Source organism: Mchenga conophoros, linkage group LG22 (assembly GCF_057382185.1).
Source record: "Mchenga conophoros isolate Kocher_MC1m ecotype Shallow Benthic linkage group LG22, M_conophoros_male_GT1.1, whole genome shotgun sequence".
NCBI lineage: Eukaryota > Metazoa > Chordata > Actinopteri > Cichliformes > Cichlidae > Mchenga > Mchenga conophoros.
The window spans coordinates 20,237,741-20,380,682 of NC_140546.1; the positions used below are offsets into that span (position 1 = coordinate 20,237,741).

The following is a 142,942-nucleotide window of genomic DNA, read 5'->3' on the forward strand; positions in this document are numbered from 1 at the left end:
TACCAAAATAAAGAATAAATGGTCTCTGCCATTTACAGTGTACTTTTTACATGTTTTTTCATAAGACTCTTCTTGTTTTTGGTAATGTTTGCATCAGGTTACTTACTAAATAAATGTGGTGAATGCTGGTCCGAGGGGCCACTGTAAACTTTTGCCTAGATGGCCAAAAGGGCTCTAGACTCATCACTGGTTAGCTGCTGAGCTGCAACAGTTAACTTAATCAAATAATCAGTCCAAAGGGAAACTTCAGCATAATTTAATAACTGTTTCATAAGACAAATAAGCTAATCCTCTCTCAATATAAATATTAACTGGTTTACTAAAACAAATTATTATTATTATTATTATTATTACATTAGACTGTAGAGAAAAGTGATTACTGTCTAATTTAAATAATTTAATTTAAAAAATGATCCGGGTAAGCCTCAGCAGAAAGCCCACTGGGATGGTTTTCTTTATTACATAATATGCTGTAGGATTACCTCACTTGGCAAATTAACATTTATAGTCATAAGAAAAATTAAGAATTTAGAAAGCAATAAAACACAAAGTTAATCACCACTAAAACAAAGCAATTCATGTTGCATTTTGAAAAATAGCTTGGGGCATCTTTGAATGTGAGCCAAACGTGGCTTTTACAGTTTCTTTGAAAAACATTTTTTACTGACTTCAGAGATTTTTGTCAGCCTTTACTTCCTGATTGGAGCGTGTCTATGCGCACGCCATAGTCTTTTGTCCAGCCTGTGCCAGTCATCCCCAAGATTCAAAGCGGCTTCTCTAAATTACACATCATATCTGAAAAGCTTTCAGACGGCTTCTGTCACTGATGTGAGCAAAGATGAGGCCGTTCTGCTTCTGCTTTCCAGACAACTCGGTAATTATAGCTATAACATCTCTTACACAACCTCATACCTTCTGAAGAAAGGTGCTCAGAGCGATGTATACCTCTGTTTCACAGTCATCGCCTTCTCAGTCATTATCATACCTCTTTACTGTACATGCTGTTTGCCTTTTAGTGATGACTGACTCATTGGCGCTAACATGCAAGGAATGCTGTTTTGCACACATATTGGTAGCTGCAGAGTAGCATACAAAAGCTTGACTGTAGCAATCTCCAAGAGAAGGTGTGCATGTGTGTGTGTGTGTGTGTGTGTGTGTGTGTGTGTGTGTGTGTGTGTGTGTGTGTGTGTGTGTGTGTGTGTGTGGACCTCCCTGAAAATAAGACCCCTGAGTCAGGCATCAATAGATGAGGAAGCTTGCGTGTGATTCATCAGTGAAGGCGAGGATACTAAATCATCTTGGACGGTTGTTGGAAATGTATTTCACAAGATCTGTAGGTGGTGTGTTGCAAGCCTCGTGTACGCGTGTACATTTAACACAAAGGCCTGACCCAGACTGCAGTGACTCAGGCCTTAAGAAGACCTCTAGATGTTTAACCGTGACACATAATCTGTCAGAGGAAGAAGCAGAAAAAAGCAACCCTAAACCGATCAGCAGTGCTTCTGTTTGTGAGGTCATTTCCCGAAAATAGACTGAACTGTGGAGGCTGAGGCCACACGTGTTAACAATAGAGGCTATACATACTCACGGAGCTGTCAGAGCGCGCAGTCAAGGGGAAAGCAGCACGTTTGCACACATGCTGACACACACAATCAAACACGCACTCACAAAAAGGAGTTGTGTGTGCATTTTGAGCGATTTGCTCTGTATTTTCCTGACAAGAACCTTCAGGAAGAATCAATGATGCTGGAGCTGACAGGCGCATGACAGCAGCCAGTCACAGACGCATGCACACATGCTCATCCTGAGGAACAATCCCCCTCTTGAGCTTTGCCTCATAATCCTCCCATGACACTACGCAGCAAGGCCAGATATACCAGCTGCACTGTGTCGGGGTGGAGGTCTGCACTTCTGACCCTGCGAAGGAGTGGACATGTATCCATCTCCATTTCTCTGGAGCATTTCCTGTTCCAGGAAGGAGCAGGACATGTGGTTGATAGTAAACAAGAATGGGCGTGCTGGCAGCACACATCAGCGAAGTACAGAGTGTGTCAGCAGTGTCTCTGGGTGTTTTTGAGGCAGTTAGTCGTAGGTGTATGGAAAAATCACCCACATGTCAGTGTTGATGAGAAGCACAGACGCTTGGAAGAATTTCACTGTACTGTTTGTTCTTCTCTGCAGCTGCACAGGGAGCATTGGACGTATCTTTGTTCGGTGGCTACGTATCTTACAGAGCTTGAAGATTATGATTCTACTGGTTCGGGTCACTTTCAGTCTCAGATTCCTGCTCGTGTAAAACAGATCTGGAGGGATCTATATCTCCATTTGCACTAAAACACTGGCTCACGGTCAGCTGGTGTTGGAGCAACAAGGGTGAAAAAGGAAGACATTTACTGACATTTAAGTTTTTAACTGTGGAAACTGTGGAAAGAGGATGTGAAAACGATTGACTTTAAATGAACAGCAACTATTGTCCATGTTCCCATTACTAGATTGATTTGACTCAAATATGAAGCCCTTTAAAAAAACTCATATTAAGAGTTACCTGAGGAGCTCTTTCCAGAGATTTTTAAAATTAGAATAATTTCTCCACAAATGGAGGTAAATATAAGTTTTACAATCAGCTCAAAAATTTCTCCTGAGGGGAATGAGAAACTTCCCAATAAAATTTGTTCACTGTCCTAAATTTCTTGGTAATATATCTGATAGCTACCAAGAAATGTCTCCAAATTAGGAGAACCACAGATATCTGGAAAAAACAAATCATATCAAATCAAATAGCTGTTCAGACTCACAGTCAGGAAAAACGGAGCGACCCCCCCGCTGGCACGACAGAAGGATGTAAAGTTCAGCCTGTCTGTTACCCTCACATGTCTGTCACCTCTGATTCATATTGATTGTGAAAACACTGACTTCCATATTGATTATTGCTGACTGAGATTGAGAGATTCTGAATCATTCAGTTAGACTAAAAACTAAACTGCTGAAAATCTAGAAGCTCTTTTAATGTCAGCAGAGTAACTTCTGCTTAATACAATTCAGCAGTGACTGCATATGTCTTTATGTCCTGGAATAAGCAAGTCTAGCAGAATTTCAGCGGTGATAATCACTTTTCTATAGAACAAAGTGCAAGAAAATGTGTGGCTCATGCATCATGATTCATGAAAATCATGAAACTGTTCACATGCTAACAAAAAAAGATTATTGAATCAAACATTTCCTGCTTAAATATGGGACAGATCTGGACCTGCAGTCACTTTAAATGCGTTCAGGGCCAACAGTTACATATTATGGAACAAAGTCGTAGCCTCGAGGTGTTTCTGTATAATCAAATAAAAATCTCCTTCATTTTTCTTGCCACCTGAAAAGGTGGAGGTGACTGCAGGCTGCATGCAGGGGCTTGTTGTTTTATTTCCTTTTTATTAGTCCTGATGCATGAGAAGTGTTTTCATGGAGCTTTTCAGATATCATGGATTAATTGGTTACATTGTATTGCAAGCGCTACATCTTATGTAATAAAAACTGATTTTTTTTCCTACCAAAGTAAGGAAAAAAACAGGGGATAGCGAAGGAGGAGCTGGATAGATCTGTGTCCGCTGTGAGTAGAGAGGAAACGCACCCTCGAATACACACCCCTTTCCCTTGTTGATGATGTCATCTTTGGTGTTTAAAAAGAAAAAGGGAGGCCTCAGGTGGACCTTTATACACCCTTCTCCTCCAAACCCTCCCCCAGCCATATTCCATCTATGCATCTCCACAGGGACTGACCCTCGCTCAATACCTGTCACCCATCCCTGTGTTCATCCATCTGAAGGCAGTCATCTCTACTAATGGAGAATACATCCCAGGGCTGCTCTCTGGACCTCTTTGAAAATTCCAGCTTTTAAACAATATCCCCTTTGAATTACTTCAGTTTGTAGCTTCACTCACCGGGCCAAAATACATTTTTACTTTGACACTTAAATTCACACAAACCAAATTATCACAAACCAAACTGAAAGCACGCAAAGAAGAAGTGTTTAGGGGTACTTAAGCCTACCTACAGCGGCAGCTGTCACTGAAAAGCACTTTAAAACTCACCCCACCCCATTTAATGCTGTCTGTTATTTACCCAAGAGCCTCTACAGCACCAGTGTCAAACATAAGGCCTGTAAAGAAGGTCGTCTTTATTACTTAGTCAGATAAACATGAGTGATTTTAATATTTATATTAAAGAAAAGGGCACTCATATAAAAGTTTGTGGGGTTTTTTGTTTTGTTTTTTTGTTTTTTTGCTTATTTGGCTATAGGTTTTCCTTGTGGGCAGTCTTCCAGCTAGTACTGTTTAATGTCTGCCTAGGAAAGAAAATTTCCATTAGTACGAAGAGTTTGGTTAAGTTGGTGGAAGCCAGCACTTTAACACTTACCTTTTGAATAAGATTATCTTACCTGTGTTTGCTCTTAATGGTGAAGAAGGGATTGAACAGCTACATTAGTTTAATGTTGATTGTACAATAAACTAACTACTAAACTAAGATTGTGGATTGTTGTCATTGGGCCAAGTGGGCAATATTTAATGGATGTTATCATGGTTGTCTGGAATATTGATTTGATATTAATATAGTTTATTAGGTAAGCAACATGTGTGCAGTTTAGTTCAGTATATAACCCCAGATAGTGGTATGTCTTCAGGGCCAGATAGCAGCAGTTTATAAAGGGCCGCCAGTTAACATCAGAGGCTGTTGCTGGAAACAAGTAACACCACTGGGCTACATTTTTGCCTCAAGCCTCCTGTTTGAACCCAGATGCTACAGTCTATCCTAACAGGCCCAGGGCCAGAATGGGCCCACCAAAGACTCTAATGCACCCCACTGGAAAATAGAAAACAAATAGTTTTTACTTTAGAAATTTCTATTTTAGTGGATCCACAGAGAAAAAAAAGCAGGAAAAAAAGAGAAAATAGGACATTTTCTGTGAATTAACCAAAACTTTGCTACCAGCCTTGGTTCTGTGTGTTTACACTTCCTCTACTTTTATGATTAACCTTTAAAACTTTTGTTTCTGATAAAGTCTATAGTTAGAGCTATATCAGGTAACCCTGACAGCTGCGGGACTTCCTCTGATTCATTGCGATGCATCAAGCATCTCGTCCCCACTCACCTCTTGTCACTCCCCACATGTTTATATACCACTGTAGCAATCATTAACTCTTCCTCTTCTTCCCTTAGTCAGTGTTTTGTTCTGTCCTTTTCTATGCTCTTTTTTTTGTCTTGTCTTTCTTCTTTTCTCTCACCCCAACTGGTTGCGGCACATGGCTGTCCATCCCTGAGCCTGGTTTTGCCGGAGGTTTCTTCCTGTTAAAAGAGAGTTTTTCCTTCCCACCGTCTCAAAGTGCCTGCTCATACAAGGTCACTTCATTCTTGGGGTTTTCTCTAAAATACTATAGAGTACAAAACAAAGTCCTTTGGAATGACCGTTGCTGTGATTTGTTGCTTTATTAATGACAGTCTTGGAAACAAAGTAACAGTCTATGAGAATAAACCCTGCAAGGAGCAGGAAAAAAGTAACACAAATTTGTGAGTAGTAATGTTTCTTGATTACTAAATGTAGCCCTACAAATTGTCAAAAAGTCAGAAAATACCTTTTACAAGGACTAAAATTTTGGTGAAAAGCTTTCGAATTGCAAGACTCACAGAATGACACGTATGCAGCACAAATATTTGTTCCATCAAGATCGGGTAGGTTGGTCCAAAGGAAGAGTTTTATTGTGTTTGGAGCAGAGAAGAGTTCAGGGGGCAAACAATGTGGGCAGCAGCATCAGCAGTGCTCCTCAGCTCTCTTATGTTTGTTATCTGTTCATCTGATCTTGTTCCTGTAAGTGTAACACAAGCCTTTCACAGGTCTCAACAGGGATTTGAGACGGAGGAAAGAGTTCATGGTTCAGGATAATTTGGTGTCTTTGTCAGTATTATTTTAGGCCATTATTAGTGTTAGATTTGTATTGTTGATTGTCATTTATGCTTAGAAATATTTACTTATATATGCTTAGAGTTTTGTAATTAGTTGTAGATTGGTAGAGGTTTTGATCCTTGATAGTCTGCAAACTTTGTGTGTATTAGACAGCACTTTGGGAGCATGAGAGGTCATACCGTGTCTTATTGTTTTATGGTAGGATTAACGTAGTTGCGTCTGTTCTAGTCTAAGTGCTCTTTGTTTAGATGAACTGCAGGACTTCCTCACCGTGTTATCTAGGATGAACCATCTAGGGTGAGGGGGAGGCTACCCTCTTCCTGACCAAGGATGTTTGACCCTTTGATCAGCAGTCCACACACACACACACACACACACACACACACACACACAGGCAAGGTACTCTTTGTGTGTATGTAGACGTCATATGTTAATGAACTTATGCATATTCATGTAACCTCAATAAAAGAACAGTGGTACGGGAGAACGGACGAGAGCAACTGGGGTCAAGCGAAGGAACGGTGCCTGTCCGGTTCTCTCCCGTGCACGAGAAACATGAAGAAGCTTGCCTACTTGTGTCTTGCTTTGCAGTGTAATTATATTGTCTTCAACGTTCCAGCGGATGGGTTCAAGCTACAAACCTGTCAATTAGACATTCTCTGGTAATTTTATCTCTGTACATGTCTCCCACTCCTTTCTCAGAATTTAGCAAGTTTTTCATATTTCGTATTAAAGCACAACAGGACGGCATGGAGCTTCACTTCCAGTGAGCTTGTAAAATAATCACACAAACATCAACATATGCCAGGCAGGCAGCAGTACAGTACGAGCTTGTCATTAGTTGTCAGTGTCACAGAAGCAAGATTGTCTCCGTCAGAGGCTACAACAAGTTGGCAAAGACTCGAGGTTACATTCCTGGAACATTCAGCTTCATGTTCTGTGTTAGGCAACTGCACATGGGGCATAAACACGGAGATGCGGGCGCAAACAGGCCAAACAGTGGAGAACTGGGATAAGAAGGGAGTCTCATAAATGTCAAGAGAGAGGAGGAACAAGTTCAGTCATCAGCTTGAAACTCAAATGATGTAAACGGAAAATGACATCAGCTTGGTATTCAAATGTTTGCCATCAAGGATTATAATATTGACCTGAAGTACAGTAATAAAAAAAAAAAAAAAAGACAGGAGGTTGAGCTGCAGATTAAGATTTTCATTGTGAGGTACAAGAAATGAATATATCAGAGGAACACCTCTGGTTGTGCAGTTTCATGGGATGGTGGATATATTTGGACAAAGGGTGCTGAAGGAGGAGAAGAGGAAGACCACAAAGGAGGTTCATGAAACGTAGGAAAGGAGGACATGCAGAGAGTTGGTGTGACAGAAGAGGATGCTAGGGATCGGGTGAGATAAAAGCTGGAAGAAGAAGAAGTTGATGTCTGTGTCACTAAGGGTGTCGCATACTGGAGAGTTCCTGGAATTAAGAGGAATTTCATCAGTGAAAGTGGCCAATGGATGGCTGTCAAACAGAAGAAAGGTGATGTGAGGTGGATGGCAGAGAGAAACAGAGTAAACTCCTGAGCCAGAGTAACGAGTGAAGACCAGACACTTGTAGAAGGACTGTGCTGAAACCAGCAGAGGTGTATTAGCAGATTATTACCTTTGTCATACTGAGGTGAAAGCAAATTATACTTTCAGAACCTCAGAATGGGAATCAACTGATAATTATCTCTGCAGGTTCACAGAGCTGCAAGGTTCACTTATGTTGCATCTAATGATTCTGACTTCTCACCTTTGCACAGCTGAAACCTCATTGTCTGCTAAACCACCACATTAATCCTGTTAAGAGACCATAGCCACTGCTCCCCAGGGACCATCGCTATCTGATGACTCCACCTGTTATCCATCAGTAGGTTTTGAGTTGCTGACAGCGCTGAGTTAAAGCGAGTGTGGTGAGGAGCCTCAGAACAGACAATCCACAGATATGATCAGACACACGCTAAAGGGCAGGCACACTGGTGAAGGTCTTATCTTAGCAAGATTTTTATGTCTGTAGCCCCCCACCCCTCCTCTATCCCTCTTGTCTCTTCTCTGATTTAGTCCTCCACCTCGACATGCCCCTACATGGCTCCTTTAGGAATCCCAGAATCTCTTAAATGCACTCAGTGAAGAAGGAAAGTAAAAGAAGAGAGTGTTCTCACAGGAAGATGGTCGGAAGTAGTTCAGGTTTCTGGGTTTGTCCGATGAGGCAAGAGCAATAAAAATAAAAGCTGTGCTCGCATGTGTCTTTCCATAGATGCTCAGAGCTGTGTAAAAACCCGATGGTGAATAGATTCATAACTTTAATTGAAATGATTTAAAATGATTTTAGGAAAACAAACTTTTGCCACTAAAGAATGAGCCAGATACAAATGTTAAATCTATGACGGCTGAACTAACAGTGATAAATCACGGCGTTCGGGTATAGTTGCTGTATTTAATGTTGACATGAACGATGCTGCTCCACAGCATCACAATATGCCATGCACACACGCAGCAGCTGTGCTGAGTGACTGAGAATAACTAAGATCCCTTTGGGACTCCCAACTTGTGCTGACTGACCCTGAACAGAATCAAAAGAGCTCAGTTACGCCATGACATCATCAGGAAAAGCTTCAGATAGTGATTCATTATTATCAAGATACTCCAGCAGCATTTTTCCATTGTTCTCCAAGTCTGGGCACAGCCCTTTCTTTCGATTACTTTGTTTCAACAGTGCTGTTTCGTCAATACGAGCATTCTGTAACTAAAGCAAATGTTCATGTCTTTCTTTGTGAGCTGGAGTTTTTTTTTTTCCTTTTGCAGTATGTTTTGGGAATAGGAAACATGGCCATCACTGAGTCCATATCAGGCTAGCTCAGTTCAGCAGCACACGACGTGGAGACTGAGCACGCTGCTGCCACAGAGGCTTCACACAACGCTGGCTTTCAAAATGTTGTTAGCATTTCAAGCACTTGATCTTTAACTTTTTGTATCTGTCTTCGTTTGCTTTGTGTCACTGTCGTTCAAAACATCTCCCGCTCCACAACACTTTCATATTCCCAGGCACAGTGAGCATGGAGCATGGTGAATAACTATGTGTTACAGTAGCCTCTTGCTCAGTTGTGAAGGCACAGATAAGAAAGAGTCCCTCTTTTCAGGGATTCTTCTATCCGGTTGTTAAGTGATGACGTGATGAATCCTACTTCTGGGCCTAAAGTAGTCTGCGTTTAATATGGCTTTTGTGTTGTTAACATGTTTAATGTTTTGTATTTTCTTCTATTTAATCTCAAAAAGCTCCTAAAACAGTCAGTGATCACTGTTGACCTCCCTCGGCTTTTATTACCGCTAATCATTTATTTAAGCTCAGTTTTTAAAACCTTAGGATGTAACTACAGCCCATGCAGCAGTATATGAATGACTAACCTCGTATTGTGGATGGATTATCTCAGTTGTTCTCCTGGCTGAAGTTCGGTCCTTTTAAAGCATCCTGCCATGCGATTATATTTGTTCCTGACCACCGAGAACACTCACGTTAACTTTTATCCAGTGGAAAAAAAGTTAGCTTGTTTATATTATGCTAACATAGCTGTGTCGCTAGCGGTCATGTAGCACATTATTATATACCAGCTAGCCAAACTTCAGTAACCCTACAAACGTCACTGCTGTTTAGTTTTCCGTCTTCATTTACGTTGGAAGTGATAGCAGAGCTGTACGTTTTACTTTGTTTCCAAAACCCCGCAGTCAGGACATGCTATATTGTATTTAGATAGAAGCTAGCGAGCTAACTTCCTGCTAACTTCCAACTCCGTTAAATGTCATAAATTCCGTTTTCATGGATGCCTGGACTCAATTGTTACACCTGGTAGAGCAGAACGCTGATCATTTTATTAAAGATGAAAGACTTTAGACAGTTTTTCAACTCTCAGTAATGCCACAGTGATCGTTTGATATATGGACCTGCAGCGGAGTTTAGGCCCAGACACGACTAGTGACATCAGACTTAACGACCGGATTGCTGTCATGCTTTTGATGTGAAAGCAGAATAAATTGGACCTATTGTGATTTTTTTTCTTTCTTTACTTTACTGCCTTGTGTATGCAGCATCATGCAAAAGTTTTAGCCACTCCTATGCTTATGTAAGACTTTATCACTGTTACATAAGCATGCATATGCTTTTACTGCATTGGCAGTGTGTTTTGACAAGCTCTCCCCTGGTGAAAATGCAGTGCTCAGACCATGATAGAGCCTCCACCATGTTTCACACATGGCTGTAAACTTATTATTGTTAGATTTATGGGGGGGGGATTACATTTGGATTGATCACTCCATAAATCCAGCTCTTGTATAATTTGACATACCAAACTGAAAGGATGCATCTCTCAGGTCTTGTGTCCGATCTTTGCTGGATTTTTATTTTTTTCAGGTCATGACTTTCAGATACTGTTTATCCGCTGTAAATAGTTTTCTTCTTTTCTCTTCTACTTGTCCAGTTTCCTCTTTTGTTTTGTTTTTTTCAGGTTAAGACCATTAAGTTTTGGGATAATGGCTCCTTGAGAATAACTTCACTGATGGAAAAATAAAATGTTATGCTTGTCGAACTTTGTTTTCTGGAGCATTTTTTGTACATTCAACTAAAGTAACGAGAACAAATTATGTGTTGTTTTTTTTCCCAACAGGCTGTGAGTAACAAAGTGCCTAAAGATCCACTTTAAAATTGTATCTTTGGACACTTTGCTAATTTGTGTTTTATGTGTAGATTCAACACTGATTCATCTCTTGAGTGAATGATTCATAGGTCAGTGTTAAAGGGCTTGACTTTGAGTCAAAGACAGGGCTTATCCTGAGCACATGAACCCCACATAACTAGTTTTTAAACCTGACTGCAAGAGACAGCTAATCAGAAGACAGAAGAATGGGTAATCTGATCTAAAGGGAAACACTGTGCTGAGAAAATCACAATAAGCTGCACAGGGATTTAGTGTTACTGATGAGATTTTCTCCAGTATAAACTACTTCCCACTAAGCAACTTATCAGGGAAACCGAAAATCAAAAGAAAATGTATAAAATAAATAGATAATTGTATTTTTCTTATGATTTATTCACTAACGGTAGGTATCAACATGCAACATGCATGCTAGAATTTAATACTATTATATAATGCTCGATATATTGAAAGCAGATTGTCTTCATTATATCCTGACATGGGTGTAAGTGAAGAAGAAGAAAAGGCAAAAAGCAGGAAATACATATTAGTTTATTCATTCACTGTGCTGTGGTATCACTATGTATGTACATATTATTATGATTATTGATTTTTAATAAAACTTCAGTTTATTTAATGAGCTCACTTTCCATTGTTTAGCCACTGCATGCCCACAAAAGCAGTGAAAATAGTTTATGAAACATAATTTCTTACACAATTACATAAACATTTTAGAATATCTGTCATGGGTAAAGAGAAAGCTCAAGGACGCAAATGATGATTTTAGTGGGTAAAATCATCAATCATCATTAAATATTAACAACAGTGTTAAAAATTGACTTCAGAGTATCAGCCTTGTCCTTACTGAGCAGAACTACAGTGAGGGATCTCCTCGTATCCTTCATATCTGCCTCTGAATCTGCGTGGAAAGACTGAACTCGCCTCCCAACATTTCTCAGTTCTTACATCGTCTCACCTGCTTGGGCCTCGTGTTTGCCAGGCTGCAGTGTTTTGATCCCGATAGATCTAATGAGCAGAAATCAGGCATAATTACTACAAAGCAATCAGCTGAAAATGAGAATAATTCTTTTATTTTAGTAACCTGAATCAGTTATGTTATGTTATTCCCTGGCTGTACAGTGTCAAAACAGCAATTTGGCATAATTTTCTGTCTCCTCCAATCCATTCATTGGGATGTAATTTGGCCCCATTTTGGTCCCATCCTGCATCCTGTTCTCTGAGCTTGTCACTGTCTAGACACACCGAATTATCCCCCGGCTGTGTGTTTTCATTATGACAACATGATATTTAACTATGGCTCAGTTTAATGCTCCATTTATCATCATTATTTTTAAGGATGGTCTAAAGCTAAACCTGTATGGCTAATGAGGTTTCATAGAGTGGTCAGGCTCACAGGACTAGTTTTTAACCACTGTGTCACCAAATGAAACTAATTCAAAAATACCATAATTTTTAAAAACATTAACCCTTAGGATATGTTGAAGTGTTTTCTTTAAAATGGTATTCATTTCCTTCCTCAGATTTATCAGCCGTCTCCCTGTATGCTTCGTGAGACCGTGGCAAATAAAAAATAAAGACACAACATTATCTTATCCTGTCTCCAGGAAGGGTGTCCCCATATCCTCTCTTAGAGGGATACGGTGTCCTGCACTGGAATGTGGACCAAAAGGATAGCACATCCTGGAATGTTGGGAATGTTAGTAACGAAATAAGTATTGGTGCCAGGAAGAAGTTTGTAGGGTTCTTAGTAAGACCTTCCTAGGATTGTTTTTCTTTTTTTCCCTAGAAGATTCTTTGAATGTGACGTCCAAAAATGGCATGTAGGGTATATGTTAAATGGCACCTCGCCTTTGTGGTGCCCCAGGTGTTCCTGCCAGATTGTGAAATTTACAGGGAACATTTTGAAAGGTTGTTTTTTGGAATTAACCGAGTATGCAGAAAGGAAAAAAGAGAAGTTGAGAAAGGAAAATGACAGAATGAGGAATAAGTTAACAAAACCAGGAAAGAGGAATTTACATTTTGTGTTGACAAATGTCATGGAAATAAAGTCTGCTTTCTCTTTGGACGGCATCACAGCGTCCTCATCAGCAAATCCCATTAAACAGCCGACAGCGGGAGTTCATCCTCATACTGATAGATTCATGTCAGTGTCACTGGTGTTTCTTATCATTTGAAACCCGTTACAAAAGTACCAGACTTTAAATTTAAATTCGTTTGTCAACAGCTGTTTCCACATTCAGTAATAAACTGTGATCTCACTGCACTGTAACACGAGTTTATTACCCTGAAAAACTAACAGTTCCATGTTTGCCATTTCTATAGGAGATAGAGAAGGAGGAAACAAATCCAGAAGCATAAATAAGACAGTCGTGGAGACGGTAACACAGGAACACTGACGTGGGAACACGATTGACGCAGCACAGCAGGCGTGCGGAGCGTTTTCGCAGCCGGATAATGTCGCCCTCTTGTGGCTGATAGGAGAGGATGGCCTGCCAAAATATGACAAAAAATATGCTTTACGACATTTTTTTACACAATTATGTGGTTTTTTAAAAATAAATTATTTTAAAAATTTTATTCTTGAAAAGTCTAATTTTAAATGTACAAATTTAAAAGTACAAATAACTATTTTCATTATTAACGTGAACTAATGTTACGTATTTGATGCGGAGCATGATCATCTTTTCCATTACCCCAAGTTCATTACCACATTTTTACTGTTCTATCTAATATGTATGTGTACATAAAAAGAAGATGTTTACAGTGTGAACTACAACAGCTAGTAATTGTCATAACTATTATGTAGTATCTGCAACAGGAAAAAATAAAAACAGGGGTTCCCCTCACAGCTGCTTGTCTTTTTTATTAACTGCGTGAATTTTACACTCCAAGCTAAAAAATTAAAAAATAAAATAAATAAGAAATAAAATAAATATGAATCAATAATTTTGAGTAAATGCAATTGGATATATACAAAAACAGATTTATTAGATTAAATTGAATGTATACTTATCAGTTACATTTCTTTTAACCAGATTCTATAAAATTTAATATCGTAATTTTACATTGTTTTGTGTTCAAAATTAGACAGAAAATGGGCAGATTTTTATTTATTTTTTTAGATAATTTTATTGCATTTAATTGGGCCTTTTTTGAGTGTGTTTCATAAACGAGCATAAAATATACATTTTCTTTTTTGTTGATGTAATTTGCACAGTATTTGGCTTTATTCCGTAAAAAAGAAGCTTCCAGTCCAATTTGGGATGTCACGGGAGTCCGTTGCCAAAGCAACAAGTAAACGAAACAAACCTTAGATTGGGGGGGGGGGGGGGGGGGGGCAAGTCACTACACAGGAAGTTTATTGGCTGGTCGTGAGGACACCTGTCGCTGATTGGCCTGCACTCGTTTATGGAAAAGGAGCAAGCCTTCGTGTTTCCCTTAACGATCAATTAAAGAGTAAACATGGACGAAGAAAAATACGCGTTTGAGCAGACTTTTTCTTTTAACGCTCTTCGCACTAAGACGTTTTCTTTCCTACAAGACAAAGACACCTTGGCACGGTTGATGAAATGGTGACGTAAGAAGTTAAGCCTAAAAAACAAAAGAAAAATCCTCTTCCTTTGTTTATCTGCGGTGTTGCTACCTGTTGGATGCTCTCTGATGGTTGTTTGTTACATTCAGGTCCATGCTGGGGAGGATTTCCGCTCAGTCGTTCAGTTTTGACCACAGTTTCTCCCCTTACTGCAGTGAAAAGTTTGCTCTGGTACGTCTCTAGGATTAAAATATAAAAATGTAATGCTGCTTTGTCAAACCCAATGTGACTGATTAAAACGATGAAAAGGCGTCTTGGTGTGTTTGGTCACTTTTGAACCCCCCTCCGTGTGTGCTCAGTGTTTCTTCAGAGACCCTGAGGTGCTGTCCAGCCTGAGAAAGATGGAGGCTGGAGTCTGGGTGCCTCTTGGTATGTCATGTACCTTTCATCACTGATATCAGGAAATTGCTCTCATCTGCTCCAGTTTTTGCAGTCAGGTCTCTTCAGATTTTTTTTTTTTTTTCGTGTGTGTGTGTGTGTGTTGCAGACAAGCCAATGGTGTCTGTCAGTGTGGAGCCCACGCCTTGCACTAAGGTCTCCATGGAGCTGTTTGATCCAATTTATTCTTGCGGCATCTTGAGGCCCACTGGGCATGTAGTTAAATGCTTTCATGATGTCTACCCTGACTATGATGAACTCCGACAGGTGACTCTCATCTTTTTTTTCTTTTTTACTTTATTTTATTTTGTTGTTTTTATTAACTTTGAGCCAGTTCATGACCTCTTTGGTTGTTCCAGATGTTGCGGGACGAGAAGTCTGAGCACTACTATGTGGTTGGGAGGGAGGAGCGGGGAGAGTTTCTGTTTAGCCTCTTCAAGCACCTGTGTCTTGGGGGTGAGCTCTGTCAGTATGAAGACACCATTGATCCTTACATCAGCACCACGAAGCAAATATACAAAGATCTGATCAGGTGAGAAGCATCTGGCTCCATGTTTATTTATATGCATAAATGAGTCATGACCTAATGGTGAGATTTTGATGCATTTGTTTCGCAGTGTGCAGAAGGACCCAGAGACGAAAAAGATCGCCGTTGTCTCCAAAGTGCTCAAAGTTTGTGCCTTTGTAAGTCCCTGGTTCAGTGTCTGCCTGTTCCCCCGTGAAATGTAGAGAAAATGTTGTGCTGCTCATAAAGTTAGTCTAAATAAGAAGCTAGTCATTTTAGAAAAGCGAGTATTAGGGGGAGGATTAACATACGACGTAAACATGCATGTACTGACAGTACATAGACTTATATTCACTTACAGCTATATTTTATATTAAAGTTCACAGATAATTTTATTTGATGTCAAGTACACCTTTTTAGGCATATCTGAAACATTCCTCTGAGATTTTTGTCTGTATTGACCTGATAGCACATCCGAAAGGTGTTCAACTGGATTGAGATCTGATGATATTTAAGTACGGTGAACATTAACAGATAGACATGCTCGGTAACAATACTCAGGTAGGCTGTGGCATTTATAAACAATGGTCAGTTGGCACTGGGGGGGGCCACAAAGTAACCAAAGAAAATATTCCCCTCACCATTACCCCACCAACAGCATGTTGATACAAGGCTGGACGGATCCATGCTCTCATGTTGTTAATACCAGATTCTGACCTCACCATTTGAATGTAGCAGCAGAAATCAAGAGCAGTCTGGCCACGCTATGTTACGTTCAAAGTCTCTTAAATCACCTTTCTTCTCCATTCTGATGCTCAGTTTGAACTTCAGTACATTCAGTTCATTTCTATATGCCTAATTGCATTTTCTGCCGTGTGATTGGCTGATTACACTTATCCGCTAACGAGCGGATGAACAGGCATGCCTAATAAAGTGAGTGCATTCTTGAGACAGATTGAGACAAATCAGAGACGTGTTGTTCCCACATGTGTTAACCACATAATTTTATCGTCTGTAGGACGAGTCTGGCCGATGTTTCCCTGGGGTGCGAGAGGAGGAGCAGACATTTGCCTATTTGATTGTCGACCCTTATAAACGTCACGTGACTTTGTTCTGTCACTTCTACGGTGTGGGCAACTTCACAGTGTGACAGCAAAGAACTGGAAATAGAAAACCTGCTGATTTCCTGCTGCTCACTATGTATGCATAATAGACTGTATATAAAAGATGGGCATCTCCTATGGGTCTGAAAAGTAAGGCAAATGTTAAAGTGCCTTGACCCTGCATTCTTGGTGGGAGGGGGCAATTGTATAGAAGCCAGTGAGCAAACAAATATTACTGTTGCAGTCATTTATGACCTCAGGAAACTCTTCCATGGTGACTTTATAGTCTCAATTTCTACTAGCTTCATTGAATACAGCATGATTTCCATTTTGTAAATTAAGGTCCTTTAAAAAAAAAAAAAAGACTATATATTTTTAGGTAAAGTCTCCAACAGCAAGATGGTGACAGTCAAAATGCTCAAAACGGGAGTCCACAAATCAGTGGATGACATCGTTGGAGGCTACATCCATCTTTTATATACAGGCTATCAGACATTTTCAGTTTTCTTCCCATGAGGAAAGCAGCTGAAGACCAGTTCCCTGTTTTGAGTGTAAACTGTGCAATAAAATGTTTTAATCCTGTCACATACAATTTACTAAAAGTGTGTCTTTGCAGCTGAATGTTTGGAGATAAACATCTAAATAAGGATGTCAATATTTTAAATACATTGTTTTTTTGGTCAGATATTCACCTTTAAACAATCTTGTCTCAGAAAGTCTTGAATAAATTGACTTATTTCTTGTATTTATTATTATTTTTTAGCTCCATTTCATTTCTACCTAAGGTATATGTTGCTTTTGTCATGCGCCACCTACTGGAAGGCTGAAATAATTTGAAGTTTGAGTGTGGATGATGTACATCGGAGCCTTCAGGGAGTTGAGTAGCAGCTCTTTTTCCACGTTTGTTGGCAGACGTTGAGTATCATTTTTATCTTGAAACAGAATTTTAAGCATTTTTATAGTTCCTTTTGAAAATTTGTATTATTTCCAGATAAAAGACACCCAACAGCAAACAGTCCAAAGAGCTTTAATAAATTAATAATTAGTCAAGTGATCCAATTTCATCTCCAGCAGATGTTGTTGTTGTTGTTGCATCTCCTAAAAGGATCAAATGGAGGTGCTCATTAGATTAGAAAATAAATCAGCGCCATGTTTCATTCAACCAGTAGCCACATCAATTAGAGTTGGAAGACTTTGTTCAGTTTTCTTATTGCTTGATCAGTTTGAGTTTCACTTTAACGACAGTTCAGACAAATAGAGACGCTACAGAGCGATGCTGGAATGTCGGATGGCAGCAAGACAGTGAAAGATGGGCATCATGAAGAAGACATGAAAAAAGAACGTGCAGATTGAGTCATGCATAGCATTCAGTCAGACAGTTAAAGTTTCTCATACTCGGGTTTCTAGACTAGCGCCCCCTAGTGGCCTCAGAGGTAGTTGTGTGGAAGCCATTCTGAGCTACGTGACATGCTTATGAGAGAAGACATGACAGCAGAGACTCCTGCAACGACACAAATGTCCATGCCTCCAGCCTCCACATCTAATACAGAAAGGGTGTCGATGCAATAAGGACCTGTTAGGTACAACGATGTCCCGAACATTCAGCAAAATTCTCAAATATACCAAAGTTTACAGCAGTCAGAACAAATCTTTAGAACAATCTTGACGTTTTGCGGTAACGTAGCATGTGACCATCCTCGCGTGATTTCAGTTAAACACGTCTCTTCGAAGCGGGCTTACGATAGAACGAGGGAGTAGAAGGCACAGGTAATTTCCTTTCCTGTCTTAACTCTAGGTTTTACATCCTTTAAGTTGGTCTTCTAATACTGGGGCTACCACGAAACAAACAACATGCAGTACAGAGATCTCGCAGACATTTTCATAATGCTGACAATAAAGTGACGGTGGCACTGTTCAGTTTAATAATGCCTCTAATAAATAGGCACCTCTTCTATAATCTAGGCCACGTAATAAAGCTACCGAGCGCCTCTCCGTGAATTAAATGAGAGCAAAACTGCAAGCTCATAGTGCCATTTTATTCCTCATGGCAGCAAGAGCAACAGACCATAAACAGATCTAAAAGGACCGTGCGAGGAAGTACATTCACTGTGTAAGTCTAAAGTGGAGCACCTGAGTCAACTGGCGTGACCGGAACAAATGAATGAATGATTTACAGGGACAGAAGACGTGTTTTTACTGGCCAAATACAGCAAGATGGATGTTTTCTCAGTCAATTAAACGAAAACATTAAAAAAAAAAGTATATATATATAATACATATGATCTCTGCAATTCGTGCGTGTGAACCATGATTTAACTTGAAAATAAAATGCTACATTAATTGAACAATCATATCTAGCTTAATTAAATATATTAACTTAAATCCTGCATTCACAACCGAAATCGTTAAAAAACATCCTCTCTTCTAGGTTACATGAAATCGAGTGCATGAACACAATTACAGTAAAGAAATCAAAACAAAAGATTCATCAAGTGCCAGAGTATTTAAGTAAAAAGGACTTTCATATATGTGTGTATGTGTGTGCATTTGTGCACTCTCCAGTTTTTTCCATCAGCAGAGAGCATTTAGAGCGCAAAAGGGCAACGAGAAAGAAACCAGAAAAGACAAAGAGAGTGCGCCGGCTGCAAGCTGAGGCTGTAAGGCTGTAACCGTTTCCCAGCACACAAGCGTTCATCCGGGTAAGGAAATTCATGCATTTGACCTGGATGCGTTTCAGGATTCGATGTTTAACAAAACTGCGCCAAACTGGGTCAAAATGTCCCAGTGAGAGTTAAGAGCGGGCGCTGCAGACTGCCTGAAGCAGCTGACCTGAAGGTAAGGGTGAGTGACAGGAAGCTCTGGAGAAAGTGACGCTTTCCTGTCCATGAAATTCTCATTTTTTTTCCCCATCTGGTCTGAGGAGCATGCGTGCCGGGAACGTGGGCTGCAAGACAGCAAGTTTTAAAGGGCGGGTTTAAATTTAAATACAGGTTACTGAGATAAGTGGCATTTGAAAGCCTGTTAAAGAACATTTTGGCTCTATTAAATTCTAAACAAGTACGAGCATTCCTTATTTCAGTCAAACAGGGATGTGTGTGGGTTGTTTTCTTTCTTTCTCTGTTGTTTTTTTTGCATGTGGGCTTGTTGGAGACCAAACTTCTAAGGAGTAATGTACTGTATACACACCAGTCCAACACATTCTCCTAACTCTGTTTCATGTGTGTAGTTTGGGCAATTAAAGCAGGATTTACACGTTTAACCCCTTCCTTTTGTTCAGATGATACCACTGGAGTCTGGTGGCTGTCAGTCGAGCCTGAGAGATTCTCCCCTTTTCCACAGGAGCACCTTGTCTCAACTCCTTTGGTGCTACTCAAGAGCTGTGATGCCATCCTAAATTATCAAAGTAATCACAGACAAATCAGTGTCTGATGAAAACTGATGGTGTGGACAAAAGATTTCTCTAAAACTTTAAAAAACTTCAGTGAACCGCACCGATTATCTACAGCTTTAAATTAGGCATCGATGTATATAGCATGAAGTGAGCGGCTGGGAGTGGTTCAGTAGTCAAGTATTAGTCGTTCACGTGTCCTTTCTTCATCTCCATCCTCATGTACAGTAGTGGGTTCAGAGGTGTGTGCGGTGAGCAGCTTTGGCTGTGGCTCCCTGTCAGGTGGAGCCATCTGTTGGCCACGGGCTGGAAACGTTCACTCGAGGGGGAAAGTAAAGGGGGGATGCAGAGTGAAGACTGAAATGAAAGGAAGTGATGAGAAGTCATTTAGGCTGAGTGAGGACACAGCCTTAGGAAGACATACTGTAAAGGGTTTGTGCCTTTGTTTGAACAGTCAGCTCATTGTCATTCCAAGTTGCCGCTCTCAGACTGAGAGATGTTGAGTGTGTTAGCAGAGGGGAAGAGGTCTCTTTGGTCCGTGGGGCTGTGGTAGTCAGAAGTCAGGTCGGGGTCGAGGAGGGAGGACAAGGTAAAGTTGGACGAGCCTTTCTTCAGGCACTGGGAGTAAAAGTTGAGCAGGAGGTCCAGCTTGTTTTCTATGGACTGAACCTGAACAAACACACACAGACATGAATGGCACTCATGTAAGCTACATCTCATCACTTCCTAACAGCACATGAGAGCTACAGAACAGAAAGAAAACACACTTTAACAGGTCCACTGTTCATATATCAAACTCTACTCCATTACTCGGCCCTGAAAATCTTAGAAATATGGTATCTAACCAGATTCTTACTCTGGATGGCATTACCTTGGCCTCCAGTAACACTGTGAGGAACCTTGGAGTCATTTTTGACCAGGACATGTCCTTCAAAGCACATATTAAACAAATATGTAAGACTGCTTTCTTCCATTTGCGCAACATCTCTAAAATTAGAAATATCCTGTCTCAGAGTGACGCTGAAAAACTAGTTCATGCATTTATTACTTCCAGGCTGGACTACTGTAATTCATTATTATCAGGATGTCCAAAAAACTCACTGAAAAGCCTTCAGCTAATCCAAAATGCTGCAGCAAGAGTACTGACAGGGACTAGAAAGAGAGAGCATATTTCTCCTGTTTTGGCTTCCCTTCATTGGCTTCTTGTTAAATCCAGAATTGAATTCAAAATCCTGCTCCTCACATACAAGGTCTTAAATAATCAGGCCCCATCTTATCTTAATGACCTTGTAGTACCATATCATCCTATTAGAGCACTTCGGTCTCGCTCTGCAGGCCTACTTGTTGTTCCTAGAGTATTTAAAAGTAAAATGGGAGGCAGAGCCTTCAGTTTTCAGGCTCCTCGGCTGTGGAACCAGCTTCCAGTTTGGATTCGGGAGACAGACACTATCTCTGCTTTTAAGATTAGGCTTAAAACTTTCCTTTTTGCTAAAGCATATAGTTAGGGCTGGACCAGGTGACCCTGAATCCTCCCTTAGTTATGCTGCAATAGACGTAGGCTGCCGGGGGATTCCCATGATGCATTGAGTTTTTCCTTTCCAGTCACCTTTCTCACTCACTATGTATTAATAGACCTCTCTGCATTGAATCATATCTGTTATTAACCTCTGTCTCTCTTCCACAGCATGTCTTTATCCTGTCTTCCTTCTCTCACCCCAACCGGTCGCAGCAGATGGCCGCCCCTCCCTGAGCCTGGTTCTGCCAGAGGTTTCTTCCTGTTAAAAGGGAGTTTTTCCTTCCCACTGTCGCCAAAGTGCTTGCTCATAGGGGGTCATATGATTGTTGGGTTTTTCTCTGTATCTATGAAGCGCCTTGAGGCGACTTTTGTTGTGATTTGGCGCTATATAAATAAAATTGAATTGAATTGAATTGAATTACCTGTTTCTCCACCTTGACTACACGGCCCATCATGCTTAGCTCATCCAGTGAGTCCAGTTCTGGCTGTGTCTTCTCTCCCTTTTCAGGACGTGTCTTCTTATCTGGCTGAACAGCTCCTCGTCCAATTATCTGGTCCACCCTTTTTCACAAAAATAAACCATAATAAAGAGTAAATACCCAAAAACTACAAGACTTTTTTTGGCTCAGCATGATTGATGGGAGGGCAATGGAGAAAGTGAATAGTTTCACAACTGAGTTCAGGTGCTTTAATTTAACAAGCTCAGTTCAGCTGCACAAACGAGCAGTCGTTGCTGCTCATCAATCGGGGAATGGTTACAAGGCCATCCAAACAATCTGAGGTCCATGTTTCAACAGTGAGGAAGATTATTCAGAGGTAGAAAACATTCAAGACAAGAAATCTCCCCAGGAAAGGACATCCCAGCATATGCAAAAAAAAAACCAGAGCTATGACTCAGACTCTAGGCGTCAGTTAGCATGTTAAATGTTAAAGTTCATGGCAGTACATGTTTGGCGAAAACCAAATAGCCTATCAGGCAACAGATTCTGTGAAATGCTGCCTCTGACGTTCACAAACAGGACATCTTTGTGATCTGATACCAAACCATTTTGGTCCGGATCAGAGTCATATTTTGGGTTTTTGTGTTCAGAGTATCTTTGGCTTCATGCAGTTAAACCATCTTTGCAGAGAGTAAAGGAGTAATGCAACTTTTTCTTTTTATTAGCTTTTTTGGCCTAAGTTCATCTGCACTCAAAATAAAATGTTTTCCATAATCCGAACCTGACTGACTAAACACTGATTATTACCCTAAAAGGATAAAACATGACACAAAAAGCCAGTGAGTTTCTAGACTGTCCTCATAGAGCCACAAGTCACTTCTTCTACTGATTTTTCTTCTTTTTTTTTGTTAAATAAACAAGAGATAACATGTTGTTTGTTGAGCTTTAAAGAGTGCTTCAGAGCAGATTCACAAAAATATCTTCCTATGAAACACACAATTAAAAGAGCTACCTGGTCTGCAGGCTCTTGATGCGGCCCAGCATGTCCAAGTGTCCAGCAGAATACTGCTCTATGACATCCTTCACATCGTACGGGCGTAGTGTCTCCTTAAACTTCCTCTTGGCCACAAGGAACTTCAAGATCCTACACACAGACAACACACACAGAACTCACTGTTAATGCTCCTCCGTTCACCTTTAGATGGCTTCAAAGCGCACGCTCACACAAGCGGGGGTTGAGTGAACTTTTGGAAGAATGCAGGGGTGGGAGGCTATCACATGAGGCAGCCCACCTTGACAATAACAAGATTAATTAAAGTCAGCGTGACCTTATCGTTCACAAACAGCTGCATAATGGTAACAGTCACAAACCTGCTAAACCATGTGGATATATTGTGACGATGAGAGCATCTCCCAGAGACATTTCCTTATCAGTATTTGCCGTTTCAGCTTTTCTTCGGACAGAAACGGGTAACACACGCACACGTGCCTCTAGCCCCCACTCCCCCTTCCTCTTTTGTCAGTGTGACAGCCACACTGGAGCCACTGGTGGACCACAGCTGCTCCGGCTCCCAGTGGATGCATCATCACCATCCACATCCCGGCGTGGGGGGAGTCACACACCGAGGATTGTCGAGCCAGCACTACTGTACGCAGCAAACACATCGATGACAACATGCGCCGCCAGAGCTGTTCTGGTCGGACGTTTCGCTGGAAGGAGCAGAGCGAGTGCAAGAGATAACGGGAAGAGAGCAGAGGAAAGTTTGAGGATGGGTGCGAGTGCGCGCCAGGCTTTCTGTGTTGGATGGGTCATTCAATTTCCTTCTTATCACTTAGTCAGCTTAGACATGCTGGACACAGCTACACATCCAAGCTTTCTCCACACCCTGTGATAGATTGTCCTTCACGTCATGTCAAGAGAGTTTTGGGAGAATGAGGGAAGGAAAGGCAAGGAAGCAGAAGGACGGAAGATGGGATTTTTTTTAAATGAGACAATCCTATCTCTCCAACCCCATACGACTGAGTCGCTGTAATAAGCCGGAAATCAGAAATGCTCAGCTGTTTTGGGAAATAAAAAACACACATGCATAGGTAACTGTGTGCACAAACACAATAATGTAATAGCACAAATGCATACATGAATGTAGCTGCTGCTCGCTGATGTACACACCAACACAAGTGCGCATGTGGGCGATGCACGAGCAGTGAAATCTCAACTTGCGCGAGGGGTCATTTTCTGTAATAACCACTGTAACCTTTGTTGAGGTCTGCAGCTCTTGCATTTCCAGTGACCGCGTGTTGTATAGTGACCGTCCTGCAAAGAAAGGGAGAAGGTGCAAGCGAAGGAGAAGAGGAGCGCGAGGAGGAGGAGTGGAGGTCTGCAGCTGGTGCCGAAGCAGCCGTCAGCACACTCCTCCTCCTCCTCTTCTCGCAGTACTCTATTTCTTGATGACTTCTGCGTTTGGGGGTATTTTTGCAGGCGATCTTTTCTTATTTTGCAGGTAGGTGCAGATTTTTTGCCAGGGTGGGCCTCAGGTGCGGGTAAAAGAAAAGGTTGAGACAGGATGGGAGGGGGTGGTGGGCTTAGATTTGGATCCTCCAAGGATTTCTTCAAAATGCTGACTCTCCTTCCTGGCCACTGATATGGTTTTCATAATACACAGTCGGATAAGAGTAGGGCTCCCCTCTCTCTCCAGTTAACTTCCTGTCAGTCGCAGTTCTACACTACAGCTGGCACTGCTCACTGAAAGATACCATCACCACCCCCCGACTTCTCGGAAGCTGAGACGTAAAAACACAGTAATGACTGAACAAATAGAAGTGTCAATTGTGCCCTAAAATGCTTGCTTAGCCAATGCAAATATTTTTGCAAGTCAGCAAAGGTGGATCTCTGATAGTGTCAAATGGCAAGGATTTATCTGGGAATTAAAAACGACTGTTGTGCTGACACAAATTCTACGTGGGCCAAGTAGGGTGAGCCCCTGCAGGTCTGATCCTTCACTAGATTACTGAATAAACCCTATAAGCTACAGTACGTGGCTAAGTATGCTTATGGAAAATTTGATGTGTAAATCTGATAACTTTAAAAAATATTCAGCTGAAAGAACACAAAATCTGATGATTCAAGATTAAACACTATAAATAGTGGCCGTGTCCAAGCTATTTTTGTCACTTCGTCTGAGCCATCATTTCTTTATATTTTGCTTCCCAGGAGTCAGATTTCAAAGTGGGCTTGAGCAATAGTTCTCCAGGCTTCCTGAAGTTCTTTGTGATGAGTTATTTGTTTGACACTGGCTGCTATTTGACTCATTTTCAGTTCAATCCTTGTACCTGATCATTTTCAGAGGAATATTTGTTTTGTTTGTTTGTTAAGCCACTTAATGCAGACCTATGAATCATTCCAACTACAAAGAAAGTTACAAATTACAGGAAAGCTTTCCTAAGAGAGTTCAGGCTGCGTTAAAGAATAAAGGCCATAACAAAAATTCACTTTAATGCTCATTAGATTTGTACAAACTCAGTTTTTGCCTCATATACTGTATTTTCATGTGTTTTTGCACATTTCAATAACTGTCTGCACCTGTATCCCATTTTTCTAGCATAAATATAAACACATCAGCAGCGGCTCAAGACATTTGCATAGTACTTTAGATTATTGGATTTGTTTGGAGGAGACTTACAATAAAGGAAATACAGAAAAACACCAGACCTAATTTCCCCACACCCTCCTCCTTTCTCCCACTACCAATCCCTTCGCACATACGCAAACAGAACGGGCATTTACGCATTTATTCAGTCAGCCGGGCACTGATTAATAACATTCACCGAAAGTGAAAGATCAGCACTAAGACCTGCTGCAAAATGTGGTGTTTTCACTTACACCAATCAAATACCTTTCTGAGAAGCTGCATGCATGTGTGTGTGTTAACACAGTGATGCACCTGCTGTTTACACACCTGCACTATATATAGGAAGCTCCTCACTTCTATTGTCTGCAGCACTGAGCAGCTGAGGTCAGAGCTATCTGCTGAGTCAAGTGAAAACCCGAGGAGAGATCATATAATGGCCTATCAGTGGCATTACACTATCAAACCATTATACATCATCTCTGCAATGGTAAACATCCATCTGCTGTGCACCCAATGAAGAGAAAGCATCACTCTATGTGTTAACAAGCACTGTGTTCAGACAGCTCATTAGTAAGTGGACAAGAGTAAAGTCTGATCGGTTTAAACAGCGTCAAACTTAGAAAACCTGAGAGACGGGGCAGAGATGTCCTGTTGACCTTGTTGGGTAAGAAGACAAATGTGCTGCATTTCATAACTGCCTGTCTTTATAACGGATGCAGCTTTTTCCATTTCTGATATGATACTGATACCAATCTGATACCAGTGATAAATTAACAAGCTGTATCCACAGATACAGACACCTAAAAAACACCATGCGACAAATCCAAGACTGGTGTTTTTATTAGTGAAATAATAAATGCGGGCAGGCCTCAGATAAATACAATAAAGAATCAAAGCTGTAATATAATCTTCCATTTTTCCAGTTTATTTCACTAGTTTAATTTAAGCATATTATCATATTATCATATTAAGAGTCAATATTTACACTCACACCAGCTGACAACATCTTTTGCCAACATGCATGAAGGAAAGCAACAAGTGTGGTATGAAGAACAACTTCATCAATGCATTTTGGTCTGTGGCCTTTGTCCAGGTAATCAAAACCATGTTATGTGACCATAAGTGTAATAAATATTCCAACACAATCAAGCTTTTCGGGTTCAGATCGGACTGACAGCATAAGCTGTTCCCTTGTTAAGTGTCTGTGTCTCTACTGTTCGATCATAATACTCTTTCAACCTTAGAAAATATTCAATTGATTGTTGTTTCTCCAAGCTATGAAGTCACCATGGTAACTTGCACACACCTTACCTGCTCCAGAGCAGGTCATGTTTCTCTAGCTCGCCTCTGATGCAGCTAGAAAGTTAGAGGTAAAGATGATGGCTTATAAACACATAGGAGGTGTACTGTACATGAGATAGAAGCTACTCTGTACCTAATGGAAATGCTCCGAAAGGTCGTAACTGTTTATGCCATAAAACTTTTTGTATTTAAAGTGTAGTCACCCTCAGTGTTCAGAGTTAACTCGTTGTAGTAAAGCGTTCCCTCTGCAGTATGGAATGATTTTCTTCACAGGAAAATATCTACAGTGTTCTATGTGAGATATAAGAAGAGGGAAAACATTTCTAAAAAAGGGTGCTGATGTATAATACACAATATAAACCAAAAGAAGAGGTTTTGAGAACTGTCCCATACTGCACTTGAACTGACAACCTTCAATCTAAAGAGAGAGGTGAGCACATATGGTAACTTACCCACTAAGCAAGAGATGAGAGAGAGTTTAGCAGCTTTACTGTCCTATAAGATGCCATGTAGTAAAATAATCCTGAAGCATAAAGGCTTGAACTTGTAGTACAAAATTTATGTACTTAGTTTTGCACACACTAAGTTTACTGACTGACACAGTCTGCATTTTTTCCTTCTTGGCTTTAAATGGACTTTATTTATTCAGTGCTTTTACACTGCAGGCTTTTTCACTTAGCGTACACATTCGTACCTTAGTTTTAAATAGATTACTATATGCTGTACATCTCCTCAGACACACTGAGTGGCTACACCAAGAGTGTTGCTTTTAGCCCGTGTTACCTCTATAACCTCTTTGGCTTTTTCAGCTCACGGTTTACAGCCTCAGCTGACAATAGAAATGTTTACAATTAGTCACATGTTGTCAACACCACTTGTGTTGTAGCTGGTCTCTGGTACCTTGAGTTGATTTACCAACTGCCTTTGTGTGATATTATGAACTTACAGGCCAGAAATCTGTCTAAAACAAGTTACTGTTGAATGACAGCTGAATTTCACAATCCCTGATGTCATGATATATAGATTTTCATTTTATGCATATAACCGCTATTTTTTAAAGTATATATGGAACCACACAGACGCTGTCACGCTATCAAGAGAAATGCTCTGAGGGTACAGTGCTGACATCAGGGACCAGAGTCATTTTAATGTGCTCTCATCGTCACCCCAACCTGCACCCCGGGAGACAAACTAGACCGTAACACCAGATGTTTGCTAGCAATTGTAGTATTCCTCTGCTACAATCTCTTACTATTATGTGAGAATGAATGTGACTTTGTACATGAGGTGGGAGGACACTGGACCTATGTCCACATGTCTCTCCACTTTTCGGCGTGATAGGAATTAACATCAATCTCAGCTCAGGTGTAAGCAACTTCTAATTTTTGGTGTCATTGTTGAAATGACACAGCATCATCTGGATGCTTGTATACTCTCTAATACATTTTTCCAGTCATGCCACCTCACACATGAATGAGTCGGGCCTGCTGAGACACAAGGTCACATGGAGGGAACTAACCCAGCCTGCAGGAGGGCCCAGTTACCTCTCCTAAGAGGACATTTTTACTCAGTCAGCTGAATCTGCGCACGCCAGCTCTTAAATGGAGGAGAGGCATGTTCACCTATTAATGAAGGCTGTGTACAATAGGAACCACCACTGGCGGGTGAGTGATCTTATCCAGTCAATAACAGGACGGACAGCAGCTCTGGCTTGTAGCTGAAAATTATGATTTAATAGAGAAACTACACTCATGTAGAAAAGAAAGTACAACCTTGGTCAGTTCAAAGGTTTTACATATGAAAATATAAAAAAGTCGCTTTATGCTTGGAGCGCTACAACCATGCAAGAACAGCAACATATTACATCGTGTCACTACTTACTCAACAAAGGCTAAGCCAAATACAGAAGCAGTATTTGTAAAACTAAACAAATCCATGATTCAGTAGCTTGTAGAGTTACCTTTGCCAACAATAAGTTGAAGTAATTGTTTTATCACTCTCTCACATCACTGTGGAGCATTTCTGACCTGTTCTTCTTTACAGCGTTGCTTCAGTTCATTAATGTTTGGGTCCTTCATTTAAGCAAAACTCTGTTAAGGTTCCTCCACAGCTTTTCAATCAGGTTGAGGTCTGAGCTTTGACTCGACCAATGCGACATCTTGATTCTTTTCTTTTTCAGCCCTTCTGTTGTATATTTGTGTTTGGGGATCATTGTCTTGTTGGATGACCCAATTTGGGCCCAGCTTCAGCTGTTGGACAAATGTCTTCACATTTGACTCTAGAATGCTTTGGTGTACAGAGGAGTTCATGGTCAACTTAATGCAAGGTGTTCATGTCCTATGGCTGCAAAACAAGCCCAAGTCATCACCCCTCCACCACCATGCTTGACAGTTTGTATGAGGTGTTGGTGCTGATATGCTGCAGGTGGTTTTTGTGCATTATAGCCATATAGCCATGCAAATAAGTAACGAGACAGTGTAAAGATTTTTTTTATTATATCCTGACTCCTAGACAGAGCTGAAAGATAGTTTCTTTGTCAAATGACTGTAGTTGACTTTATATTATTTTCTTTTATTAAATAGAGAATATTTTGATGTCTAATATCAACCTGCTAAAAGTGTCATCACTAAAACTTGGCTGTAGTGCGATGGAGACAAAGGAATCAACCATAAAGCTCAATAAAAGACTATATTAGGTATGGTTTCAGTATTGAAATTATTATTTCAGTATCATTTGAGATGTTTCTAATTAAGTCACAAATTACAAAAGATCAAAAATACAACAATGGATCAGCAAATACAAGTTTTATACTTCAGCGTGGTCACTAAGAGAGGAGATGATTGAAGCATAAAAGAAATACTTGTAATAGAAGATATGTTATCCAATAAAACTCCACAGTTAAAGCTTCTGCGACAAAATACAGATAAACTAGTGTTTAAGTCTTTGATGTCAAGTACAGAAATACAATTTTAAAAATTAAGGAAGGACCTCCAAATGTTTATTTCACACTCACACAAAAAGAAAAAAACCTCAATTTCAGGAAGTACAGCTGATGGCAGGACTCACCTGACAGCTCGTATAAGCGTCTTCACTGCTGGGATCACCTCCTCCATTGTTACGTCACAGTATGGTTTGTCTTCCACGCTGTCCTCCCCGAGTCCCTCTATTAGTGCAGAGCAGCGGTGAGTTACTCAGACACATTTAAATGCAAAGAGAATAGAAAGTGTGTGTGGGCTGCTCACCATCAACAGGAGGACGCGGTTTGAGGCGCAGGGAGGTGCGGAAGCGTGTGCGGTCATTGAAGCTCCAGCTCTTTTGGACCTTTCCCGGGCTCGTGGCCTCGGGGACGTTCTCCTGGCTGGGAGAGCGGCGGACACCAGAGCTAGGGGACAACGGCGAAGCCTTGTTCCGAATAGTTTGGGATGAACGGGAATTGTTCATCCTGATCCGATCCCGAAAGCCTATTTTACCGCTGACAGCAAAGTAGAAAGAGTTAAACATATGCAGGCACTGGTATTCATTTTGGAAAACTGCAGTTTTGTCACTGATCGCAATGTCCATGCCTTTGACTTTACAGGTCACTACACCGTGTTATCCTGCGAGCTTAGGGAAGCGAGAGAAGGGCAGCCTGAGCTTGTTGGAAAGGAGTCTGTTAGTAATTGTGGAAGAACACCAAAAATGTGGCCTGTCTTTCTAAACAGTCATCACATATACAAACAGACGAAGCAAGGAGACGGACAGACATTTATATTTTGTCCCAACGAAAGACAGACTAGCTGACTTATCACGGAGGCAGTGTCCAAATGCAGCACTCTGAATTGCTAGAAACTCATTCTGCCCTGAGGATTTGTTCATTTAATGTGCCTATCACAGCACCTGAATCAGCAAAATCAAAACCCGAAACCTGATTCAAGACTTGCACTAGTGCTGGGACGGCGGAAAAATGCTCCACCTACCATCAGAAAAGCTCTCTTAATCCGTTCAACGGTGTATAAGCATCAAAATATTAGCTTCAAAGTGCAGCCATATAAAAGGTGTCTCATTAAGTACTCTATACCACTCACCACAAGTCAGCCCCATACGTGAGGTCATCTCTTTACAGTAGAAAAGCTATTTAGCAGCCATTCTCTACGGATGATTGACTCCTAACGCTGCTGTTATAGCATGCACTTGTAGTCCAACCCAACACTATGGCCACTCACATGTTCCTGTCACGGATCCATAAGGCAACACAAACATCATGCACCACGGAGCAATTTTGGCCAAGTCATTCGCTCAAGAATTTGTTTTTTACGATGATATACTCTTTGTTTTGCATGTGTTACAAGGTAGCCGGCCATTTAAATGAAAATATAAACAGCTTGGGAGTGTTGTTGGAAACCGCATTTCATTCAAGCAATGAGAAATGCTTTGGTTAGAGTAGAAGAAATGGGGGAGGTAGAGTGAAAGGAGTTTGCATGCTGCTGGGAAAGGACGTAAAATCATTTGGATCCACTGAGGACCACGAACTTTACTGAATCTTTCCACAGCCATGCAGGAATACTGCATGCAATCTAAAGTATTTGAGCAATAAAGAATACATTGTTTGCAAACTAATATGACTAATATGAACAGGAAAGTGGAAAGCATGCTTAATCGTTTAAGCAGTTTCTCCAAGAAGAGACTAAAAACTGAACTGACTAACTGAAATGAAAGCAGGAAGCAAGACTAGAGCATGACATTTATCAGACTTTTCAAAGAGTAAAAAGTCACTGATTTTTGAGGGAATACTCAATGTCCTCAAAATCCATGTGTTTAACTTGTCAGAGTCGTAAATCACCCACGACTTCTGCAGTGATTTTAACACATGGTTTCGTCGCTTCTTTGCCAAAACAAAAACATTCAGCTCTACATTCTCCAGCAATTACAATAAAGAAGAACTTGGAGAAATTTCCTCATATTAAAACATAGGAGAGCATGTTTTTATAATAAAGGATTCACGCAAGCATTTGTGGACCAGAACGTAGTGACTGTTTGAAGTTTCACATGGCAGCTTGTTGATTGCTTAAAACAAAATGAAATGCTGTAGCATCAGCTAAGTCGTGCTACTTTAATTTAAGTGGTTACTGTTAAAAAAATTTCACATCAGAATTTTTTTTTTTCCATGAACAAAACATTTAAATCACTGCACTGGCCCACAATCATTTGGGTGTTTCAGGCAAGGTAAGGAGGATGTGCCGTTAAAGGAGGATGCTAGGTATTGATCTGTGACAATTTAGCGTGCCCCGTGCACAGGCTTGTTGCCGTGGATACCTCTGCTTGCGGCCAGCGTGTATCCGGAAGAGACCCCGCTTTTTAGAGAGGAGTTGACTGGGGAGACACACAAGGCAGAGGGAGAGAGGAAGTGAGGGGAAGAGAGGAGTGGAAGAAGTGGGGGAGGATGGCGGAGAAGTTCTGGGACACAACCTGAGTACGTGTTGTTACCCATGAGGATAAAACGCAGCAGAAGCAAGAAACGGAGAGAGGAGGGGTGAGGTGTAACATCTCAATAGTCCAAACAGCCTCTTCCCTTACCTTCAACTGGAAAATATATTTCTGAGAGGCAAGTTTGGATTACTGAGACACGCTCAGTTAGCAGTTAGGTGGGATCAGTTGGTGGGAAAGGGTCATGCCAGGGTAGAAGGTAATGCTTCACCTGAGTATATTCATCAAGACAGTCCATTAAACATCACGGTGGGACAGCAGCTCCTCAATAACGAGACAATCCTACCAACAAAACTTAATATTCAAAAACCTTAATGTGCTTCGCTCTCATGCATAACTCCACTGTTTACAAATTAGATAAACAGCCCTGTGTTACTTTGGTTTGAGTTTATGCTAATGAATCTATCCCAGCTATGAATGCCCTTTACTCAACAAGCACATCTCATGACTTGGAGAACAAACCTGCATGGAACTTCTGCCTTCCTGAGAACAGATGGAGGATGGATGGCATGGAAAAGATACGATGGAAATAATAGGGGAAGAAAGATGAAGACAGGAAGAGGAAACTGGTGAGTGAACAGCAAGAGGTGGTGGAAATGGCAGGAGTATGCGCTAAAGCAGACAAAGATGCAGAGAAGCAGGAGGGCCTGCAACACAGTGGTCTCAGATCACATTAGTGAAGAACTGTTAGATAAAAGGCGTACATGCAGAAAGCTCTGGAAGCAGCGTGTCTTTTGCATGTGTACACCTGCTGAGTGTATTGTTCTGTGTCTTATTGCCTACAGCAGGACTATAGGCAGACTTTTGTCACCCTGCCTGGATGTACTGTGAGGCTGTTGCGTACCTGTCCCCCGACAGGTAGGGGGAGCTGTAGGGCCGCAGCCCAGACAGCAGCGTGTGGTAGGAGTTGTGGAGAACCTTCTTGGTGTTACGCTGTCTCTGGAGGTGACTGAACAGTAGCGTCAGTTCTCTGACACCCACGTGCACAAATAAACAAAAAACACATGAACAAATGAACAAAAAGGCAACAAATGGAGGAAAAACTAACAAAAAGGCCAAATCGATGGTCCAAACGCTCAAAACAAGAGGGATACATGAAAGATCTAAGATGTAGAGTACTGTGCAAATGTCTTGAGCCAAAGCTGATTTGTTTATATTTGAAAATGGGAAATAGGTGCACAGAGATATTAAAAACACGTGCAAACATACATGGAAACACAAAATACTAGGAAAAAGGCGAGCATTCTTATCGAGTCTTTAAGCTGTCTTCAGTAGGGCTGCCACAAACGATTATTTTGATAGTCGACTAGTCAGCGATTACTTTTGCGATTAGTCGACTAATCAGATCATCATCCATTGAACATACAGCATACAGCTTATTGCACCAGCAGCATCTGCTCTTATATAACTATCATTAGCTTTCAGCTTTAAGTGTTTAAGGTCTGTGCTAACTAAAAATAAAGACAAGATGATAGTTTATTAAATTTTAATGACATTTGCAGAGTGTTTCGGTGGAGTTTAATAAACTCCTTGCTATCTAAAATATAACAGGACACCGGAGTAAATTCTCCAGCATCTCACACTTCTGATGATCAGCTGTCTGCTTGACGTTTATTCAGCTGTGTAAAAACTATAACTTTAATCTCATCCAAACCGATTTACTCAGGAACAAATAAAACACTGAAAAAAGCCAAACAACATTTTGAAGTTATCTAAGTGACTTATATATCATGTTTAACCTGAGTAGTGAAAGACGGCGGTGGGTTTGAAAACGATCTGCCGGGAGTCCGGTGTTCTCACGGCTCTAGTTAGCCTAGCCCCCGGCTAGCTATCGAGCTAGTGGGTAACAGATGCCTCCGAAAACGTCGGAGCGCTTTTGAAAATATGTGGTGTCTTGATAAACTGAGCAGATATTTGAGGTTTACACAGCTACATTCTCGCCTGAAAATATGTTAAACGTTTATTTTGTGACCCAGAAAGAATAATAAGAATAATATTAAAACTAACCAGCTGCCGCCATTGTTGGAAACTAAGCAGGGCCGCGATGGGCCGCGCTATGAATTCTGGGACACAGTTTCTTCTTCTTCGGGGTTTAACGGCAGCTGGCATCCTTGTACATGCAGTGCTGCCATCTTCTGTTTCAGTCCATTATTACACTCTTAAATCCTACTACTGATTCCTGCGTCTTTTGTGAGAACAAAAGTAGGTAGAAGGAGCGGCCGTCGCGTTCGCTTCAGGCTCTACTTAAAAGCCAGAGCCACAGGCTACCCACATGCCAGCCTGGATATTTTATCTTCTTTCCCTCCTTCCCAGGAGCGCTCTGATGCTAAGTTGCTCACCCACCGCTGGATCTGCTTGGCCGACCACGAAGTCTACCCTGCGATTCCTGTGGCATGTTCTCCTGCTCGGGTTTGGATAACATCGCTCCGACGCGGCGTTTGCCGAAGCAACCTAAGTGTCCTACGACGCACCACCCGTGGCGACTTAGCCCCTAGGATACGGATGGCATTGCTTAATGTCAGGTCGCTGGTCAATAAGACCTTTCTTTTAAATGACTTCATCTCCACTAATGGGATTGATGCCTTATTCCTGACTGAAACCTGGATTCGTCCTGGTGAGTTCATCCCTTTTACTGAACTTCTTCCGTCGGACTGTGTTGCTTTTAGCTCACCAAGGCTTACTGGTAGGGGTGGCGGCGTAGCCTCGGTTTTTAAGAATTCGTATGCAGTTCGGCAGCTACCCTCACCTACCTACTCTAGCTTTGAAGTCCAATTATTGGAGATGACTGCATCCACGACCACACTCTGCGTGGTGGTTTATCGACCCCCTAAATATAGCAAATATTTTATCACGGACTTTGCTGATCTCCTAGGCTCCGTTCTTTTTAAGTATGGTTGTGTTCTCATTGTCGGTGATTTTAACATACACACTTGCTGTAAGGATGACTCATTTGCTAAAGACTTCCTTGCCTTAACGGACTCTTTTAACCTGGCTCAGTGGGTTAATGACCCAACGCATGTTAAAGGACATACTTTGGACTTGGTTTTCTCATATGGTCTGGACATTTGTATCAAGGATATAAGTGACGCTGGGATCTCGGATCATTTCCCAGTTATATTTGATACTGGCTTATGCACTAATGAACTACATCCTGCGGCTCCCCTTCGCCCGCTACGTGTAATTAATGCTGAAGCGATGTCAAACTTCTCTATGTCTTTCTTGGATTCTGCATCTGTCACTCTTGACTGTTGTTCTTTTCACTCGGTTGATGACTGTGCTAATTCCTTCCTATCGCTGATTTCTTCAATCCTTGATACTGTTGCCCCCATCAAGATGAAGCGCCCTAGAACCTACTCTCAGTGTTGGCTTAATGACACTACGCGCGCCTTACGTCGCGTGTGTCGGCGCGCTGAGAGAAGGTGGAAAAAAGATAAACTTCAGGTTTCCCATGACATGCTACGGACTAGCCGCTTAAAATTCCAAAGTGCTGCTAAAACGGCCAAAGCGTCCTTCTTGTCCAAAATCATCCTGGCCAATGACCATAACCCCCGTACCTTATTTAAAATTTTTAACTCTGTGGTTAACCCTTCCCCGGATATGCCTTTAATTCATTCTCAGGGTCTTTGTGAGCGATTTCAAACTCACTTTTTAAAAAAGGTCTCATCTCTTAAGTCCTCCCTTCCCCCTGCTTTATATCCTCTCCCCATTCCTGAGTGCATTTCAACTTTCCACCAGTTTGAGCCTGTGTCACTTTTGACTCTTAAGCGGCTAGTTGCTCAAATGAATAACACCAATACTGTGCTTGACATTCTTCCATCTCGTTTAGCTAAGGACTGTTTTGATGTAATCGGACCTAGTATCCTATTTCTTATGAACTTTTCCTTGCTCTCAGGCTGTGTTCCTTTGTCCTTTAAGCATGCTGTAGTCCACCCGATTCTTAAAAAAAGAAATTCTGACTGTTATGACCTTTCAAACTATAGACCGATCTCTAAGCTTTCGTTCTTGTCCAAGATCCTGGAGAGACTAGTTCTCTCCCAACTCCAGGCGTACTTGGACACGAACAATATTGCTGAGAAATTTCAATCTGCCTTTAAGCCATTGCATAGCACTGAAACAGCGTTGGTTAGAGTTCTTAATGATATTCTTGTAATCACTGATACTGGACGCTCTATGGTCCTAGTTTTACTGGACCTCTCTTCGGCCTTTGATATGGTAGACCATAACATTTTATTACTAAGACTTGAGCACACTGTGGGTATTAGAGGCACTGCCCTCGACTGGTTTAAATCATACCTCGCTGATAGATCCTTATCAGTTCACTTAGGCACCTTCTCCTCTTCCTCCGCTCCGGTCTGTTGTGGTGTGCCTCAAGGATCAGTTTTAGGCCCTATTCTCTTCTCATTGTATTTGCTCCCTCTAGGCACAATCTTTGAAAAATACAATATCGCCTTCCACTGTTATGCCGATGACATACAGATCTATTTTGAACTTACTGACGACCTTGCTGTGTCCCTGCACTACTTTCAAGAATGCATGCGGGAGGTCAAAGAATGGTTCCTGAGTAATTCCCTTGTTTTAAATGATAAGAAGACTGAGATTGTGGTGTTCAACAGTAAAATCCCTCGTGCCCAACTCTGTGCTGCCCTGGGTTCCTTTGCTAGTTTTTCTTGTGACTATGTCAGTAACTTGGGTGTACTGCTGGATAGCTCGCTCAAACTTGATAAGCAAGTGTCTGCTGTAGTGAGATCTAGCTTCCACCAACTGCGCCTTATCTCTAAGGCTAGGCATTATATTCCGCATGAGGACCTGGAGAAGCTTATTCACGCTTTTGTGACCTCCAGGTTGGATTATTGTAACTCCTTGTACTATGGTCTTCCCTCTTCTCTTCTTCTTAAACTGCAAACAGTCCAAAATGCAGCAGCCCGCCTTTTGACTGGTACCAGGAAATTTATCCATATTACCCCTGTCCTAGCTAGCCTGCATTGGCTGCCCATAAAGTACCGTATTCAATTTAAAATATTACTCCTTACTTTCAAAACTATTAATAAATTAGCGCCAAGTTATCTTAGTGAACTTCTCAAACCACATACTCCTGCTAGAACACTCAGATCTGCCACTCAACTACTTCTGACCCAACCCAGATCTCGACTGAAGTCCCGGGGTGACCGTGCGTTTGCTCTGGCTGCCCCGGTACTGTGGAATACCCTTCCTCTCGACCTCCGCGCATCTGATTCCATTGCACTGTTCAAATCACGATTAAAAACCCACTTATTCAATCTTGCCTTTCCCTCTAGTTAATATTTCTTTTATGATTTTATATCATGCACTTCTATGCTCATTTAAATTCTTGTTTGCTCTGTACCTGTTGCCTTCCTATGTATTAGTGACAGTTATCTGCTTGCATATTTAGTACTTGCTTTGGTCCTATTTCTATTATCCTCCTCCTATACTCTATTTTACTTGTTAAGCACCTTGGCATACCCTTGGTTTTTAAGTGTGCTTTATAAATAAAGTTTATTATTATTATTATTATCTTACAAAGCTTCAAACGACGCGTCGACTATTAAATTAGTCGTCGACGATTTTGATAGTCGACGTAATCGTGACTAGTCGACTAATCGTGGCAGCCCTAGTCTTCAGTAATATTTCTTCAGACTCCTTGAAGGACATTCAAAGCTCTTCTGTTGGCTACCTTTTGTTCGGTTCTTTGCCAGCATGATCAATAATGTTGATGTCTGGGCTCTGGGGAGGCCAATCCATGACTGATAGTGTTTCTTTGTGTGTTTTTTATGCAGGCTTGCTTTCACTCAATAGGCAATGTGTTTGTGATCACTGCAATCCTGAAAAATGAAGCCGTTACAAATCAGATGATTTCCATATGGTACTAAATCAGTGGGCTTTTTTGTGTTCATAATTCCATCAGTTTTGACACTTTTTGATCACAGATCAGATCAGACAGTGGCAGCTCTAATACAACTATCTGCTACAGATAGTTGTATTAGAGCTGCCATTTGTCCACATGTTCAGTTTCTTTAAACTGATACAATTCAACCTTGGTTCTTTGTCGTCTGTTAGACACAGAAGCAGAACTGGTTCAGCGCTTTATTTCTTTTTTTTGCTTGAATGATTCGTAGGACAATGTTAAGTGGCTTAAGAAAATGAATAAATAAACAAACAAAGCATTCCTCTGATAATTGCCAGGTAACAAAACATAAAGAAATGAGGAGTAGTTCAAGACTTTGCACGGTACTGTACATGTGTGAAGAGTAAGAATCGGGCAGTGCAAGTCTGACTTAATTTAAATGTAAACAGATGCATGTGTCTCTTCATGTTTCTCAGGTTCCCCTCCTTTTAAGAAAATAAAAATTAGTCAAATTAATACATAAATGCAAAACGTAAGAAACCACTGCGTAGAAGAAAAATCTGAAAAAATAAACGAGGTGGCAGAAATCTTAAATAATAAATGGAGAGCAAATCAAAATCATTTCTGTCACTACAATCCTCAGTTTAACTGAGAGAGGGTTGCAGGTAGCAGACATGATGTGTGCAGCGATATGAACGCATGAGCAGAAACCAAACCACAAACTTCTCTACATGTTTCAGGATTTGCTTTTTGAGAAATGTTCTGATGCAACTCTCAAATCTCTGTCTGCCTTTACACTCCAACCAAACACGGCCAAAGGTGCCCGCAGATTTCTGATGGCTGAATCCACTCAGTGCTCAGCCTGGTAGGAGCGCCTACCTGAAAGAAGGCAACATGCTGTCGTAGAAGTACCAAGTAGCTGTTAGATAGGAGTGTTTGGCATCTGTTGAGTAGAGACGCCATGCAGCCTGAAGAAAAAAAAAACACAAAGCGATAAAAACAGCGAAAGTTAGCAGCCTGTGTGGTTTCCTGCTTGAGTGTGAATGAAACAGCTTTTGAGACTCTTGCTGTGGCCGTCACCTGTATCAGGTTTGCTGCAGGCATCCTCCTCTTCTCAAAGTGTTTCTGCCTGTGTTGCTCTTGAACCTTTAAGGCAAAGCCTGACCCCAAAATTCCCTGAGGGTCAAAGATCAAATTAATGTCAGGAGTGCAACTCGTGACTTTGGGCAATGCCGAAGGAGTCGCGAACTGTGAGTAAATATAGGAGACTTACAGCAGGCAGGGCAAAGAAAGAGACTCCCAGAAGAGCAAAGCCGGCAGCTAGGAGCCGTCCCTGCCACGTATGAGGGGTCTTGTCACCGTAGCCAATCGTAGTTAAAGTTATCTGAGTAGAGGAAGAAATACAGATCTCGAGCTCAAAATAGAAGAGGCCTAATAAATTACCAGTTTTCAAAAACTGCACTGACATGTTGCACTGTTTCTTTTACAAAGAGCCAATTTTTTCAAGCATATATTCATGAAAGCTGAAGTTACTCCCACAAAAAAGATCTGATATGAAAGTGCACTCACTTCCACCCGTGATTTCTGTCAATTTAAAAACCACAGCAATCTTTCATGACATGTTTTGCAGTGACTAGAAATCACTGTGAATTATCTCACGCTGAACCCTCCTCTAAGACTAAGAGTGAGAAGTTTAATAGAAGCTCTGTGGATCCACGCCAAAACTTAATGGGCTCTTCTATTGCTCTTGCTCCATTGTGGAACTCAGCCTGGCAGATTTTTTGCAGTCTTGTTGACAGTCAGACAGACAAAATGCACAGCTCACATACCTAAAGGTTTGTGAAATGCACATTCAGATAACACAACAATCACTCACCTACAACTGAGTCTTCTTTAAACAAACTGGCCAAAAACAACACATTTACCACCTCCTGAATCTTAATTTATAGATCCCATCTGGGTATACTCGAGCATTTAAATCACAGATGATAAGATGATAAAGGGATGTTTGCAAAGGGAGTCCAAATATGGGCACAGTTAGCAATACTCACAGTCCCCCACCAGAGGGAGTCTGCATAAGTGTTGAAGTCTGAGTTGATGTCTTTCTCTGCCAGGTAGACGAGGAAGGAGGCAAAGATCAGGACCAGGAAACCTATGTACCAGGCTGTGATCAACTCCTGTGAGACAGACAGTGGTATTAGTCACACCTGTCAGCAGCATCACAATCCACCACAGTCTCTGCTGTATCTCTATTATCATTATGGGCTAAAATCTCATCATAATCACATTTGGCTTCCACTTTGACTTGGCTGCTCTGACAGCTGATGCATCAATTCATCACCATTATCATCATGACAGCCGTATATAGGTGTTCTCCAACCGAATGCTGGGTGACAGGCGAGGAAGTCAGCACAACAAGGTAACAGCTAATTTGCCAGAAATGAGCAGCGAGTTTGATGTTTGAGGCCTGTGAATGTAATCAAACAACGGCTGGTCATCCATTAGAGTCACAAGATATTCCTTGACGCTGAAAGCTATTGAGATATTTATCCCATTAGTTCCCATCATGTCATCGCGGGCCTTTTAATGGCAGCCCTCAGCCTCCTCTCTGCTCTTATAATAATCCATAATGTTGCAAGTGGCTACTGTGTATTAGCTTACTTTTCATTTTCAGTGTACAACTTAATCAATGAAATGTTATTGCTTAAACATAAACCAGATAAACAGTGTTTACATGTCAGAACATGTGTATGATGAGTTTGGACAACGTACACCACCACAGTGGATTTTACATCAAACAATCACCATGCCACTGAAGTGCAAATTTCACTTTTACTTGAAAGTTTTTACCAAAGTATTACGTTAAGTGTTCAGAAACTACAGACGTTGTTATACACAGCTCCCCATTTTCACAGGTTTAAAATAACTGCCAAGCTAAATGATTGTTTTTAATATGCAGATGAAATTTTGCATTTAGGGACTGAAGTGTAGATCCCAGGGGCATCATTGAAAGCCATGTTTCCTCCTTGCTTGTTCGTGGGTTTCTCCACCTCCAGTTTTGACTTCAGTAACTGAAAAGCTGCTCTGTTGTGCTGGAATTAAGAAACTGATTTGGCCATTGTTTGATTTGAAAAACTCTTATTTAAGCTACTTTTGAAAATCTTACTTTGTGTCACCGCCCAAAAACATAGGGACCTAACTGCATATTTATCAGCCTCTCATTCCCACCTTGCTGTGAGCATACACCACGGAGCCCAGAAGTTTCCAGGTGCCTCCTCGTCGGTCCATGCGTACCATACGCAAAATCTGAAGAAAACGCATGCTGCGCAGGGCGGACGTAGCAAAGATGTTGCCCTGCGTGCCTGCTGCAATCACTCCCAGTGACGCCACGAACACAATGAAGTCTAGAGAGAAGATGTTCACATCATGACAAAGAAAGAAACAGCACCCGAGGGATACTTTTATATGAATACATTAATAGTTTCACATATTTTCCAGCGACGTGGCGCAGGCTTATTTCAGTGTTACATAATGTAGCTATTATAGAGGCAATTCCCATAAGAGGAGAAACATCCCTTACAGGCTCCTTCTGTGAATTATGAAATTTCACCCCCTCTTAATGCCATAAATGTCAGTGGTTCCAACTTTAAGCTGCTTTTTCAGCACCAAATCAGTAGAAAACAGGTGGAAAACACAAATAAACACACTCTAACCTATGACACAAAAAGGCTTCCTGGCAAATTTCAGTCGTCCTTTCCATCCTCGGTATCTGCAGCAACATCCGGCTGCCCAAACCCTGATGAAGTACTCCAAGCCAAACACCACGATCATGACAAATTCCTGCAAGCGACACACACAGAGTGAAAGAGGGGTCAGTTATGTTTGTTCAACTAATCATCATTTTACAGGGTTCCCATTAAATTGTTAAACCAGTGTCACGCTCACCAACTGCCTCCCAAACAGAGCTGTCTATTTTATTTAAAGTAGCAATCTGGTGTTTATCTGCCCAACGTCTATCAAGTTGCCAGTGATCCATTTTGGATCATGGTTATGTTCAGCTTGTGTTGTAGCCACACGCTAAACGCCTTTTTCGGAAAAAGGACCATGTTACCTTTCAAGTGAACTCAACACAGCCTCTATGTTGAGAGACCACAAAGAAAAACAAAAGGAAAAATATCAGTGCTGTGGAAAGGGTCATGGTAACATGAAAAGTACACAATATGTCACACTGCATGTGATGAACATCTAGCTGGGAAGTATATTTTACATTTTTTTACAGTAACACATGAACTAATGTGAATCTTCATAACATGATTTACATTCCCTGCACTCTGTTTATTAAACCTTTCCCATGATATCATTTTAAAGGTCTTAGCAGAGAGAGAAAAACTGTAGCCAGGGACATTCGTGTCATATGTTCAGTTTCTAAACTGAAAATTTAACAGCTTTAGAGTTCTGACTCAAGTCAAACCATTTTCCACGCGTCTTTCCTGCTTTCAGGTTTCTGGACCGTGCAGACAGTTTATAATGCGCTGAACCAATCTGTCATTAGAGCAAATGTTCATGTAAGTAAAATCCACTAATGGGTGATTGTCTGCTAATGGCCAGGTGATTGATCGAAAGAGTGAAGGGAGGGAATGTGGAAGTGAAGAGTACTACCATTAAATAACACGTTATGAAGCGCAAGGTGGGAAGAGAGAGGGGGAAAAGGTGGCTGAGAGAGGACGAGTCAGGTTAGGAAGGAGGAAAAGGGTGTCCATTACCTTTCACTAAAGCAGCTGAAGTACAGAGGAAGAGAGGGGATTAAGGGATAGCTATTAGGATTAGTGCATCATGTCTGTGATTTCCTGCGCAGTCAACAACACCTGAATCCTCCCACCTGCTTACATGGCTATCTGCGCCGCTAACGGTAAAGAAAAGCACATACGCAAGCACGCATGGATGGACTGCAGCAAGTGAGACGGCATGCATGCAAGGACAGCGTGTGACGATGTGCACTGGAGCTGCCATAAATGTGTTTGTATAAGTATAAACAAGAGGGCAAACTAGAGGGAAGAAGGGGGTCCTACCAGGATGAAGAGACCTTGGTTTGCGGCTTTCTGGTGTTCGGGGATGGTGGAGAACACGGACAGCACTAAGCAGCTGAACACCAGAAGAAAACTGAAACACACACAAAAACACATCAGTTACACACACAGTTCATTACATATATTGTTTAGTCTCTGCATGATTAACCGCTAACACAAAAAATTACTGCACACAAAGCAGGAAAACACTTGCTGATCTGTAACACAATGCAAACGGTCATATTCAGTGAGTAGGACAAAAATCACTCTAATAGAACCAAGTTTGTTTGTTTTTTGCATAAATTGTCAGGCCATTCAACTGCCACCTTATTACGTACCCTGATTTAACTGTTCATTACTGCAAATATCTAATGAGCAGCAATGGCAGCAACTCTGTGCACAACCGTCTCTAGGGTTTACTGACAATGGTTTGAAGAAGAGAAAATATCCAATGAGCAGCAGTTCTCTGAGTGAAAAAAAAACCTTGTTGATGTCAGAGGTCAGAGGAAAAGGGGCAGACTGCTTTGATAGGAAGGCAACAGTAACTAAAGATATACAGAACATCTCTAAATACACAGATTAGCTAGAGCAGCAGAAGACTGCACCCAGTCCTGGGAGCTAAGCTGAGGTTACAATTTGCATGGACTCACCAAAATATCCCCCTGGCAAGTGAGTATATAAAAGTTATAAATAAATAAATGTTTAAATTTTATTTCATTTTCATATTTAATTGTATTTTTATTTTTATTATCAAAAAATAAAAATGTGGTCCACATACAAGCCAGAAACTATTTCATTCTGTTGTGAAACATCCTGAATAACTCTGCGAACGATCAATGAAATCAATAAAACAGCTAAACATAAATCAGAAGACAAGAAAACCAGCCGCAATCACTTGATCTTCTGAGTGTGGTTTGTGTATCAGAAGTACTGCTTATTCCTGCCATAAACCTTTATTGTGACATGCTAATGATATTTTAGTCTCGCTCTCCACTCGCAGCACATATAACATCACAGTTATATATATAATCATATATAATCATCAGGAGTATATATATGATTATAATAATATAATAAAAATTCAGAAGGGTTGGTCTAATGGCACATGGATAATATAATTATTATTATTATGGATAAAATAATAAAATAAATAATCTAAAATAATCTTTTAGATTAGGACAATAGCAAATGGAAACCTGCGGTTCAGCTAGGAAAAAAACTTCGCCCCACAGAAGTAATGGCCACTTGAGCTCAAGAACTCCCCTGAAATTAAACACAACATAAATTCTGACTGATTCTGTCTCATGCTTAAGCCGCTCTCATCTTTATATAAGCACTTAATTTTTTTCAGTGTCTCTGCAGATGTGGGAAGTCAGAATTTCCATCATTAAGTTCAGGACAACTGTTAGGGAACATTTTAAAATGCCGAATCTATTATCACAGTTCTCACATGCAAACATTAGCTGTTAACAACAAAATATTTGATGCCATTCAACAATATTTTCCTCACTACGCACAGGGCATCAACTCTAATTTCATGTTAGTGTGTTTCTGGAATTGCGTGGGGCCTAAAAGAGGAAAACACTGGCACTACTGCACCTCGCTGTCCCACTTAACAGGTGGAAAAAGTTATTGCTAGATTCAGTGTAAGTGCGATTAAAGGAGGCTCAGCATGCTGATTATGTTAGAAAATAATGTTTCTTTTTATTTTCATTATCCGTTAATGATGTTATTGTATTTATATATATATAATTGGTTCCTCAAGAGAGCTACAATGAATTTATTTAATCGCATATTCTCGGTGAGACTAAAAACTAACTGTCAGACAACCACAAGAACTTCATTACCCACACCGAGATTACCTCAACAATGGTAAGATTATCACAGATCACCCCAATAGCGTGATGGAGCTCAGCTGCTTTGCTTTTGGCTTTAACCACATACTGCAACTCCGCAGCTCCACAACATGATCCACAGCACAATAACAGTGAACATGGAAGGACCATTTGAGAACAAAGTGGGTAAAAGATACAGCAAAAAAGAGCTGAGAGAAATGAACAAACACACAACCACTCCCTGGCTGCCCTTTGTGCCATTTGAAATCTAGAACAACAAGGCAGGATTATCCAGGTGGCAGCTGCTGGTCCAGCTGGTCAACATGTCACAGCCCAAAGTTAGAGAACACTTGCTGGACCCGAAACCAGTTCTCAAAGCCTCGCACAATGGTGCCCTTTATCTTCAGTAATACGATCAACAAGTCTCTAACTGGGCTAATGTGTGAGAAATGAAATGCATTTAAAGCGTTTGCATTAAAAAGCTGCTTTGCAAAAAAGCAGCAGGTCAGCTGAACTGAGAAGCACACAAAGCCTGATCTGTATACCGTTTCCACTGAGAAATGTTCCACTGGGAAAGAGGACAACAGCCATGTGAAACAAAAACAAAAAGAAATTGGAAACCTATTTATGTTCAGCAGAAGAAGAAACGATAAGAAAGACCTGATTTGTCTCAGTCCATCACCATCTCTTGGGTTCACATGAAGTGTAAGAAAAATAAAAATAACAGGCAGGAGCAAGAATAAATGAGTAGATCTTTTTTGTGACCTCTTGACTGATTGATCAGGAAAAACTAACAAATGTCCAGGGAAGACAGCACAGATAGACAGGAGGCAATATGTGGATTTATTTCTTTGGTCATGATGTGAAGAAATAGATCTACATGTTTTTTAAGGGGGAAATAATCATTCAAACAGCATGTGTGACGCCAGGTTGTAAAGAATATACAGCTGAGAATATACAGCTGCACATAGTCATTCATTACTATATTAAAAAGCTGTAGCAAGTCGACGTAGATGAGGCTACATTGACATGTGCATGGGTATATTTTTAAATGGGGGCTTTCTGCTTTTACTCTTTAAATCAAATGCACACAAACACCGTCTAAAACACATCTCCCTCCACACGAAAACTTTAAAAACTACATCAAGCGCTGCCAAGACCACGCCAAAGCGACTGTATGTATATAACTGTAGGCCAATCAGAAGCCTGGGAGGAAATCAATTACTAGGTGAGCAAAGCTGGAGCAGAAGAAGTGAGTGTTTGCAATGATGTTGTACTATTTCTCAAAATAGTGTGAACGGGTTAAAAATATGGTCTATACTAAAAAGTAAATTAAGTGTGTGAAAGTGTTGAAAGAGTATGTTTCATTGGAAATAATTTATCTGAATTTCAGGAGCAGGACCACACATTCATCCTTTTGGCGTTCTGTCGGCTTTTCCTCGCTCCCTTTTTCAATTCATTCACCTCTCATTAGTGCATGCGGATCTGCCCGGCCCAATGCTACTCCCCTCTGAGGCCTTTCCCCAAAACCGCAGGCTCAATTCATGCACACGCCTCCTACAAATGAGGATGTGGTCCCAGCTACTGAAAAGTTATTTAAGACAAGTGAAAAGACCACATTTGGAACATGACGACAGATGAAGAGGAACTTATTAAAATCAGACAAAAAGGGTGGCTAAGTACTGCTTTAAAGGGCTACTATAACCCCACAGCAAGAAGGTCCTGAGTTCAATTCCACCATCAGGCCGGGGTCTTTCTGTGTGGAGTTTGCATGTTTTCCCCGTGTTTGCGTGGGTTCCCTCCGGGTACTCCGGCTTCCTCCCACCATCCAAAGACATGCAGCTTGAGGGGATATGTTAATTGGATAATCCAAATAATGAGTGCGAATGGTTGTCTGTCCCTGTGTGTTGGCCCTGTGACAGACTGGCGACCTGTCCAGGGTGTACCCTGCCTCTCGCCCTATGACAGCTGGAATAGGCTCCAGCGCCCCCTGTGACCCTGAAAAGAATAAGCGGAAGCGAATGGATGGATGGATGGAATAAATATAATAAATATAATACGTTAAATATAATGGAAAGTATATAATAAGTATATACTTCCCAATTATTAATAAGTACATAATAACTAAATATATTTTACAAATTTACAAAATGTTAATAAATTATAGAGACTGGCTGATTTTTGGGAATTTTAAGACCGATACTGACACCAATATTAGGTGATTTAAAACTCTGATATTCCAATATATCGGCTGATTTTCTTTCTTTTTTTACACTATGCAACCCCAACACTCGTAACACGGTTTATGGGTTATCTCTCATTTCTTCTTTTCTTTTTTCTTTTTCACTTATTGGCCATTAGAAATTTCAATATAAAAACAGCCAATTATCAGCCGATAATATTAGCCTTCATTATCAATTAAGCTGATTAAAATCCAGCAGTAAAGATTTAGTTGATCTGAATGGTCTAACTCGTGCTCTCGTAAAAAAAAAAAAAAAAAAACACGTCTCACTTTCACTCTTCTCAACTGAATGTGAGATGTGAGTCAGTGAGCGACTTCTCAGACTGTTTTTGTTTTGTCTGCCTGCCCAGCCACAGTTTCCCAATAGTGAGACAAATAGAAAGACAGAGCAGATCTTAGACAGCTAGAAAGACACCGGACACCACGCGTGAATAAACAGACACCTCCTAATTACCATTGTATATTTTTTAGCCCACCGAGGCGTAAACAGTGCTCCAGCCACAGAAGGGATAGTTTGAAAAATACACTGAGATGACTCTCGGCAAACAATGCATTTTGGTCATTCATCAGCTGAGCAATGTGCTGACTAAACCCTCTCCTTCCTCTCCAATTAACTCAAAGCGTTGTGTGTAATACGGTGAGGAGGAGATTCGTTGGAGCAGCATTTCAGGGGGGTTCATTGACTTGTGCTTTATGACAGGAAACAAGTTAGAGCACAGACAGCGGGATCGACAGCTTGACTTTTACAAAATGCAGACACAACATTCCCGTAGAAACACAACTCTGCATTTACCTGAATACAATACTATCCCTTGCATACAGCAATTTCTATACAGTTCAATGAGTCATCGTATCCGTTTCTGCAACTAGACGGCATATTTATAAAATCTACTTCCGCTATGATGCAACAAACCCTTCAAAACTCATCTCATCCTGTTCACAAGCCACAGATGAGCATTAATATCAGCCAAACGTACATGTAGCATTAAAAGACCAAAGTAGATTTTATATCAAACAGTCGTTTGATTTGAAGCACAAAGTGCAGAATTTGAGCTTTAATTCCACACATGTTTAATAAAAGTATTTCATTAACTATTCATGAAATACAGGCTCCAAATTGTTTGATTCAAAATCCACGGTGGTGCTGCAGAGAGGTAAAGTTACATAAATGGTGTGGACATTATCACATTTTCTCCAGTATGTTGGATATGTACCCTTATCTGTCACAACATTAAAACAAAATGTCAAGGAGGTCTCTCCTTGTGCTGCCAAAAATAGCTCTGACCAATCAGGGCCTGGGTGTAGAGCCTCCGTAGGTCAAGATCGCATCAACATCTGGGGTGAAGACCTCAAGTGCTCCTCAATGATACTCCTGAGTATTTCTGTTCTAACGGGGGAGGCTGCTGCCTTCGGGGAGTGCTGTTGCCATGCAGAACTCTGCTCTGCATCTAATATATACATTAACCCTATGACCCCAGGTTTCCCAGCAGAGCATTGTAATGAGTGAATAAATGTTATTTATTCACTTCACCTATAAGGAGTGTGCCTGATTGGTGCAAATGTCAGAGGAAAATAAGATCCTAAAATCACTAAGCACAAAGTGTTACTCCCCCTTTCAGTTTCCCTCCATTTTTTCTGACCACCAACCCCACTTAGCTCCTTGGCTCAAATAAAAACAAAAATCCTTTGAAATAATTCACTGATATATTGTTTATTACTAATACAAATAACAAAGCTATTTGGATGACAATGCTGACTAGTGCTTGGGAAAATATAATATGCCCAAATTCAGTCAAAGAGACCACTGATACTGCATAATATCCAGATTTTTAAAGTTATCTGACATGTATGATGACCTTTTTCATTGCCTTCACTTTTACGTTCTGTTACGGCTCTTCTATATATTTAAGAGGCCTGTTAAGATCCACCAAGTAGACGCATTTGCTTCTTTCTACTTATGAACATTAAGATATAAATGCATAATCAAGCAAAATAGACGAGCAGACAGTTAGGCCACGCATGATGAATATCGAGAGGGAGTCACATTTCTGCTGAAGGCACATTTCTCCATCCACCCCAGCATCACCACACACCATCACGCCCTCCCTTTCAGGGAAATGTCAATTAAGAGCAAAGCATCAGTTGAAATCCACCAATTCAGCATGGTTGGCCTCATGGGACACTGAAAGAAAATTGACTCAGCTTTGACTTTAACCTGCCTCAATAAAGTACCCTTATATTGAGGTTATTTTTTTAAAGAGATTCAAAATGGATTTAGATGTAAGAATTTTGAGAAGAAAGAATAGAAATGTCAGAGTAAAAATGCTCTTTTGAGGTCGGCATTAAAGATATAATGTTTTTTATGAGGTAGAGATCAAAGTGCCGTTGCTTTACATATTCAGCACAGGATGATGACAGGCCCAGGTGACCTCAGAGGAAAAGAAGGTTAAAAGCACATTATAAATAAACATACATCCAGTCCTGTGAAAAAGAAAGTTTTCACAGCACTCTGTGCAGTCCTGTACAGCCCATGATTCAGTAGCTTATAAAACCACCTTTGGAAGCACTAACTTGAAGTAATCATTTTTTGTTTGACTCTCACATCGTTGTGGAGGAATTTTGGCCCAGCCTTATTTACAAACCTTCAGTTCATTGAGGATTGCAGGCATTTGATTATGCACAGCTCTCTTAAGCTCCCACTACAGCTTTTCAATCAGGTTGAGGTATGGACGTTTACTGGGCCTTTGCAGCTCCTTGATTCTTGTATTTTTCAGACATCCAGCTGGAGATTTGCTGCTCTGCTTGAGAGCGTTATCCTGTCGCATGACCCACATTTGACTTGTGTTCTTCGAGGTCTTGGTTGACTCAGGTCATGTGGCTACTTCCACCATCATTGTGACACTTGATGTGTTTGTGCTAATATGCGGTTTTCTCCTAACTTGGTGCTGTACATTATGGCCAAACATCTTCACTTTGGTCTCATCTGTCCAAAGCGCATTGCTCCAGAAGTCTTGTGGCTTGTCCAGATGCAGCTTTGCAAACCTAGGCTAAGGTTTCCTCCTGGCAACTCTTCCAAACAACCCATGCTTGTGCAGTCTTTCTCTAATGGTACCATCGTCAACTTTAACATTTACCATGACGACTGAGGCGGGGAGATTCTGAAATGTAGCTCTTGGGTTTTTTGCAGACTTTGGGGTGACTTTACTGGGACGCCCAATCATGGGTAGACTGACTTATATGTTTCTGCTGTGGATGATCAAAGTGTTTGGATGGCCTATCTATCTGAGATTGCTGCTGATGTCGTTCCTGCTTGGCACTGTGTTAACACACACATGAATGCTCCAGACAAGAAGCCTGCCAAGACTTCCGCTTTTATAGCGATGCTCACACTTATTATTTATCAGTTAATCAAGTGGATTTGATTAGCAACACATGGTTGTTACTTAATTCCTATAGTGAGTGTGTACTTAATTGTTTTCCACAGGACTGCAAATGTGTCCTGTGAAAACTTTCTTTTTCATATGAGTGTAGATGTTTCACATCAAAAAGATTGCCATGATGTAATAAATACAATACATTATGTAAGTGAGCCACTCAATAAGTTTACTGAAAGGCTGTCTGCTCAAAGGCTTAGTAATTGCCCCAGAAGTTTATAAAAAGAATAATGCATGCTCTGCTTTGTACAGAGAATATCTGACTTTTCTCCAACATCCAAGAGTGTAATTTGTCTCGTGGACACGGTGGAGAATCAAGAAAAATGCAAGCACAGTAAGAGAGGGAGAGATAGAGAGACCAAGAGAGAAAGAGAAGCATCTCTATGCTGAAACTCTAAAGATCCGTAATACAGACCACAAGCCTCTGTATGTATAAAGTGCACAGAATTTGGCTCTGGGCCTTTAGACCTCCAGAGGGTCATTGGTCTGCTGTTGGGGCAGACAACAAATGAATGTTCGGCAGCTCGCAGAGCAGGAAGATTGCTTTTAATGGAAGCTAGGCAAGGTGCTTTTACTGCTGTTTTCCTGTAAGCATACATAAGTGAAAAAGGAGTTCTCACATTACTTCAGCCGGCCTGTGAGTACGCTGAAGTGAGATAAAAAGGTGTTACCAGCTCTAATAAACATACATCAAATTGTGTATTGTTTCATTACACTGTGTGTGCATGTTAGCACTCTATGCGTACACCAGCCAGTATACCAGGTCGAGAGAAACAGAGCTGGATTGTGGGAAAATGCAGGTTTGATTCAATCACGACTTGGTGATAAAGCAGCTATCAGTTACAGAAAACAGAGGAGGGGGAGGACGAGGAGGCGGCAGTACAGAAGACAGAGAAAGAAAAAGAGATAATGTAGTCTTTATTTTCACCATATATTTATAAGAATTAGGTATCAAGTACCTAAAGTGAAAGTGAAAAATAGTTCCACAATTTCAGTCAGTGAAGGGAAAGAAGTTAAAGAGAAGCAGGAGAATAAGAGCAGGTGAATATGGACATAAACCGAAAGGGCCATGGGGTCAAGTCATAGTACCTATTACTGTACATGTGTGTGTCTGCGTGTTTGTGTGGACGGCGCCGGCCTGGATCCCTGAGGCTCTGACGACGACTCTCAGGCATTGACCTGCAATCTGTGCACATGCTCCAGGTGCACAAACACAAATAACAGCACGGTCCAATTATTGAACACACACTTGCAGTGACACCTTCTGCAAGGGCACGCACTGGCAAACATATAGACCGGCTTGAACAAATGCTCAGAAAAGCTCGGTTGGAACGAGAGATTTATTTATAGTCTGACAAACACATCAGAATCTATGTCAAATGCCACTGTGGCAATTTAGCATATCACAGTTACACGTAATGGGGACACAAAAAGAAAACTACAATAAACAGTTCTAGACTTTCATTGGACTAACGAGCTGTGCCTGGAGAGGAAAAAGGTGAAGCAGCAGGGAGTGAAAAGGAGGAGGAAGCGTGTCGTCAGCAGAGAAAAAGAAGAGGGAGAGACTGGAGAAAGGTGGAAACGGTAGAAAGATATTAATAGCATTTCACTCTCCTTAAATAGCGACTGCAGGGAAAATGTGCGCAGGTTGGCTGCACGGCACCAAGCAGGCCAGCCTCCGGGCCTATTGGTTACCCCACCCCTTCCCCCTACTCCTACTCCTTCTGGGACAGCAAACTTTTTAAGGCAAAAAAAAAAATGCAAACAAATGAGATGAAATGTGCTTTTTCACAAGAAAAGAAGCTGACTGAGCAATTCATAGGTTCTTGTACTGGCACACCAGGAAAGGCGGGAGCTGATGTGTGTGGTGGCAGCAGTGGGGGTGTGTGTGTGGGGGGGGGGACATAAGTGTCTTGTGCAGGAACAAGAGGAACACGTTTGTTTTCCTCTGAATGCTACAACCTACAGGAATATTAGACTAGATAAATTATTTACATCTTGAGAGGTCAAGAGAGAAGCGCTGCTGTGCAACCTTGGCAGTTTGCATCACGAGATGTGGCGCTACCTGACACTTGTGCCCAAACAGTTTGTTTTACATACGCAGGCTCCTGCTGCACGTTCTCATTACGTTCTCGCTCAGTCGCAGGCCAAGCCTGCTGCAAAGCCAGACAATCAAACGTAGTCACCAAAGAGCCACTGACTGCCACGCTGTTCCACTGTCTGTCCACAGATGATGAATTTTAAACAGAGTGCCAATTAGACTGATACATTTTCCCTGCTGGGGAATGTCACTCCCAGTCACAGCAGCCTTAAAAGTATCTGCCAGCCACACATATACACACACACACATACACACAATTAATGTGACATCACAGTGTAATCGAGTCCTTTGTTCCTTGCTTTTGATTCATTGACACTATTCGTTTAGGTGCAGGAAGAACAGAAAGCTTCTTCCGTTCCCTGGATGTTTGCTCCAGGCTCTCACTGACTGTGAACATGAAATTTAGCTTAAAGGATTATTGAAAATAACAGTGCACTTTTAAAAGGCCACATTTCTTTAATGGTTTTACTGTGTGTCTGAATATCAGTAACATAATGGTTTCAGTGACTCTCCACCAGAGCATCAGGTCTAATTTGTTTGTTTTTTTAAATCCACAAATTCCAAGGGACATTTCCAATATTTATTTAGTTGGTTTTCCAACAATTTATACTTCTAAGACATATTTTCAAACCTTATCATTTTGAAAACACTTGACTTTAAACTCCCTTGTCTATTTTTCTCCACTTTTTTTCCATTACTGTCAGGATTAAAGTTGAAATATGAGCTTAAGACTGTGCACCTCTTAAAACCACAGCAGATATCCATCCCAGCAACAGTCGGTTTAAAATGTTTTAATCTTTGGCAGGCAAATTTTCCCTTTTTGTTTTCAACTTCAGTCCAAAACCTTGAGTTAAAGAACTCATAAAGGTACTAATAAACATGTCAGTTTTAAGAAAGGCCTAAGCAAACAGGTGAATGTGGTCTTACAGCGGATCCGGAGATGCTGGAGTTGCACACAAGCTGTCCTTTGGCTGCACAGCTTGAAGGTCCAGTTTATGGCATTAGTGAGACAGGTCTCTCACTCCAATTTGTCATTTTTCGACATGCACGGTCACGTGTGTGAAACGGCAACTTTGATCCTAAACCTGAACCTTTTCCTAAAATGACCAAAGTATGTTTTAGTACCCACATCTAACCAGTCAGTGAAAGTAAAACTGAAACAAATTAGCAAGTGACATAATAAAAGCACACAATATGTAAAAACACACAGTCCCACTTTAACCTCATGGGTGACTTTTAAAAAATATTTTTTCCTTTGTTACTTTGACCAGCGAGCAACACTTTGATTAACTGATCATTTCATGGACATTCAGTAGAAGTCTAGCAATCTTCACATAAATATCGAGGACATGACCCTTGTGGTGTCAGTGGCTGCTCTGACCTTGACATTATGTGAAGACCTTACTGAAACATGTAACAGTTACATTTGAATGAATTGGAATGGCTTGGTTTCAATTTAATGCTCCTAGTTTTTCATTCCTGTTATTATTCTACTATGCTGAGTATTATTTCTGGTTGCATATGAGTTGATGGAGTTTGTTTAGTTCCCTCAGATTTTCCTCTTCGTCTTTCTGTGCAGGAGCTTTTTTTCTGTTCAAGGAAGATGTGAACATGCTCCAGAAAAGCCATCATCTTCTCTTCAAGTTGAAAACTGACTCAGACCAGTCAAATCAAAATCTGAATTTTTTGGGGGGATAATATGGACACCACATTATCCAAACTAAAGAGGAGAGGAACAGTTTAGCTTGTTATCAGCACACAATTCAAAGGCCTGCATCTCTGATTGTATAGGGGTACACTAGTGCCTATTAAATTGGCAGCTTTTATTTGGAAAGACAGATGCTGAAAAGTCACATGCAAGTATATACAACACATGCTCCCATCCAGATGATGTCTTATTCAGGGAAGGCCTTGCATATTTCAGCAAGACAATGCTAAACTGCATGCTGCATTTATTACAGAAGCATGGCTTTTGGTTTTCCTTTTTCAAATGTGAATTAAATAAAGTTTAATGAGATTTGCACATAATTGCCTCTGTTTTTATTTATATTTTATACAGCATCCACACATTTCTAGAATTGGGCTTGTAGCTCAGTGACATTTAAAGAAATTTCAGTGTACTCAGAAGAATCCAGCAATGTGAACAGAAAGTAAATAAAATTAAAGCCTCCTTTAAACACCAGTTATTCCACTCTTGCACCCGAGAGAGATACTGAGCTGAAGAGCGAGGGAGGACAGAAAGTGCAAAGAGACGGGAAAAAGAGGCAGCAAACACAAAGGTAGGGGACATAACCCTGCTTATTGTTGGTGTTGCTGCTTTTATCTACTCTGTATGCTTATTTGCATTATCAGCAATGATTCACTAAACAAATTGATTTAAGAACTATAATTAAGCACCACCGTAATCTGTCATCTTACACTTTTATATCTGTGCAGATGCATTAACTCATCCTGGAAGTCTGAGGGTTTTGTTTTTGTTTTACCTCTCATGCGCTACGCACACACATTTTGCGTGCTAATGTAGAGTCAGCGTATTCTGATGGTTTCCTGTGGCTCAGTGTTATGACGATTCATATACAGTATACAGTACGGATGGTTAGAGACTAAAGAAATATGTCTGATGCGGTCAGCTTTTTAAATAGTAAATGGAGTGAAATAATATTATAACCACAGACAGAGGGTCATTTTATGATGTCAGAGTGGTTTCATGGGGGCTGCAAAAGCCTGCGTGTGTATTTTATAACCAGACTTGGATTGATAGAAATTACACATGATTTTCTTTGTGATTGTTGAAATGTTTTCACCTCAAAGAAAATGTTTGTTTTTTAATATCTGGACAATTCAGCATAAAATTGTTTGCACGCTTTATATAAGATTTATGTTCCTGTAGACAAAGAGGCTGGAAAATATAAACTGTGAGATTTATATAAACAATATTAGCAAAAATTATCCACTAAGCTGGAAAAATAGTGACCTGAATGAGCTTATAATCAGGCTTACACACTAACCCACACTCCCACACACACAACCTCCCACTCCAGCCCAACTCACGAGGTCTATTGTCTCCTGAGTGGGGTTTTTTTTCTAATCAATGAAGAGTATTATACAGAACTGAGAAGCAACCAGCATGGAGACAAAGTGCTGAGGGAGCCCTGACATTTAGCTGCTGTATTGTTACCAGGAGCGGGCCAATTAGCACAGAGCCTACAAACCCTTTAGTAGGTGTATGGGCAGCCACTTCACACACCAGTGTGCATCCATAGCGCTGACATTTCACCAACACGAGCTCAGCCTTCACACAGCTTCCATCGGAGGGGCTGGAGGTTGATTAAGGGTGCTCACTGAAACCTTGTTTTTGAACAAACAAAACCTGGATATCTTGAAAACTTCTCCTAGAAGAGAAATTAGTCTTGCTCAGAAAACCACCGACTTCACAGGGGTTTATTGGGCATACATCCTCGTGACTCAAAACACATGTTCACACTACTCTACAGATACCCCTGCCCCCCTTGACCGAAGCTATGACTGAATTTCAGGCCAATCATCATTACTCTGTGACACGTTTAATTTGGTTACTACGGCAGCGGGGATCTCCAGAGATGGATTACAAAGGGTCAGGGGCAGCTCTCAAGGATTGAGAAACAACACAAAGAAAGCTGTGACTGTAACATTTGAACTCGGTGTAATAGGATTGAGGCAAAGAGTGTGAGAAAGTGAAGACAGGTGGGACACAACTGAGGTGGTCAGCAGATCTCAAGGAGCTGATGGGATTTAACCAGAAGTAAAGCTGGGGCCACCATTACCAAGATTTGAGCACATTTAGAGAACTGCAATATGAGCAATGACCTCATCTAAAGTCACACAGGTTTGTTAATAATACTTTGTTGGGTCTGACCCTAAATTAGTGCAAATGTCATTATATCTATTAAATTATATATTTGTCAGTATATCAGTCAGGCTCATCAAGGTAACTACCATTTATTTCACATTTCCTCATCTGTAAGTGCTTTGACCTGATAGCCACACAAACATGACCTACAACAGACTACTCCCATTAAGCAAAAAAATAAAAAATAAAAATACAAACATGAATTCTTTGAATAAACAGGAACTTTAAAAAAATGCATTTATCCACTGCTTTGTTTAGTTTTATTTTTTAAAGGAAAGGGCAGTTACAAAAACGTGGAGTGAGGGAAAACCAGAGCAATGGCGTGCAGTAAAACCATCCCGCAGGAGCTAAACTGGGTAGTGACACATTATGTGTCTTAATCACGACTGACTGCAGGAAAGGCCCGCACTCCAACTGCCTCCAGCAACTTATTCACTGAGAAACAGCATAATATTTTGGCCATCTATTAAATTGACACAAAAAGACAGCTACAGGTTTTCCACGTCAAATGAAGGACGCGCTGTCTCAATGCTGCTGCATGCTTTGCACTCCTACTTACTATTTTAAAGGCAAATATGGCTCCATGCAGCGCAGCGAGTAGCCAGATGGTGTTCATATACCAGTAAAAATCTATACACTCATCAATCAATATTCATTTCTAATAAGCACCCAAATGGACATGGGTGATTTTAAACAAATGCACTGTCAAAGCCAACATTTATAGCCTATAGCACATTTGAACACAGAAGTCGACCCAAAGCGCTTTAGCGACCGGCACATTTACATCCCACGACCCATCACACAGCGCTGCACAGTGCACTACTGAAGCCTACCTAAGGTGTCATGGGGCAAGAAGCAGGGTACACCCTGCACAGGTTACCAGTCTAGACCAACACATAGAGGCATTCACACTTGCATTCATACCTATGGTCGATTTAGAACCACCAATTAACATAACATCCATGTGTTTCGACTGTGGGATTGTAATGTCTCTCTGTAATGAGTTTAGATCATTCTGCTAGTTTAGTCTGAACAAACTAAAAATGATTTCAAATGCATTAAATTGTATCACAATTAAAAATGCCGAATGATAGTGGCCTCTCAGTTGAAATGGGACAGACGGGTAGCAGCTATAGGTGTGATGAGTTCTCTAATGAAAAACTAGAGTCTGTCTCACTATTCATTTATTAATGTCGGTTCTATTGTTTTTATGGTTAAACACATGTATCCAGGTCGCATCACACGGAGGGGCTGCGCTGTGTTACTCCTCAGCTATCGCTTGCTGTCACACCGAATGTTTCTTTGTGTGCCTCTGCGTGGCTTTGTGTAACTGTCAGTGTCTATGTGTAATTTTAGGACAGAGTCCAGAGCCATTTGAAAAAGGCTTATAGTACATCACCCTCCAGTGAAGCTATTTTCCACACAGACACATCACACATATGCAGGGACTTTGCCATTTTCCATAACGACTTCCTGAGTTGCGCCACTAGCTACAAACATCTTTGGCAACACTGAGAGGTTTAACACTGGGCTGGTTATAATTTCTCATTGTACACTGAGCAATATCACAATCTGAGCCAGTGGGTAAAAGAGCACAGTGAGTGCAGGCTGTGATACTTGTAGGGCGAAGGGCACCGCTCCTCACTGTACTACTTCGAGTAAACAGATGCTGATTAAATAAACACCAAAACCACTCCGTGAAAACTGTTGACCTTTGTTGAACGAATATAGCGAAGGCAGGATGTGTGCACTACTTTAACTTTTACTTTCTCTTACATTTATCTAAACTATGAGCAGTGTAGTGTTATTTTTTTCCCTCTGACACACATCCCCCTACAGACTAACAAAAACATGAAGCAGGATGGAAAGCAGTCATCAAGCTCCCACTGTGGGTCCAACACACAGAGTCCCTCCTTCATGTTGCTGGGATGGAAATGCAAACACAAGTAAAAAAAAACCCGAAACTCAACATTTCTCTTCACGTTAATACAGAGGACTGATTATGTGATGCTGCTGAAACAGAAATACGAGAAGGTTATGTTTGGAGTAACTTTATCCGTAGCTGCTCCGTGACTTTCAATTTTGATCTTTTTCTGACTTGTTCACTCTCCCCTGCTCTTGAGAACGGACCACTTTCAAGCCTCTTAGTTACACATGTTCCCCCTCTTTAACTCATTACAGCCAATTAGATGATAGCGGAGTAGATAACCCTCGTCTGCATTATTCATTCCTATACTGAACCTCAGCATACCTCCACATTACTCCAGCTCTCCTGCCACCCAGACGTGGTCGGTTGCTCTTCTTTCTCTGTTATCCCTTCAGATTCTCCCTCAAACTGCCGACACTACAGATCTCTGTACTGGGACCAGTAACTATGTGCAGTGCCAGTTTTGCTAAGCATGGCACAGTCAGTGAAGAGGCTGCATAGTAAGCTGTGAAGCTTATGTTACATTGTAGCGCTTAATTTGTGCTGAATCAAATTTGAATGAAATTAGAACAGGATTCATTACATTAATGTTTAAAAATAATTTCAGGTTATGAAAATTGCCCTGAGCTTAACGACTTAACCTCTGCAGCTTCTGGGAACACATACTGGCACTGTAGGGTGTGCATATAACTATAAGTGCATATTATTTATGGGCGCTCGAATAACTTGATTCTCCAACACATCAATGTAAAGCTCTATACTTTAGTCTGAGATGGTCAAGTGTTCTCAGCCTGATGCCACTTAACTTATGTTGTCTTTAGCGCTGCGTTCCATTTAACTTGGAAGTCAGATGCTGGAACTGGGAATGACCACGCCGCTGTAGCACGTTCACAGCTAGAGCCTGGTCATTGTTCCACGTGTGGATCATTGAGCGAGCCACAAATTCTGCACACGGGCAGCACAAAGTTTTACAGTTTTACTACTGTTTACATGCACTGCTGCCATCTTGGATTGTGAAGATGGGTCTGGTGTTTCTTCTCCTACTCCAACTACCAACTACTAAGTTGGAAATCTGACTTGAGGGGCTATCCCAGTTGAATATTCGCACACCAATAAGGCAGAAAACCAGCTGCTTAATATTTACAGTTCTCTAGTGCTACCAAACACAACTTTGAACCACTTAAACCAAACTGGAAAGTGGATTTCTGGGGGAGTCCTGTGGTGTACGGCAGCCCCTGTGGCTCCTCTGACTCTTTGTTGTGTTTCTCGAGCTTGGCTGGCACTGTTTTTTGTAGTGTGACAGGGCACACTGTCCTGCAGGGGAAGCGGTTGTCCTTACAATAAGAAGGTGTGCTCGGTCTCCAACAGTGATGGGTGGCAGATGTCAAAGCAACATCCAGATAGATGCCAGGACCCAAAGCTTCCCAGCAGAACGCTACAGTGTAGCAAACCTATTACTGTTACTGACGTCACGCATCAGCAGTTTTAACGTTTCTTTCTTTCTTTACAATTTTATTTTATCAGAACATAACACTTTCAGTGAAATCGTGCTTTTGCTGGTCCTGTAAACGAGTCATTTAAAAAATCTTGTAACATAAGAATTATAAAGGTGATTATAGAGCAAAAATGGAAAATCTTTACATACATTCATTTACAGATTTGACAGCTTAGTGTGGATTTCTGATCGCACAGCTTCGTGTCGTATTCTTCCTGCTCCCCTCAGTAATGTTAACTCTGGCGCACTGCTTGCACATCACAGGAAACCACAAGGTCTGGCAGTCGGAGGGCAAAATGATTGAGTGTGCAAGAGACAGCGAGAACGCTAAGAAGAGACGGAGGATGGGAGAGGGAGAATAGATATAGTACAGTAATATATATTAAGATAGGAGGAACTGCGCTGACCACAAGGAGTTAGTATCAGTCAGACAGCAAGAAAGATAATGAGAAAAAAATAGTAGACAAGAGACAGAAAGTGGTGGCTGAATAATGGATTGGACAGACGAGAGACAGCGAGACAAGGAGATCCAGAATGGAAAAGAGCTAGCCATCGTCTGTGAGGTCTCATCACACACTTGCTGACATTGCTTTAATCTCGGGGCCAAGACAAGACCAGAGAGTCCGCACACACTCGCACACACGCATGCATGCATGTAGAGACAGATTTACTGTTTCCCTGTGTGTGTGTGTGTGTGTGTGTGTGTGTGTGTGTGTGTGTGTGTGTGTGTGTGTGTGTGTGTGTGTGTGTGTGTGTGTGTGTGTGTGTACAGCAGTAGTTCTGAAAGCTGTTTTTGCAAAGGAAGTGTGAAAAAAAACTTCAAGTCAGTCAGTCCTGCATGACATCAAAACATGCAAAAATGAGGACAGTTTGATTTGGCAGCTTTATGTTCATGTTTGCTTTTAACCTTTTGCGAGAAAACATGTTTTGACATCTTGCGTCATCAATAATCATTCATTACCTTCAACTGCTGAAAAGAAGGGGGAGTGAATCAGGGGGTGATAGAAGCCATGAAAGCAGCTGTAGATGCAGAAGAGCATCTATAGCTTGTGGGGTCGTGGAGAGGGGGCGAAGAGCTTGAAAACAGGGGCAATCTGAAAATTCTCCCCTCCTCCTCAGCTTACAGTGGGACTCGTTGACACAGAATCACTTCACGTAGCGCGTAACGAGCAGAAAGAGGTTAAAAAAACAGATAATATGGAACTGAGAAGAGGCCCAAAACGGAAGCAAAACTTGCTGATGAAGAGACGAAGATAAGAGAAGCAAATATATCACAACAGGAACTGAAAAAGTAACCGTTGAACAGGAAACAAAGAAAATGGTGCTGTGATCGAAGGAAGCAGTTGCAAATAAGATATTTGAGAGCAGTGGCAGGGTGTAATGGAGGTAAAGAAAACAATCTCACCAGACTGACAGCCAGCATGGCGTAATTATGGCTTCCTCGTTAACATTTGATTATTGTTTATGGTGTGCCCACAGCACCGCTAACCAGGCCTTCACACACACACACGTGCAGGCAAACCCACGCACACGCTCTCCATAAACACACACTTGCATGAATGCACACGTCTTGCAAAAGTGCCAATCAAGACTTCTTCTGACAGCACGCGCTTTCAACCACATGAGCAATGACACACACACAGCTGTACCCGGCTTTTTGCACACAAGGCAGGCCTTATAAATACTGTCTTACATTGTGATTTTGTTTGAGCTCCATCTCCATGGTGCTGCTTCCTCACATGTTTATAGTGACTGCCATTATAAATTAAGATGATCTTAACAACTCTTAAGCTGGGCTGTGCATGCGGGTGCAGCCAGGCAGGGTCAACAGGAGAAAGAAATAGAGAGAGAGACACGGGCTATCCCAGCCTTTACAAGAGACAGAGCAGAATGAGAAGAGAGGGGAGAGAAAAAGAAAGGCCAAGGTTCATCCCAAACAGCAACAGCACCTTTATAATCATACATACAAATCAGGCATGCCTGCACAGTTACACTGCCTCCGCGTCCTGAAAACTACAGGTTATGCCTGATTGGTTCAAGTTACAAACACGTGGAGAGAGGCTAAAATCTAACACCAGCAGCCAGAGAGACATGGCGTGATATCCCGAAGATGCTTGTGACCGAATTGCATCCATGAGACATCCATCCATCTCTTCTGTGCAGGGATGCACATCATGAACGAGAACGTGTGAGAGCTTTATTCAGTATTCTGATGATAAGGACTACAGAATCAGAAAATTCTGACTTTAAATATGAAATAAAACATATTAAATTTGTGAAGCACAGTGAAGAGAGCACTGCTGGCTCGCAAGAAGACGGTTCCTGCTTTGAAGCGGCCGGCTGGCCTTTCTGTGGGGAGTTTCCATGTTTTCCCTGTGCCTGCGTGGGTCCTCACAGTGCAAACACACGCATGCTGGTTTAATTGATCACTAAGTTGGCCACAGGTAATGTATGTAATTGGAGTTGTATAACAAGAAGCTTTTGCTGTACATTTTCATTTCACTTCCTTTGGTCCAGTCTCATGGCAAATTGACAAATGAATTTAACAGGACGTATATTTGATGTGTACAGTTTCCTCAACTGGCCGTTGTATCTGAACCTAAAGCAAGTTTAATCACATCATTTTGATGCCTGGCCCTAACAAAGCGCCTGGCGCTTTTTGAGTGAACAATATTTTCAAAATAAAAGGATGCAAATGTAAAACTCTGTCCTCTGTAGGACTCACACAACAGTCTCCAGTGTGAACAGTGAAAGCTTTCACGCCACCCACAAATGCAATGAGCCTCTAAATGCAGACTCATTCATCCTTCAAAAATGGAAATATTCATTTTGTGTGTATGGACACAAACCAGGAGACCGGTCAGATATAAATATATGTTATGGGCCACAGAAATAAGGAGGGGAAATTTGTGCCCAGCAAAATAAAAAAAGCTGGGAAGTTCACGTCCAGAAATATGAAACAACAGATTTAAAGTCTATTTCAAAAACCTCTATGAGGCTGGGTTGCTCCCTCGCCAGCAGTTAAAGTCCTCACCCCTATCTGCCTTCACTTATCCATGAATGTCTCAGTGCTGCTGAAATTAATTCAGTAAATAAGATAAGGAGACACGGGCAATTCCACATTTTATATAAATTAACATGTTAATCTCTTATCAGCGGTTAGCTACAGTTAGTTTCCACATTATTCACCATCTGCTGATCATCTGTGGTGCGCTGGTACAGCCACCCATTAGGCTGAGGCTTTAAGTGTGCTGCCGAGAGATAATGGCTAAAGCTATTGATTTATTTTTGACTTGCTTTATGGTCTTCGCAGCTGCTGGCGACACACAGACCCTGCTTCCTAAGCACTCTAAACACTCGCACCGAATACCTTTATGGACACATTCAACCTGCTCGCTGCATTCACTGAAATCGCCAGGACTTGCAATCGCAGGAGAAAATCACCCCGAACTTGGGTCCGCGTTCACACACTGAGCAAGCTGGGACTGTCGCTGCGCAGAAGGTGCACGGTGCTTTTGTGCACAATCATATTTAAAGTAAGTATATTCAGTGGATAACGGCAGGTGATTTTAGAGAGCAGCTTTCACATGGCTGGTTGAATTAGAAACCGGTGGCGTGCAGCTTTAATTAAAATCAGGGCAAAATGCGAATGAGGCTCAGAGAACAAGGAGGTGTTGGGTGAAAGAGAAAAAACTATGTTTAAATCTAATGCAAATCAGAATTCAATTATTGAAGTCTCGTAACAACTTTGTCACTTGTCTGTTGACATGTTTAAGTGTGGCTTCAGCTTTTTCCACATACGCCCTTCAAGTGAGTAATCTGACATCTAATAATTAACTCATCATACATGTGATGGAATGTGGAAATCCAACTGAAGCTAGCCCACTTAACTTCAATGTGTGCATAGAAATGTATCTGCACATAAAGAAAGAGGAACACTGTTATTTATTAGGCACCAACATTAATTTTAAAAGAAGACTTGCTCTTAGCGGTAATCTAATATTCATGTTTCAATTAAAAATAGTTACATTTACACTGACGATCATCCTAAGAAGTAGGAGTGGTGTGTTCTGAATTCAGTGACTACAGGGGTAACAACAATCCCAGACAACTGCTCAACCCCCCCCCCCCCCCCCCCCCCCCCGCCCGCCCCCGCCACCTACTGCATTTTGGTTTGAATAACAGCTACAGTAAAATGACATATCAATTTGTCAGTATTTGCAGCTCTGGTAATATGTCTACTTGAGCAGATTCACCACCTCTGCAGAAATTACTGTTACTATACAGTAACAGTAATTTCATTGTGTACTGAGACATACAGCAAACTGGAGCTAGGAGGCCGTCTTTGGATTTTCCTGGCTGTCAAAGCAGAACTGGAGTGTTTAGAGGGTCTTGAGTAATCAAAATAAACTCTTGGCATTCCCCTCAGAATCCTCCTGTCTAAATGCTACAGTATTCCTGGCACGCTTCCGCGGCAATAACATTACATAAACACAGATTACAGCAGATTAGATGGTGTCAACACCCCTATTAGTCAGTTATCTCCAAGAGAATAAAACAAAATCAGTGTCGGTGGCTCAAGGTCTCTGCTGTGTGTGTGTGTGTGTGTGTGTGTGTGTGTGTGTGTGTGTGTGTGTGTGTGTGTGTGTGTGTGTGTGTGTGTGCGTGTGTGTGTGTGTGTGTTGGGTTTCACCTTCAGTATTTTGACATGTTTTGCACTGCTGAGTAAATAAGCAGCAGTAGTTTGTTTTCGCACTGACCATAATGGTATGTGTGTGTGTGTGTGTGTGTGTGTGTGTGTGTGTGTGTGTGTGTGTGTGTGTGTGTGTGTGTGTGTATTTGCACTTGTCCTGCTCCTTGGTGGAAGTGAGCACAGGGAGCAGGGCTGGTTATTGGAGGGAAATCTGACTCCTGATCGGCCATCCCAGGACAGACAGTCCCCTCCCCAGGGGAGACACATTTTGCCCCGAAAGGAGAAATTAATACAGCAACTAACCTCCACTTTCCTCTCTCTCCAGCTCACTGCCTTCCACTTTTCCTGTTTCTACCTCCACACAGACACTAATCACATGTCCTGATACAAGCGCTTTCTTCCTCTGAAGGACGATCAGGCTATGAACACCAACGTCTTTCTCTGACTCTCCAAAGCACGGGTGTTTTATTTTTATTCATTTCAGCTGTTTTGGGGGTATGCACTGTGTGTCCTCTCATATTTTTCAAGCCAACCTTTAGCATATCAGTCACCAACAGCAAGCATCTGCCAAACTGGCATTGTCCTTGAGCAACATTTTATACCTCAGCCAGCCGTAGCTGTTGAAGTAGGGGACAAGGGGAAACAGAATTTTCCTACAGGGATCAATATAGTATCACATTATCACTATTAGCATTCATTCTTAGCAACCAGAATGAATCTCTCTCCTGCTTCTTCCTCCTTCTTGCCCTCTGTCGCACGCTGCTGCTGTCAGTGGGTACCCAGCCGCTCGGTGGAAAAATAAACCCAAGGATGTTAAAGCAGTTGCTCCAGAATGTGACAGGCCTTTGAAAGAGACGTCAGGACACATGACGGGAGAACTTCAGAGAAGCCGAGGTCCACGTGGGCTAGGTGTAAAAGGGCTGGGGAAGACCTCGTAACCTTTAAAGCATGAAAGGTCAACATCGAGTAACACGGCAGCACGTTCTTTGAGTGTCACGTGGATTTTTACATCTCAATACATCAAAATAAAAATTTTAAATATGGCCATCGAGGATTCGCCTGAACAAAATGAAAATATGCATTATTCCTTAACAGGAATTCAGATCTGAGAGGAAGCCTTGACAATTTGAGTCTGTCTGTTAGCTTTCTATGTATTTCAAGGGGAGAATGAAGGGCTGTTTTTAGATGTTTTTCTATCATCATTTTTGAGGGGCCAATTTAAAAATCCATTATCCAGAAAACTGCTTGAGCTAAGGCCTTTAATTTTTTCTATGGTAAATATCTGGTGCTATGTTATTCTGTAGCTATGGACAAAAAAAACAGGAAGCTTGAATTCACTAAAATATTTTGATGGTTTACCTCTCACAGCGGATTTGGAGGCCTGCAGAAACGACAACTTTGCAAATGCGGGACTGATGTTTTGATTACAGCTTCTCATGTATAAGGCACAATATCTTCTTTAAACAGTCCAGATGACAAACAGTTGTTCTTACAGGAAGCCAGGCCACCCCAGATCACACTGATCTCCAGTTGAAATGACCACTTGCATTTCCCCAAAACAGCCTTAAAAATATCAAGAACACAAAGCAGACAAAATCATTTTCTCCGAGTTCCTGTCCAATGAAGTTACTCTGGGCTTAATCTGATTAGCAGCTCAGATGGCTTTTGGTTCCTCCTTCAATCAAATCAGAGGAAATGCAAAAGATGCTCTTTCAGAGAAGCACAGCAGAAGCCGTGTTTTAGGGGGGCCAGAGTCTAAACACGAGACAGAAAACAATACAAGAAGAAAGCTTCCCCTTCATACATCATCGATGCAGGTTTCAAAATCTTCCATGTTTTGCTAAAAGGTGACAAATTTCGCCGTTCATCGAATGATTCGAGTGGCAATCAGATTATGATTCTTCTTGTAAAATGTCAGAAAATAGAGAAAATCATCATTTCCAGTCTGGCCAAAATCCAAAAGATAATCACTTTTAGTTTATCGTGTTAAAGAAAAACATTAAGCTGTCACACGAGACAGGAAGCCAGTTATAAACACGAGAAGTTTGATTAATTAATTGACAAATGTCTTGAATTATTGACTCAAATTTATGTATTTACATATGTATCCTTCCCATTTAAGCATACACAGAAAGGAGGAAAGGAGATGATGAAGACGTGAGGGAGGGGAAGTCGGCCAGTGCTGCAAATAAGATGTTGCTGGCACAGGAATAAAGGGAAGCATGAAAGGAGACACAGACAGAGTGAAGGAGGAGAAATTCTTATATTAGATCCTTATACAGATATTCCTAATGGAGCAGAATTTGCACAACTTGCTGAGGTGAACACATTAAAACAAAAGCAGCACTAAATGAACACCAAGCATCTAATCTGCAGCCCCGAGCAGGTTAAAAGTGCAGCGTAGCTCTCTCCCCACACCATTTCACAATGGCACTTCGCTCTGGTGAGACTTCCCTCTCACCTTTCTTTCTCTCTTCCTTAGTCATCAATAAAAAACACTTTTGTGTGCAAGCTAAAAATGCAAACAGCCTACAAAAAGCAAACTTCCAGCATTACTCAAACTATTAATAATAAAAAGAGGTCCAGCATCAAACGCGTCAGTGGCTCTTTGGAGGACGGCAGAGGGCGGCGATTTTAGCGGATTTTGTGTCGCGTGGTTGAAAACCTGGGGGGGGAAAAAAGACCACACGGTTTCCCTGAGCCAGGTGAGAAAGTAGATTAGCTGGCTCAAAGTGGCTTCAGAAGGAGGCAAAACTGCAAGAGTCGACGGATAGAGGGAGCACATTCAATCAACAAGCTGTCTGAGCTAAATGAGTTTAATAATGTCACAAAGGCAATTCACCTTTAGTTGAAAAAGCTTGCGAGATCCATTCGGTGTGGAGCTGCTCTGTTTACTGAAAAGATGTGTGAAAAATTAACTATAGCCACACAGGCGCTCTGGGTAAACATCGGTGGAGAGGTTATGGAGAGCATTAGGCCGTATCTCCCTTAACATCTATAAATAATGTGGCTTTAGGCTCAAGCTTTCATAAACACACACCATCACTGATGCTTGTGCCATAAAAGGTTGCAGTAAAGATATTCATACATGGCGTGGAGTCTCGGTGGTTCATCTGACAAAGATTAAGCTTGCTTTGGAAATGATTGTTTACAGATCTGATAGATTAACGATCATTTCTTTAGAAACATTAACATTTGCAAGAGTAAAGTGAGCTCCTTTCAGATGTAATTTAATGTGGGTTAGAAGAAAGTCATCTTAAAAGGATTCAATTTTTTTTTAAAAAGGAACGGTAAAGCAGGAGAGGCTTTTGAAAGAGAGCCTTTGAAAGGCCTACGAGTACTTCTCCATAATTTCTTTCACCTGTCTTTCCTTGTTAGTAAAGTCCACACTTTTACTTTGTGTGCTTGACTGGATATTTTGAAAGCTAGTGTGGAAATTTGACATCTTTTCATCTTTACAAATAAAAAAAGTCTTTCAAGCAGTTATTGTAATTAGGTTGGGAGCAAAGAAGAAAGGCAGGTGGACTTAAATATGAGTTACATATTTAGAGGTCATTTTTATCCTGCAAATGACTGCTAAAATAAGCCTGGTGATTCCCCTTTGACTTCATCAGGGTTTGTTTTGTTTCTAGGACTTGACAAAGCATCTGCAGAGCAACAAAAGGTATTGTATTACTGTTTTCACAGAGTGCACTTGAGCAAAGCCAGAAAAGAGAGGAGAAAGTGTCTTTTAACCTGCTAATAGTCCTACACAGAGCGTTTGCAAAGAGGTCTCATTGAAGCAACTACTTGCTCAAACCAAAACCTCCATGTGATATTTTTCCTGCACATTTCTGCTCCTTCACTATAGGACATCAATAATACATGACCGGTATATTTTTGCCCTCCTTCGAGCCAATCAATCACTCTGGCTGGCCAATGCTCAGTCCATCCTCACACACTCTTTCTGTATATTAAGAATGAAGTCCGAATGCTGCACCAAACCAGAGACTTAAGATCGAGCACAGAACTGTGCAAAAGTCTTGAGCCACCTTCCATTTATGTATATTTTGCTAGAAAAAAAAAACGTGCAGATGTGAAAACATGCAAACGGGCCTTGTATGGCATGCTTACATATTACGTAAGGCAAAAAGAGAGTTTGTACAATTCAAATGAAAGTCATTTTGCCCTAATGAGTCATATGTCAGCGATAAGTGCCTTAATCCCCAAGAAGAAAATCACATATATATATATATGTGTGTAATACTGGGTTTCCACAGCACTAACAGACCTCATGTGTTGGCGCTGGCTAAAATATCTCCCTGTTTTCTGGGAAACTGTGATGGGACATTTACACAATTTTAGCAAAATAAGCAATTTTTTTGAAAATCTTACAGGCTAAATAATTACAAAAGCAATCATTAGTGACAGTATTAACGAATAGGCTTCTTGTCAGGCAGCTGGTCTTTAACAGAGTTAAACACATTGCAGCTGAAATAAAGCTGTGGGACTCAAAGGTGTCAAAGAGGTCTTGAGCTTTGACAGTGAGTAAGGGAAAGGCTATCAAAGGGCACGCCAAACTTAACACGGTTCAAAGGCTCCACTCACCATTTGAACCAGAGCCTCTGCAAGAACCTGTCTGCCGTCTACACAACCGACCAAATTTACGAGCAAAGGAACTCTCTCTGTGTTTATTACAGAACTTTCCATGAACGCTATAATCCCTTTTAACAAATTCCTGCCTTAACGCCCTTTTTTTTATTTTATTAGTAAGCACAAAAAAAAGAGATTTGATGAGATGATAGAAGAGGAGAGCAAAGGATGGAGAGTAGAAGAGAACTTTTTGTCAGCTCTGAATCAGCAGCTGTTACACCTGCAGGAGAGAATGTGTAAGAAATGTTTTCTCCATCCCACACACTCAAGATCCAGACATTTACAACACTGTAACCAAAACCTTTAAAAGGCTAGATTTAAAGAGCAAAATCTCTCTCTGTGTGTGTTCGCAGGTTTGACAAGCAGAGGTGAGGAACTTGTGGGACTTCATGTGAGGAGTCATTACAGTGGAGACCTGCTTCAATGCTTTTCCATGCACACTCCAACAGCTGCAAAGAGAGGCCCTCTAAGCAACACATCTGTTCCAGGGTCCCCTGTTACAACACAGGATTAATTAAAGGATCAAGGGAAAGTTAGCACAGCAGCCTACACAGCAGTGTATAGCTCAATTTAATTACAACATATCAACACAGCCTTAATTGAGCTTCGTCGTACAAAGAGTTTTCTTCACACAGTTATCCTCTTGGAGAGCAACACACATGTAATTAATCAAAATAAATGCCCAGCTGAGAAGGATGAAGTACCGTGGGAATGATGCGCTCAGGTAGACATATGTGCAGCAAATATATTTCACGTCTTAGTGCAAGGCTTCTTGAAAAGCTTTGCACATTTTATTCTCAGGTACATTCTGCAGTCAACGTAAAATAGGCCGCCACAGGAGCAACTCGCTTCCGAAATCAGCTTTGAGGCCGTGACATCTGAAACTCGATCTGGGTACCTCCGAGTGCCTGCTTTGCCTCTCTAACAGAGAAATAACAACAATGGCAGAGCCACGATTCGCTCCAACACCCCAGTAATGTCAAGGAGAATGTCACAGGCTGCCACCCTGTAAAGGCCATCGCTCTTAATGAGTAACACATCAGGTGGAAGAGGTGCATGACACATAGTCCCGTGTGTGCTGGAAATGCATGCTCACACTCCTGTAGCAATGGCATAAGAAGAAACAAATGGAGAAAAGTGAAGTGGGTTAAAGTGTTGCTGTAGCATTTACTGACGTGCTCTTGTTAATATACAGACAGTATAGGATGTGGACATGTGAGAATCACTGCCCTGAAGTGGGATTTCCCTCTGTTATAAACACATGATGGCACCGGCAGGCAGACAGCTGCACTCTTCTAAACAACGCACGACCCGGTCCGAGGAGCTCCCATACATGAAGCTCTGTCCACTACATGCCAGCCGCAGACACAGCTGGGAGACAGGTGCCGGTGCACAGCTGCCCTATGCTTGACTTAAAAAGACGTTCAAATATAGTGAGACATTTAGGCTAACACATATATGCAGCTTTGAATTCAAATTGAAGAGAAGTGAAGAGGGTAAAAACCAGACTCAGTTGGGTTTTATGTCTTGATATAATGAATGACTTATGTCTCACATACTACTCTTAAGTTGCTGGTGTGTCAGAGGGGACCGGCACCACCAGCAGTGAGCTCATACTCTCCCTGTGTTTACATGTTGTATATACATTCTTGAACATTAAGGCCATACAGGCTCCTTTAAAAGCCCCGACTTATAACTTTCTGCAGCAGGAGAGTTGCTTTAGTTTCACATCTATGTTTAATACACGCTTTTAATTGTAGTACTCATCTTTAGGCTTCCGGTGTTAGGGTTCAGAATGAGTTCTTACTTCACCGGTGAGGAGAGTTTCTATTTCTTAATAGAGCTTCTTTAAAATTTATTAATCATTATCATCATAATCCACACTTTTACTTTTCAGCGCCTTGAGTGAAGCATGTAAACCTACAAAACACAAACTTCAGACAGACATCAAAGTGTTTACAAAATGACTATGATTTAAAAAATAAAATAAAAATTCCCCCATGTGGATTAGAGCAAATTAAATTTAACATCATAAGTCCCCCTGATGATTTAATGAGACAGAGACAAGGGGAAATTGAACAGCAGACCCCATGTTGAGATGATGTATGGCATATGACCAGGCTAATTGCGGCATAAGCAACTCTGTTGGCTAATTGGGAAATTTATCTAATAACTGCTGGCATGCAGAGATCAAACAGCTGGATTGGGAAGTCCAACATTTTCTTTATTTTCCAAACTTTTTGATACTTTTATAAAGTTATTGTTTAATGTGTTAGGGATGTTCACACTCACACAAAATTAAAGCCATGACACACTTACATGAATGCATGGTAGATGAATGCCCATCCTCTTGGTCTTTCTAGCACGTTGTACAGGCAGTTTTGCAACTTTCTGTAGCGCTTGCTTGAAGCGGACATGTTGGCCCGAGGTCCGGGCGGTCCAGGCAGCGGGGTGCCCAGCAGACCCGTGCGGTGAGACGGGTGTCCGCGCTCCGGAGTGGACGGCTCGCTTCTCTCCGTCTGGACGGCGGTGAGAGCCACAAACTCTACGCGCCTCTCGTCGTTCGGAGCCGGAGGCGCCAGCATCCTGATGCCGCCGTTGTTTGATGGACTTCCTAACATCTCAAGGCTGTCGCGATTAAACTACAGACAACTTGACACGTTTCACTGGATCATCCGCAGGAGCGCAGAGCAAAGTTTGGACCAAGTCATAGTCCGACTGAAACTAGTCCACAGCCTGAGTTTGAGTTCAGATTTAAAAGTTATCTGCAAATAAAGTCGCGGCCGCAAAAGACGAGATGCACATGCACAGTAGATGTTGTGTAAGCGAGTCGCGCTGAAACGGGACCTCCGGCGATCATTGTTAACAGTCAGGTGTAAGAAGTAATCAGAGGGGTGCAGAGAAGTAATCACACACACACGCGCACACACCAACTCCGAGAAAACTGAAAGCAAGCTGCTAACGACCTGCCATCACTTTGCAAAAAAAAAAAAATCATCTGGGCTCAATCAAGTGAAGCATCTATTCCGCACACTTCACAAAAGTAACCCGCCAGGACAGAGGCCGTGCAGCGGATCCATGGTCTCTAAACCGAGCCCAGCAGCCACAGTTGTTCATTAAACGAGTCTTAGCTGTTTCTTTAGTTTTAAACTGGCAGACAGAGCCTCACCACAGCCGCTAACATCAGCCTGCTCTCCCCTGCTTGTGCGTCTCTCTGGTCCAGCGCTCCCCTGCTGACTGGGTGGAGAGCTCAGAAGTAAAGAACATCAGCGTGATGTCAAGAACTGCAGACGAGGAACCCTTCCAAAAAATTATAATAATAAAATTAAGAAGAAAAAAAGACCAAATATCTGCAGTTGATTTGGAAACGCGCACAAAGGTGAGAAGCCCGCTCTCCGCTGAGTTGACGTGCACAAACAGAAACGCTAGCGGGCAGGACTCTGCGCACGGGATGGGTACGAGCGTGGGATGCTCTCAGCGACTAGAGGCGCACTTTTTCTGTTTTGTTTTTTAATGACGCTTTCCGGGAACCGTGAGCGATCTCTGACAGAGCAGCAAAGTTAGCTGGTGAATATACATGCTGCTAACAGTTTGCAAGTAGTGAACCGGACACCATCTGTGAGGCTTCCAAAAAATATGCATGGAGTCTAGGGTGGGGGTGATCAGTCAATCTGGGGATGAAGTGTAAGAAGGGTCTTTTTGTGTACGTTCTAATATATTTAAAATGTATTCAAATGATTTTTTCAAATGTTTGTTGTTTGTTTTACAAAAATGTCCAGCAGTGTGTTTTATTATTATTTGTTTTATTCTAATTCACACATCACTTTTAGCTCCATCTCCCACTCACCTCTATGCCTCCTATATATATGTATTTATAATTCTTCCCTGTCATCATCATTGCGCGCTCTACCTCTCTCTACACTCTCAAGTCATCACAATGATCACGATATGATATTATCAGTAATTATTATCAGTAAAGAGGTCGTTTTGGTAACAGCATGACTAATTTTTTCCGACTTCAGTGTCTATGGTCATCCTGTCAGTATTTTAACCAGTGTGTAATCATCTGTTTCCTCGTTTTCTCACAGCTCTCAACTTCATTTTTTCTTTTTTCTCATTAAATATACCTATATTTAATGCATGTATATACGGTAAACTATATGATCAGTGCAATTCACAATTCCATATCATTTTTCAAAGTATTATATTTCTACTTTTTTCTTCTTTTGGAACTTGTTTACTCAAAATTTCACCCAGAATTAGTTGGTTTTTAGACCCGAGTGTGCATTTTTTACATCCATGTTCATGTAAATTTGACCTTTTCACCCAAAAAAATATTTGCTTCCACCCCTGACGATTACCAAAACTTTGATCAAGCATTACACTCTCAGCAAAAACTAATCTCCCCTCCTGCACACATTTTACGTTGTTGCTTTCCAATGATAAAGTGTTCAAACAACAAAAGTTTAATTTGACTTTCCTTGAAGTGAAAATGCCACTTGTGTTTATTGTGGGAGGAGGTTTGAATCCATGGCTACAGGAGTTTTGGACAGCAGAGACAGGTGCTCTGCGACACAGCAACACTGATCACCACAGACCGCTACCCCTCCATGGACACAGCTTTCTAAATCTATGACTGTGACACACAGAGGGGCTTGTGGTTATGACACAAATATAGGGTTATGGAGACTGAGCCCTATAGAGACATCACCTGTCGGAGGAACTGAGGAATGCAATGTGAGGTAGTCCCCAAACTCCTGCTGGCCTGACTGTATCATCTGGCGGCCAAAAAAAATGACATCAGGGAATAATGATATAATTCACACTGATGTGTTTTTTCTTTAAACCTAAACAAGCACCGGGTCAAATGTTCACAAGGAGAAAAAGAAGAACAACAAACCTGCTTTTTGTTTCTTCCCTTCACTACCTCATCACTTCCACCTCTGACATCTACTTCTGTCCTCTGCTGTTGAATGCGAGTGAAGTATATAATCATTCATCTTGAATAAAAGCAAACCGCACTCTCAACAACAGAAACTGACAGCCTGCCCTAAACATACATTCAGCATGGTGTAAGTTTTACGTTGTCCTACAACAATAGCAGAGGCAGGTTACTCATGCTAACTATGTGCATTCCTGTCAATTGTCGTGCAGCAGTTTATGGAACATGCAGGTCGGTGGCATGAAACGTGGGAATGCAGCTGCAGTCTTTCACAAGTCACAAATCTCAACATTATTCCCTGGGCTCGCTCCCATTACATAACATAATATCACATAATCCTTAACTCTTTACTAGCATCTCATATAGACACCAGCTGACAGCTGATCTTTACAGCGATGACTGGTGAACTCTTCCCAATGGATGTTCTGCTTTTAAGGTTCAATCAATTATTAAGTATTGTTTGTTTGTTTGCTTTAGTGTTGGCATTTAAACAGACCTTTGGGCTGCAATATTTAATCTGGTTATTAATTGATAAACTTTATTGATACCTGCAGGGGAAGTGGAATGTCACAAGTCAAGGTGACATAAAAGAGTGGAAAATTAACATGGCGGTCAGCATTTCCACATAGAAAAGCTGATTGCTAGAACCAATTGAAGATTGCAGTGCTTTTATAACTGCAGAAACAATTAGAATGAATCCTTTTGGCTTACTAAAACGAAGTTTGACAAAGTTCTGAGTGGAAGTTTTACAAATATCTGATTTAAAGACATACTGATTGTTAGAAATCACAGTGTTTATGAGACAGGATATGGCCGGGTTTTATTTTGAATTACAATCATCGGAGAGGCATGCAAACTAGTCAAAATTATGCAAGTTAATTTAGGGATAACATTTAGGGTGCAAAGTTACAGCCCAGGGCTTTTAAAAACAGGCAAATGTACGATATCTATTTCTGACTTGGAAGGTGAGACTGACAGAAAGATAAAGGACAATCAGTGGGGGAAGATGGTTACATAACAGTAGGGTATTGTGGATCCTAACACTCCCACCCCACAATGACATCCTGTAGGAGGAATCCCCCCTACACTACAACCCTCTCTCTTTTAGTCCGGTCTCCTCTCCTCCCCTCAGCAGTCCTAATGAGGACCGGCAGCAACCTAAGAAAAAGCTGTTGACAGACATGTCAGCTTTACTTGTACCCTCAGGGATTAAAAATCAAAGTTTCGCTGTGGCAAAGCTACACCCACCCTCGTCTCTTTCTATTACAGTACCCTTCTTCAACGTTGCTTTCATCTAGTGATCAACACTAAGAGCCGGGCAGTGGCCTCTGAGCTGAAGGCGGCCCCGTGACAACAAACAACAGCTGAGCGAGGACAGCGGGTGGTCGAAGGCACAAATGTATAAAGCTGACCATGACGAAGGCAAGGCAAGGCAAGGCAAGTTTATTTGTATAGCACAATTCAACAACAAGGTGATTCAAAGTGCTTTACAGAGACATTAGAAACAAGAACAAATAAAAAGCATGATTTAAAATTGATTAAAACAAGCAAATAAACTAACTAACTAATTAACAAACAAACAAACAAACAAACAACAGTATATAAAATCAAAACAGATAAAATCAGAACAGTAGATAAAATCAGTAGTTAAATGTAAGTTTTGAAATTTAAGCTTAAAGTGTGGATTTGGTGCTTTATTCAAATGCAGCTGAGAACAGGTGAGTCTTCAACCTGGATTTAAATAAACTGAGTGTTTCAGCTGATCTGAGGCTTTCTGGGAGTTTGTTCCAGATATAAGGAGCATAAAAGCTGAATGCAGCTTCTCCGTGTCTGGTTCTGACTCTGGGAACTGATAAAAGACCGGATCCAGATGACCTGAGGGATCTGGATGGTTCATACTGGGTCAGGAGGTCATTGATGTATTTTGGTCCTAAACCATTCAGAGCTTTATAGGCCAGCATCAGAACTTTAAAGTCTATCCTCTGACGGACAGGCAGCCAGTGTAAGGACCTCAGAGCTGGACTGATGTGGTCCACTTTTTTGGTCTTAGTGAGGACTCGAGCAGCAGAGTTCTGAATGAGCTGTAGTTGTCTGACTGATTTTTTAGGTAGACCTGTAAAGATGCTGTTACAGTAATCAAGCCTACTAAAGATGAATGCATGGACTAGTTTTTCCAGGTCCTGTTGAGACATCAGATCTTTTATCCTTGATATATTCTTGAGGTGATAGTAAGCTGACTTTGTTATTGTCTTAATGTGTTTTTCTAAGTTTAAGTCTGCATCCATCACTACACCCAAATTTCTCGCCTGGTTTGTGGTTTTTAGATGTATAGATTGAAGTTCTCTGGTGACCTGTAATCGTTTTTCTTTGGCGCCAAAGACTATTACCTCAGTTTTGTTTTTGTTTAGCTGGAGAAAATTGTGGCACAACCAGTCATTGATTTCCTCAATGCATTTACCAAGAGCCTGTACAGGGCCTCGGTCTCCTGGTGACATTGTGATATATATTTGTGTGTCATCTGCATAGCTGTGATAGTTTATTTTGTTGTTGTTGTTGTTTATAATCTGTGCCAGTGGGAGCATGTAGGGGGTCCCAAGATGGAACCTTGGGGAACTCCACATGTGATACTTGTCTGCTCAGATGTGAAGTTACCTATTGATACAAAGTATTTCCTGTTTTCTACGTATGTTTTGAACCAGTTTAGTACAGTTCCTGAAAGACCTGTCCAGTTCTCCAGTCGTTTGAGTAATATGTTGTGGTCAACTGTATCAAATGCTGCACTGAGATCCAGTAAAACTAGGACTGACATTTTTCCACTGTCTGTATTCAGACATATGTCATTAAACACTTTGGTCAGAGCGGTTTCAGTGCTGTGGTTCTGTCTAAAACCTGACTGGAAGGCATCGTAGCAATTATTCTGTTTTAAGAAGTAACTGAGCTGTTGGGAAACTGCTTTTTCAATGATCTTACTTAAAAACGGGAGATTTGAGATCGGCCTGTAGTTGTTCATTTGTGTCTTGTCAAGATTGTCCTTTTTCAGTATAGGTTTGATTACAGCAGTTTTTAGTGATTCTGGAAACACACCTGATAATAAAGAAAAGTTGACGATCTGTAACAGGTCTGACTCTAAAGTCTTTGAGACCTTTTTGAAAAAACTTGTTGGCAGGACATCTAAACAGCAGGAGGAGGAGTTCAGTTGACCTAAGATGTCCTCCAGGTCTTTGCTGTTAATAGGTTGAAACTGTTTCATGGTGTTTAAACAGTTTTTTGGTGGACACAGTACATATCATGGATCTGCTGTTGATGTACCAATTGCTTGTCTAATTTTTTGGATTTTTTCAGTGAAGAATTTGGCAAAGTCATTGCAGGCCATGGTCGAATGAAGTTCAGCTGCCACTGACACAGGGGGGTTTGTTAGCCTGTCAACTGTAGAAAATAAGACCCGAGCATTATGGCTGTTTTTAGTGATGATGTCAGAGAAGTAGGACCTCCTTGCATTCCTCAGTTGTAAATTATAATTGTGAAGTTTCTCTTTATAAATGTCATAATGAACCTGGAGGTTTGTTTTTCTCCATCTGCGCTCAGCTTTCCTACACTCTCTTTTTTCATTTTTCACCAGTGTGGAGTTTCTCCATGGAGACTTCTTCCTTCCAGAGATAACCTTCACCTTAATGGGAGCAATAGTGTCCATTACATTTAACATGTTAGCATTGAAGCTATTGACGAGCTCATTGACTGACCCTCTGGACAGGTCAGGTGTTAATGGGAAGACCTGGTTAAAAATTGCACTACTGTGTTCAGTTATACACCGTTTTGTGATCACTGTTGTTGATATATTTGTGTGGGCTGAGATTTTACTTTCAAAGAAAACACAGTAATGATCAGACAGGCCCACATCAGACACAGTAACCTTTGAAATGCTCAGGCCTTTGGAGATCAGTAGGTCAAGAGTGTGTCCTCTATTATGTGTGGCCTCTGCTACATGCTGAGTCAGCCCAAAGTTGCCCAGAGTGTTACTCAGGTCTTTAGTCCCTTTGTCCTGAGGGTTGTCCACATGAATGTTAAAATCCCCAGCAATAATTACACAGTCAAAATTAACACAGATCACAGACAGCAGTTCACTGAGGTCATTAAAAAAGTCTGTGCAGTATTTGGGAGGCCTGTAAACATTAAGAAACACAACTTTGGATGGGGCCTTCAGCTGTAAAGCCACATATTCAAAAGACTGAAAACTTCCAGGAGATAGCTGCTTACATTGAAATGATTCATTAAATAAGACAGCAACCCCTCCTCCTCTCCTGCTCGCCCTGACCTCACTGATAAAACTGTAGTTAGGAGGGGTCGTCTCGATGAGAACAGCTCCACTGTTACTTTGGTCCAACCAAGTTTCAGTTAAAAACATAAAATCAAGGCTGTGCTCAGTGATTAAATCATTAATTAAAAATGTTTTCCCAGCTAGAGATCTAATGTTTAATAAAGCCAACTTAAGTGTTTTAGAGGTATTACTTGTCCCCTCGTGTTTGGGAGCAGTCTGTGGCACACAAGGTATGTTTACTATGTTTAAAGATCTTTTAGAGTGCAGCTCTCGCACTCATATACACAGATTTGGTGGCACTCATAAACAACTCTGGTGTGAAGCTGGAATTACCCTTGGAGATGACCCAGAGTGGACTACAGGGGCCTCAGTGTTAGGAGGCTTCTGCCCTTTATGCTGTTTTTCCACCACACTTCCACCCCTCCAAGCATACACTCACGCTCCACAGAGCCCACTGAGCTCCAGGAGCCGACAGTCACTCAGGGAATCTATGGGAACGTAAAAATACTCACATCAGCAAATGCGCGGCACACATAGTACAGCGCAAACTTGCTCCGCTCGACCCCATCAACCTTTTATTTCCACTGCCGACGTTTACTTACACCACTTAATGGCTTTCCCAGACAGCACACTTGTTTGTCTTTATTTAATCTCGTTTCTGTGCTGCTTTTCATGTATCGTCTCCTCTTTAAAACAGATCCCTTCTTAAAGGGAAGACCTCAGAGGACAAGGGAAAGAGGAGGAATATGTACAGGGCAGTCGAATTGTTGATATAGCGTCTGTTGTGCTGGGTTAATGTTGTTGTGATAAGTCTGGTTATAGTCTTTGGAGAGTTGAAATGACATTGTCAAACAGCGCTGTGCTTGAAGCAAGAACCCCCAGTGAGTGCACAGTCCAACCATCACGTAGACACTGAAAAAAGACCAGCAAGCGGATTTCCCCGTTCCAATCAATGTAACAGTTCGCCATTCAACTGTAAGAATATGCCAAAGTGTCAACCACAACACTTCGTGACTAAGTCAGGAAATGACAGCGTGGTGGGTAGAGACGTCACTCAGTGGTCCATTCATAACCAGTCAAAAGCTCCTTTGTAACTTACTGCAACTTTTAGTGCCACTATAGAGGTGAGTGAGCAGGCCCCTAAAAGGACCCTGCAGCATTTTACTAACACTCACAGGGGGTAGAGGGGGGCACACAGTAGACACTACCTCACTTCCATCAGTCAAAAACAATCCTGAACCATAAATCCCGAGCTAAAAAAAAAAACGACTACACACACACACAAAGTAACAGAAATGTTAACACTGTGTCTGATTTCTAAAAATAATCAGAACACATACTGCCTCGTTTTATTTAACAAACGGTTAAGGGCTTAAAGGAGAGATCGGTCCTTTATTATAAACGCCAATGTGAGTTTGAAATTGTATAATTTTTGCTACATTTGACATATTTGTGTAGTTTCAGTCAGAGTAGCAGTGCAACTGTCAGATCGTATGGATAGGGCTGGGTATCGTCACTGATTTCTAGAATCGATTCAATTCCGATTCACAAGGTCCCGAATCGATTCGATCCACGATTCGATTTAATTCGATTCGATTCGATTTAAATCTGGGAAATTTTGACAGTCAGAGATATAATTCAGATCAGGACATTTACATATTTTTGTATCTATAAAAAGGAAGCTGACACTCTCAAGACTTTATCCAAGGTGTGAGCATCACAGCGGATGCCTTTGTGTCAAAGTAGCTGAAGATAAAACACAGAAAAACATGAAGGTGATTTTCCTGGCCTGGGATTTTATAAAAATATTCTGCAGTACATCAAAAACGAAAGAAAACCATTAATTAATCAACATTACCTCTGACGTTACAGCGGTTTTATTAGAGACATGGCTAAGCATTTTGCATTTTGAATAATTTTAAAAAGTTTCAATTTGTTCAGTATTGAACAGCAGAAATGAGGTTTTCTTTTCGGAAGAATGTAAAAGGGGAAAAAACAGCGGCCGACAGCCTGTAAACTACGGTAGACTGGTGCGTAACAAGCAAGCGAATAATGAAGAAAGCGAAACTGTTCGAGAGAGGGGGGGGGGGGGGGGGGGGAGAGAGGGAGAGAGAGAGAGCTGCGCATCGCAATGGAAGCAAAACAGTAAAAGAGTGAATTCATGACAATGTTTATGTGAAGCGTTTGGATCTTCTTTTGCTGCTGATTCGGTCAATATTGTTTGGAGAGAGATCAAACTAACAGCTTTAGAATCAGCGCATAAAGGGCGTGAACACAAAGCGCGGACCCGGATCAGCGAGCTGTCGGCTTTCAGCCCCGACTGTGAGAAAGGCGACATCTAACTGATTCTGATCCGCGGGTCGCGCTGTGTGTTTAAGTCTATGTGCAGAATCCCTGTACCTGCTCTCATTTACTGTTTGGTGGTTCTTGAAATTTTGTGAGATGTCACCAGAGATTCTGGCATTTCGGACAAAATAAATTTATATTAAAAAATCGATTCAGGATTTTAATGAATCGATTTTACGTTATCCAAGCCAGAATCGATTTTAATCGATGAATCGATTATAAAAACCCACCCCTACGTATGGATCACGTTTATGGGGGGGGGAATCACAATGGTGACGTAGAGGACTCAAAAACTCAAATATGATAGACTGGACGCTACAGAATAAATATAGTCATCTCAGCCTGACTGTCAGCAGCCCCGCCCACCTGCTGCTCAAACCTGTGTATGAGGGGCAGCCAATCAAAAGAAGGAGAGAAAACTGTTTCTCCAGCTGTGGGTCATAGTGAGAAGTTGGAATAATATTTTTCTTTAAAAGATAAACAAGACTTACAGTCTTTCACCTTTAATCATATTTTAATTATTATTTTAACATTTTGTTTTACTTTTTTTGTATTTTTAATAAAAATCCATAGAGTATGAGCTTTTTTTAAGCTTCTGATTTTGCATGTGCCAATAGGGACGTTTTAAAACTGTGAATCATACTAATCTACTGTTGTAGAGTTAAAAAAAAATAAAAAATGTGGAGCTGAAAAAGGACATAATAGGCTCCAATTAAAAGATCCAGGGAGTCTCATGTGAAGAGAGGCTCATGAACATTCCTGCAGCATTCCTGATTCAACCAGAAGTGAATCGGGAACAGTTGTACCCTGTAACCATCTTCATTCAGGAAACTACAGATTAAAGTTGGGGTTTTTTTGCTGAATAAATATTAACTGATAGAAGAGAATACATTAAATCCCACGTACATAGTTGGAATGAAATAAATTTCTTAGTTGAGATGGGAATTATTTTATACCTTCATAACTTAGAAGATCTTCTGCAAGCACGAAGCCTTTGTCGAGATTTACTGCCTCAAATTTTCAGAAGTGACGTGGGTTAGCACCAGAATTAAACGGATCCTTTCTTTGCCCCTGATGGCAGCTTTTGCACCATGTTGCATTCAAACAAACTGATCATGTATCTCTGCCTCAGTGCTCACAACGTTTAGGCTCTTTGATGCAACTTTAATGCGCAGAATAGCTCAGCTGCTTAACCCTACAGTATAAGCTTATTATGAACAGACATAAGCAATACGAAAATTACTCTACATGGATCATTGAACTGTCACATTATTCTTATACAACGCTGACACGCCAAGACCTGGGAAGAGCTCACACTGAAGCCTGACAATGATTAAAGGAAAACATCCTGACACCTAAGAAGGAGAGAAAAGAAGATCAAACACGAAAGCCGAGTGAAAGATGATGCTTAGCCTCCAGCCGAACTCTTAACGTGGGTTTGTCACAAAGTTGGTGAGGGCATTTGGTGCTGTGGCCAAATCACAAGGTCTAGACCACAGCCAGAGCAGTGAGCTCGAGTTCATACGCCCAAAGCTGATCTTTGATCTGACCAGACGAGGCAGCCAAGAAAAATACCACCAGACAATCCTTTTCACGCTCAACTTAAGCTCAAACATTCTCACAATCCTCGTTCCTCTCATTAGAAAGAGCCGAGCATGAGTCTGCATTCATTAATGCAGTTATTGTTCACTGATTAAGTCGATTAAGAAAGGACCCCCCGGTCAGAGTAATGTTTACTTGTGCCTCCAACTACCATGGGTCAAGCAGGGAATTGCAGAGTGAGTGATATACATAAGTGCAATTTTTTAAAAACACAATTTGATTGACCAGCATTTCAAAGTACTTCCACTTTTGAACTTTGACTTTCAGTTAAATATGACATTTTATTAGTATTTTCTCTTCCACCGCAATTATTTCTCCTTCCCTTTTAAAATTTAATTCAATTCAGGTTTATTTATATAGTGCCAAATCACAACAACAGTCACCTCAAGATGTTTTATACAAAAAGGTAAAGACCTACAGCATACAGGAGGAAACCCAAATAATCAAATGACCCCCAAGTGACCCCATATGACCAAGTACTTAGGTTGGAGAAGGAATGCAGTCTGATCTCGCAGGAGCTGAGCGGCCTCTAGCCAAATAACTCGTGACTCTATTGTTAACCGCTGACCCTTTTCCAGGACAGCAGCACTGCTCACATAGTCTTGTTTGGGTGCAGCGTGGATAGATACTGATGGTGCGGTCATGAGAGCACGTTAAAGATAGATTTGTTGCTAAATGTTACTTTTAGTGACATTACCCTTACTGAAAAATAATGAACCTCTGTTTGGACATAAATCGGGTGCCCAATTACAGTATATCAGTAATGTTTAAAATGTGTTAGATCAGTGCTGCCCTCCTATGGCCATTTGGGAAAACAACAACAGGTTCCAATCTGACATAGTAATAAGCACATGATTGTTTGAAATGAGTTTTTGTCTTTTTAAACTTGTAAATGTTAATTGGATTGTTCTTTTCTATTCTGTCTACCTGAGCACTCAAAGCGCTATATACAACTTGCCTTATTCACCCATTCATACAAGCACTTTTTTTCTATGCATAATTGCTTACTATCTAACATTCACACATTCATACCCTGATGAATGCATTGGAGAGCAATTTTGGGTTACTATGTTGCCAAAAGATATTTGGCACATAGAGTGGAGCAGCCCAGGACTCATACCACCAACCTTCTAATTAGTAGATGACCTGCTCGTCCTCCTGAGTTACAGCCACCCCAGCTCGTCAGGCTACCTGAAGCCTGCCTTCATCACTCATTTTCAGAAGAATGCCTTTTTGTTTCTTAAACCACCTACTGCTGACCATGAATGATTAAGTATATAAAATAAAAAGTTAAAATTGTATCTTTAGTCACTTTGTTACCAGCAGGCTGTCACAAAAGGCACATAATTTATTCCAATTTCTTAAGCTGAACTTATGAAAAGAGACACAAATGACCCAATTTGACCTATAATATAATATTGTCGCACAAACAAGGTGACTACCAGAGATATTAGCTGAAAATGTGAGATATCTCGGTGTAGTATGAAGTGTTTCCTTAAAAATAAAACAGATGAAACAAGTGGAGCGAAAAAGAACAAGGATCAGGCATTAAAAACTATCGACAGCAGGTGAGCAGAATCTGAAAGTCATCCATCTACTGTTCACTGAAGCATCTTCAGAAATGGTCTCTGGAAGGGTGGCTGCCAAGAAGCCATTCTTAAAGTAGGGAAACAGGCAGAAAAGACTGAGGTGTGCCAAATTACACAAGAACTGAAATAAAAATCAGTGGCAACAGGTCTAAAGGAGTGAAGAATCCAAATTTGACATTTTTGGTTCAAATCGTTATCAATGTGTACAGAGGAGGTCAGTGGTGAGCGTCTACAGCCATCTGTAAAACATGATTGAGACTCTGTCGTGGTTTGGGGTTGCATATCAGCTAAAGGTATTGGGGATCTTGTCAAAATTGATGAAATTACAGACACAGAAAAGGATTTTGATCCACCACGTAATACCAACAAGAAATTTAATAAAAGCACACTGGGATAGAAACACAAACACCGGAATACCAACAGTCATGGATTGGCCTCCTCAGAGCCCGAGCTCAAAAGTACTAAAGCAGTGCAGAAAAATCTTGACAGAAAGCAGAATAAAAGGCAGCCAACATCCGAGCTTTGAATGTGCTGGAGAACTATTCCTGATAACGACTTAAACTAAAGACAAGAAAGAGATATTGCCATTGAAGCTCATTAGAATTGTACAAATTGTTTTTGTCTTATATACTGTATTTCCAATCATATAATATGGTGTATTGTATTTTGTAAATCACTGGACCCATTTTCCTGCCAAACAGCACTACAGGGAGTGCAGAATTATTAGGCAAATGAGTATTTTGTCCACATCATCCTCTTCATGCATGTTGTCTTACTCCAAGCTGTATAGGCTCGAAAGCCTACTACCAATTAAGCATATTAGGTGATGTGCATCTCTGTAATGAGAAGGGGTGTGGTCAAATGACATCAACACCCTAGATCAGGTGTGCATAATTATTAGGCAACGTCCTTTCCTTTGGCAAAATGGGTCAAAAGAAGGACTTGACAGGCTCAGAAAAGTCAAAAATAGTGAGATATCTTGCAGAGGGATGCAGCAGTCTCAAAATTGCAAAGCTTCTGAAGCGTGATCATCGAACAATCAAGCGTTTCATTCAAAATAGTCAACAGGGTCGCAAGAGGCGTGTGGAAAAACCAAGGCGCAAAATAACTGCCCATGAACTGAGAAAAGTCAAGCGTGCAGCTGCCAAGATGCCACTTGCCACCAGTTTGGCCATATTTCAGAGCTGCAACATCACTGGAGTGCCCAAAAGCACAAGGTGTGCAATACTCAGAGACATGGCCAAGGTAAGAAAGGCTGAAAGACGACCACCACTGAACAAGACACACAAGCTGAAACGTCAAGACTGGGCCAAGAAACATCTCAAGATTGATTTTTCTAAGGTTTTATGGACTGATGAAATGAGAGTGAGTCTTGGTGGGCCAGATGGATGGGCCCGTGGCTGGATTGGTAAAGGGCAGAGAGCTCCAGTCCGACTCAGACGCCAGCAAGGTGGAGGTGGAGTACTGGTTTGGGCTGGTATCATCAAAGATGAGCTTGTGGGGCCTTTTCGGGTTGAGGATGGAGTCAAGCTCAACTCCCAGTCCTACTGCCAGTTTCTGGAAGACACCTTCTTCAAGCAGTGGTACAGGAAGAAGTCTGCATCCTTCAAGAAAAACATGATTTTCATGCAGGACAATGCTCCATCACACGCGTCCAAGTACTCCACAGCGTGGCTGGCAAGAAAGGGTATAAAAGAAGAAAAACTAATGACATGGCCACCTTGTTCACCTGATCTGAACCCCATTGAGAACCTGTGGTCCATCATCAAATGTGAGATTTACAAGGAGGGAAAACAGTACACCTCTCTGAACAGTGTCTGGGAGGCTGTGGTTGCTGCTGCACGCAATGTTGATGGTGAACAGATCAAAACACTGACAGAATCCATGGATGGCAGGCTTTTGAGTGTCCTTGCAAAGAAAGGTGGCTATATTGGTCGCTGATTTGTTTTGGTTTTGTTTTTGAATGTCAGAAATGTATATTTGTGAATGTGGAGATGTTATATTGGTTTCACTGGTAAAAATAAATCATTGAAATGGGTATATATTTGTTTTTTGTTAAGTTGCCTAATAATTATGCACAGTAATAGTCACCTGCACACACAGATATCCCCCTAAAATAGCTAAAACTAAAAACAAACTAAAAACTACTTCCAAAAACATTCAGCTTTGATATTAATGAGTTTTTTGGGTCATTGAGAACATGGTTGTTGTTCAATAATAAAATTATTCCTCAAAAATACAACTTGCCTAATAATTCTGCACTCCCTGTATATGGCAAAGACCTGTTGTGGTGGGACGCGTCTACCTGTAAATATAGCATATGGTGATGCCTAGGTTGGTTCAGTCCTATCTCGTGGTCCTGGTGACTTTCTCTCCTGTCTCCCTGTATACTAGCAAGGTGCTTAACTGCCCTAAAACAATAAACAATGGAGACGTAGATTAGCTCTTAATAACACAAACTCAAAGATAACCAAACAGACCAAGTTGAGAAGGTATGGCTTTTAATTTTTTTTGTCGTCACAAAGTTTGTTTACAAAAAAAACAGGAACATCAAAAATAAAATTGTACCTATCTATTGCATGTCATGCTGGCAGTTTGAACTACATGCAAAAACAACAATAATAATAATAACATTGATAATACTCATTACTGTACAAAAAAAATAAAAAAATAATGGGCAATATATCGGGCCAAACATCATTTTAAGCCAAAAGAAAAACACTCATTGAAAACAAGGAGAGTTCTATAAAAAGGGTGCTTTTCCCCCTCCAGACGGAGTCATGTGTTTGTACATGAGACTCAAACCGGGGCACAAGACTCGAGACTCGAAAACCACCCAAGCCGAGAGGGCTGTGTGAAACTGCATAGAGGCAGAAAAAAGTTTCCCCACTCTAAGGACAAAGGGATGGGGGGGGAAATAATCAGAAGAGTAAGGATGAATGTGCGTGTGCTTCCATCGCAAACATCACATTCACAAATAGCCTGTACAGTTTGAAGCCCTTACAACGTAAAGTCATGCGTCATCATCATTATGGAAAACACAACAAACTACATGAAAATATCCTTAAACCTCAACCTCTTCACTATCCCTTAGATTGACTTGGTGTATAAAGTGATATCTGAGGTATATGGTTTAGTTTTATCCAACTACATGACAAACAATGAGTAAGGTGGGTTTTTTTTAATAATGATAATAAAAAATAATAATAATAATAAAAATAATAAAAATAAAAAAAAAATAAAAACTTCCCATGGCTACCCTAAACCTAGAGCAGCTTCTGTAGACAAAGACGGACATTTTCCAAATTCATTTCCAAATGAAGAGCAAGGTGTGAATCAACACTTTATAGTCTAAAAATCTGTAAAAGGTTGGAAATGACGGGAAGAAAAATAAATTTAGTCTGTTGTCAGTGACTGTGGAAGTGGCTGCACAACGTAAAGTCATCCATTCAATAAGGGTGACACAAGCACAAGATTGGATGATCATAACGTATGATTGTGAAAGAGTCAATCAGCGTCCCTTTGGTTTTTGATCCAGTGTAGTAAATTTATTACAAAACATGAGTGTTACAAGATTTCAGGTCCCTCGTTGCAATGAGCCGTGCTTAAAATGAATTATTGAGAGTCCTTTTTGTCAAAGTTGATGGCATCCGTCTGCATCGCGTGGGCTGGTGTGAAAGTCTCCTGGCAGGGCTCATTCAGTGCTGACCTGCGTGACCTGTGTGTCAGTTGTCTGGTTGGTAGACTGGATGAACATTGGCTGGGTCAGCTCCTGTCCTGCTGGCATTGTCACCTGCTGTATCTGATACAATTGCTGAGAAAAAGGAGGAAAGATGGCGAGGTTTAAGGTTGCGTGTGTTCAGTTTTCTGTGAGCTTTTTTTATTAGATCTTAGTGGATTACACACCTTTCATTGTTACAAGATGACATTAAAAATGCTCAATAAGACATTTAATTTATGATCTTCTGATAACAATTCCCTCTACTGTTTGAATTAACAGGATTTAGAAGTGCAAATGTCCACTGGTTATCAGCCAGTTGTTTAAGTAGTTAAAATGAGACAATCCAAGAAAGATAGAAAAGCGTAAATAAGAACAATGTGCCATTTGTCACCTGAAAACAAATAAAACACTAAAATTTCAAAATTGTATTTATTTGTTGCATGTGTTACCTGGCCATCAGTAAACTGGCCGAATTGCTGCTGTCCTTGTTGTACTTCTGTCTGTGTGATCTAAAGAGAGAGCAAGTTATTCACTCACTGGGATTCACAAGCAGCTTCATACCATAACTGACAAGTGTAAACACATCCAGTCATAGTTTATTACAGCTAAGTGCTTGGACATCAGCTGGATTTCTTGCTGTTGTAGGGTTACCTGCTGGGTGTTTGCAAGAGTCTGAATCTGCCCCTGGACCACTTGTGCTCCAGAGACGGGCTGGGCTAGGCGGATGTATTGCAGCTGTCCCGTATTTAGTTGTACCTACAGCCAACCGACACAAGGGGGAGACAAAGTTTGGTTTAGAGAAAAGGTCATTTGAGCAGAGAGGTCACAGCCATTTTCCTGCTCTGGACTACAGGAATGAGAAACCTTAACGTTCCTCTAGTGAATTTTTAACCTTTTCGAACTTAACAGCTCACATCAAATACTGATGGATGTTAAATTCACATGTTTGTCTTGCACCACAATATCAAACAACATCATGCAGCAAACACATTACACTGTCCATCATCTCTCTTTAAAAAAAACCCAAAACTGATAATTTCCTTTTCCATCCTGTCATTTCTTACTGGGATTTGCTGGATCTCTCCAGTGTTGGTGATGATCTGCTGCATGACCTGCATGGTCTGGCCTTGGGCTTGAGCTGTCTGAGCCTGACCCTGGGCTGTGGCAGCCTGGACAATCTGCACCTGCTGGCCTTCACCCACCTGCATGGCGACAGGCGCACTCTAAAGCAGACAAGAGCAGAAAAGAGAAGAAAACACAGATAAACAAACAGACGACACCGGTTGTTTACGTAGCAGAAGCATGTAGTTAAGCAAGGAAGCAGTAAATCATTATCTTTTCTGGAGTACAATAAATCTTAAACCAAGAGTTGGAAGCCTAGGTATCCTTAAATTTTAAGTCTGCGAGTAGCTTATTAAGCAGGCACAATAAGATTCAGGGACATAACGTGAAAACGCAGGTTCGTCCTCTCTCTCTGTTTTGTCTGCAGGTGATGTTTGTTAGGATCATGTGACAATCACCCCTAAAGACCTCAGTCACCTGAGCAGGACAGAGTTTGTAGGCGGCCATCACCTAAGAGGCTGTGGCACAAAGCAGTGGCCTCTTTCTCTGTGTGTGGTTAGCAAACATATGAAAGCATGTGTGTTTACCGTGATGGGCGTGCCCTGTGATTGCACCTGCACCTGCTGTAACTGCTGCATGGTGGCACCTTGCAACATCTGATGGCCGACAGAAAAGAAATGGGAAAATGAGAGAAAGACACATAGTGAGAAAGCAGCGAGTGCACAAACTCAACACAAAAACGTAAGCGGAACTGGCACGTATGCAGAGAAAGATTGAAATGTAGGAGCAGCAAACAGTGGCATATAGGCAGTTGATGACATTTACGAGCATGTTTATGAAATATGCAAGTAAAACGGGAGGAGGTTGATAAAAAGGATGATGTGAAATGATAAAAATTAAATTGTTAAAAAAAAAAACACAAAAAGAAAACATGGTGGTAACTGAACAGGTAGTTAAAAATGTATAAAATACATCACAGTTGCATTTACAGAAGCTCAACAAAGGCCAACTGCAGATTTTAAGTTGTTGAGGGTTGTTGGCCTGAGAGAAAAGTGACAGAATCGGTACAGCACTGACAGTGACGCTGAAAGCGCCACACACAGACGCACAAATAAAGGATGTGAAATGGGAACTCGCCTCATTTTAATCTCTGCACTGACTTATACTTCTTCATCCTGCAGGACTACTGCTAACACCTTAATGCGCACTCCAAATCTGTTGTACCAAACATGACATCTGTCTGATGAGTTAGAAGTAATCCAATCAGCTCCGTCTTTCACATGGGAATTATGTCATTTGAATAGACAACTACGTAACCTTTAGTCCTGACATTACTAAGTGGATAAAAACAATCAGAGAAATGTTGCAAAGCTTCAAAATTTCACAGATTTTAATTTAAAACTGAGTTAAAATCTCACCTTTTTGAAGTGCCACCTTGTAAACAGTCAAAGATTGCGTTTACATAAGGTTAATGTCAAAGTGTGGCTTGGGACTGCAGCAGGAGCAGGAGTGTGAATCACACCAGGTCTAAACAAGTATGACAGCTCAGCTACAGGCAGTGTGCTGAAGCAGCATGAAGCATCACACCAGCCCAGCAGCAAGGCTACATGACATGCAGAGTGCAAACCGGAGAGGAGGAGTGCTCAGCAGAAAAAGTAGCAGGAATGAAATAATTAGAGAGATGAACTGAATGGTGCCCCTACATATGTGTGCTTGTTATCTCGATGGGTGGTGAAAATGCAGAACCCTCAGGAGAAAAACCTCATCCTAGGACTCTGAGTGTGTATTTGTTTGTATATAAATGGGGATGTTGTTCCATTAAGAGGTTATTGATTCACAGTAAATAAGAGATCAGGGAACGTTCTGTTCCCTGTGTGCAAGGTGTCCATGTATGTGTAAAGCTGGATTTGCTGGGTGTGTTTCGATGCCGTATTAATCCTGCTGGCAGGAGAGTGGTCAGCTCCTACATGTTAGCTACGAATAATATCAATAAATTTAGTGAGTCAATCCAAGAAATATGAGACTCCTAGGACTTCTAGGAAGAGGACTTCTAGAAAGAGGTCATCTTTCAGGTGTTACTCCAGCACACAATGAAACCAATTTTTTTCCCCCTCTAAAGTACCATACATGAGTCTAACGGGGATTTTGCAGAATTAGTTTTTGCAGGTGGTTTCACTTTGAGTGTTTCCTTGCGACGTGCACTACAAAGCACATTGCTAACCGTACCTGTCCCTGTTGCGGCTGTGCGATGATGATCTGTCCGGGCTGGATGGTCGCCGCTGTCTGCGCAGCAGGTTGCTGGCCCTGCTGTGCGCCCTGCACCTGCACGGCTCCGGGCTGCTGGGCCAAGGTGAAGTAGTACTGCACTGGCTCTGCTGGAGCAACAGACTGACGCATCTCCTCCTGAGAAATATACACACATTGGACGCCTATCAGTCCGTTGCATCTCCATGAATTATTTTTACCGGTGTAACGGTAGACCGAGTCTGATAAATAACTGATGGGATGTGACTGGGGAAGAGTAACGTAATCTGGGTACAAGATCCATCCATACTGGTTGATAACATGCAATGCAAGGCATGCTGAGGTGATGTGTTGGTGCTAATCAGCCTTAAAATTTCAGTATTACAACCTGTAATGCTAAAGGGGTAACTTACAAATCGAATGAAACTTAATAATGTGATAACCGCTGGCATGCTTTCCCTGGTCCAGCAACAGAAATGTAACATCAGGGTTGTCAGATAAATCAGGGCAGTTCAGCACCTTAAATGCTGAGCTGGTATACAGGTGTTAAACTTAAAACCCAATAAACTGTCCATAAACACCGACCCATATCATTTTGTTTTGTAATTCACTAATGAGCAGGCTTCGTCTGGATGAGGTTTCTCCATCACCAGAAGCGTAAACACCCCTCTCCCAGCTCCATGACAACACAGCTGAGAGTGTAGGATGTTTACATGTCTGGAGACAGTCTACGTGACAGCAAATTTAAATATCTCACTCTTCCACCTTTGAAAGTTCCTTATACATCAATTTAATGTAACTGATATTGGCCATTAATCGCCTGCCATAACATTTTAAGCAGTTTTCTTTCAGCATCTTCATTGAGTCATGTCCTGACCGGAGCCATGGTTTTAACACTTTGTTATAGCAGACACTGTATGGTACCAGCTTCCACAAACTAGTTTAATCACTGAGGTTACTGTTGGCGGTCTGAGGCAATAAGACGCTGCAAACATCCGACTGAAAGCCCTCGCTGTCAAAACCTCAGCTTCCAGTCAAGGATGTTTACAGCACCTCCAGGTTGCCAACAATGGAAAGTACCTGAGATGAATACCCAAATCATCAGCTCTTTATCCTGTGGTAACTTTAATGAGATACCAGCTGTTTCCCTGTCACAGTGTAGGTAATAAATACTATAATGAGGCCGCTTTCCTACCTGTCGTTTGGGGGGCTTCAGGTCGTCCCGGGGCACGATGTCAATCAGGAAGTCAAACTGGTCGAACTTTGTTATTGCCATGGCAATGTCATTCCTCTGTGAATATAAAATATAAAGAGAAAGTCAAGCAAAGAGGTCAGCGCTTTAGTATGCCAATTCTATATGCGCAGCCACCTATTTATAAACATGCCTCTAGGTCTGAGGTCATCACTCCCAAAACAACCAGACAAGGGAGATTTGTATACAGTTCCTAGTAGTACTTAGATGGGTGTTTGCTTTAATATTTGAATTTAAAGGATACGTTTAGAGCTTAATCAGTTAGTCAGCTCAAAACTCTAGCAACACATGCAGTATACAAAAGGACTGTGTTTCTAGACCAACACATCTTCATGAGTGTTATCATATAAAAAGGTATTAAGCAGGGAACCAAAAACACCGTAACACATTTATCCACATGCAAATCGACCTCTAGGGCACCCAAGCCAAAACATGCTGATCTACCCATAAACGTCTTTGTTCTACACAAGTTTTGACTTCTAGCAGATCAGATTGATAATTTATTGTGCGATTCAAATAACACTCTCTCCAAACAAAACATTACTAAAGGCAAACGGAATAATAAACCCACCACCAGAGGACCACAGTGAGAAACGCACATCTGTGTGTGAGATAAGTGTAAATGAGGACGAATGACATTTTCCTGCCCTCATGAGCACATTCTCTGCTTCTATACCCCTTCCTATATCCACACCAGTGTGCTGTCTCTGTGGAATTTTCCACAGGATATTGGCTGTCAGGACCCCCCACCCCCCTCCATTGTGACCCTCCCCTTCACTAGAGGCTATATTTAGTACCTTGATTAATATCTGGTAACATCAGGTCACATCCACACTTGTTCTATTGATGAGCGTTGCTATGGTGACCCCAATTGGCGTGCCCTCTTCACAAAAGGATCAGGCTCTACATGTGTATGCGTGTGGAAATGGAGGGCACCACTTTCCCTCACTTAGGGAAATGAAAAAAAAAAATCCTGTATTCATGAAGTGAAGCATCACATGCAACTAATGCGTCATCTGTAGTGTACAAGGCAATTAACGTGTGCACAGTCACAGTAGATGAAGTTTCTATTTTAAAGTGTGCACTGCAGAGCTCTAAAAAACAGTTTCTTGACCAATAAAAAACATAGAACTACCATTTGGGACAGAGCTATATTAACAGCAAAACAAGTGTACTTCCAAAGCAGGCCTTCAGCACAAGACAAACTGTGATAAGATAGATTTTCTCCTCTCTCTACCTGCGTTGCCATACACAAACATATCCATGGACTGCTAATCTCTCAGAGGTATGTGAATGGATAAAGTGGACTTAAGGGCTTTCATGTTCTGCTCCACAGTTTTTCTCTACTTGACATGCAGGTGAGACATATTCCAGACTGATTCTTCTCAACCGCTTCCGTCAGTGCTTTCATGTTCTCCGATTCCTTTTTCATCCGTATCTTTCCAGGCCTCACCTTTATTCAGCTCTGGTACAGCAGAGGATGCTAAAAGGCACCAGGGGAAAAGTGGGTCACCGGCACCCGCCTGGATTTGCTTTTAAAGTGAATGGAGGGAGAAGGAACTTAACAGAGAGACCGTCCTCAAGGGGATGCTGGTATGGGGTCTCTGCTTGTACATGCACACTGACACTGGCACTTAGTGAATAAGAAGCACGAAACCAAAAAGATAGCCAATTGATGTCAGAGTGTGGGTATTACAACTGGGGCTGTGTGTGTATCGGGAGGTCCAATCCACTTAAAGTAGGATTTGCTAAGGATTACAAAAAAGCATGTCATATGGAGGAGTTTAAATATAAAGAAAAAGAAATGTCTATAACCTGTAGTGTGCGTCGCTTGTTGTCCTCGGTGTGGATCCACGCCCTGAGGGTGAGCTCTGTGATGAAGATCTGAGCTGCTTTGGCAAACAGGACCGGAGCTTCTGCGCTGATCATCTGTACAGTAGAGATAGTGTTACACCTGGTTAAACACACCCACAGTCCATCAATCAAACATCAGCAATTACACGAATCGCTCAGGACCTCAGTCACAGCCGGCCACATCAAAGTCACAGCTGCTGCAAAAATAACCAACAGATACATTCACTTGTTAAATAAAGACTGCGTAGTTACTAGCATAGATGCTTACGCAGAGTTGAGTGGGTACTTTTAATCTATTTCTTTCTGCTCATAAGCACTGAACTCTAAAATCAATTCCCATAAAAATGTATTTCTTATATGTTCATAAAAGCAATGCTTAAATGAACAGTTGTACTGACGCTATAACACTCACACATGCTTGCACTGCATCTGTGCAAGGTGCTGTGTCAGGACTGACAGAAGAGTCTTTCCTTCGGATATGTTAGTGATCTCCTGATCTCTTTACCGCTGTAAGCTGCTGCTTAACTAAGGGGATAGCATTCTTGACACGACATACTCAAGCCACACACAAACACAGAGCAGAGGCTTTCTTTTTAGAGGCTATGAACAATTCTGACTGACAATCAGGTGTAATGGGGGGGGGAACCACTCCTCCATGACTCGTAACTGCCTGGTGGAGTGGTTCCTTCTGTCACATCAAAAAAAAAGAAAAAAAGCCACGTTAACCTGAGCAGATCTTCAAATGTAGCAGTGGTATTACAATATGGCCCAAATCAATGCTTTTATCTGTAATAACTTGTGATATTCTTCTGGTTCATTTTAGCCATTAACATGAAGTGCAATTCCCAGCAAAGTGGGTTATATTTTAAAAATTCCACAAGTGGAAAAAGAGAAATCTTAAAACCAAAAAGCAGTTCACTGCTACAAATGTCTGCATTAGCAGCTTTCTACATAAAATCACATTAATTAGCTACTTGCTACACTGCAGGTCTTGCAATGTCACAAAATGATGCCCAATTATTCCTTCACGCATCGATAATGTTTTAACGTAAACCCATTTGATTAAAAAAAAAAAAAAAAAAGAGCTACTATCACCAGTGGCTGCTGAATGCAAAGAGTTGATACAACTTTTTAATTGAAAAATTATCTTTAATTATGAAATAATAATTGCATCTTTGAGTCCATTTATTGAGTGGTCTGAGCACAAAAAGCCACAGACCAACAACTTGATAAGAACCAAGCTTCAAATGAATCAACAATTTCCAACACAGCAATACGTTTTTGTCAGAAAATAAAGTTAAACTAGAAATATCAAAGGGGCAACCAATTAAACGAAAACAACAGAACTACATTTTGCCATAATTTGTCCTGTCCCAGGGGACTGGAGTAGTTTCTTCCATATAGATGGATCATGACAGGTCACCGTGTGGTCTGGTATGTGAATTATATATTATGTAACTTCACAGTTACCAGACACAACCCAAATCACCAGCTATGGAACGTTTTGACCCAACGCGCTGGACAGAGCTCTTTATTGCACGTCTGTCAAAAAACACCACGAGAAAATATATCTGCAGGGAAGTGGAGTATCACCTCACAAGATACTTTTTTTTTTTTTTTTTTTATTTGGGGGGCCTAGGATTAAGCTACATGTTTCCCACTTTTGATAGCATGTTCTTTAAAACAAGTATGGCACACCCTTCGTGAAAGGCATAGTAATAAAGATATCTAGTTCTTTTTAATACACACCCTCTCTCTCAGTTTCATTATTCAGGTTCTCCTCTTACCTTCACATCCTCATCCAACTTCATGATTTTCTTGATTCGGGCTAAAGGCAACTCCTGCACACGGAAATCCTTCTGAGGACAACAGATTGATACAGTTAAGTACAGAATAAAGCTGAAACTGCAACTTTTTCCTTTTTTTCTGCATTATTTGTCTGTTTGCATGAGTGTTACGTACCACAGTCAAGTTCCTGATCTCCTCCATGACACGAGGCCAGAAGGACTGCAGTGTTTGCTGGGCATCGCTGCCCGTGGCTCCAAAACCATCTCCAGACATCTTCTAATCTGCTCAAAGAGAAGAAGAGAAAGAAGATGATGGATACAAGAAAATGATCGATCATTTCAAAGCAAAAAACAAGCGATATGGAGATTCGGAGACAGATCAAGAATGTAATACCATTGCAAAACAAGGCCTTACTGCACAGAGCTCTTCCTGTGTGTCAGAACCACATATCCTATCAAAGTCTGTAATTATAATACAGTGAAATTGAAAATAGAACCCCGGCAGGCTTCTATTATTGTCCCTGTGGGATGTTGACAAGCCTAAGAACCCACCAATAGACTGGCTGCGCACTCCACGATTATGAATGGGTCCCTCACCTTTGGCACATAGCTGCAGCTCCTCTACAAACACGCACATCATGTGCAAGTCAACTGCTTTTGGTGAGCCCGCAAGTGAACAGTGTTGAAGCAACAGATGCAAGAGTGTGCCATAAAGAAACAACCTAATTGCAAACTGACAAATTGTGAAGACACGCAGAGATACAAACCATCCAAATAAACTGAAATAAATTACTGCTAACACAGCCAGAGCTCCTACAGAGGATCCAACGGTTGAAAGAGGATCCAGCAGGTTACTATGGCATGCCAGGAATCTGCTGGAGGAATATTAGCCGGCCTGTCTGAGCATGTAGAGCTTCAAGTGCCCTGATTGTTCCACCTCACTCTCCCCCTTTTCTCCGTACCTCGATGAAAAGATTGAGCAGGAGGGAGAAGACGGAGAAACGTGAAGGTACAGAACAAGAGATGAGTGTGTAAAGCTACTCAAGAGAGACCGGATGTGTTTGTGTGTGTTGCTGTGGGAGGGCTAGTGCCTTGTCCAGTTCAGCATTAATCCAGCGCTAAGACAAAGTGCCAAAGGCTTTAGACAGATACTTTGGGGGAAGTAAGAGACAGACAGGGCCACAGCGACACTGCTATGCAAACCAGCAATGTGGGTCAAACAAGACAGAAAAAGGGAGACACAGAGTGGTAGAAAAGGAGATATGTCACTATAAAGAAAATGTTAGAAGAATGAAGGGGGGGGGGGGGCTTATTTTTCTTTTCTCACCCTGGGCCAACAAGCATGAATAGTTCCATGTCTGGTTCAGCTGACAGACCAATACATTACAAGAAACAGCCTTTCAAACACGCCATCCAGTGTCTCTCCCTCTAGGTTCAGTCACAGCTTTGTTGTAAGGGACTGTTTGACTTTGGGGCCACATCAGCTCTTTTAACTGCAGCGCTTAAGTGCAGTTATAAATATTTTAAACCAATGAACGACTGATTCTGCATGCAGGCTCGTTACCCGATTGATTTTTGACAGGAAAGATTGACTCTCCTGCAAGTTGCATCAGTAGAATAATATAGAAGAAGCACTGCTGCATCCTGTTCTGTTGTTCAGTTTTCGACAGACAGTAGCCTAAATCAATAAGACAGAATGCCGGGTGAGAGAGGGGGGAGAGGGGGCTTTATATAAATCAATCAGGCCGCTTGTAGCTATGGCATGCCAGGCTAGTGATTGACCTTGACAGTGTCTCTCCTTCCCTGTCTGACGCTCCAGTGTCCAGTTGCATTTCAAGGTTGATTGAAAACCTGCAGTCTCCAGAACAATCCCAGCATCCCACAGGGCAGGAATGACTGATGGGAATTGTAGTTTTTTTTATTCCTCCATTCTTCCCACATAAGACAGGTGGACTGACCTCTGCCAGTTCTTTTGCTGCCTCCAAGTACCTTGCAACAAAATGAACCCAAAGACGGGATGAACAAAATAAGCATCATCCACATAACACATCATCTTGTAAACAAAACAATTTGGTATCAATGAATGTGCATTATATGTGAGACTATGTGGTTCAAACTGGGGCAAAATAAGACGATGAGAAACAAATAATTAGGCTTAGGATTACAGAAGCCCTATCAGTTATAAAACGGCAACTATAAAACACATAAACCTCCCAAGTTCCTCCTCCTGCGCCCTTATACACCTCACTTCTCATAAACTAAAGCTGTTAGAGGAGTGTGCTAATATCAAACCACACACAAACCCCCAACTACCTCTTTCTGACCCTGTGACCTTCAATGTAAATATACGCAACTACATTAACCACAGCGGCAAAAAGAGGGAGGGGAGGTGCAGGGGAAGTCGCTATGTGAGAAGAAATGAGAAAGCATATGTGAGGAGAGGCATGCTAAAGCGTGAGAGAGGAAAGAAGCAACAGAACAATATAAGCGAGAGAGAAGAGAAGGCTAAGTGTCAACATGCCCTTGAGCATTGCTCCTCCAGCTTGGTAGCATATTCTACCGAGTATATAACTGCATAACCAAATTGCCCAATGCTTTGCATCAACGGAAAGTTTGCGTGGGAGCCGATTCCGCTGACTTTGTGCAACACCTTCTATGGTCTGGGCCTACCCTTGTCAAATAAACACAGTGAATGGGGCTATCCTCTGCACGAAAAAAAAATGTTGAATCTCCTCAAAAGCTAATAAATGTCAACACTGTAAGACACGAAAAAGGTCTGGAGATTGATGCAAAGTCAAGACGGCTTATTTTATCTGAAGGGATAAGCACCATTTACCTCCATATTTCAGTTCAGCAAGCTTTAAAGCGCTACTTAAATGGAAACTTGTACTATTACTAAAGAATTTTCTTGCTAGTCCAGTTCACTTCTTACTACTTATGGGGAGCGTTATCAGTCACTCAAGATAAAGTCTCTGTAAATGTTGTGCTTGTGTTTGCTTTGAAGCAGACTCGCTATTGCTAAAAATTCCAAATTATTCTGTTGAATCACGCAATGAAATTGACAAGCTCATTCCTGCTGTGTTGTTCTAATCTGCTGCTGTTGCTATATTAGGGTACATGGTGTTGTTCTCTGCTGTGCTTCTCTCTTCTCCTCTTCCCTGCAGCTCTGTTGTCCTTCATCAGGTCATCGAGACAGAATCGCTGGTGTTGGGTTTCCTTCAGCTCTTTTCTATGTGTGCATCTTTGAGGACAAACGTCTCGACCTCGTCGACTTCGTTCCAACACAGCAACTTGCTCTTCCTCCTTCAGCAGCTCTACAGTCTCTTCTCCTAGCGCTTCCCTTCTCCCTTTATCACTCACGAGTATGCTTTTCTTGCATTTTCTGTCTTGTCTTACTTTCACCTGATCTCTTTGAGAAAGTCAACACTGCTCGGCTTCCAGCAGCTGAATCAGCGCTAATGCTGTTCTGCCAGCCGGGCCCTGCATCTCTATCTCATCCTCACCTCCCTCCCCACTCTTTCTGGCACGTCACATTAAGTGGCCATTCACAGCAGCACTGGCGTCTCGCTCGAACTCTGACATCACACCGCTTTACATGAGCTTTCAATTCCTGTCCAAATAAACCCGATAGGACCCCGGCTTGATGGCAGGCAGAAATGCAGCAAACTGGAAACAAGGAGATCGTATCGCTTGGCTGATCCGTTTTTGTTTTTTTCTTTTTTTAAAGATAAGTGAACGAGAAAAGAAGAAGTAACATGCTTCTTTCTGCACAGTGACAATGTGCGAGATAACAGAGTTGGAATTAATTAACTGGCTTCTAGTTAAAGTGAAATGTTCTGCTTTTAATTGCCCTCTTAATGACCTGACAATCTATGTAAACTGAGCCCAATTCTGAGGAGCATATTTGAAAGTGAACAAGTCGAGGCAGTGTGGGAGGACCTGAAGCCCCACTCGAGGCTACCGAGTGAACTTTTCACTGAGGTGTTTCAGTATCGCTATCACCGCCATGGATGATGAAGAAGCAGGCAGCTCATCTCAGATCTCTCTGTCACGTCACGTGTAAGCAAATGTAAAGCTAAGATAAAGTGAATCATATACTGAACCTTTATATATTTATACTGAATCTTCAAAGCCGGTTGACCATTTTTAAAATAATATTAAATATGAATATAAAGAGTTATCGCTGCCTCACCATTTTTTCAGATTAGTGTACAACTGCATGACAGCTACTACAGCAGTTGTAGTTTTAAAGAGTGACTTCTTGCTTTACAACTCTCCTTTCAATTCCCAAGGTTATCATATCTTTGCACATATAAAGACAACTGAGTTGACAGAAGAAATAGATTACTTTCAGTTTCTGTGCGTATTATAACCTCAGAGTAACCTTCTGCATTGTACCCTTCACACTTTCACATGTCAGCCTGGACAAAGAGTAAATACATACCCACATAGACTAGTTACCACCAAGAAGAAAGGTGAGATTTTTTTTCCTAAGATATAATACCAGCTATTGGATAGTCACTGGTCCACTGAGAGGTCTTAGGCAAGAAGTTAAATTTCCACATGCTGCTTTGTCACAAAACTGTCAGTGATGCAGAGTGGGCATTTCTGGAGGAAGGTCACCTAAGGTTGAAATCTGCTAGATTTCAACTAGATCACTAAGCAGAAAACTCAGTATAGTGCTCACATAAACCAAGCTATGTCATTTGGACATTTGAGAACCTAACCAATGTTTAATGATGACTGTTTAATAAGACAGCTTTATCCTGATTTAGTGCACTCAGTCTGTTGGAACAAATACAGCCTAAGTAACAAACGTCACACTAACAAACACTGATGTTAAATCGTGGTCATAAATCCAATGAGCGTATCCACAGATTCTCAAATATTAAAGCACTAACCGTGCTGAACCCGATCACAAATACCAGTCAGAAATAAACTGGCAAGGATACAGCATACAGGGTAAATGATCTACTCAGGAAAAAACAAAAAACAAGAAGTTTGCAGCCAGGAATTACAGATTAACTACTCAAATGCACGCAGTGGTTTCACAGATGGTGGTACAATTAAATATGAACAGACAGGATTTTAATGACACACATGCTCACTTTGACCTACAGCGTAACATCCTTTTGGCATGGCCGGACCGATCTAGCCGACCCAACGGCCCTGTAAACTTTGCCCTTGGTTCTGCTTCAAGCCAACTCCAGGAAGTGCTAGTCACTGATCTCCCAAGGTCATTCAACAGAGGAGAGAAACCAGAGAGGGGGGAGGGAGAGAGAGAGATGAAAGAGAGAAGGGGAGGGAGAGGGGGAGGATAGAAAAGAGCAGGTTTTCCAACTTTCACTGCAGCACTTAAGTGACCCCAGCGGTTCAGGCGGTGTACTTTCTAAGAAGCCTAATGAAAACACCACATAATGTACATACTAGCTGTGCTCTGCATCCCGCTTTTAATTTCACTTCTTCTTGGGCCTCTCCTTCCCTCTGCATGTTTCCCTCTCGGTGCGGTTGGAGAGACTGCAGGAGTCAATCTCACATTCCTATGACCTTCATCCAATGCTAGGCCCAGTCTCTGGCGTCAAAGTAGGCAGGGCTAAAGGCACCTGCATATTACAAGCTGGGATACGGCCGACTCCCCCTGGGTGCCGACACACACTGTCTTTAGTGAAAGTGTACACATGTAAGAGCACAGTGGGGGCGGGAACAAAAGAGCAAACCTACAGTTGCTGTGGTCACCTTAGTGATGAGCGGAAAGGCCTAGCTATGTGCAAGAGGTTTGCGTGTTTTGTTTACTTTTTCCTCCCCTGGTGTGCCTATGGTTTAGCGTAGGGTACAAATGATATTCAAATCTCATGCAGACCGCAGCCAACCCTGGGATTTGGCAGCGAGGGCTTCAACTTAAGAGTTATTTTTAGTCTCCCTCTCTCAATCTCCCTCGCTTGCTCGCTCTTTCCCCAACGGGACTTTGCTTTGTCAAAGGCACCAATGGAAACTTTCAATTAGGGAGAAAAGGAGGAGAGAGGCACGGAGTCAGAGGCAAAGTGAGAGAAGAGGCACCCTACACAGATTCCATCAGAAGAGATCAGATCAAACTATTAGCCTCCTCTGCCCCTGAAGCTGACAAGCTGACAGTCTGTCCCATCTGGGTGTCTGGCACTGTCATGGTGAGGGGCCTGGGGGGTCCTGAGGTCACTGCAACCAGCTGCACCTCCACCCCTGGGGACTACTGACGCCAACAGTGACAACAACTCTCAGAGATATCCTCTCCACATATACAGCAAATCTTCTTTTAACATGGATGTCTTCTTTGCTGCTGAACTCTGCGCCACCATCTGCCATGAAAATGTTAATTGGGACATTAGGAGAAAAAGTGGGGTCTTGGCCAGCGACCCCAAGACTCTGTGGCCACAGGGCCCAAGGACACCACCGAAACAGCAGAGTGCATCTAAGCACAAAGTCAGTATCTGGCTGCCGTGCACTTCTATGCAGTCGATAACGGGGCACTGAGTACGTGAAGCGTGTTTGTGTGCACACTGGTCCAAAGTCAAAACAAGTGACATCCAAAGACAGAGCAATAATGCAAAGTGAAATTCGACGATGAAAACATAATGCTAAACAGCTATATTATTTTATGAACACCGTTCTGTAAAACCATATAGCACTGAAATGACAAATGAAGGACGTAGATGACAGCCATGCCCGTAAATACACAAATTGCACAACACCAATCTCCCAAGGTGAGAACTACAGGACAGGTGAGGGGAGGGGGAGGAAATGGGGGGGGAGGGGTGAGGATGGCTGTAAAGGACAGACATCTCATCGTTGCAGAGTGATGGAGAAACATCAAAAAGTGGACTTTTTTTTTTTTTGAAAAAAAAACAAAGACAACTTAAGGTCTTCTCGCTGTGTATGTGTTCAGCTGTCAGACTTACCCCTGTGCCCTTCATGGTGAACGACCTGGAGCACAGCAGAGTAGAGAGAAACAGATAGCCCTGTCCAAGTCTCCTTGAAAGCAGCAGCAGAGGCAGCACAGAGGTTGACAGAAAAACTCTCGTGCTCCTTCACTTCCTTCAGTCCCCCTGATCGTATCAACAGACAAAAGGCACTCTGGCTGGCTTTAAAAAGGCTTTAAGCCCGGACACAGAGCGAAGAGCGAGCCCCCCCTTCTTCCACCCCTCCCTCTTTTCTCTCTCTCTCCCACTCTGCCTTTACACATTGCCCCGTCTCCTTCAACAGCCTCCCAATGTCCTCTTCCAACCTAGACATACAACCCCGTCTCTGCTGTTTCTCTTCAGCCCAATTCCCCTCAACTCGCTGACCTTCTCTCTCTTTCTCCTCCTTTTCTGCTCCCTAACCCTCCTCCTCCTCTCCCATGTGTTTGTCTTTGAGGTGACCCCTGGCCTGGTGCAGAGAAGAAGGTGAGAAGGAATAGAAGGACCAGCACAGCGGCAGGCAACAGAGCAACAGCAGGCAAACAGTACAGCGGCACTCCCGACTCACAGACAAAAATCTCTAGCCTCCTTCCCCTTTAACATTCAAGAGTAATCAATCTAGCATGCTACATGATACTCAAACCCCGCCTCACAGCCAGCTCCCACCTCACTCCGATACTCGAAACCAATGAGACGACTGTGTCCTCACACACTATTGGTAGCCACACACACCAATCAGCTCTGACAAATCCCCTGCTCCTCCTCTTTCCTCTGCCCAACCCCCTTTTACCGACAGCCAACTTCCTGCTCTAAGTTACCTTGAGCTGCAGGATAGGGGTCAGGGAAAAGAAAAGAGGAAGAGAGAGTAGACATGAGTATAGATGGAAAAGAGCAGATAAAGTTGTGGAAAGCTCTGCAGGGAGTGCGTGAGGGTGTGCTGGTTGTGGCTTGCCTTGCCATTGTCTGTCCTCAAGCGGTCTCTACTTCTCCTGCTGCTGGACGGATGAAAAAGCTTCCACGGGCTGCTCTCTGACAACTGCTCTCTGCTTATTTACAATGTCAAACTAAATGTCTCCCTAAGCCCCGCCTGCGCTCTGCTTGTACAGGCTGATGGCAATGTGATGCAGGCAGCTAGGCGGGTCCCTTATTGGCTGAACCAAGTGCCAGAATTGATGCCGCATGTTGCATCCACATGATTTAAAGTACAAAAGCATACTAAGCAGACTCCCTGTCTCATACCTGTGCACGGTCTTACATGCACACCCACACACATGCACATTTTGTCCTTGCATTCTCAGTTATCCTTGCTCACAGTCACAGGTACACAATGAAAACATCTAACCTCCAGCCAGCCTACCTCTAACAATGAGATCACGTCACTCTTAATATTATTCTAACAGAGGAACAAATATGTCTACATGCATGGTCATGCATTATTTATTCAGAATATGAATTAACTACATGAACTCCATTCAACTCATTTTTTGAGGCAACTTAATGCAACCACTATAAATCCCATGACATCTTACACAGTGTCAATGAAATACACACAATAAACTATTCTGTGCAAAACAAATCAATGGAGAGCCTTTGTACAAAATGGAACAATCAGCTGACTAGATAGCAGTTGTGGAAGAAGGCAGAGAGAAAAAAAAGAAAAAAAAAGAGAAAGAGTTCATTTGACTCTCATCCTATTTGTGGATAAACAAGAATTAAGAGATATGGGTGAAAACCCATAAACAAAGACAATGTTGTCTTGACCCCAAAAACTGTGCTCACAGCAACTTCCACAATGGTAACGTCATCAAAAAAACCATGTCAGCAATGTCACACAATGTCCTTCTTGTTAAGTCTCCATTGCTTAAATGTGCATACTTTCGACACAAAAACCTTTAGTTTGCAACTCAAGAGAGTGATTTTAGTACTCATGTGCACAACTCATGATGTTTAATGCACCACCTACGATGTGAATGCTTCTACTTCTAATGGGCAAACCTGTTAAAAGCTTAAAGTAAACTGCTGAGATGCGACCAAGTGGCGGTGCAGCCCAAAGGTTAAGCTTTAATTTAAAAAAAACAAAAAAAACATACAGACTGTAGAGAGGAACACATCCAGCTACAAAAGTCTGGAGAGATAATAAACTGCCCTATCAATGAAAAACCGTGGTGGGGGTGGAGTGGGGACCGGAAGGATGGAGAAGGACAGAGAGGAGAGTTGCTACAGGATGGGAGGGGTAGAACAAGTGGAGGGAGGGCGAGAGCACAAGATAGACTCAAGAGAAACAAAGCTAAATGTTCCCTTTACTATTTTTGTGAGGAGCATGGGGACTAGAGCAGGTACTACAGACATCCAGTTAATGATTAGAGCAGAGCTGCACAAAGACTAATCTCTCCACTGCTGCTGCCATGCTCGAACAGCTCTCTGTAGCTGCATTCAGCCTACCCAAAATGCCTCAGTAATGACACCTGGCAAGGTCACCGCAGAAATGAGACCTTCCCATGACCTGTACTGCCCATAGCAGGAACATGTTTGCTTTCTCTGACGCTGTTTAGAGATAAACATGCACCAAGTAGACGTTGGGTTTCATAAACACAGCAGCTACCCTGAGGGTAGCCAGGCCAAGCATTCACCTGCAAACATGGAAAAAACACATGAGCACCTGCAAAACGACATGGTAAGCTGGGTGACTTGCACACAGCTTACTTATGCTGTCTAAGGTGTTCTAATATCCCAGGCTTTTTAAATATGATCTCAACTGCTCAATTAAACCTACACACAAATGATGACGTAATGCATACCTTCTCTAGAGAGATAAAGTTTACTAAGCTGCACACCGTTTTTGCCCCGCTGATAAGAGCTGATTAAACTCTCATATTCTTTATTAAGTTCTTATTTTCGTGGGAACACAAAAAGACTATTGTTTTTTGCACACAGGTCGTAATGAGAATGGGGTGAATGTCTGTTAGGTTTAAAGCATAACTAAACTAAATATTAACTTGGTGAAGCTTCATGTTGTGTGACTTTGTTTGGTTAGTATGGTTGAAAATACATTTGTATTCATTAATTGAACACTGTGTGAAGATTTTTTCCCCAAAGTACTAAATAGTGGAAACAAAGGCATGATATAGTCATCACAGGGAATTCACACGAAGACTAGAGCAGCTTTGCTGTTTAACACCCCAGCATTTAGCACGGAGTTTGACTTCAAAAAGTCGCTACATTATAAGGTGTTTGGGTTTAACACAGAGGCTAACAGGAGCCACTGAATTCAATGCTATATTCAACGCTAGCATACGGAAGCCGGTATATATTCGTCACACAAAGGATGCTAAATAAACTACAAAATACTGAGATGCACTGTAGTGCTGTGTATCCACTGTGAAATGCTTAACGGAGTAGGCGTAGGGAGACACATGCAGCATACTAGCTAATAGGATGGTCACTGCCGACGGTGACTTTATGCTAACGTTAGTGGAGTTAATGTTAGCTTGCTGGGGATACAGACTGATGAGCGCTGTACAGCTCAGCGTGTGTAATTTTAATTACCAGCTGACAGCGAGTCTTCCAACATATGAAAGTTTGCAAAGGTTTGCAATGCTAGGAAGAAACAGTCTAACCAATAAAGACAACGTTTGGATCTGTCCTTCAGACCAATCAAACCTCGGACTAGATTCCACCAATCAAGGTTTTTAGGGCTAAGTTCGTTCTGCAACTGGCGCCATTCGGGGTCAGGAGCAAATAGCCAGTGTGTCTGACAATCGCTCGGATATGAGCCAAAATGGTGGACACAAAACATCAGTTTCCTGAGCGTCCGTGATCCTTTCAGCGGGCCACCAATAAGCGCCTCAGAGAGCGGGGAGGGAAATGGCGCCTATGTTCATCTTCCAAAACAATCGTCTATTGGTCAAGAACAGCAAATGAAAAGAAGCGAAGTAATTACCGCTACCTCCAGCCAACACGGACAACTTTCATGTAAACACTCCACATATAAATGAATTTTAATTTCTTACTCACTTTCTTTAACGGGTTCGAAGTGAAGTCCAGCTCAGCGTATTATTTATTTTATTTAGCCTGCAAGGGGAAACAAGATGGCTGCTATTCGAACCGGAAAGAGTCCAACGCGATGACGTAGAGGTTACGTTCCCTGAGAAACAGCGTCAGTTTTTTTAAATTATTTGATTCACTAAACAGTTAATTGCTCAGGTAGTCCTCATTTATAGTAAAATTAGCAAAGTGACTTGGAAAAAACAACAAATGCATTTTATATATACACAGATACACAAAATGAGCATCGGAATGGGGGAAAAGGTGATTTCATTGACTTTGAATGAGGCATGGCTGCTGGTCTGAGTATTTCAGAAACTGCTGATCAACTGAGATCTTCACAGTCAACCAAAAAAATAAATATATCAAATCAAATCACTTTTGTCACATCACATGTGCAGGTACACTGGTACAGAACATGTGAGTGAAATTCTTGTGTGCAAGCTTCATCCATATATCCAGTGAGTTCTCTGAGAGAAAATGCCTTGTTGATGTCAGTGGTCAGAGAACAGACTGTTTCAAGCTTAGAGGAAGGCATCAGTCACTCAAATAACCACTCATTAAACACAATTTATGCAGCAGCGTATTTCTTAATGCACAATAAGTCCAACCTTGAAGTAGATGAGCTTTAGCTGCAGAAGATCACATTGGGTGCCACTTGTGTCAGCTAAGAACAGGAAACTGAGGCTACAATTTGCCCAGGCTAAGCAAAATTGGGCAATAGAAGATTGTAGAGCAGTCAGTGTTTTCCTCAGAGTCTCACTTTCTGCTGCAACATTCAGATGGTAGGTTCAGAATTTGGCATAAATATGAAAGCCCTTCCCTTTATAACCAGTGTTCCCATCTTCTAATGGCTGCAGCCAGCATGATAAAGCACCACAAAGCTCAAATGATCGCAAATTAATTCAGTTAATTCAAAATAAATTCACTGAAAATATGAAATACAACGATGGCAATAACAGTATTACTTCTCTAGTTGTTGGTCAGTAAGAAATTTGAAAAAATGAAATGATTACAACTGCAGTAGACAAATGTTTTAATTCTTACACCAGATGTCAACATTTGATCAACCAAGGTCTTTGCAAATATCCAACACAAACAACAACAAAAAAATAGAAAGAAAAATGAAGGGAAAGAAATTTAAACCCAAATCACATTTTAAAATCTGAACTTTACCTTAAAACACTGCATTACAATAAATGATTATTAAGGAGATTGCAGTGATGACATTTATTTCCTTGCCACAAGTTCCAGGAGGGCGGAGGTGATTTTGTCCAGGTTGTTAGAGTACCGGGGTCCTCTGGGCATCCTGGATTCTTGATCCATGTGGAGGGGAGGTGCAGAAGAGTGAGAGTCGAAAAACTCTCCAACAGGAGGCTGGTAGTCACGAGAGGGCAGGGATTCTGGAAACCTTTCAGGATAAAAGGGCGGCTCATCTAAGCGGTTTGTATGAGGAGTTCCAGATTCCTCTGACAAAAAAAAAAAAAAAAAAAAAAGAGGAATGAAATTGAATTACATGAAAGAAAGTGGAATCAGCCACACTTCCTCTGACACAGGGAAGCTGAATATACAACTTATTGTTTATTATCTTATTTAACGATGCAATCAAATTCATTCAGTACATAAAATCAAAAGCTCAACTTGGACACCTTTGCAAACTATGCCTCATTATACATAAATTCAACTAAACTATCCTAAAAGGATACCACAACAAAACTCAAAATACATTCAAAGAAGAAAATCCCATCAAATTTCATCAAAACCTCAAAGTTCATAAGTTTATTTTATTAATACGTCAATAAATTGGCATTCGACCCATACAACAACACATACAGCACAATTCCAGACAAAAGGCATGATTATACCCCTCCCTCTCCTGTTTATCACACCTGAACCATGCCTGTTGTTAATGTGATGAACTATACCTGTGGTTATTCTGCTACAGACACCTGTTCATGTGGAACTGACTTGAAGAATATATTCTAATAGAGGGGCCCTCCCAGAGCCCTGACCCAAATCCCACACATCACCTGAGGGATACCATGGAGAAAATTACGTCAGCTGGTCGAAGCTCTGGTGTGGATGAACTGAAAGCCTTGCTGACTGGAACATTAGGGAAAACTTTGCAGGTATTATAGAAACTGATCTGCCCTACCTTTCTGGTATAAGCAGCTCTACTAATGGATGAAAGAGTCTTTAAAGAAGCAACTATTGAGTGGCCATCTACTGTCTGCCTTTATTTTGAGCTGTACTTATTTTTGCCTAAAATCTTTCAAGAAAATTATGCTCGTGTTATTTTTATCGATGTCTAACTTTTATAAAAGACTATTGAACCCTAATGGGCTTAAATAAACTGCACTGTGCACATACCTTCAAAGCGGCCTCTTTTTGAGTATCTGGACTCTTCGTGTGCAGGGGGGGGATAAACATTGTGCCGCTCCTCTGGAAGATGCTCACGCTGCCTCCAGTCTCTGAAGTCGAGGTCTTCTGGCTGTCTGTGGTGCGAATCATCTCTCATGGTCCTTTCGAACGGCGGCTGTCGAGGGTCCAGCTCCATGTTGCTGTAGTTTCTGGGGATCCCTTCTCGACCGTGGCTGTTCTGCTACCATGACAAAACCATACGTTTTGTTAATATAAGCAAAGTCTTTGTGTTCTTCTACTAATATTATATTAAAAAGACAGGCGGTGTGCAGAATGACACATACCACAGCTTTCTCCATCTTTTTTGTTTTGAATTCTTTAAGCAGGTTGCAAAGTTTACTTTTCAAGAAGTCAGCCTCTTCAGCATTCTCAATTTCAATGTTGCTCTAAGAAAATGTGAAAGGGAAAAAAAACAACACACTGAGAACTCTTTGAGTGAATAGTTGCATAACAAAAACATGTGCAAGTCGCCAATAAGGATTAATCATCTTACCAGCATATCAAAGACGCCCTCCGACTCAGAGCCTCCTCTTTGGTTCATTTCAGGATGATGTGGACCCTAAAAAAGCAAAAGGTCTTGCTCAAATAAAGATTTGTTTTACTGGATATTACTCTACTGTGATGTGAAAATAAACTACGGTACCTGTGGTTCTCTGTAGATGTCTGAAAATTGTCCTCCACTCATTGGTGCACTACCTGGCCTTGGGTCACCTCCAAACTTTGGAATTGGAGATCCATAATTATCCCCATACCTTAAAGCAGCAATCAAACATGTTTTTTTGGGTTTTTAAAAAAAAAAAAAAAGAAAAAGCCCACAGCACTTACAAAAAAACAACTACAATTTTTACACTTACATCTCCCTTGTCCCTTCCACTTCCTCTGGAGTAGCATCAGAGAAGCGGCTCTTTCTTTTCCTTTTACCGTGAACATCATCTTCGGCGCCTCCTTTCAGGAACCGCCTGAATGGCTCTGGGATGTTAGAAATGGCTCTGCCAACATCCATGTGTCTCTGTGAGGCTGGGCCTCCTGCTCTCCTATCAACTCCCTCATCCTGATGTACCTCTCTCATCTCATGACGATAATCTTGAATTATATTGAACAAATTGTCACGTGATCGGTCCCCCTCCATAGATGCAGAGAAGTTCCTCCTCCTGGCTTCTGGTTCACTTGATCCCTGTCTACCTGCTTTGTTCATACCGTCGTGCCTATCAGCTTCCCTCTCCAGGGACCACCGCAGTTTATCAACTTCAGGGTACATGGCCTGGGAGGGTGAATACTCAGAACGACCGTTCCCACCCCTGACATCCTCAGAGTGGAAATCCTGAACAGACTCTCTTTCTGGATAGGCTCTTCTATAAGGAGGCACCCCCTCAGGGTAATAGTCAGACTGACCGAGGCCACCAGGCAGCTCCTCCCTAAAATCATACTTGGGAGCATCACCTTGCTCAAGTGCCAAACATCTTTGTGAATCGCCACCATATCCCTCTTCATACTGATGACGATAATCAGAGTCCATGTAGCCTTCTCTGTACGCATGGCCTTCCCTAAAATCCGACCTTCGCGGTTCATCTCTGGTGCGCTCATTGCTAAGCCTGTTCTCCCGCTGGCTGCGCCTGTCTACGTTCATGTTAGGGTCATTCGGAGGAAATGCAGATGCGTTTGGGTAACTTGAGGCATGCTTCCTTCGGTGATAGTCCTTGAGTTCGGGTAGGAGTGGTGGCAAATCTTGTGGGTTCGTCTGCTCCCTGTTTTGCCTCGGCCTTTGGGAAGCTAATAATAAAGTCATAATTAGAGAAAAATACAACCAAACGTTTACTTTTTAACCATGTTTACTATCAATCAAGGTACCTCTTGAGCTGTTTGATCTACTCTCGTTCCCCTTTTTGAACAATGACTGGGGGAAAAAAAAACATGAATAATAAACATTTACTGTATGTAACAAAATGTATAGAATTTTAGAAGCACAAAAAATATGGTGTGTAATCTGGGTAATTCATCTGGCATACCTTTGGAGTCCCTCTCCCATCCTGTCTCTCTATTATTTCTGCTTTGGCGCGCATAATCTTCCCCCCGAGGGTTTGTACAGAGGGTCTATCCCAGGTCACCAAGTCAGGCCGCTTCAATTCCTACATAGACAGAAAGGGAATGTGATCTCTCTTTGCTTTAACATCTTATTATAAAGAAAAACAGAATAACAAAGAAGTATTTAAGTAATGCTCTGAATGCTTTACCACATATTTCTGCCTGTGTTTGCGTCCAATCACATGACAGACCATTTCTGCAAGGACGGCTGACTGATTACAGAGCTTACATAAGTATTTGGGGCCTATTTGTCGGTCACTAGGAGGCCCCTCTTCCAAAAAGTTCAAACCTGGAAATTAAGAACAAGCAAAAAGTTAAAAACAATCAAATAATCTGGTATTTTAAAAGAAACAAAAAACATCTGCTTAAAACTTTCTGCAAAGTTATTCACCAATGATAGGCTCATCCAGATTCAGGTAATCCAGGTACTCTATAATATCCTTAAACTCCGGTACGTGTCTTCTGACAGACCGTCCTGGGAAGCCACATGCTAATAGTTAGCAAAAAGACAAAAACTACACAGTGTTTTTAAAAGTCATCATCACAGTATAACAATAAGACAAGAGCAATACTAACTGCTTCAATTTAAACTCCTTATTAGAGGATGAGTCTTTATTAAGGGTTAACAGGGGTAAGGGAAGATTATAAGTCAATATAAGACAAGGCCTGGTGTATTGTAGCTGCAGCTGAATGGTATAAAATCTTCAGCTTAGATCTTAACTATCTTAGATTTCTGATAAACTATCATCTAATGTATGAGCCCCAGTAGAACTTCTAGTCCAGACAGTTTATTTATTTCATGTTGCTTTTTGAATGTCATCAGACAAGGAAAAAAAATGTTTCCATGATTTTCTGAAACATGTACCTTGTGTGGCATAATGGATTTAATGGCAAAAAACATCTGAACTCTAATGGTACCTATATTACCAACTAAGAAATGTTGTTGTTTTTTTTGTTTTTTTACAATATCCCAATATTATTGTATTAAAAATATCCCAATAATGGTGTAAATGTTTAATTTACTTGTGCAAAAGGCATAAATAAAACAAAGTTATTGAAGTGCATACTTGTACAACATGTTCCTTTATAAAAGACATTACACCAAACTCTGGACAGATCTGCAGAGATGTTTACTTATCCTTTCGTCATCTGAGTGTGGAGTATTAGTGCACCCACAGATGTCCTGCCACTAGAATAACTGAATACATATGTATAGTTGCTAAATTTAGTCAGAGTGGATTTTGAGGGAGTCATACAGACACAGGCTGGCCAGTGCCATCTAATTTTGTGCAAACAGCTTGTTTGACTGACATTTTTAGAAGTTGTGAAGATTTCCAACAAGCTGCAGCTGTTGCTTGAAGAGCAACACTGGAAAAGCTGCATTTTAGTAGCCATGTGTGGTTTAAGAGCAGTACAGTATTTTTTCTGATCTTGATACGACAATGCTACACATTTATTTCAGCAACTTATCATGTAACACCATAATTAAATCACAAAAAGGCTGTTAATGCAACCAAATTTGGCAAAAAGTGCAAAGATCCAGAAAGGAAAAGAAAAACTAAATGAGCAGAGAAACCCAACAAATGCAGATGCTTCTACAAGTGCACTTCGTGGTAAATAGCATCCAGTCACGCTCAGCGGCACGTATACAAACGCAGGCCCAGTTGGTTCTGTTTTTGAATCACGATGGCAAGTGCAAAACATCAAAGTGGCTTTGAAACAGGGTTCATTCTTGGGGCACGAGTGGCAGGAGCTTTAATCGCTTGAGGCACCAACACGCTCTGCGGCAGTGATCTAATAAGCATGGGTAGGACATCAAGTTTGATGCATGAAGGCTGTACGATAATACCTACTGACTCAAGGGCAACAACGTACCGCTGCAAAATCTTCATTGTTTGTTTCCTTGCTATGTCCACCTTGTCACGGGTCCTGTAAACTGATGTAGACACACTGCAGCTGCCACAGCTAAGACACATTTTCCTCTGTGTTGGAAACAGGTGGTAGGGAATGTAACACTTACATGTATTCAGTTTTTCCCCCACATATGCTGATGTCTCTCTTGCATTCCCATTGGCTGGGTAGTAGACACAGGTCATGGCTGACGTTTCACTGTGAGCTGTCCTAAACTTCTGACCCTGTCAGAAAATTTCCCCAGCCTCTGTTTTGGTAGAAAAGCTGTTAGAACAGCCAGCTTTGATCCTCTCTCGCTGTAAGATGTTGGATCACGGCTTTGGAGCCACAATCAAAGATGGCACCACTGCCATCCATACCCAGCTCCCCGAATATGGGATTTTGGGGGCAGATGCTGATACTTATTTTCCATCCTTCCATTCATTTAAAAAAAAAACAAATAATTTTCCACTTAACCAATTCAAGGTGGTGGGGGATCTGGAGTCTATCCCAGGTGGCTTGGTGTGAGTGTGAGGCAAGGTAAACCCTGGACAGGTCATCAATCCGCAACAGGGTTAACATGGGCAGACAGACAACCATTCACACCTATGGGCAATTTAGAATCACCAATTACTTTAACCCCAATAACTGGATGTCTTTGGACTGTGGGAGGACGCTTGAGTACCCGGAGAGAACTCCCGCAGACACAGGGAGAACATGTGACCTCCACAGAGAAAGGCCCTGGGTCAAACACTAGATTCAAATGATATGTGTATTATGTATCTGTGAAAGGCCCATATCTGCTGATTTTAATCAGCCAACCAATCAGTCAATTCAAATCCTTTTGGGTCATTAAAGGAGTTTTATGGGTTCACCTATGGAAGAGTTTGGGGAAAATTGTTACATAGGTGTAACAATAGCTCCATATTGCAGTGGTTCTAACAGCGAAATATCCAGTTTAAACTCAAGAAGGGGACAAACATCCCGTTTGGCTTGCCTCGGGAAGGATATCCAGAGTTTAAAAAAAACCTGCCAAATCATCTACCCACTGTGGCGACTCCTGGTGAATAAAAGAGCAGCTGAAAGTAGCTTTTTACACAGGTGTAATCATTTTCACCATTCCAACTATGGAAGGTTTCAAACTGGGTCCACGTGATGAAAATTTGATCATTAGATGGTTAGAGCGATGCTCTGACATACATCCACATCGCTGCAAGTTTTCTGTGACCCTGTGGACCCATCTACAGAGATGAGTCCACCAGGTAGAAGTGGAAAAAGTATGCCAAGACTTCTTCTCCGTAGCGTCTTCAGCTGTCCGAGTGTAATCTTCTACTTACGGCTTTCAAGTTGGTAGTTTGCAGAGTTTACCACCAGCTCTGCAGACCATTGTTACATGGTGTAGCTGTTTACTGTCAGCAGGGGGCTGACAGTAACAACCAGTGCCCAGGCTTGCTTGGGCTGCTGTTGGTTGGTCCTTCAGGCACCCGCGGAGAGGCTTTTTTTTCTCCCGTTCATGTTAGACTTCTGCTGTCGGTCCCTTTCCTATTCCAGGCAACTTTTCAACCAGTCAGCACTGGACTTGCATCGTCCACATTGAGCTATGTGCTGTTGGGGCTTTGGAGAACCGCACACAAGCGCATTTGCATAGGTTGCCTCTGCGTGGGCAAATACCTACACAAACATAGTACTGTAATTCCCACATTAGACTGCACTTTTCACCACCACCAAAACCAAAAGATGGAGTATCTTTTGGAAGAAATGTATTAAATCCCCCAGTTGAAATCCAGACACTTGTTGAATTAATATCCACTTCACTTCTTGGAGACTGTGTTTACCCACTGAGGTGATTACATACCTTCTGAGCCTTGTTTCCCATTTGCACTCACATCATTAATAGGAACTCTGAAGTCATGTAGTAGCTTTCCTGACACGTCACCCCTGTTGACATCTTACGTTTTCCTATAATTGTGTTTCATGTTCTTCACTTTCTGTTTGCATTTCTTCATTGCATGACAGATGCAATGAGAGGATTCGTTTCAATACAATGTTCACTCTTCTGGTGCTGCATTCCTTTGTTTGACCAGTGCACACTTATATCTGGAGCATATGTGTACACCTTCATCACTCAAAGTTTCTCTTTCCCTGCTGGGAAAGTACCTACCCTAAAAACCCTGTGAAGAACTGTGATGATTCAGAGTTCCAGGAGTGTGGATGCAGAAAAATGGGGGTACTACGTCCAACAGTCAGCAAACCTAAGAAAACGTTCTTGCAGTCCTATAGGACCAAATATCAAGGTGCTCTGAAGATGGTCTGGCCCAACGCCATAATGAAAAACTTATCTGAATATCAACTTGGAAACATCGAAGCCATGTGACCATTTTAAAGTCCACATTTGTTGGAGCAGAAAGCTGAGTCGATGTGAATCCAGTTCCTCATACAGACTTCCATTTCATTTTCAAAAATAAACATGAAATCACTGCACTGTGCTAAATGAAAAGTATAAATCTCTTAAATAAACTTCAAATTTCTAACTCTCCATACCCAAATTAAGAAAACAAAATGGCTGAACACACACTGGCAGACAAAAAAGCCACAACATCATCAGTGAGAACACACACTGATGTTCAAAAACAAGTCCTGACTTGCAGCCGATGTTAACCGATTTGATCACTGATGTTAAGTTTGGGGCTTTGTGTCAGTGGTCCAGATATAACCTGAGATGCATCTAAGGAGCCTAAGCCAAACCACCAAAGAAAAAACAAAATCTGGACAAACTATTTGTCCTTACACGTTGACTTCTGGGTATCTTTATACATTTACTTCTAAACAAAACTGCTGCCCATTCAAACCGGAATGGGCACTATTCACATGTACATTGAATTACCCATCAGAACAGACACATGGCCAGGGAAGGAATGAAAAAATAAAAAAATAATAAAAGAGGGAAGATGAATTCTACTTACCAGAAGTTACTAAGCCACTCTCTTTCTGCCAGGAACGAAAGGAGAACAATAAAAATAAAGTCAATCAGTGCTGGATAAACAACACTGGATGTAGTTCACCTCTGCTACAAACAGAAAAGGAGTTATTTTATGGAATCAAACGCATATTAAAACCAAAACCACAGCTCAAATGAGGTGCAGTAAAGGTGCCTGTCCACACCTGTCTTCTTAGTGTGCGTTAGATCATAAAGAGATAAAGCAGTTAAGGACTAAAGAGTTTGTACTCCAGTCACTTTTCACACAACTGTATAAATTAAACCCCCACCGCGGGAGGTGGGAGTTATATCTGCATGTGAATATATTAATGCAAAGAAGCAGGATGTAGCTTTCTTCAGGATGACCAAAAGTTCTATTGAAACATCTGGAGGGATCCTTCTAGGAACTGTTTATAGGAATGAAATGCGCCAGCACACTGCTGGGGCTAAACCAAGGTCCAAATAAAACTTTACCATTACAAAAAGCTTCAGTACGGATGTCAAACTGAAGCTGTAGAGGTCTGCAGAGTAGCCTCCTTGCACTTGTTGTCGTCGTCGTTGTTGGTGGTGGCAGCGCTGCTAGGAAAGTATAAATGTATACCTACGTATACATTTTTCTGGCTCATAGAAAATAAAACCAGTTTTAAGTAGGTCTGCGCCTCAGCGGAACGCCAAACCAGCACCATCCAAGAATTAGCAGCTGATTTGCCATAGTGGTTAGAAGACAGCCAAAAGACAGGAACTCAGTTCAAGCAACTTCTGCTTATGTGCTACACAGATTCTGCACTTGGCAATAAGGTCTGCCAAAACATAGCTACCCAAATAATCAAACAGTGGCTGACTTCCTCTAGTGTAAAGACAGGAAGAGAAGGGCACCAGTTTAGTTCAGCGAGATGAGCAGGTGACCATATGCCATATGGCCAGAGAGCAGTAGGCCCGGGTTTGAGTCCCACCCGCGGCCCTTTGCTGCATGTCTTCCCCTATCTCGCTCTCTCCCCGCTTTCCTGTCTCTTGACACTGTCACTATCAACAAAAGAAGAGAAAGTAAGAAGCTGAAGAAATGTTGCCATGGCTCCACAGTGCACTGTTTTTGTTTTGTATTTTTTAATTCAGTTTGTCTTCCAGGCTTGACTGTACAACAAGTCACTTGTTAAATCAGCACGTGTGTCTTGGAAGGCACACTTCCCAACATAATGAACAAGAACAACCAAGAAAGCTCACATGACTTGACCTAGTGGAACAGACCCGAACCTGGCTCAAAGGCACAGCAGACAAGTTCCTGAAATTTTCTTGGGCATTAACAGGAAGACGTTCAAAGACTTATGAAGCTGACACATCATACATGACATGGTTCAAGACCATTTCCTTTGTGAAACTCCACTGTGTCAGCATAGTCTGTGGCCACTATTAAAAAGAAAAACAAGTTTGTTTTCCTCCTTTAAAACAAACACAACTGTCCATTATTGGCGCAAAGTTCAGGATGCATTGATGTGAAGGGGCCACTAAAAAAGGCAGATGGTGGTAGGGGCCTGGTTTTAGTAGAACATCTGCATCTGGGGAGGTGAGCAAAGTGTTGAGAAGAAATGTCTGGCTTTTCTTTGCAGAAATCCTTAAACCCCTTCACCCAAAGAACCAACCAAGCCTGCCTTTTTCAAGACTCCTTCAGAACTTGCCATTTTCAGGTTGTCAGTTGCTCGCTCCAAGAGTAATTGTAGTTGTTTCCCAGACTGAAGGAGAAGAAGAATGCTGTGTGAAATACACAGCCAGGCAGGCTTTCACACTCTGTTATACATCATCGAACTAAATATTACCCTGTCATCCTTGCACAAACTTACTGCAATGGCGAGAGACACAGTACTCTTCTGAAATGGCCAATCCAGCTTCTTCATAGCAGTCAAACACAAAGGTGGAAAGCATCCAGCTTTCCTGGTTGATTCTGTAGCTCAAAACTCACTGAACCCTTGACGGCAACGGCTGAAGAGAGGCAACCCATGTCAACTTTTGTTGTCACTACTCTTGTACTTACTGTAACATGATTTTTTTTTTTAAATCTTCAGAAGAAACAATGTGTTCGACTGTCAAGACTGAAATAAGAAGAGCTGTCAGATGCAAAACCAGGAATTAAACCAGGAGGGGAAAACTGTAGGTGGGCTTCAAACAAAAAAAAAAATTAAAAGATGTGAGCAGCTTGGAAAACTTGTTTCTCACAGACGTCTGGTACCTGTGGAAATCTGAGACTAAAGAGAAAGTACATGGAATAATGCAAAAACGATGATGACATCACTTTTGAATACATTTTAAATGACTGCATTACTATTAATGTTTAGCTTTCTACACAAGTAGATTTCTTGAGTACCTTTATATGTCCTGGGGTGGTCAGGTGTATCTTGTACAGGGTATCACCCCTTAAGGATTTTTCACAGATCTTGATTGAGAAAGAGCAAAAAACAGATGAATTAATAACAATAAGCTGACAGACACAAATAGACACACTAAATTAAGCCTTATTCTGTATTTTAGTTACAAAAGGTAACTTAACTCTAAACTATATGACCACTTTTAACCCTTGAATACTGTTCATTTTATATGCTTTCATACTATAGTCTGTGTCAAAATTGAACTGGGCCAAGAATTCCTTCACATCAAGTGTATAAAACAAATTCTAATATACATATATCTTTATAAAGTATAAATAGTCTATCTGACATTAATAAAATGATGAATAGTCCTTAATTGATGTCTCAGAGAACAGGGTGAGTGTTTTTTAGATTTTACAACACTTATATTTGGAGAAAAACATGAGATATCACAAAATATGATGACCTATTTTACTTAAGGTGAAAATGTAGCACCTGTAATGTTTAAAAGATATTATAATGAGATGGAAAGAATGTTACAACCATTAAAACACTCAACTCTTCATTCTGGATCATATAAAAATCCTTATGACTACCATATATCAAAACAAATTTATTAAATACTTAGAGCAGGTACTTGGCATGTGTGGGACACATTTTAGCTTTTCGTGTACAACTGGGATTTTTGGAGACCTGCAATGTAAATGTGTCTGTCTTAAAAGCACTTTGAGTTAACTTCTGTTTAAATGTGCTATTGGCTATAAATAAAACAGATTTGATGGTTAACACAAAAAGGTTCAGACATTTTTCATAGTGCATGTGTTCATGATTTTACAAGATTCATTTGGCTACTTACTGAACTTAGAAGAGAAACAAATAGCGCACTAGTATCTGGTATATCAATACCAGCGTTGTTATCGATACTACAGATATTTGGATCGATTCGCCCACCTCTACAACAAAGGCAATTTTCGTGACTTAACGAAGGTTCCTCTGCCACCTTTGTCCCGTAAAAAATACGCACAACTTGGTATGTACAGTTTTAGTTTCAGGGTTGCCTAAAATCAACGTTTCTTTGATTTTCCCCACAGTGATGGATCCAGAATCCTTCTGAGTAAATACGCGACCCAGATCCATTCAAATTTTAATTTTACTTTTGCCTCACTTCATGAAAAGTCATGACATTTTCAAGCTAAAAGAATCACATGCTGAATCACTGCAGTCAAACGTAAAAATTGATGGAATTTGACCCGAACAGGTCAAAAAGAGCAGGACTAATTCACGTCCGATGTCATATACCTCCAGAGGCTAGCTAAAAACGTTAGCTTTGCTCGCGGCACGCTTCCTTTTTTCCGGGAACCTCGCTTTCGCCAAATTATTACGTCTCTCAGCTAACGTTAGCATGCTTACCTCGCATTCAATAAACGCGATATCCTCCTCCTCATATGGCGTTTCGAAGTTATCCATCATGAACTTTAATCAGTGGCCGTACCCTCTAGAGGTAAAGCTACCTGCTTAGCGACTGTTTACTAGCTAAATCGCCTGAACCAAGCTAGTTAACTGTTGTGATCAGCAAGCGTTATTGTTGTAACACTAGCGAATTGGCGTGTTTTGTTTCTTTTGTTTTCTATATTAAATACTTTGTATCATATCCAACAAATGTTTACACAGCTATTGTATTATTAAGAAACCAGGGGAAAAATAGCTTCGTCTTCCTGGTTGATGGGCGGACGCTCGCTCTAAGAAACCCACGTGACCGAGGCTGTCGCCACAGAGGCGTAAAAAAGGAACTCCCCCTGGTGTTCACATATTTAATTGCACTCAATAGCACATACTGCAGATAAGACGATAAAACATTTGTGCACTTTGTTTATTTGGTTCTAAGCATTTGCTTCATATTTACAAAAACAGCTTGTTTTTTTCCTTTTCCTTTTAAGTCTGACTTTGGAAACCGGGGCACTTCTCAAGCTGTGTGAGGCATCTGCACAGCATTCAGGAGACTTCCAAGATAAAACTATGGAGCGATACAGTAAACAAGACAACAAAACCCATTATCTCACCCTTTCCGTACTGTGGATATCTGACATAGCTCATTAATTTGAATGAGCAACATTTTCTTCACCATGTTGACACAATTACAAACCAAAAGCACTTATGACAAGGAGCAGGCACAACTCCATATTTACATGCAAACTACAATATGTACACTGACCAATGATTTACATTCCCCTTTCACAAACAGTAAATCATAAATACACACTTGGGTTTGCTTTAAGGAACATGGCTTCCTACTCAGTTTCAGACATTTGAGGCTATTATTACAAACAAGGATCTATAACCCTTAACTTAAGACAGTTAAAGGGAACGTAATGCCAGCAGAATACAGCAAATTAAAATGAATGATCACACTAGAGCAATGTACTCTGATGCATTATCTTAATCAGTATAAATAAAAAAATATCACACCAGATTCATCCATACAACTGGAAAGCTGGAAAGTTAGGCAGCTGGGGCCAAAGCACAACAGGCCTGTGTCGGGATGATTTTAAATCTTCTAAATGATAATAAGATGTTTATGTTCATAAACCCACGTGGATAAATAATTGGCTGTAGACAGAATGAGAACCACAGATTACTGCACAGAGACAAAGATACACCCCAAAGTCAGGAACAGAGGACTATGGCAAGGTCACAGATCAAATATTAAACAGGCGTCTGATCAGATGCGTCAGTAGCACGGGAGGTGAAGTCAGTTCGAAGAGTTGTAGTGTCCTTCTGGGAGATTGTTCAGACGTGATCGCAGCTCCTTTCGAACCTGGGTGACCCTCGCCAGTTTGCGTTTGTATTCCTGAAAAAGTCCACAATGACAGACAGCCATCAGACGCCAAAGATCCTGCAGTCTGAATCACACCGATTTATGGTGTTGGTTTTTTTTCCCCCTAGTCTCAGTAGCAGTATTACATGAGATAAATACACACACATATTGTAATTTTAAATTATAATGTAATATAAGAAACTGAAGTGTTGAATGTGCGCTTCATGGATTACAGACCAAGAGCAGCTTAAAGCTCCAGTTAAAGTTCAGATTTAAATTCAAGGATTTCCAATAAACATGTTTCATGTATTTTAATTAGTGGCCACCACTAAACAGTGTGTCAGGGTGTTTTAGTTTTATCCAAACACCCAAATCATTCAGCAAAAATGCCACGCTCTTTCTCTCCATGTTTATGAATGACTTTGCTCGACTTAGATCAACCTCCACTGTAATGAGCCACACTAAAGGGCACCAAAAAACATTTACCTTTGCAACAGCTTTTTTTTTCCCCTAATAAAAGACTGGCCACACAAACTGCATGCAAAGTACAGTGTAAGGTACTGAAAACAGGACTGCATGTGGACAAAATGATTTCACCTGATCCATGTATTTGATGTTTTTTCCCACCTTAATCTTGTCACATTTTACTTTCTGTGCCATGTTTCTCAAATGTGTTCAGTGACTATATCTGCCAGCCAATGCATGCAGTGTGTGTAGGTCATCAGTACTTTTCCAGCATAGATAACAGAAATGTCCAAATGAGGGAAGGGGAGAGGAAAAGACAAAAAAAACAAACTATGTTCTCTTTGTGTCCCATCGTGTTGCAAATGACATAAATCTCTTCAGAAAGCATAAAGCAAAAGTACCAAGAAAGATAAATGAACAAGATTTTAATCAAATTTGAATCTCATTAATTTATGTTTATTAATCATGACAATGATTATGATAAATATCTGATCTACATCTCCCACTAATCAGAAAATCCTAAAGTGTATAACTGCCATTTACTGTCAACTCCACAACCAAAAGTACGTTTCATAAACCACCTTCAAACCTGAATAAGAGGGTAAACTGTAGGTGTTCGAGCACAAAAAAAGGACTCACAAAATCATTTTCACTTTTTATTTTCAGACTTTTTCTTTTCTTTTTTTAAAACAAAAGGTATTGACTGAGTGACGATACAAAGATGAGACGTGGGATCCTTGTGGTGCCCTGTAGATAAGATCTGAACAATTACCGTCAACGTGAAAAGCACAGCTTTGAGCAAACAAGAAAACTCAGTGGTTACATTTTTAAAGCTCTAACGGGTTCATTTTGATTACTACTTACCTCATAGGCAGGACACACTGAGTGAAGTGAGCAGAAAGAAAAAGGCTCAAAGAGAAAGCCAGTGACGAGGGAAAAGATAACTTAGACATTAAGTCTGTATCTAATCGAGAGGCTTCCCCTCAGTTTGCACATCAGCAGGGCTAACACTAAAAACATGCTGGGTAGCTTTATAAAAAAAAAAATTAAAAAAAAAAGCATGACAGAAAGCGTGCAGCATGCTGAGAAACTTGTAAAAATACTTATAGAAATTTGTGCTCAAACGTAATTTGTCCACACAGCACAAAAAGATGAACACCAAGGAGAGGTGAGGCAGACAGGACGCACACAGACGTATAACAGAGAAAAACTTATTCACGCACTTCAAGTTTCTGCTCATTCTGGGCCAGGCCGTCCTTCTGGCTCTGCAGGAAGACAGTTAGTGTACGCGTGAGCTGCCTCCTGTCGTCAATCTCTGCCGCCAAGCGGCCGCTGTAGTCTGCTAGCAGCATGCAGGCCTCCTCCACCAGCCGGGAAAGTCGCTCTCCTGATTCTTTATCTAAAGCACAGAAAGCACAGAGAGAGCAGAGAACAAAGCCTAAATGCACGTCACTCAGTTATGCATCAATCCTGAAACAATGTAAACAGCATCTGTATAATCAGTGCCAAATCAAACCTTCAATTTGTTTCTGCTGAGGTAAAGGCAAGGGCATTGTCAGACAGATACGAGGGAGACTCAAACACACAAACAATCATGTGTCATGTAATCAAATCTGTAGTGAGTGCTGTGTGCTACACATTCATGTAAATGATCTCTCTTTGTCATAAGGTCAATATCTTTCAGAGCCATCCCCTCTCTCCCATAAATAAGCCTGCAGGTATCCTTCAGAGCGAAAGAACGTCAGCTGCAGAAGTGAGTGTTTGTTTGGCCCAACAAGGACGTCCAGGCGACTGCATATCCCATGTTTTTGTCTCGACTCTCCCTTGTTTGTGCACACCTTATTTCCTCTGAAATACAGTCGTGACAAAACTAAATACACCCCATGATTCAAAAGTTTATATCAACAAAGATGCGGTTTTGATTAACATTAGAATAGTTTTCAGGTTATTCCAACGGACAGAGTCCACAATCACTACTTCTGATGCACACCCGGTCATTTTGTTGTGCAAGTTGGTCTGAAGTATGAAAGAAACCAAACCACTCAGTTCAGAAAAGAGCCTCAAAGCTTACTCCTAAGAGGCTTTCAATGGGAAAAGAGTAAAGTAATCATTTCTTTTAAGACTTTATCAGTCTCTCATTTTGTCTGGAGGTATATTGGCCCAATCGTCTTTACGTTGTTGTTTTAGTTCATTAAGACTTGAGGCAATTGTTTATACACAGCTCTCTGAGGGTCCCACCGCAGCAGTTCAGTCAGGTTCATGTCTGGACTGGACTGCAACACCTTGAATCTTATTCAGCCTCTCCGTTTTAAAATTTGCTGCAGTGTTTGAAATCATCATCCTCTTGCATGATCCGATTTTAGACAGGCTTTAGTTGGTGGACAGTTAGAGTGCACAGCTAACTAAGCAAGCCAAATCTTTAACTGCCTGATAATAAAATAGTGAGAACTGCTAGATTGTCTCCCAGCAGAAAAAGGGCATGACAACTTCAAACAGGAAATAGCCTTAATTCCCAGATTGCTGGCCAGGAACATTTGCTTAGAACAACTGTTCTAAGATCATTGTTGATGTTTTTCCTCCTTTCCTTTTATAGAGGTCCTCACGCTTGCTAATGATCAGTTAATTCCTGTGGAAGCACTAAGACTATACTTAATTTTTCACAGGAATCTAGATGTTAAGTGTTTTCTGTAATGTGCAGTATATCAGAGTGGTTCAACAACATTTTCTCAGTCTAAACAACACATGTTCTGTCTAAAGTTTGGTATAAAGTGCGCAGAGCTTCCTTACCTGTGATCCTGTGAAGCAGTGACGTGTCCTGCACCTCAGCAGGAAGGGAGGAGATGCGCTGACGCAGCACTGAGTCGCCAGAAGCAGCGTTCTCCAGCTCCTGCAGAGCTCGGATTAACTCTGCCGTCTGAGGTATAGCGAGCATGATAAAGGCAAGAGGTGAGGGGGGAGCAGAAGAAGGTATTTACACTCAGGAGGAGACACAAAGGCAAACATGAAAACACAGACAGCTGTAAATCATTAACTAGCATGTGTGTGGATCAAAGTGTTATATGATTAGCACTCTGTATTTATAACTGCTCTGTATAACAAGGACAGCACCTGTGGGGGCTCGGTTGGAGAGCTCTGGGAGGCAAAGCCTTCATCATCTGGCTGGATCTCCTCATATGACCTCTTCTTTGTCTTCTTTTCTCCATCTAAGATTTATAAAAAGCAAGAAAAGCAAAACATAAGTCAAAAGTCCAGTTTGAAGGTGTGCGTTTTATGTATTATACTACATCTTTAGCCACTTTAAAGCCACAAGCCTGATTAGCTGCATGTTTAGAAATAAAGCAAACATTTGCAAAATAGTGCAAGTAAATAATATAACTATGCTTATCAAGTTTAAACCTCTAGGCACACAGCACACTTGCTATAATTGAATGGTAAGCACTACTGACAAGCTGGTACAGGTTTTGGCTCGTTGAACTTACACAGGACTTGCGAGAGCTGATCGAGCAGGTTATTCTCATACACGGCTCTCTCCTGCCAGATGGATAAAACCCGACCCAGCTGTTTCTTACAGCCCTCCTCACCATCTCTGCACGGGAACACACAGGAAAGAAAAGAAAGAAAGAACACACGCTTTAAACAGCTTTGCAAACCTGAAGTCAGGACTGGACAAAATTGAATTTAAAAAAAAAAAAAAAAAAAAAAAAAAAAATCAGTTCTTGGATAGAAATTCTTTAAATGGGAAAATATTAGGGATGCACCTCATTTACCGCCACAGGCCAACTGGCCACTTCTGTCACATTTTCTTTAATGGAAATAAGTTCAAAGATGGACAGCTGATGGCCAAAATGTCATTTTAAACATTGTAATCAGCTCATAATACATCAGTGTGTGCATCCCTAGAACATACAGTATGTGTGTGTTTATACACGTCTTCTCATCAAGCCTACTTATGGCTGCCACCCTCAACCAGTTCTAAAATGTTACTTAAATTTCATACATTTAAAATCCAAAATGATGACAAAATGAGAAAGTTGACATCAGGACAACCATCCATGCCTTTGTCCAATAAAAACTGACCTGTACACATGTTTGAATGCATCAACGATGACTGGAGCAAAGTCCTGGGTGAACTCTGGTCCTTTCCTCTTGCTGTTTTGGATGACGTCATTGGCCAAATACAGGAAGGTCAGCTTGCGCGATACCTGAGCTGCACATGTTTGAAAAAAAACAAAGAAACACACATACTATCTGATTATGATTTACAAAAAGGTACAACACAACAATGCCTATTAATGGGCAAGCGCATTTTAACCACTAAAGAACTAAAAACAAAAAACAAAAGTCATGACATACAAAAAATGAAATAGAGCCGATTTAAATCTTCAACAGTTTTTTATTATTGTATATAGTATTTTATTCTATACAGTTGTGTACAGCATCTTATTCTTATTCTATTCCAGTGTTCTCTAATTTTTGCTATATAACTTTGCACTGTCCACTTTCTGCTGTAACAAAACAAATTTCCCACATGTGGGACTAATAAAGGTCATCTTATCTTTAATATGCAAAGCCACGTTTAAAAAATTCAAGATACTCGTTATGCTTCACTATAAGCAAGGCTATGACCTTTGCTAATTTAATATGAGCAATGCACCAGATGCACAGGCGAACTGTGCAGTCACATCAGCTGCATGATGCAGAACAAGGTGGCCCTGCAGAAAGAATAATTAAAAAAAAAAAAAAGATTTAATCTGTGGATATTATTTCACAAGTTTAGTGCACGATATGAAGAAGCAATCTGACAAAAATGCATGTTCAGATTTGTATGCCCCAGGATTTTGAAGGCATCAAAGAGATCAAAAACAAAAGCTGATTCTTCTTACTATTTTTAACAATAGAGCACTGGCTCTTGCCTGACTTTGTTCTGGAGAAGCCGAGTGCCCGATTGAGTTCCAGTGAAGGATACTTACACCCCTTCTCGGTTTGTTGTTTTTATGATAAACTAACTGATGCACAAGCCTTTGTTGTTGTTGGACGAGACACAGTAGACACTGAGGTGAGTGTAAAGCTCCGTGGAGAGCCATTTCTATCCCCACTTGCCATTAACACTGGTCTCAGTCACCACCCAAATACCTCACCCACAAGAGGTATCATTAGGTTGTTGACTAGCACCCCGAGGAAAAATGCACCATTATTAGCTACAATTACAGTAATGCCTGATGTCCCTACAACCCAACTCACTGAATAAATTCAACAACTCCATTATGTACCGTCTACTTAATAAACTTTGTGAACATTTTCTTATAAAAAAAAAAAAAAAATCATTGACAGTCATCAGATACTATGAAAATCAGAAAAAAGTTAGATCCACCAGTCATTGCTTATATTTTATCACACAACAATGTTCAATAGTCTTTCTCCAGTGAAATGATTGACACAGCTAAATGAGCCCAAAAAAGCAATGCAATTAAAGAATAAATATGCACTTACTCTTAAAACTGTTACATATCGTTAGCTTCATAGCATAATTGCCTAAGTCATTTGACTAAGTCAATGACTTAGGCACTTATGCTATGAAGCTAACGATATGTTTAATTAAAACAATGTCATGTGGTTCGTTTAACATCGACACATTTACTTATGCTTCTCCTTATATAATATATGCACCATTGCAACTATGCATTTTTTAAAAATATTATTATTTAGGGCATTTCACTTTTATTAGGTGGTGCATTGATGATTAGAGGAGAGTGAGTGCATCTTGTATGTGGTCATCTCAAGCAAACGGCTCTGGCTGTGAGCACAATCTCCACCCACGTGCTAGTCAAACCTTTTGTTTGTGCGGAGTAGCCTATCAGAAGAAAGCTGGCTTAAAGCAAAGCTATACTGTGTATGAATTGCGGTGATTTATCAAGGGTTCGTATAGGATTATTTTGATGAGTTAATCACGCAAAGCTACTGTAGCAGAGAAAAGAAATGAGCATAAGTGGCTTCCTTTATGCTTTATAGTAAAGCTCATTGTAACTGTTGATGTGGGTTTAATTTAAAGCTATTCCCTCAGGTGTTATAAAGTTTAATTTAGTGCAGCTTTAACTGATCGAGACTTACTATAAGCAAAGATGGGAGATTATGGAGATTTTCTAACACAAACACATTTAAGGGAACACACGTTGTCGTCACTTTTCGACAATGCTACTTAGACAAAGCAGTGAAAACCTTTGGCTAGTGACCGAAAGTTGCCAGCCTTTAGCAGCCACCGTGCTAACAGGGACTCTGTGTTTTAACTTTAACAGCAGTTTGGTCTGGCAGTTTTAGCCAGAGCTAGCCTGCAGCTACATGTTACTCACTCTCTGAAGCATGCTCGCTGTGTTTGTTTGGAGGAACTCCTCGGCTCTCACCAGCCTTACCTTTTTTCAGTTCGTTGAACCAAACGTTGACAATGGTCTTCGAGTGTTTTCTGTGGTGGATGAGCCACAGCGACAGTGTCTGTACACTTTGCTGAGAGTTGCTAAGCTCGGACAGTTTCTTCTCTAAAGCCGCCTCGGAGAAAGCTGACATCTCGGCGAGATTAGGGGAGGGAGTGCGAGGCTAGACGCTGGGAGAGGCTGCTGTAAGGTTTCTCCCAAATGTGTGGACTACAGCACGCTAGCCGGTCACAGGGTCTTTGCAGGAGTTTCAGCCATCCAAACTAAATGTCGCAACCTGACTCTGCTACACAAAAGGATGGCTGGTAATACTGACTAGCTATCTCCGTCCTCTCTGTGACTGCTCGGTTGCCTGTGCTTGGGACTGCTTCTTCCTCCTTATCTTAATGGCAGCTGGGGATAAAACTTTTGGTTACCTTAGCGCCACCTTCCGGACTGGAGTGCGGGTCGCATTGGTTATTACGCTAACCAACGTTAATATGCTTAAAATCTGAAGTTAAATACAAAAAATCTGCAATATTCATCTACCATTAGATAGTAATTCATTTTTCTGAAATGCTAATTTAAATATCAATCTCTATTGTTAATATATTGGACATCAGAAACATGTAATTCCACAAATTTCTTTACTATCCAGACTGACGAGTATTGCATATATTTATACAGTCTAAGATTCATGATGTCCTCCTCCTCTCAACTTTTACTTCTGCCTCTTATTCCTCCTACATTTCTTAGGAGGCCACTGCAGTGATATCAACCTGTGTTTATTTTCTTCGTGACCACCTCTGTTGTACAATCAATCATATGCAGATATTTTAAAGTTGAGTACATGATATTGTGTTGTTCCTGTTCCAATCTATTGCCCAAAGTTTACATGCATCTGCATAAACATTAATATAATGTATTTTTTGATGTATTCACTGTTCATAATAAATATTCTGTGCATATAGAAATTAGTTACTGTTAGGTATTTTAGTACCATGGGAGCATTTACTGGATATTGTTTTATAGTGACATTATACAGGAAAACTCTGTCATTCAATAAGGCCCCTTTGTTTTAGTTATTTTTCTCTTTGACCCAAGAATTGATGTGTGAGAATCACAGGCTGGTACAAGGTTGAAATACCACAGAGATCACTCCCTCAGCTACATTAGTTTCTTAATCTTTTAGACGCCTGTTGAAGGCCAAATGGTTTGTTTCAGATTTCACTAATGAAAGAACTCTTTATTTTGTGCCTTGAAAATATGTCGCTGAGATAATCACAATTGTAGCTGAACTAATAAACTACACAAAGGATGCTTCTTCACCCAAGGGCAGGAAGACGCTCCCTTATCTTGGTCTGTACTGGTTTAAACTGATAAATCTGCTGTCTCATGAATTTTACCCTCTATATAAACTGTTGTACTTGTGAATAAAGTTGAGTCAATTTGGGAAGACAACCTGAAGCAGTCTCTGTTTTCTTGTTCTCCCAAGCTGCTCCCGAGCTCGTACTAACACGCTGAATGGCATGCTTGAATATTGCTTGAGAATATATTTGACTGTGTTACAGACTAAGGGACATTCTCTGCTGATAGGTGAAGGTACATTCTCTGCTGATAGACGTCCACGCCTCGAAGGAAGTCGATCCACGGATTAGGCCTTGGAAACCGTTTCCTTCAGTTACTATCTAGCACTACCTGGATTTACTGGAAGTGTGATTCACATTCATAGATAGCTCACAAATTTAGTACATGCTGTTTCCATAGGAGCCAGGTGCTGCTAATCAAATGCACTTGATTAACTGATCATCAGCAAGTGTGAGCACCTCTATATAAGCAGAGGTTTTGGCAATTTACTGGTAGGCAACTGATCTGTGTTAACACAATGCCACAATCAATCCAGCAGTAAAGAGCCCCAAATTGTATCTTTTCTGTGTCCAGTGTTGCTGCAAAGAAAAGATACAATTTCAAAAAGACTGAACAAATGTGGCTTGTTTGAAATGGTCGCCAGGAGAAAAGAACACGGCAGCACAGCTTAGGTTTGCAAAGTTGCACCACAAGACCTCAGAACTGAAAAGATGAGCTTGCACAGAAAGCCACTACGTTATTGCTGGTAAACATGGTTCTGCAAGGTATTGAATAATGGGCGTACTACAGAGTCAAACTTACTCCAAAGCAAACACAGAACCATTAACGTGTTTTAATATTTACAGTAAGACTGGCTTTTTACAGTGATCTGCATTAATCGCTGAGTGGACAAAGTTTGTGTTTCCTCGCTGAATTTGAGCAAGCTTGTGAGTATTACGCCACAGGACATTACATAACCTACCGTGACTGCTTGAAAGGAAAAATAACAAACTCTTTTGTTTGAACCTGCAAGGAAAACGATATTTGGTCACATAATTGGTTAAAGTTCAAACTCTACTGGTGCAAAAAAAAAATAAAATAAAAATTCAGCCACACGGGTCAGAACCGTTTTAAAAAACTGTTTTTTAATTTCATAAAAGCAGTCAAACATATCTCAATATTTCTCCTAAAAAAATACAGTGAATCCACTTAAACCTAATGTGATGTTTCACACATTTGTCTTGTTTTCTGGAGTTAAAAAGGCATAAATGTAGATTTAAAAAAAACAAAACAAAAAAACAAAAAAACAAAACAAAAAAAAAAAACACTGCTGTAACGGTCAAAAACAGAAAACAAATAGCCAGTTTGAACAACTTCATAACAAACACAATAAAAGAATAAAAATATACACACAGGCAGCTGTTTAGTGTTTACGGGCACGTTTCTCAGCCTTCACTGAATGTGAACTTGGAAATACACGAGTGAGTTCTATTTAAATGCTCAGTATCTTCAATTCTTCTACTTCTCTTATAACGACTGGATTAGTGGATAAGGAGTGCTGTTTCACCTCATTGGTGCTCTTTGACTTTCAGTCTCCACAAAGTTTAAACCTAAAAGTCCCAGCAGACAAAAAAAACAAAACAAAAAACAAACAAAAAAAAAAAAAAAAAAAAACCCGACACTGCTTATATTACTGCACCTCCATCAGCAGGCTCACATTCATTACAGAAATCAGCAGAACTATAATAAAAAATAAAGAATATAAAAAAAAAAAAAAAAAAAAAAAAAGGTCACATTGCAAGTAAATCCCCCGCTGGACCATCCAAATGTGATTTGATTCAGCTGAAATACAGATCAGTTTGGGACACAGCACACTGAGGTTTAGAAGGTTGGCTGAAGGCATAAGAGTGTGTTAGACTCCAGTCCGTAACACTACTGCAGACCGGAGGGAGAAAGTGCTGGCCAGGGTTTGCCAGAGAGCCAGTGTTGTAGCTGGGGTAAGACATCCACCCACGCGGTCCTTGACTGGCTTCATAAGATGTAGTCGGTATCCCATAATTGTGTGGAGCTGCCTGGGCACAGTCATTGGTGAGCGCTGTGTAGTGTGCAATGCTGCCGCTGTACACACAGGGATCTACTGATTGAGTTAGCATGTTCACACCAGCACTATTTATATAAGGACCCAGATGACCCCATACATCGTAATACCCACTTACACTGCCCGTCTGAAGACTTGCATTATCGCACGGCATGTGCAGATTCTGAAAGTGTTGTTGGTAATAATGTGGACCAGCGTCTATGCGTGCCTCTTCTCTCAAACCCTGCTCTCTTGTTCCATTCTTATCCTCTGCAGCTGGCTTATACCCCTCCTCGGTCCAACACTCCCTATGTCCGTAGGAAGAGTTAGAGGAAGATGGCACAGCTAATATTGTAAAGTTTCCTTCTGGCGTGTACCCACCAGTCTCTGGACCTCCATCACAGGGGCTGTGCTGTAGTGGAGAGGTTTCTGCATGGTTTAGTTCAGATGACAAACCATCACAGTCTAACTCCACAATCTCTGACCCCGGGGAGGACGTGAGATCTAAATTAAAGGGAGGGGATGTAGCTGATGGAGGGAGGCTTTTGCTGCTGAAAGACATCCTCTTCATCAGTAATAAACCTTTGGTAATAGGCAGGCTGACATTAAAAACAGTCTCTCTCTTTGCTTTTACTCTTTTCTTCCTCTTTGACTTCATTAAAGTGCATTTCTCTGACATGCCTTCAGCGGATGTCTGGTTCATGCTCAGCCCTTAGACATAAAGAAAAGGAATAAGTTAAAAGCAGTTTGCTGAGAAAGTGTGAACTCTAGCTTGCAAAGATACAAACCTTTGGCATCTATTTCCTTTTGTTTAATGTCAGCACCTTTCCATCCAGATTGCAGCATCTTTATGCCTGGAAAATATCCAAAACAATACAGTGGCATACAAAAATAAAATAAAATAAAGAAATGCAAGGAACACTGGGTGGGGGGGAAAAAAAAAAAAAAAAAAAAAAATTCAAGTGGGCATTAATGAATACAAGAAAATCTAGAGAGCCGACATCCCTGACAAGTGGGAAACTGCACTGAACAAAGGACACACTCTGCATGGTGAGTGCCAAAGATGCACTGACAAAACGTGATCCAGGCAAAATTCAGACGGCATAAAAGTTACACTTCTCTGTAAAAATCCAGTTATAGCATAACTGTACACATAAGTATACAGTTGTATAAATATACATACACTCGCTTACATTTTTAAATAAGTGGTGGTAAAGGTTCCACAATGTCTTTTGACATTTTTAAATTGGTTGGGATGTTCAGGAATGACCCAGGAACACATTCACGGTCCACAGGTTTATACTGCAAGAAAGAAACCTGTGCTCCAAAAATTGACACCGTCAAGCTGAACATAAAACCAAAGCGTTTTATGGTCAGAAAGATCGAGCTGTTTGCAGCTATGAAGGTGAGGTTTTCAAACCTGAGAGCATGGCGCCAACTTTCAAGTATTGTGGTGGTAGCACATATTTCAACTTCACCTCAAATTAACAGCTCGATGGTTCAAATTGAACACAGATGTGCCAATAATATAATGGTTCAAAAAGTTAATAAAAATTGGTTTTGGGGATGGATAAAGCAGGCTAATATTAAGCTGCTGGAATGGCCTTCCCGAAGTCCCGACCTCAACTAATTTGTAAATTTGTGGACTACACTTAAAGCTGGTTCTGTGCCAGGAAACAAACAGATTTAAATGAACTCAAAGAATCAATCACTTCACCCTGGAAAAAGAACAGTTCAAAGAAATCATTAAAAGCCCAGAAATGCCATGATATTCATGCCCAGGATGACTGGATGTAACCTTCTTCTCTCTTTTTTTTTTTCTCCTTAAAAAAGATTTCTGACCACAACTGTATTTAGAGTATAACACTTTCAACAAATCACTGAGTGGGTACCTGTGTCTGTGCCTGTAGAACAACTCTACGATAGGTCTATTTTGTCCTGCTTTTTAACTGAATGTTTCAATAATGACACGTCAGGAAAAAAAAAGCCTGTTTTTTGCAGTGGTTTGATCTATCACAGACCTGCTGTCAAAAAAAAAAAAAAAAAAAAGGAGGCAGGTAAATGTTATACTTACAAGAGCAGAGATGTAGAAAATGAAGTGAATGGTTTATGGCCAAGCAAAAGAAAAATAACCCATACTTACACCAGTGGTAACTTTTGCCAGTGAGTAGCGCACAAAGGTTTTCTGGAACATGCACTACCTGAGAACATGAGAGGTTTATAAACTAAAGGACAGACGAGTACAGGTGAAACCAACACTGTTTGGGGGAAAAGACACTGAGAGTCACGTCACATGTGGCAGAATCCCAGCAGGAAATTCTGTGCTGCAAAGAAAAAGGGATACCTTCAACTCTCCTCGCCCCGTTTCTCGCTCCACTTTCTTTGCCAAAGACTGAAGAAGGTGAGGTTTGTCTTTAAGCTCCGCAGTCACCTCCTCAGGATGAGTTTCCATCTATAAAAAATTATATTCACTAACTTTAAACTATACTTACCTCGCTTTTTGCATGCATAATACTAAAGAACCTTTGCTATAATCTATTCTGGTAACTGATCCAGAACAAACAGACCAAGTAGTTGATGAGGTGTGAGGGGCTGGTCAGGTGTTCAGTGATGTCCTTCTTGTTGGATTTGATGCGGCAGCAGTGGCATAAGAAACAGTAAGAGCAGCCATCTTCACTTCTATACTCGACCACACAGTCGAGACCTGTTGAAAACATGAGAAACAAAAAAATAAAGAACATTTCCATTTCATGGGAATTACGATCACCAGCTGTGGTTCGAGACTGGAGTTGGACTGTGAGATGAGAAACTTTACTGGAGAGGCACATGAAAGAGTTTGCAGTCCGCCACAACCGTGCAACTTCAAGGCCTTTTTTTATTATTATTTTTTGTTTTTTTTAACTCTTTTGGTGCCATTCTTTGTGTGTTCTCACCTATGAGAGTCTTGGTTCCAGTGTAGTCATCAGGAAAGCTGCTGGTGTGCTCTGAAAACACAAAGGGTTCGGGAGAATCCAACTGGGATGTGAACGGGTTGACTAAGTAGACCTCTGACTTAACAGAAGGATCAAAGTTTGCATGCATCAGCTGCGGTGCTGGCTTGTTAGTGTGCGCTGAGATCTTGCCTGAGTTTGTGTCAGCCTTGAAGGATTTCTTGGACCGTGTGGGCTGGTTCTGTGCAAACACTACAGTCCTCTGGGATTCAGTGGGATAGTGCAAAGCTGTAGTCTCTGGATAACTCTCAGTTTCACCCTGTGCATCTCTTAAGGAACCTATGAGAGTTACTGCTGCAGTATCAGAGAGATGAAAAGATACTTATGAAGGGAAAAATAATCACGTGCATGCAGAAAAATTGCCAAAAACATAAAAAGTGAGAGTAATCAAGAGAAGACAGTGAGATGGGGAAAGAACAGTCAAACATTCACTGACCGTCATTTTCACTGGATGTTTCCATCCTCTGGTATACACCATCTTCAACCTCTAACAACTTCGTATGAAGGTGCAAAAACATATGAGCATCCACAATAATTTGCAGTTTATGACTACAAGAAAGCACGCACAATAAAAGCAACAGACCTGGATGTCTCCCGGTCCCTCTTTTTCCTCAAGCTTCTTGGCCATCTCCATCAGCGGCCACGCCAGCTTGGACAGGTCGGAGCTCTCCTGCCATTTTGATACCAAGTGAGGGTGCCAGGTTTTCTTTTAAAAACAAACAAACCATAATCTGTTAGTAAAATCCAACGCAGCACATGATCTGCTGTCACCAATCCTTCTCCAGTACTACTTACAATGTAGTTGAATCTGTGGAGACTTCCCAGTATGTGGTTACGCATGTCAGCCTTACTGAGGCGACACACGCACGCCCCACACACGTACAGCGCTTCTGTGCTCCACGCACCAGCCTTCACACATTCTGTAATGCAGCCCAAGCCTAAGTGCACATTAAAAACACATATTACTTCAGCACACACTGAATAAAGAACCGTTTACACACTAAAAGTGGGATTTGCTGCGGCACACCTATTATGGGTTGTAGTCTCTCCTTGTTGCTCAGGTACGCCTTCAGAGAATCCAGCAGCTGGCTTCTTCTTAAAACACCTACAAATGGAGGAATTACAGAAAGAGAATGGGCTATATGCAGCAAGCTTACATACAGTTAGTAGAAGGCATGACTTACCTGGCTGCATGCTGCAACTGTAGAAAAACACCACCTGAAAACCCAAGATGGAGCTTAAGTTTCAAAGCAATGCTGGTTTGTTCACCTCATGCAGAGTTATGGTAGAGACACGGGAGATGTCTCCTGGTAGGGAGGGGGATTCTCATACTGTGTGTGTTGGCTAATCGCTCTTTGGGAATCTCCTTGTTGGTACAAAAATACAATTTTTGTCAATCGCGGTGTGTTATCGTTGGCATTTTTATAGATTCAACTAAGGGAATGGGAACAAATTACAAACCCAATTAAAAAAAACAAACTCTGGATGCTGTAAATAAACGAGTTTTTTTATTAGTAAAATATAAATAAAAATGCAATGTTATAAACCTACATGTTATTCACAACTGAAATTAAAGCATGAAAGTTTAAACAAGTTTTGACTCTTTCACTGAAAAGAAATTCAGCTCGTTTTCAGTTTGACGGTAGCCAAACTCTAGTCCACACTTTTCAGATGCTCACAGGAGAAACAGCTCACGGGCTACACTTTCTGCTCAGATGCTGCTAAATGTGGACCACGCTTCACAGTCCTAATAAATAATGACCCCAAGAACGCTGCAAAAGCAACCTGAGCTTTTCAAAACAAAGAAACAGCTAACACAGCTAAGGCAAGTGTCGGACCGATTGTCCCTCCCTGATTTTTGGATTCTGACCTGGTAAAAGAAACAACTCGAGACAGAACGCTTCAATCCAACAATTCTTTATTCACCATGTACCTGGGAGATGCGCACAGCGCGAAACCTCCTGCAGAGCCGATGGGTGCGCCCTCAGTCTGTTACAGATATAGTATTTCTTACCAGATTTCCTCCTTTCACACCTGCTTTTCCTGTATGCTTAGTACTCTGTGTTGTTGTCCAAATTATTCATGCGCAGTTTCAATAAAAACACCTCCTTGCGTGGTTATCCTCCCCAACTTCTGCTTCCCTGCACGTGCCCTCATTTCTTACCTATGCAGGTGGCTTTTAAATGAACTCTTTAGGCACCTTAAGCTTCGCTACCTAGTTCTGCTTTCCACTCTATACTTATCCAGATGTGTTAGACAGCTGTTAGTGATGCTTTTTCTGCACCATTTCCTGTAAATGCTGTTTTCTCTCTCTGACTATTTTTCTCCTACAGCTTCACACAGAAGGCTGTCTTTGCACAAAGGCCTGACCCTAAGATAATACATACTACAATGCAGCTAGATAATATTATTACTCTATATAACCCAGCAAGCTAATACTATCACATATAATATAACATAACTCCACACAAGTCAACTGATCTCAACCAAGTAACTGAAGGTGGCTGCAGTAAAGCACCTGATGATGCCCATGGGTTAAAAACATCAAACACAAGAGTTTCATCCAAGTATTAAAAACAATCCTTATTTGAGTTAGTACGGTTACTTTTGAGCCTCTAAAAATTGAGAGGGTGACTGTGTATAAAACTCGAAATTATTCTAAATTCAGAAGTTTTGTAAAACTCCTTGAAATAAAGCTGAAAGAAAGATGGGAGGAAATGCAGCTGCAATTACACTGTCACCATCGGGTGGCGCTGCATGTCAGTCTGTTAAAGCAGCTTCCTGCCGTCCTGGACACGACGCAAAACAAAGGTCCACATATTGCACAAAATATCAGAGGATTTGTTGCTGTGACTTGTCTCAGAGTTGACTAAAAAAAAAGTCCGTTTTAACTAATGAACTAATTAAACTTTAGGAGGAACGTGAGCAGGAACATTAAACAAACGCGGAGCCGCTACTTTCTGGATAACAAAGTTTCTCCGTGGTGTCTAATACCGCAGTATGCTGAAGCAGTTAGGTTGGGTGCTTACCTGTGGAGCTGGAGGGTCTCGCAGCTGCAGTGAGCTTTAACCGTGGATTCAAACGACGCTGGTAGTAGTAAGACAGCGTAGCGTCACATGTTCCGTCCGCTGGTGGTCTATGCCACACCCACCTTTATAATGAACGCCAAGCAATCGCATCTAACCTGCTTCACCCCCATGCTTTGTCTAATCTGTTCATTCTTTAAAGGTAAAAAGTGAAAGACACGCTGATCCTGCTGCAGGCTGTTGATGTCAGAAAATTAGGGCTCTTCTGCTTGTTTCCTCGTTGAAGTATCTTGAAGTTTGTGACTTCACAGCATTGTTTCAAAAACCCTTGTCTTCAGAGAGCTGGCCAAGAGAGGGAGTAGCTGTGCTTCAAGGGCTGTGGAAGACCAGTTGTGCCACAACTCTCCTCATGTCATTATTGTCGATCCACCTATGTGCATCAGCAGTTTGTAACGAATTTTCTTATAACTGCACACCCCTTCAGACTGAATTCAACTCATCTTCCAGTCATAATCTTTTATCACAAGGCCGACATGTCCTGTTTGTCCTGTCTGTTCCCAGCACACAGACAGAAACAGCAGTGAAAGGATGAGATATTTTGCAAGCTGCTTGAGGAAATAAACGACTTTATTATCCCAAACTGAAGATTAATGTACAATTTGTTCAATATGAGTCTTTGAGAAATCTTTATTTGTAACTTATATTAGCTTTCTTGTTTTTTTTTCCCCCTTTGAGCCTACATACATTAATACCCAATTTTCAGTTGGCTATTGTTTTATTTCTATGCTTTCTATTATTTCATCGACCTGAAACTTTTTTTTACTTTTTTTTGACTGTTTGAATGTTTGCTATTTGTGTGACACACTACTAAAATTATAAAAACCATACAGTGCTTGGTTGAGACGTAATAGTTCAACAACAAAAGTATAGCTATCCCCCCCCCAAAAGAAATGGTTTGGTCCAGCCCACCTCTCCCCTAACTGACTCTAGCGCCCTTTCTGCCAGAGCGATGGTGGCCGAGAAGCAGCAGAGTGGATGTGTGAGTGCGTAGCTTAAAACAGGACATGTTAGCTGCATTTAACCTTCAGTTACTCTTTATATAGGTAGAAGTCAGACCATGTTTCTTTTTAGCTGAAAAACATTACACCCAGGTAACCTGCAGTGTTGAAAACGTTTTTTTCGACGATATGTCTGTGAAGATTCTCAGTCATCCTGTACAGCATACACTAATTGTTAAGTTTGTGTTCAGGAGTTTTGTCATTCGGATGAACTGGTTTTTGTCTGAGTGTGTTGCTGGGTCTGTAATACACTGGGATGTCGTGCTTGGAGAAAACTCTCCTGAGTTTAGTTTGTAGCGAGGAATGCCCAGACCTCTACATTGGAGAGACCTAACAGCCACTTCACAAGCGCATGGCACAACATAGAAGAGCCACCTCCACGGGACAAGACTCAGCAGTCTATCTGCATCTAAAGGGCAAAGGTCACTCTTTCGAGGATGCCAATGTTCACATTTTGGACAGAGAAGACAGATGGTTTGAAAGAGGAGTAAAAGATGCCATTTATGTCCATTGTGAGCGACCATCTTTGAACAGAGGCGGTGGTTTACGACACCAACTGTCTGCCATCTATAATCCAGTTTTGAGATCCCTTCCCAGACGCCTTAATGCCCACTCACACCCTGGGCCATCTGACATCAAGAAATCACATGATAGGGTGGGGCCAGGTTTCACAATGAGCTCACCCGAAACCCTGGCTGATTGTGACCCACTCCCGTTTTCACACCTTGGCTCATGTGATTAGGTAGAGGATCATTAGGGGGTCCATTTTGTCCCTCTTGAGGGACTACTCCCACAGGGTTTAAATCTGGGACTCTCCACCATTTGACCTTAGAACTGAAGAAGCTTCTCCGATGAGAGGTGAAACGTCTTCAAGCAACTTAAAGAAGTCCAGATGCTTTTCTTTCCAAGCTCCTTCGACTTTTACGACGATGTTTGCTACCCTACAGTCCGTTGGTTATTTTGTCATGTGACGATAATAAACCCAAGGTACTAACTAGCTAACTGACTGGATGCCCATTAGCCTTATAACTCCTGTTGTGTGTGTGTTTGTGTACAGAGACAGCCAGGTTCATAATGGATATAAGGGAGTTTTTTCAAAAAAAAAAAAAAAAAAAGGAGCCACATCCAGGTAAAAGTGTAAGATCAAATGATCCGTCAGTCAAGAATAATGTTGGATCAGTGTTTCAATATTTATTGCTTTTATTAGGTGTACATGTGGTTTGGTTATTTGCCTTTTGGTTGAAAGTACACCGAGAGATGACTTTTTTATTAGTGATCTTAATAGTATTGTTTTCATATTAATGTAATTTTTCATCTAATTGAATCCAATCTATTTGTGTATGATTGTCAGTCCAAAGAGGGAGAGACGAAAGAGGGGAACGTGAGGAGAAAGGGCAAGGTCAGGAAGAACCAGGTAAGAAAACAGACAGGGAACAGTGACAGGCACAACAGAAACTGTTAAACTGACAAAGAAAAAAAGACTGAATTTTACTCATACAATCAGGAAGTTGTGTTCTCCATATATTAAAGCTGCTATAAGGAATCTGAAAAACAAACCGGGTTGATACATTTTTTTTTGACCCTCTTTAACAACATTCCAACATAACATTATAATTGATTGGGGAGATTAAAATTATTGATATATTTTAATGTGGTTCAGCCAAAACTCTACTAAAACCGCAGCCAATAATAGGTAGGCCAACTTTTGGACCATCTAGTTGTCTTTATGACTGCTGTAGTACATGCACCACATTTGCGCATCAGAAAGTGCCAAACAGTGAGAAAATGTCAAGCTCTCCCAAGTACCACTATGAAAGCATGAAACTCATAAATCTTACAACACAAAATTCCAACCTGTTACTAAAGTGAAACAGGAAATAGGTTAAAATAAAAGAAAAAATCTAAAAGATCCCTTCACCTGAACTTCGACTGACTCCTTCGCTACAGCCCTTTTTATTGTCACATACATGAATATGCGATTGCAAATACACGTGACATTCTCAAGCAGGCATATCTGCATCAATGTATCTGTATTCTGTGTGTGGGGATGTGTGTGTTTTCAGCCATACCATACATAGACATACAACCTTTCAATGAACTTAATGTGTGTGTATGAGGTATGGAGAAAAGGTATGCAGAAAAGCAGAAGTAAGCATCTTGCTAAACGATAAAAACAGGAGCTTGCAATAGTTCATGTCTCAAATGAACATTTAAAGGTGTGAAGTCTCACACTTTTATAGAACAGAACAGTCTGGTTTCTAAAGCTATAACGGAAATTATAATGTCGAGGCCGCTTCCTCTCATCTCATGGTACACAAGTGCAGACCTGATCAGACCTAATAATGAAAATGATTTTTATCAGCATACAAATGATTATATATATCTAAGCATAAATGACAATATAAAAAATATCAACTCTCACAGATAGAATGTCTGACCCTTAGTAGTCTGCAAAGACTATGTGTGGTATGCCAGGACACTCTGGAAAAGAGTGAACGTACTCCTCTTTTATGGTACACAGAGTGTCCTGGCATACCACACATATTCTAAGGTCATGAGAGAGGTCGCACCTTCTCTTTCTGATATGTGGTATGGTAAACACATCTATATCTGTTTGAGTATAAGAGCCTTTTGTTTAGGTGAACTGCTGGACTCCCTAGTGCCAGCAGGTCTGGGGAGCCTTCGCAGGGTCACCTTTTGACACACACACACATACATAACACTTCTATTTTTGGAGTGTATTTTTTATGTATCTGTATTATATTATACATACACATTAAAAGTGAATCTCTGTCCAAAAAATGCACTCACTTTACTTCTTACTCACTATGAGCATCATTCATTATTCTCCCCCAGTAATTAAGATTAGGATATGTATTTTTTTATTCCAATCCATTCTTCTTTTGCAATAGTAGTCTTTTAAGATTATTTAAATAACCTTTATCAGATTTGATGGTTTTGTTACAGACTTTTCAAAAAAGTGTTTTGCTTTTCTTTCACAAATGTGGGGATTTGGGGAAGAGAGCGGAACCGGCTGTTCAAACCCCCCCAAGGCTGCCCGCTGGAATCGAAGCAATGGAACGAGGCACAACCTCTCACAACGAACCTAATATGGTCAACACCTTGGAGACGCTTGCAGCTGCTGTGAAGGCTCAAAACAACACCATTGAGCGTATGGGGGGATACATCAGAGAGAGGCCTGCTCAAAATGAGACCCTTGAGCGACAGTTGGAAGACATCGCGGAACGGATCACTGCAGTTGTGAGGTCTCAGAATCAAAAGAATGATAACACCATGGAACAGAAGTTTGATACCATCATGGGGAGGCTCGCGACTCTCCAACGGGAGATCGAGAGACCAGTGTCGGTGTTAGGGCAGCCTGAAAATTCTCCTGGGCTGCTCGCAACAAAATCAACATGAACATTGCGGATCCCCATCACGGCGCCAGCTGCAGGCCCAAGGCTGGAGCCAAACAATCACTCCCTGATAACAACTGTTACACGGCTATTCTTCCCATCCCATGCAAGGACACCTGGATTGGCTGGAGGACTGTTTACTTAGCCTGATAGGGCGAAGGACACTGTCTCAGCTGAACTATGGACACGCACACACATACACTTACACTGATAGGCACTCACTCATCCCCCCTCCCTTTCCAACGCCTTTGATGCTTGTTTCCTGCGAGGGAACACGGCGGGTCTGTGTGCCGCGCTGGAATGGTAGCGCTGTGCAGGGCGGCTGCTGTGTTCGCTTCGGATTACTCCTCACCCCCCACCCACCCCTGTGGCTTGTCATGTCTTCACAATGTTGTGCTGTGGACATTTATGTGCTTTTTTGTGCAGAGGAGTTTTTTTGTTTCCTGTTCTCATGCTGTCCTACCATGGAAGCATAGCATGAGTAGGGGTCTCTTTTTTTCCTCTTGTACTTTCCCCATTGTAGTGTACATTTCAATGGTTTTTTTTCTCTGATTCTACCAATCTCCGACCTGTATCCCCATGTAATGTTTGTGCTATATGTGTAAGGTCGGGGGGGGGGGGGGTCCCATTTCACTGCAGGGCAACCTGCATGTGACGAATAAAGCTTTGATTGATTGAAATTGTGTTAAAATGCACAAAACAGCGATGTGATGTTTTGTGACGAGGACCCAGGCACAGAGAGACT

General features: G+C 41.3%; 6 protein-coding genes and 1 long non-coding RNA gene across 23 annotated transcripts in view; 2 read left to right on the forward strand and 5 right to left on the reverse strand.

The window, feature by feature from the left end:
* Positions 1 to 14,126: 14,126 nt before the first annotated feature.
* Positions 14,127 to 17,087, forward strand: cfap300 (cilia and flagella associated protein 300). Of its 3 annotated transcripts, none has more exons than XM_085261643.1 (7): positions 14,127 to 14,273; positions 14,371 to 14,452; positions 14,581 to 14,650; positions 14,769 to 14,926; positions 15,019 to 15,191; positions 15,277 to 15,343; positions 16,183 to 17,080. In XM_085261643.1, the coding sequence occupies exons 2-7, from the start codon at positions 14,375 to 14,377 to the stop codon at positions 16,312 to 16,314; spliced, it is 678 nt and encodes a 225-aa protein (XP_085117769.1). In that variant the 5' UTR covers positions 14,127 to 14,273; positions 14,371 to 14,374; the 3' UTR covers positions 16,315 to 17,080. The 3 variants fall into 3 exon arrangements, with proteins under 3 accessions (XP_085117769.1, XP_085117768.1, XP_085117770.1); XM_085261642.1 differs by having other exon boundaries at positions 14,127 to 14,266; positions 16,183 to 17,077; XM_085261644.1 differs by having other exon boundaries at positions 14,144 to 14,261; positions 16,183 to 17,087.
* Positions 17,088 to 17,278: 191 nt separating this feature from the next.
* Positions 17,279 to 72,808, reverse strand: kcnq4 (potassium voltage-gated channel, KQT-like subfamily, member 4). 4 transcript variants are annotated; one of them, XM_085261640.1, is made up of 16 exons: positions 71,502 to 72,806; positions 42,938 to 43,028; positions 41,582 to 41,708; positions 41,097 to 41,272; positions 39,920 to 40,045; positions 39,142 to 39,252; positions 38,949 to 39,044; positions 38,748 to 38,836; positions 32,850 to 32,975; positions 32,468 to 32,488; positions 31,835 to 31,891; positions 29,785 to 30,014; positions 29,609 to 29,705; positions 22,624 to 22,755; positions 21,594 to 21,732; positions 19,986 to 20,324 (listed from the first exon to the last, which is right to left on the reverse strand). In XM_085261640.1, exons 1-16 carry the CDS (start codon positions 71,801 to 71,803, stop codon positions 20,121 to 20,123), a joined length of 2,124 nt encoding a protein of 707 aa, XP_085117766.1. In that variant the 5' UTR covers positions 71,804 to 72,806; the 3' UTR covers positions 19,986 to 20,120. The 4 variants fall into 4 exon arrangements, with proteins under 4 accessions (XP_085117767.1, XP_085117766.1, XP_085117764.1 ...); XM_085261641.1 differs by lacking the exons at positions 31,835 to 31,891; positions 32,468 to 32,488 and adding an exon at positions 17,279 to 19,906 and having other exon boundaries at positions 20,168 to 20,324; positions 71,502 to 72,808; XM_085261638.1 differs by lacking the exons at positions 32,468 to 32,488; positions 32,850 to 32,975 and having other exon boundaries at positions 71,502 to 72,804.
* Positions 72,809 to 86,460: 13,652 nt separating this feature from the next.
* On the reverse strand, positions 86,461 to 106,963 carry nfyc (nuclear transcription factor Y, gamma). Of its 9 annotated transcripts, none has more exons than XM_085261933.1 (11): positions 106,843 to 106,963; positions 96,072 to 96,178; positions 95,897 to 95,965; positions 94,071 to 94,184; positions 92,199 to 92,294; positions 90,986 to 91,162; positions 89,347 to 89,415; positions 88,762 to 88,920; positions 88,349 to 88,453; positions 88,147 to 88,206; positions 86,461 to 87,790 (listed from the first exon to the last, which is right to left on the reverse strand). In XM_085261933.1, exons 2-11 carry the CDS (start codon positions 96,168 to 96,170, stop codon positions 87,671 to 87,673), a joined length of 1,068 nt encoding a protein of 355 aa, XP_085118059.1. In that variant the 5' UTR covers positions 96,171 to 96,178; positions 106,843 to 106,963; the 3' UTR covers positions 86,461 to 87,670. The 9 variants fall into 9 exon arrangements, with proteins under 9 accessions (XP_085118059.1, XP_085118055.1, XP_085118061.1 ...); XM_085261929.1 differs by having other exon boundaries at positions 95,897 to 95,968; XM_085261935.1 differs by lacking the exon at positions 106,843 to 106,963 and adding an exon at positions 103,781 to 103,891.
* Positions 106,964 to 107,442: 479 nt separating this feature from the next.
* Positions 107,443 to 120,344, reverse strand: LOC146549369 (uncharacterized). 3 transcript variants are annotated; one of them, XM_085262146.1, is made up of 13 exons: positions 120,010 to 120,344; positions 118,599 to 118,667; positions 116,229 to 116,253; positions 111,767 to 111,865; positions 111,525 to 111,664; positions 111,300 to 111,419; positions 111,142 to 111,187; positions 110,148 to 111,063; positions 109,937 to 110,045; positions 109,787 to 109,852; positions 109,578 to 109,679; positions 109,243 to 109,471; positions 107,443 to 108,341 (listed from the first exon to the last, which is right to left on the reverse strand). In XM_085262146.1, exons 1-13 carry the CDS (start codon positions 120,067 to 120,069, stop codon positions 108,103 to 108,105), a joined length of 2,220 nt encoding a protein of 739 aa, XP_085118272.1. In that variant the 5' UTR covers positions 120,070 to 120,344; the 3' UTR covers positions 107,443 to 108,102. The 3 variants fall into 3 exon arrangements, with proteins under 3 accessions (XP_085118272.1, XP_085118273.1, XP_085118271.1); XM_085262147.1 differs by having other exon boundaries at positions 107,892 to 108,341; positions 109,243 to 109,474; positions 111,767 to 111,850; XM_085262145.1 differs by having other exon boundaries at positions 107,892 to 108,341; positions 109,243 to 109,474.
* Positions 120,345 to 120,453: 109 nt separating this feature from the next.
* LOC146549370 (regulation of nuclear pre-mRNA domain-containing protein 1A-like) lies at positions 120,454 to 128,672 on the reverse strand. The gene is made up of 7 exons (XM_085262767.1): positions 128,287 to 128,672; positions 125,957 to 126,086; positions 125,359 to 125,465; positions 124,988 to 125,082; positions 124,667 to 124,793; positions 123,103 to 123,278; positions 120,454 to 121,447 (listed from the first exon to the last, which is right to left on the reverse strand). Exons 1-7 carry the CDS (start codon positions 128,435 to 128,437, stop codon positions 121,349 to 121,351), a joined length of 885 nt encoding a protein of 294 aa, XP_085118893.1. The 5' UTR covers positions 128,438 to 128,672; the 3' UTR covers positions 120,454 to 121,348.
* Positions 128,673 to 130,753: 2,081 nt separating this feature from the next.
* On the reverse strand, positions 130,754 to 138,116 carry LOC146549371 (uncharacterized). 2 transcript variants are annotated; one of them, XM_085262459.1, is made up of 13 exons: positions 137,727 to 138,114; positions 135,882 to 135,915; positions 135,725 to 135,802; positions 135,493 to 135,635; positions 135,281 to 135,403; positions 135,134 to 135,191; positions 134,830 to 134,991; positions 134,641 to 134,691; positions 134,275 to 134,411; positions 134,052 to 134,159; positions 133,851 to 133,908; positions 132,496 to 132,561; positions 130,754 to 132,418 (listed from the first exon to the last, which is right to left on the reverse strand). In XM_085262459.1, the coding sequence occupies exons 2-13, from the start codon at positions 135,889 to 135,891 to the stop codon at positions 131,469 to 131,471; spliced, it is 1,944 nt and encodes a 647-aa protein (XP_085118585.1). In that variant the 5' UTR covers positions 135,892 to 135,915; positions 137,727 to 138,114; the 3' UTR covers positions 130,754 to 131,468. The 2 variants fall into 2 exon arrangements, with proteins under 2 accessions (XP_085118585.1, XP_085118584.1); XM_085262458.1 differs by having other exon boundaries at positions 134,641 to 134,991; positions 137,727 to 138,116.
* A 624-nt stretch (positions 138,117 to 138,740) lies between these two features.
* LOC146549372 (uncharacterized) overlaps positions 138,741 to 142,942 on the forward strand; it is a 4,783-nt gene continuing 581 nt past the window's right edge. The window contains exons 1-3 of the long non-coding RNA XR_014890541.1: positions 138,741 to 139,768; positions 140,133 to 140,195; positions 141,803 to 142,942. The exon at positions 141,803 to 142,942 is cut by the window's right edge and continues 581 nt beyond it. This is a non-coding gene — a long non-coding RNA (uncharacterized LOC146549372). The remainder of the gene's footprint in view (positions 139,769 to 140,132; positions 140,196 to 141,802) is intronic.

Bases quoted from the DNA above. Each gene is read 5' to 3' on its own strand.
- cfap300 (XM_085261644.1), top strand. From the start codon at position 14,152: ATGGACGAAGAAAAATACGCGTTTGAGCAGACTTTTTCTTTTAACGCT. The intron at 14,453-14,580 runs GTACGTCTCTAG...GTGTGTGCTCAG, and splicing joins GCAGTGAAAAGTTTGCTCTG to TGTTTCTTCAGAGACCCTGA. The intron at 15,344-16,182 runs GTAAGTCCCTGG...TATCGTCTGTAG, and splicing joins TGCTCAAAGTTTGTGCCTTT to GACGAGTCTGGCCGATGTTT.
- kcnq4 (XM_085261640.1), bottom strand. From the start codon at position 71,803: ATGTTAGGAAGTCCATCAAACAACGGCGGCATCAGGATGCTGGCGCCT. The intron at 22,756-29,608 runs GTGAGTCCTGCC...GTCTGTGTGTAG, and splicing joins ACGCTTATACGAGCTGTCAG to GATCTTGAAGTTCCTTGTGG. The intron at 20,325-21,593 runs GTAATTCAATTC...GTGTTTGTTCAG, and splicing joins TAGTCAAGGTGGAGAAACAG to GTTCAGTCCATAGAAAACAA.
- nfyc (XM_085261929.1), bottom strand. From the start codon at position 96,170: ATGTCTGGAGATGGTTTTGGAGCCACGGGCAGCGATGCCCAGCAAACA. The intron at 95,969-96,071 runs GTACGTAACACT...TGTTGTCCTCAG, and splicing joins AGATCAGGAACTTGACTGTG to AAGGATTTCCGTGTGCAGGA. The intron at 88,454-88,761 runs GTAAGAAATGAC...GGTTGGCTGTAG, and splicing joins GAGAGATCCAGCAAATCCCA to GTACAACTAAATACGGGACA.
- LOC146549369 (XM_085262145.1), bottom strand. From the start codon at position 120,069: ATGATGGATAACTTCGAAACGCCATATGAGGAGGAGGATATCGCGTTT. The intron at 111,665-111,766 runs GTGAATAACTTT...CTTAATTTCCAG, and splicing joins TCTGGATGAGCCTATCATTG to GTTTGAACTTTTTGGAAGAG. The intron at 108,342-109,242 runs GTATGTGCACAG...TTTTTTTGTCAG, and splicing joins AAAAAGAGGCCGCTTTGAAG to AGGAATCTGGAACTCCTCAT.
- LOC146549370 (XM_085262767.1), bottom strand. From the start codon at position 128,437: ATGTCAGCTTTCTCCGAGGCGGCTTTAGAGAAGAAACTGTCCGAGCTT. The intron at 125,083-125,358 runs GTAAGTTCAACG...TATAAATCTTAG, and splicing joins TCAGCTCTCGCAAGTCCTGT to ATGGAGAAAAGAAGACAAAG. The intron at 124,794-124,987 runs GTGCTGTCCTTG...GCTATACCTCAG, and splicing joins CTCCAACCGAGCCCCCACAG to ACGGCAGAGTTAATCCGAGC.
- LOC146549371 (XM_085262458.1), bottom strand. The intron at 134,992-135,133 runs GTCAGTGAATGT...CTGATACTGCAG, and splicing joins AACATCCAGTGAAAATGACG to CAGTAACTCTCATAGGTTCC. The intron at 134,412-134,640 runs GTGAGAACACAC...TGTTTTCAACAG, and splicing joins TGGAACCAAGACTCTCATAG to GTCTCGACTGTGTGGTCGAG.